The sequence below is a fragment of the Leopardus geoffroyi genome, chromosome E2 (genome assembly GCF_018350155.1).
Source record: "Leopardus geoffroyi isolate Oge1 chromosome E2, O.geoffroyi_Oge1_pat1.0, whole genome shotgun sequence".
In the NCBI taxonomy this organism is placed as follows: domain Eukaryota; kingdom Metazoa; phylum Chordata; class Mammalia; order Carnivora; family Felidae; genus Leopardus; species Leopardus geoffroyi.
In genome coordinates, this window is record NC_059335.1 from 11,504,331 (window position 1) to 11,626,485 (window position 122,155).

The window sequence follows — 122,155 nt, forward strand, 5'->3', positions numbered from 1 at the left end:
TCAGGGCTCGCAAATTGAATAGGGTCATCGGGCGAGGCCTCAGGAAGGCAGGATTTGAGCAAAGAAGGGGCAGTCCTCTCAAGTAAGTGGCAGAAGGATCAGCAAATGCAGACTCTGAGGTGGCCCGTTCCAGGGACAGTGTGTGGGGAGGGTCACACGGGGCCACAGCCTGGTGGCTGTGGGGAGGGGGAGGCGGGAGCCGCGAGCTGGCTTGGGATCTAACAGGAGGGTGCGCTGTGGGAGGTGAGCATGGGAAGCCGGAGTCCGAGCGGGCGAGGGGGATGACCGAGGGGGTGGCAGGGGAGATGGGGACACGTGGCTGGGTTCCGGGTCTGGTTTGAAAGTAGAGCAACAGCCAGGCAGGGGCTCGGGCTCCAGGTCAGGCACCACCTCGTCGCTGGCGGCTCTCGGCCGTGGTGCCCATGTCACACACAGAAGCAGAGGCTTGACGAGGTGAGGTCACCCCAGGCCTGGCGCTGACCTCGGGGAGGGGGCGGGGATCCTGCAGCCCATGGGCCCACCACAGGCCCACCGTGCACCCACCTGGAGGCTGGCCTGGCACAGCCCACAGCTGAACCCTGCCTTTCTGGTGCCCCAACCCCAGGCTGAGAAGTGGCACTCGGCGGGGGGATCTGGGGGGCAGGGTGCCCTCAGTCAAGTGGACGCCGTAATGCACAAGGACTTAAACCTGAACCTGCTCCCTAAATGGCCACCCCAGACCATGGCATTGACCAAGCGCCCCCCACCCCGCCCCGGCCCATCCTTGTAGCATCCACGCTGCCCGGTGTTTCTGCACCCCACCCTCCAGAAGGAGGGACTGAGCCTCGCTCAATGGCAACGCTCTACCTGGGTCATGCAGAGAAAGGTGGCAGGGCCAGGACCAAGAGGCGGGTCTGCCTGGGCTTGGGGGCAGGACGGGAGCTGGTGGGCATGGGGTCCTGGAGAGGGAGAGAGATCAGGGTAAGGGATGGACAGGAAGCTGAGAGGAGCGTGTGACTGTCAGGGCCCTTCCACACTGGGGCCAGGCTGGCAGAGCAGGCAGGAGCCGACACGCAAGATTCTGGAGCCTGCAGAGAGGTGTCTTAGGCATCTGAGAGCCTCAAGTCCCAAGAGAGGCCCATGGGGTTTTTCTGGGAGAATCACGGGCTGGTGGCTGGGCCTGGTGACCTAGGGCCAGGTCAGCCGAAATCCCATGGGCCTCTGTGCTGGGGATCGGTGGGGTGTCTCCTGGCCTTTCCCTGGCGGGTCTGGGGTCAGCTCCTCCTGCGGTGCCCGGAGGGACACATCTGACCCAGAGGAGGGGGTTGCCTACTGCCCCAGAAGTCTCCATCTGAGGGTCTGACCCGAGTCACCTCGGGGAAGTGGGGAGAGGGATGCCGATGCGGGCAGGAGCTGAGGGTGGGCTCTCTGGAGGGCAGATGGGTGGATGGTGGTGCCCGGCCAGCCTCATTGACTCAGTTTCCCCTCCCCCGCCCCCCACCCCGGCCTCCAGATATTCTGACAGAAGATGACGTCTACTGCAGCTGCCTGGCCAAGACCCTCTGCCACGTGCCTGTCCCTGTGACCGTGGGTTTCTATGCCCCCTTTGGCTGCCGTCTGCACATGATGCTGGACAAGATCACCGGTGAGGCTCTCTGTGTGTTGGGGGAGGGAGGCGGTGGTGGGGGGAAGGAGGAGGGGAAACGGAGCCTCTGATCCCTGCCCAGCCTCAGGCTTCCCCGGCCTGCCCCAGTCCAGAGGCCCGGAAGTCAGCATTAACCAGGTCCCTCCTGATGCCCGCAGCCTCTGCTCCCGGCTCCCTGCTCGTTCCCTCTCTGGCCTCCCGGCCAACAGTCTCATCCCCTCTTCTGCCAGATCTGCTCCAAGGAATCTTTTTAAAGATAAAGATCTAGCCCCATCCTCCCCCTGTTCAAAAGCCCTCCCTGGTTCCCTAACACTCTGGGGAGAAGACCCAGGGTCCTCACTGGCTCCCGCAAAGTCCCTCCTGTGCCCGCCCCCCCGTCCCCCGGACCCATCTCTTCTCAGCAGTGGCCCGGGCAGGGCCTGGTGTCCACAAGACCCCTAACAGATAGGTGTTAAGTGAGCACAGGGGCTGACACGTGGCCAGGATCCACAGCAGCTCGGACCTGGTTCAAGCTTTGCCCAGACCCCAGGCTGACAGTGGCCAGAGGGGCTGGAGGAGATTCACCTCCACGAGCCTGGCCCCGGTGAGCCGGCCTCTGCCCCTGTGTTGTCACACAGCGACAAACAGGGTCCTGGGAGGAGAAAACATTCAGCTAGAAGGAAAAAGGAAGCAGCATTCTGGAGCTCCTAGTCTGTACTAGGTGACTGACACAGGCCCGCTCATTCGTTCACCGACCTCAAGAGCAGACCGACCCTGCCCCTCAACCTCTCATGATCCATCCTTCAAACACTCCTTCCCCCAGCACTTCCTTGGCGCCCAGGGGACGCAGGACCCCCAAGACGACCAGAGCCCTGCCCTTCCTGGCCTCACAGTCTAGAGAGGGAGGCAGACCTGTCCCCAGAGAGGGATGACCCCCCCCCCCCCCGCCAGTAGTGGGTAGGGTTGGGGTGCCCAGGAGGCACCTGACCCAGCCTGGGGATCAGCGAGGGCTTCCTGGAGGAGGAGGTGGAGCACCGAGCCAGGAAAATCAGACCAAGGCTGTACTCTGCTGCCCTGCGCTTCGCTTCCGCGGCACCTCGCGCGCGTTCCTTCACTCCTTAGGGCCTTCCTTCCCGCTCCCGTCCTCTCTCTCCCTCGGGAGCTCCGCTTCTGCCCACCCACGACCTTGGGCCCCGCCCCCAGCCCTTTTCCCGGTCCGTGCCGGGGCGCAGGCCTCTCCTCCCGCACCCGCGTCAGCGTTTTCGTCCGGGGACTTGCGGGGGGGGGGGGAGGGGGGGGCTGGCTCCACCTCCCACTCCTGGGCCCCGCCCCTCACGCGGTCCCCCGCGCCCGCCCTCCCCTCGCTCCCCGCAGCGCTGATGCAGCAGGAGGCGGCGCAGCGCGAGGCCGAGGAGCTGCGGCGCGTGCGGTGGCAGCCGCGGGCGGTGCGCGGCTGGGGCTTCCCGCGGCTGCTGTGGTACCTGGTGTTCCTGCAGCCGGTCATCACCGAGGTGCACCTGCGGCGCAAGAACGTGAAGTTCCTCTTCATCCGCTTCAGCGCCTGGCAGTACGCGGGCACCGACAAGCTGTGGGCCGGCCTGGTGACCACGCTGTGCGAGGGCATCCGCCACCACTACGGCGCGCTGCCCTTCAGCGTGTACTCGGTGCTGGGCAACAAGCCGGCCACGACGCCGGGCTTCTGCCAGCGCGAGTGGCACTGCCGGCGCCGCGTGTGCCTGGCGCTGCTGGCGCTGCTGGCGGCGCTCGGCCTCGGCGTGGGCCTGCTCTACCTGTCGGTGGGCGCCCGCGCGCCGGGCCACGGCGCCGCCGGCGGCAGCCTGCTCCGGGTGTTCGGCGGCGCGGCCACCACGCTGTCGGGCTCGGGGCTGCTCATGGCCGTGTACTCGGTGGGCAAGCACCTGTTCGTGAGCCAGCGCAAGAAGATCGAGCGGCTGGTGTCTCGCGAGAAGTTCGGCAGCCAGCTGGGCTTCATGTGCGAGGTGAAGAAGGAGGTGGAGCTGCTCACCGACTTCCTGTGCTTCCTGGAGATCTACCAGCGGCGCCGGCTGCGCGTCGTGCTCGAGGTCACCGGGCTGGACACGTGCTACCCGGAGCGCGTGGTGGGCGTGCTCAACGCCATCAACACGCTGCTGTCCGACAGCCACGCGCCCTTCATCTTCATCCTGGTGGTGGACCCCAGCATCCTGGCCGCGTGCCTCGAGAGCGCCGGCTCCATGAAGGGCACGGCCGACAACGGCTACCTCTTCCTCAACCGCACGGTCACGCTGCCTTTCTCCGTGCCCATCATGGGCCGCCGCACCAAGCTGCAGTTCCTGCACGACGCCGTGCAGAGCCGCGACGACCTGCTCTACCGCGAGATGACGCGCAGGCTGCGGCCCGGCTGCCGCGGGGGAGGCGGCGAGGTCGCGCAGCTCCTGGCGGTGGAGACGCAGGCGGGCGCGCAGGGCGCGCAGAGCCGCATAGACGCGGAGGCGGCGCGCCGCATCCAGGAGGCGCTCTTCTGCCTGCACGACGAGCGCGACTGCCTGTACGAGTACGTGCCCGACAACGTGGTGTCCATGCGGCGTATCGTCAACACCGTGCCCATCACCGTGCGCCTGCTGCAGCAGCAGGACGGGGACTTCGCGGGCCCCACGCCGCGCCAGGCCGTGGCGTGGGTCGTGCTCGCCAACCAGTGGCCGTGCCGCCTCAGCTGGGCGCTGCAGTGCCTGGAGGACCGGCAGCAGGCGGGGGGCGCGCCCGAGGCCCGCGCGCGCCTCTGGGACGTGTTCTGCGACAACAGCCGCGAGCTGCACGCCATGACCAAGGCGTTGCAGAACGTGCTGGACTTAGACGGCGACCCCGAGCTTTTCGAGCGCTTCCTGGGCGCCGACTTCCCCTTCACCGTGGCCGAGGCGCAGAGCCTGCTGCGCTGCACCGTCAACCTGGACCACTCCATCCGCCGCCGCATGGGCCTCATCCGGGCGGTCAGCGCGCTCAAGCCGCCCAGCGCGCCCGGGTCCCCGGCCCACGCCGCGTCCCACGCCGCCAACGGAGCCGGCCACGCGCCCGGGGCGTTGGGGTCAGGGCAGGGCGCCGGGCACGCCCCCGGGCACGCCGGCGAGGCCCACCGCCCACGGGACCGGGCGCACGGGGGCAAACCACGGCCCGGGACGGGCCTCGAGTGGGTGCCCCGGGAGCCCCGGGAGGCAACGGCTCCTCCCGCCGCCCAGATCGGGGTGTGAGGGGTTCAGCCGGCCCGCGGCCGGTGTCTGGGATGAGGCCTCCGGTGGCCACCCCGCCCCCCACCCCCAGACGAAGCTGTGAGCCGGAGAGAGCTGTAGGCAGGCGCAGCGTTGTCAGAGCCGGCGCCTGAGAGCTGGCGCGGGAGGACCAGTGAAGCAGCAGCCCGGGTTCAAGTGCAATAAACGGAGATGTGAAAGCCCCGGTGGGTCTTCATGTCCTGGTCTCCCTGGCTTACGCCTGCCCTGTCCCGCCAAGCCCACGTCACCCCCTGGGGAGTCCGGCATCCCTGGAAGCAGGAGAGGGCGTGGGGGCGGTGGGTGAGGCCACTGAGGCAGGGCAGAAGGACGGATGTGCCGGGTTGACTCAGGCAACAGGGAGCGCCGAGAGGCCTCGGGAGATCCAGGTCCTTGTCCCCACACCCTAGCCTGCCCCTTTGCAGGCATTTCCGAGGGCGGTGTCCCCGGTGACCTCAGCAGGCTGGTCCACTCCAAGGGTGGCGCTCTGCCCCTGGCGTAATGGATTAATTAGGGTTCGCCGGCACTTCCGCCAGCTGGGGCAGGCAGCGCTGCCTCCCCGGAACAAGTAACTGTCCAGGGAGCACCTGCCCACAGGCCATCCAGGGCCACCTGATGAGCCCCTTGGGGACTGGGAAGTTGAGGCGCAGAGACGGGCACCTGTGGGACAGAGTCGGAGCCAGAGCCGGGCCGCGGTGGGGGCGGTGGTGTTTCTTAGCTACTGCGGCTCACACTTTCCCCTCCCACCCGTGTGATACAGCGAGGAGGCAGGTGGCACTCCTCAGACACCTTCTACGTCCTCGCTGGTCCAAGTAGCCACCCACTCAGGCCCGAGGCATGCCTGATCCAGTCCAGCTGGGGAGGGGGGACCAGCACTTAACCTGTCCCGTGTGACCAGAGCTCAAGGGTGTGACCTCTGAGCCAAGGCCCTAAGGGCTGAGGGGACAGGCCCAGAGGGAGCCGAGAACTCTTCGAAGGCATCCACCCTCAGGCCGTGCGGCCTGGTGGGGGTACTGACCTCGCACTGCTCAGCTCCAAGGCTTGGGCACAGCACCCCGACTCCACCGGCCAACGACTGCTTCTGAGTGGACGTGGGGCAGGAAGCCGGCATGTGACTGACTGAGGGGCTGCCTTCCAGTCCGGGCAGGGCTAAGCTTGGAGTAAACCCACACCTGCGAGATGTTCTCCGGCAGCGGGGGGGGGGGGGGGGCATTGCCTGCCGGAGAGTGAAGCCCCCACAGAGACACGTGGGACCCTGAGATGTCATTAGGTCACTGTCTGTGGGCGTGGGATTGGAGCCAGTGAGTCCCTCCCCTTTGCCTCCCTTCTGCCGATCTGGCGATCTGGCTCCGCCTTCCGCTTCTCGCCACCTCCAGTTGAGGCGGGAACAGATGAGCAGCAGGAGCAGGGCCCGCTCCAGACGGAACAAACTCGGAACAAACTCGGAGACTGGCAGGGGGGGGGGGGGGGGGAGCTGCCGCCCCCGTCACGTGGTGCCGTCTGTGGCCCGTGTCTCTTAGACGCTGACAAAGCCTGAGTCCAACAAAGCTAAGCGGGGGGACAGGTGGGTGTCGCAGGGCAGCTGGGCATAGCCGGGACGGTGACAGGCCACCGGCCTTGCCATGGTCTGTGCAGCTTTGCCGCTGGGACCCTGCACCCAGGTGAGTCCTCGGGGCTGGTTCCCATGGACAGAAAGGAACGTAAGCGACGTGTGTCCCTTTCCCGTCGCGCCAACGAGTGAAGAAGCAGGTCTGCCCTCTCCACTCTCCTCCCCCATCCGCCCGCCGGGTGCAGGGGCTCCCCAGGGCCTAAGCAGAGGCAGAGCCACGCGAGACCTGGGGCCACAAGTCACTTTGTGGGGAACGGCTGTCTGCTACCTGAACTTTCACATGTGCGAAAACAAACCCTGTGTACCGGCACGGACGTCTGGCCACAGCATCTAGACTCGCTGGGTCTTCACAAGCCCCAGCGACGCTTGGGCGGCCGAAGGCCAAGGGAAAACACTTAGCCAAGGTGATCCACCCTTGTGATCCAGGATCCAGGTGGAAACCAGGACCCCCGCACGGCCGGTCTGTTAGCGGCCCCGGGCTGTTACAACAGAGTCCCGGGATCCGGGTGGCTTAGAACAGAAGTGTATTCTCCTGGTTCTGGCGCCCGGAAGTCTGAAGGGCCATGCACTCTCGGAGCGTCTGGGGCCGCCGGGGGCCAGCCGGTGCCCATGCTCCTTGAGCTGTGGACGGCTCGTCTCCACCACACCCTGAGAGCCTAGGCCTGAAGCCGGAAGATACTTTGGGGTTGTCTCCCTCTGGAGACACGGGATTGGCAGGTGGCAAGAAGATACAGGAGAGGGGGAAGAAAAAAAAAAAAAGTCGGCAGGGGGGTGCACCAAGGCAGGGAGTGTTGCGGGAAATGTGGCTTTTGTCTGTCCAGCCTCCCGGTTTTCCTCTGGGGGACCACGGCACGAACCCCCGCAGACGACCGAGCCCTGCCCGCCCCGCTCCCTGTGCCCACAACTCCCGCAGGGGGCGCCCACGATCAGCACCAGCAGAGAGCAGGCGAGTGTGGTGAACCCAGCTCTGGTTTATTAGAAAAGGTGTGAACAGAGTTGCACCGACAGGAAGAGCCCCTCCCCCACCCTCTGCCCACCCGTACCCCACACCCACACCGCCCCCGGGGGTTGTAGTGCCTCTCAGGGCGCAGCCTCAAGGGACCTGGACAGCAGGGTCTCCAGAACCCTGGCTGCTCCCCGCCCCAGCTCCCTGATAGATTTATTGCACTTAAGAAAAAGAAAGCTCTGATTCTCTGCTCCCAGCTCCCCCACCCCCCACCCCCAGCCCCGGCCCACACCCCACCTGGGGCTGCTCTCCGCATCTCCACCACCGCCACTCACCGCCCCTCCGCCCGGTCCTGTGCCCGGGGCCACCGGGGGGGCCACCCCTCCACCACCCGGGACTCCTGCCCGCCACAGGGCAAGCCGGGCCGAACAGGCCCTCTTGAAAAGGCGTCCAGCCTGGTGGCCGATGTCCTCGGAGACCTCCTCCTCCCATCCCCCCAGCCCAGAGCCTTCGAATGCCGGACACAGAGATACAAGTGCTTAAGTCAGGGCGGGGAGGGCACCCCCTGCAGCTCCTGCACTCCATGTAGTGTTGTTGTGCGGGGCGGGGGGCCCCCAGCAAGGCCCCCCACACCCCCGGCGGCCTGGGCCTCAGGGAGGCTGGGGGTGAAGGTGAGCAGATTCTCATGGCTCTGGCCTCAGCTCATCGAAGACTGACGGGAGGGGGGGAAAGGAACTTGGGGAGGAGAGAGTGGGGGAGGGCCCGTCAGAGCCAGGGGCTCTACTGCCAGCCTCCCCCCCCCCCCCCCCCGCCCTCTGGGGCCCCTGCCTCACCTAAAGTGTCACAGTGTCTCCTGCCCAGAGTCCTGACTGGCTTCCAGAAGCAGCTCCTCGAGCTCCTTCTCGTTCTTGGAGCAGCTCAGCTCTGCAAGGGGAGGCGACAAAGGGCAGGCGACCTCCTGTCAGGCAGGCGGGGATGGGGGTTCCAGTCTGACCCCCAGGGCAGCACGGGTCTCGGGTACCAGTGAGACTGTTGGACTCCAGTTAACAGATCTGGCCTTGCTCCCTCCCGGGGAGAGCTGCCCCGGATCCGAGGGAAGAAAGGTGGGGGCCAAGGGTCAAGTCCTACTCTTTCCTACCCCTGCACGGGCCATTTTAAAGAAGAGAAAACCGAAGCCTTCCGAGAGGCAGGTGCCTGCCTGGGGTCACACACAGCACCCAGGGCCCTTGGGCACCCCGCCCCAGAGCGGCACTCACCGTGTTCCAGGCCACAGCTGCCCGCCTTGGCCTCGGGCCCCGGGGGCGGCTCCGGGGGCAGGGCGAGGGCAAACTCGGGCTTTAGGCCGTTGGGCAGTGGTGGCCCTGACTGAGGCGGCTCCAGCTGCGACTGAGGCTCCGACACCCCCGGGTCCTGAGTGCTGACGGCCTCGGCTGGTGGCAGGGCAGGTGAGGCGGGAGGGGAGGCTGAGGCGGGAGGGGAGGCTGAGGCAGGAGGGGAGGGAGGACGAGGAGGGGCAGGGGGGGCAGGGGAGGCGGGAGGGGTGGGAGGCACAGGGGGCTCTGCCCTCTCAGGTGGACTCTCCACCCGGGTCACCACAAATACTTTGTGGCCCCGGCCCGGGCTGGACACAGAAATGCGCTGCTCGGTGGGGGAGGAGGGGCTGCCTGGGGGGCTCCTGTCCCCAGGGCCCAGGGAGTCCGAGGGGGGCACCAGGGCGGGGCAGGGGGCCTCGGCCCTCTCCCCATCCTCCTCCTCAGAGTCTGAGTCCGAGTCCGAGTCCGGCCCGGCAGCGGGGTCCGGGGCCCCGTTCTCCTGGGCCTTGGCGGCGGGCTCGTCCCCGGGCTCCTCGTCGGGCTGGGGCTCGGTGACGGTGATCTCGGGCATGGAGGCCGACAGCTGCAGCCGCTGCTCCTTCTCCTCCTGCTCCCGAGCCAGCATGAAGTTCTGCTTGCAGCCGTTCTGGATCTCGGCGAGCAGCGCCTTCTGCGTCTCGATGAAGCTCTTCACCTGCGGGCGGAGCGGCCCGGCTAGGGCTCTGGCCGGCCTGTCCCCGGGGCGGGGGAACCCTGCGGTGGCCCCGGGCTGGCCCACCCTGCCCTGCCCTGCCCGCCAGAGGCCTCAGGGGAGGGCCCACTCAGCTCACCGCCTCCTTCTTGGGCTCACGGTCAAGGTCCAGGCGCAGCAGTGAGCGGTTCACCTTGAGGGCCAACGACAGTGCCATGAGCCCGCCCGTCTTGATCTCGTTCTCCCGAAGGTCCAGTCTCAGGAGGCGGGGGCTCTCGGCGATGAACTCTGCCACCGCCACCGCGCCTGGGAGGGGGACCGCAGGGGCTGGCCACGGGCTAGCCGCCCGCCAAGCCCGCGGACACCGCTCCCCTGGCCCGGCCCCACGCCCTACCCTCGCACGTGAGCTTGGTGGCGGTCAGGCCCAGGCGCAGCACGCTGCGGTTGCTGATGAGGCCGTTCTTGAGGTTCCGCACGCCCTCGTTCCCGATGGGGTTGTGGCCCAGGTTCAGCGTCTCCAGGCTCTGTGTGTGCGGCTGCAAGGGGCGGGGCGTGACAGTGAGGCGAAGCCCCGAAGGCCGGTCAGGAAAGAGGCACACCGAGTGCTCCCTCTCCGGCAGCTTGTCGCCCGGACAATCCTGCTTCAGGCCAGGTCCTTCGCATACTTAGAAGCGGCCCCAGCGCCAGCCGCCCTGTCCGGCCCCAGCCCCGGGCCCACTCCCTGCTGGCACCCGAGGGCTCAGGGCACAGACCTGGCCGTTGGTGATTCTTAACTTGGACGGGAGTCTTTGTATCCTGTGGGCTTCTTTTACATACCACGTATTTATTTAAAAAACTTTTTTGGATGTTTATTTTTGAGAAACAGAGAGCGCGAGCAGGGGAGGGGCAGAGAGAGAGGGAGATGCAGAATCCGAAGCGGGCTCCGGCCTCTGAGCTGTCAGCACGGAGCCCGACGCGGGGCCTGAACTCACAAACCACGGGATCATGACCTGAGCCGAAGTCAGTTGCTCAACTGACTGAGCCAGCCAGGCGCCCCCCACGTATTTATTTTAAAAGATTTAAAACGTACTGAAGGCTTCCAGAAATAGTAACTTCCCATGCACAACATGTTCACCTTGTGCGAGACATTGTGCTAGGCTACCGTGCTGGGCGCCAAGAGACAAGGGAAGCGAGAGCAAGGCCACTTTCCTCGGGACAAAGAGGCCGTGAGAGCCGAAGGAGAGCTCAAACAGCACGGAAAGGGCTGCTGCAAGGCTTCCTGAACTGCGGGAGGCGCCGGATCGGGGAAGACGACGGCGCTGAGAGGTGGCGGCGGACACGTGAGCGCCCTCCCCTCTCCCGGGCCCCACTCACCAGCGTCATGCCCAGGAAGGCCATGCCCGTGTGCGTGAGCTGGTTGTTCCACAGCACCAGGGTCTCCAGCCCCTTCTTCTGCTCCTTGAGACCCTCGCAGATGTAGGCCAGACCTGGAGAAAACCCGTGGGCGAGTCCCGCCTGTGGTCTAAGTGCCTCTCCCGGGGGCACCAGAGCCGCCGGCCACTTAGAGTGCGGACCCCCCCCCCCCCGCCCCCCCACAGGCTCAGGCCCAGCACACGACGGCGCCCTGTCCGCTTCAGGACCCTGCTGGAGTGTCGCCCTCGCGCCAGTCCACCGCCAGCCCACCACTGCTGCTCTGTTTTTCTCCAGAGCACATCTCACCATCCGACAGACTCGGTAATCTGTTCATCTGTCTTGGCGGTGTCTCTCCCCAGGGCAGACACCTCTGTCTCACGGCTGTGAGCCCACAGGCAGCAGGCCCGGCACGTGCCAGCTGCTCAGTAACCGTGGCGTCCGGGCCCGGCCTCGACGCCCTGTGCCATTCCCCCAGCCCTCTCCTCCCACCGAGGCCAGGGGACCCCGCTCAACGGTAAAGAGGATGAAACGGAGTTCCTCTCAGTAAGCACTTTCTCCTCCTCCCCATTTACCCCCCAGCTCACCGTGGCCTCGTCTCCCCCCCAGACATCCACCATCTAGCCTCTTTCCCACCTCGGGGCCTCTCGCACTCGGTGTTCCCCTGCCTGGATTCTTTTTCCAGGTCTTTAAAATGGCCGGTTCCAGTCTCTCTCCACGTGGCCGCCCAGAGGCCCCCTCCCCACGTCATCTTAAATAGCGTCTGGGTGGCCCCTTGTCCCAACAACCTTGTTTCCTTCAGGGTACTTTTTCCAGGTGGTAATTATTTTAATTATCTGTTCAATACCTCGCTTCATCCTGCAGGTCTCCGCTGAGCTGTCCCCTCCTCCAGGACGCCCTCCCTGGGCTCCCACGGCCCAGCCCTGCCCAGTCTGAGTGGTCACTGCCTGGGGATGTTCCCTCTTGGACCGGCAGCCCCAGGAGGGCAGGGCTGGGATCGTCCTGGCCACCGCTGTGTCTCCAGCACCGCGGGGGCACCTGGCTGGGCGCACGGCGGGTGCTCGGTGGCTGGGGTGGGGTGGGCAGACCTCTCACACACCTGAGTCCAGCACGTGGTTGTTACGGAGGTCCAGGATCTGCAGGGAGCAGTTGAACTTGAGGAGGTTGCCCAGCTGGGCCGAGTCTTGCAGGCCGTTGAGCTTGTTGTCGGCCAAGTACAGCTCCCGCAGATTCACGTTCATCTTCAGCGCTGTGGCTGGGGGGAGCACGGGCAGAGTGCCGTGACCGGCCAAGCCCCGGCGCCCGGCGGGCGGCCCGTCACTGCCCGGCGCCCCCGGCCCCCGAGCTCACCGAGCAGCATCAGCGGTCGCCCCGACAGGCTGGCGTTCTCCAGATGCAGCACCGCGAGGCTGCTGCGGATGCGCAGGGCGCGGGCCACGAACGGTGCCGAGTGGTCCAGCAGGGGCGTGTTGCGGGCATCCAGGTACTGCAGGCAGCTGGTCTGGTGGGGCAGGGGCGGGGCTGCGACAGGCCGGCCCGGCCCTCCCTGCCCCCGTGGCCGGGTGGGCACCAGGGCCCCGTGAGGGAAGGCCCGGCTGGAGCCCCGCGGGTGAGCCAGGAGGGGCCCCCGGGCTCCCCCGCGGCAGACGCCCCGCACGAGGGAAGGGGGTGGCAACCACAGCCACTTCCAAGGGGTATGTCGCGGGCAAGCGAAGGACGGGGGAAAGATGCGTGAAGGGAGGAAAAGGGGTCGGGGTTGGCCTGGGGCAGGGCACCCTTGGCACCGCTTTCCCACTAGCCTGGAAGCTGGGCACCGGCGCCCCACCGACGGCCCACGCCCCGAGGGCTCGGGAAGCCAGGTCCCAAGGGACGGGTGCCCCGGGAAAGCGCCTGGACCCCCCTGTGCCCGAGCCCCTTCCACCCTGGGTACAGGTGAGGGGCACCCACCTTGCGCATCATGTGGGCCGCGGCCTGCCAGCCCCGGGTGCCGATGTGCTTGTTGAAGGAGATGTTGAGGTGGGTGGCCGACTCGTAGTATTCGATCATGTCGAAGAGGGCCGAGGCGCCCTGTGGCACACACAACGGCGTTTAGGCTCAGGTGGAGGCAGGCCCAGGAGGCTAGGAGGTGGGGGCCACGCGACTAAGGGAAGGGGAGAGCCCTGACGCTGCCCGGGCACCTCCGGGTTCCGGGAACCAACCCGCCCGCTCCTGCCGGACTCCGTCTTTCTCTTACTCGCCACCACCCCCGAAGTCGGGCAGATCTGGCGCGTGACCAGGACAGGCCCTGGTGTTCCTGGGCCTCAGTTCTCCAGGAGCCCACCCACCGGGTCTCCCAGTGGCCTCCAAGTCTGGGGAGGCGAGGACACCTAGGCCTAAATGGGGAGGCTGCTTTCTGAAGGTTTCTTAAACTCTCCCCTACAGGTGCCGTTAGCCCCAGCAGGGGTTCCTGAAAAGGTTTCCGGTGGTCACACGGCTGCCCCCACTAAGGCCCAGCTCCCCAAGTCCCTCCCTTGCGTCAAGTCCCCTGCCTTTGGGGTGGGTCTCTGACACCCCATTTTCTGGGCCCCACCCCAGAGCCCCAATATTCCTCACACCCGCTCTGGTCACACTGGCTGTGTCCCCATCTTGTCCTTCAAGAGGCCCTGCCCAGCTGTTTTCCAAGGAGGCTCTTTTGCTGCAGCGCCCCCTCCTCCCCCCAAACCTCAGAGGGGCCAGAGGGCTCAGGGAACAGGTGAGGCGGTGGCAGGGGCTGCTCACATCTTCGTCCAGGTTTGTCTGCTCCAGGTCCACGACCTTGAACTGTAGCCTCTTGAAGACCTCTTCCAGGGCCTCACAGGTCTTGTAGTCGAGTTTCTCGCCTGGGACAAGACAGAGGGCCGGGCACGTCTAGTGCACCTGTGTGTGTATGTGTGTACTCACCTGCCCCGGGGGGTGGGGGCCGGAAACGCGGGCTCCAGGCCAGGGGAGGCTTATCGCGCCTGCCTCACGCCAGGGGGGGCGCCTGCCCCTGCCCCGGCTAACCTCCTCTTCCCGCAGGACCTGCCAGCCCAGACCCACCCCCCAAGGGTCCCGGCCTCTGTCCAGACACGCACCTTTCAGGTCCAGACAGTCGATGCGGTGCCCGAGATCTGTGAACTCCTGGGAGAATGGAGCAGATGGTGAAGACAGGAAGACACCCTCAGGAGCCAGGCTGGACCCTGACAGCGGGGCGGGCGGGGCTCTGATCCGGCTCCATTTCTGAGGTGGGGGCCGCGCGCAGGGCCTCAGAGAAGAGGGGCAGTTCTGCGCCCACAGGGCCCGGGCCAGGCAGCCGGGGCACAGTCCCTCCGCCCCAGCTGGGCATCTCTGGGGCGGGCATCCCAGGCAGAAGGAGCAGCCAGCACAAAGGCTGTGAAGCAGGTGCTGAGGCAGGGAAGGCTGACAGGCCTGGGGGTGAAGGCCAGGCCCCAGGCCCCACACAGCAAGCGGTCAGGTGTGGGCCTGCTGGGGGTCACGTTCTGTTCTTGGGGCTCCACACACATTAACCCGTGGGGCGGGTGCTGTGACAAAGCCATGCGCAGACAAAAGGCTCGGGGCCAGCCTTGCCTAAAGTCACTTGCTAGTGAGGGACAGGCTTGGTTGGAACCAGATGGTGGGCTCCAGGACCCACACTCTTGGCCACCACGCTGAGTGACTGTCTCTCCCTGGAGCTGCCGACAAGCCCTTCTGGAATTCTCCCAGAAACCCTTAAACCCAGTGAGCAGGAAGTCCCTAGCTGGATGGCAAGAGTGACTGCTCACAGTAATGCTAAGGGAACAACAACCCTGGAAACAAGCAACCTTGCAACATGCTGGAATGACCCATCCAGAGAGAGGACAGGCACCTTGTGGCACACGGCTACAGGGGGAACACGCCACAGGCACAGGAGTGCCCCGTTCACACAAAAGCGGAAGGTACCCTTGTGTCTGTGTAACTCTGGATAGTGAACTGGCCTCTTACAAACGCAGCACAGCAAAGGCCAGAGGACAAAGCCCCCAAGCTATCAACAGTGGGACTCCTGGGAAATGAGACTCGACTAAGAAGTGAAAGGTGGATTTTGTTTGTGCCTATAATATTTTAATTACAAAAAAAATCAGACACGGGCCGGTGGGTGGCTCAGTCGGCTGGGCGTTCGGCTCTTGGTTTCAGCCTGGGTCACGATCTCACGGTTTGTGGGGTCGAGCCTGGCATCAGGCTCTGGGCTGACAGTGCGGGACCTGCTTGGGGTTCTCTTTGTCCCCCTCTCTCTCTGCCCCTCCCAACTTGTGCTCTTTCTCAAACTAAATAAACTTTCAAAAAAAATCAGGCAAGGTATATATTGAACAGAGAATATAAAGAATAAATGTGCATGTTTCCCCTGGGGAAGAGAATTTCTTTGGGGAGTGATAGATATTTGAAATTCTTATTTTTTTCTTTTGTATTATTATTATCTTTAAATGTTTATTTTTGAGAGAGAGAATGCGCGTGCGTGTGGGGGAGGGGCAGAGAGAGAGGGAGGCGCAGACTCTGAAGCAGCCTCCAGGCTCCGAGCTGTCGCACAGAGCCCGACGCGGGGCTCGAACTCACGAACCGTGACATCATGACCTGAGCTGCAGTCGGACGCTTAACCCACTGAGCCGCCCAGGCGCCCCACATTCTCACTTTATATAGTTCCATACTGTTTAAATATTCATGAAGAGCCTGATTGCTTTCACAACCGAACAGAGGATTTTCCAGGATGTATTCACACGGGCCCTGGGCTGGGTGGCCAGGCTGGGCAGTGCTTTGTGCACCATCTCCTGCGCGGGGCAGGCAGAGGGGCCCAGAGGCTGCTGGGGGCCAGAGGGAGCCCGGCCTCCTCTCCCCGCCTCCCTGACCCGGGTACCTGGAGCTGCCGGAGGAGCTTCGGGATCTGTCTGCAGTTCAGCTTCTGGCAGGCCTGCTTGTAGGCACCAATGACCTCATCCACGGTCACGTTCTGGGCTGCGGGCACAGAGGACCCAGGCCTGTGACTCCCCACACCCCGGGCCCCCTCCACCCCCTCCCACCCCCGGGCCTCTGCCAGCGCTCCCTTCCCCCCACGCCAAGCCTCCACAACAAAATGCCCCTCCCAACGACCCACTGGGTTCTGTCTTCCGTTCAAGGGCCCTCGCTGCCACCGCTGCCCCGAGGTGCAGCCAAACGAGCCACGCCTTCCCTCCAAGTCTCCCCACGGCTCCTCGAGCAGCTTCACACAAACATCACGCAGCTAGTATCACAAAATTTCTCTGCTTGTCATTCGTCTCCCCCACTAGATGGGGAGCCCCGAAAGGGCAGGGCTGGGTCTATCTTTGTCACCACCTTGTCCCCATGCTGTCCAGCCTAGGGCCCAGAGCAGGTGTTCAGTTTGTGGGTTGTTTTTTTTTGTGGTTTTTTTTTTTTGTGGATAAGAGAACGAATCTGTACTTTGGTGCTATGAGAAGGCTGAGCCCAGAGAGGTGAAGCACCTTGCCCAAGGTCGCACAGCTGGTAAGTGGTGGAGCCAGGGACTGAACTCCGCTCTTAACTGTGATGCACGTGGCCTCCCAGACTCCCCACTCCTGCAACACCCTCAACAGCAAAACGTTCCCCAACAGCTACTTAGTGCTGGGCCTCGTCCCAGAGACACAGCAGCAGTCAGAGCAGACCGGGCACGGCCCTGTGTCCAGGGTAACAGCAGTGGCTCACAGAATGAAGGGATGTAGCCCAAACCCAACAGCGGCCCGGCACAGTCCTGGGGAAGCCCGGGGCCAGCCACCATGCCCCAGGCAAGGCTGGCCTCTCGGTCTGCACGGCTTTGCCTTCTCTGGATATCACACTAAAATGGAGATAAACAGTACGTGGCCTTTCGCGGCTAGCCTCTTTCGTGGAGCATAAAAGACTTTGAATTTTGCCCCTCTACCGTGCTGCACACGCGTTACACAGTCTGTTCGTCCATTCGCTGGATGAGACATTTGTGTTCTTTTCAGTTTCTATGACATACTGGATTCTGCCCCAGGGCAGCCAGGGAACAGGAGGCTCCGAGCAGGGGAGGGACAGAGTCAGGCCGAGAAGTCGATGCAGGACAGAGTCCTACACTTGGCTCCAGAACCCCATTCTCTCCGCTGCGCTGGGTGGGGGTGGGGCGCTGGAAGAAACTGACGCAGGTCCCGGCTGAGCCCTCACCACAGGCCACCACAGGCAGCCAGCAGCCTCCCCGGCGCATCACCTTCCCGCAGACCTGGTGAGGGCGTGAGCCTGGTGGCCCCCGGGGCAGGGGCAGGGGGAGGGGGGAGAGAGGAGGTGGGGGCAGGAGCTGGCCCTGCCAGGGAAGGCAGCCCTTGGGACTTGAGCCACGGCCTTGGGGAGTCCCACCAAGCTGGGTCCACTGGGCCCCCAGGGGTCCACAACTTGAGTGAGGAAATGGGACATCTCTACTTTCACTAAGTGAACTGAAATGAGATTGAGCCTTTCCTTCTTATTAACTTGGGCAACAGAGAGAGAGACAGAGAGAGGAGCATTTAGCAGCCCTGTGACTGTGTCATCAACCGCAACGACAGGTGCTTCCACGCCACGCAAGAGCCCTGCAGACTGTGGCGGCTCCTCACTACCTCCTGTTACTTTATGTGCCCAGGAGGAAGAACAGAAATCCTGGATTACAAGTTTAAAAAATCTCCAGCTGACTGTATTTTAATTGGTATCCTTTGTAACCCGACTTTATCTTTCGCCTTTAAGAGTCATCGCTCCAGTGCCTGGTTGGCTCAGACGGTGGAGCACGCGACTCCTGATCTCAGGGTTGTGAGTTCAAGCCCCATGTTGGGCGTAGGGCTTACTTAAAAAAAAATTTTGTTTTTTTCAATCACCATTCTGAAAAGTGGTGCGCGGGCTTTAACCAGGCAGCCAAAGGGCAAAAACTGCTCCCCTGGACAAGCTTGCTTCAAGAAAGGCCCCTAGGCCAAGGCTGTGTTGGCCTGGGCACCTCAGACGGGGATGAGGGCCTGAGCACACGTGGGGCCATCAGTAGCAGCTCTCAGGGCCCCAGACAGCCTACAGGAAATAAGCCTCCTAAGCAACCTCTCAAGCTGCCATCAGTCCTTGAGGTGTTCAGTTCTGACATCCCTTCCTCCAGGAAGCCCTTCCTGACCGTCCAGGCTGGGCCAGGCTCCTCCCCTTCTAGCTCCACCCTCCCAGCCCTGCCAGCTGGGTCGATCTGTGTTCAGAGGAGCCCCCTGAGAAGCTTGAAGCCCGGGGTCTCGAACCGGCCTCCTCCACACCAGCCACAGCTGCCGTCTGGCCACCCCTTCAGCCAGGGGTCCATGGGGTATACATGCAGCACGGCCTCACACAAGATCACAGCCAGGGCTCAGAGAGGTCGCATCCGCCCACTCACTCACAGAAGGGGAAACAGAGCGGGAGGCAGGGCTGGACGGACGCGGAGAAGTGGGAGAGCCCCCAGGGCCCAGAATGACCGGGCGCCCTCTGCTGGTAAGAACGACAACTGCAGCTTGTCATTCTCTGATGCTGGGACACACTTTGGTGGGGGGGGGGGGGGCGGACGGCCCAGGGGAAAGACACTAAAGGCACAAGAGCGCGGGGATTCGGTCAGTCCACAGCAGTCTGAGGGCACCCCTGCCCCACCTCGGTTACCCCAACATCGCCAGCGGCACGCCCCGAGGCCCGGCACGGCGCCGGCAGGCTCGGGAGTGACCTTACATGTGGGGGCTTCAGGCGCGTGTTAAGAAAAGGAAACTACTGCGAATTGCTTGCGGATGATGAGATGAAACGTATTCAAATAATAATAAAAAAAAAGAACCAACTTAAGAAAAACTGGTAAGGAAGCGGCAGTAGGGGGGTCCGGAGAAGGAGCGTGCAGCATTTACACAGCACTTCTTTCCGCTGGGCCAGGTGCCGCCCCGAGCACTTCAGAAGCCAGCGAAACCGGACTGGCCCCTCCACACACCGGCTCATCTGTGACGCTGTGGCCAAACGGTCGAGGGGAGAACACGGCGGAGGCCTGGCGTCCGCGGAGGGAGAGAGACAAAGCTTCCCAGACCCCGCGCGGGGCCTCCAGCCTCGGGTCATCCGCCCCAAGACTTCCACAACCTTAAGGAACCGCACGGGCATCGCCACGGCACGAACGGGGGGCGGGCGTGAGTCAGCGGGCTCAGCAGTCACCCCGCAGGGGCCTGGAGGCCTCCCCAGAGGCCGCAGACGCCCCGAGGCGCTGGGCCCAGGGGACGGGGAGCAGGGCCGCAGAGCGGTGAAGGCACGACTGCTGTCTGAGTGACCGGGGCAAGACTCCTTGCTGCCTCCCTCCTGGCACTCCTGGGTAGGGCTCCCGAGTCTCCACCTGAGACACCGGTCCCGAAAAGCGGTTAAGAACACAGGCTGCGGGGGACGCCTGGGTGGCTCGGTTGGTTAGACGGCCGACTTGGGCTCTCAGGTTACGATCCCGCCGTCCGTGAGTTCGAGCCCTGCGTCGGGCTCTACGCTGACAGCTCAGAGCCTGCTTCCAATTCTGTGTCCCCCTTCTCTCTCTGCCCCTCCCTGACTCGTGATCTCTCTCGCTGTCTCAAAAATAAATGTTAAAAAAAATTAAAAAAAAAAAAAAAAAAAAAAAAAAAAGAAACAGGCCCTGAGGCCACCAAGGTGGCTCAGTCGGTTGAGCGTCTGACTTCCGCTCAGGTCATGATCTCATGGTTTGTGAGTTCAAGCCCCGCATCGGGTTCTGTGCTGACAGCTCAGAGCCTGGAGCCTGTTTCAGATTCTGTGTCTCCCTCTCTCTCTGCCCCTGTCCCACTCGTACTCTGTCTCTCTCTCTCTCTCAAAAATAAATAAAAACATTAAAAAAAATAAAGAATAAATAAACATTAAAAAAACAAAACAAAACACAACACAGGCTCTGGAGCCACAGTGCCTGGGGTTGGATCCCGACTCCTAATTTAAAACTCTTGTGACTTCGAGGGGTTTCTGGGTGGCTCAGTCGGATGAACATCTAGCTGACTCTTGATTTCAGCTCAGGTCATGATCTCACGGTTCCTGAGTTTGAGCCTTGCCTCGGGCTCCATACTGACAGTGTGGAGCCTCCTTGGCATTCTCTTTCTGTCTCTCTCAAAATAAATAAGCTTCAAAAAACAAACTAACTCTGCCTCTGAGCAAAGCAATTTAACCTCTGTGCCTCAATCGCCTTACCCGTAAAATGGGAGGAGGGTGACTAACTCCTCAGGTAACTGGTGATTGAGTGAGTACAAGTTCATCCCTCAGACCAGGGCGTGGCCAACTCACAGGTGCACATTAAACACCAGCCATCACTGTCGTGTCGCCCCCACTGGAAAGGAGGGACCCAGGAAAGGCATACAGGCACCTGTCCCTTATGGAATGGTTGGTGAGGCTGGGCGCACACATGTATATAGGAGGGAGGAAGGGGGACAGGCGTGCGCACGCGTGTCTGTGTGTGTGTCTCAGGTCAGGGCTCCGATGTGTTCACTCAACTCCCAAGTCCAACGCCCTGGAAGTCCCATTCAAGCAGCGGCTGGAGTTCAAGTGGTCGTCAGAGGAGGGGACGGTGACGAACGAGGAAGAGAGTGTGCATGCGTGCCAGGAAAGGTATATCCAGAGGTTGTAAGAAACCCCGCGCTCAGTCCTTGTCCTGGTGAGGCTGCGGCAAACGGGTGTGGCCACCTCTTCGCCTCTCTGGAAGGGGCATCGGCAGGGTCTCGGGAGACGAGGAACGTGAGGGCACTCGCTAAGAGGCCGCACAGAGCCAGAGGTGACTGAGCAGGAGACGCGACTGGACAAAGAGGACGCGGAAGGCGGTGGCCGCCACTTCCAGGTCCTGGGAAGTCACTGTGTGTGAGGCGCGACGCTGGGCACTTTCTAGGCACAGGTTCACTCAGCCAGCTTGGAGACGCGAGGCTGGCACAGTTACGACCCCGTTTCCTACTAAGGGGAGGCCGGCCCAGAGAGCGTGCGTCTTCTGTGCAAGGGCCCGGGGCCAGGACTGGAACACACGTCCAGATCTGCACTGGTCTGAAACCAGAGCATGGCTGCTTCTACTACTTTGGCCTGAGGAGGAAGGTACCAGGGGGAAGAGGCAGGCTGTGGGGGACCCCTGGGCGCGGGGTGGGACAAGGCGTCAGCTCTGGGGAGGGAGGCTGCCGTGTGGCAGCTGGCAGGCGGGGTCTCCCGCAGGGGTGAGGCTCTGCGGCACGCCCCGGCAGCTGGTGCCAGTCTCCCAGGAAGAGGCTGTGGGGCCCGCGGAGCCTGCCTCCCCCCTCCCAGCTGCTACAGCCCTCACAAAGGGAGGGAGAGAAACCCGACCCAGGCATCAGGTGACAGGCAGAGAGACATCTGTCTGGTCCCTCGCTCTTGTCTGCACATACTTGCGAAGGCACCCACGAGATGCAAGGAGAGGCTGGGCACCAGGGGGCGGCAATGACTCAGGCCATCCCTGCCAGCCTGGAGCTAGTGGGAGAGAGAAGACACAGTCATCCAAGTGGGAGTCAAAAACCAGGAAGCCACAGTGTCGGGGGGAGAGGGAAGGGGACAAGGCAGATATGAACAGAGCAGTGGGCAGCGGCCCCTGGGAGGGGTAGGTGTGACAGAGTGCCAGCAGGCATGGCAAGATCCAGGACACCAGGAGGCGGCGCATGGGAGGGAGGCGGGGGGCAGCGAGGGCTCGACCCCCTGCATGAGACAGGAGCCCCCAGGCTGGGCACAGGGCAGTGACGGGAGCTCCTGGTGCCGTCCCAGGATCCCAGTGGGACCAACCGCATTACCTCCGCTCTCCACTGTCCTCCCCAAAGGTTCCAAGAGTGGACAGTGGCCTGTCCCTAGCCGCTGTCACAGGGATTGGCTGAGGCAGACCCTTATAGAACCAGCCACAGCCAGTCACAGGGACTAAGCTGGAACTGTCCAGAAGGAAGGGCTCTCCTCTGCAGGGGTGGGGCTGAGGTTACCTCTCATTTCTGGAGCTGCTGGCGGCCATCCTGGCATCCACCAGGAGGAGAGGGCCTCCTGAGCCGACTCAGAGGAAAGGTGAGCTCAGACATTTGAGACCCTGGACCCAGCCAGGCCTGAAGCCTATTTAGGAGGACCCCTCGGGTCCATAAGCCAACAAGTGCTCCCTTTCTGCTTCAGCCCCTCGGAGTTCGGCTTCTAATCCGGGACGATTCCAAGTTAGGTGGCCTCTGGCCGTTCGCCCGGTGAACACCTCCTGAGGCCTGTCACATGCCAAGCTCGGTGCTGCACGGGGAGAAAGGGGCGACTCCGACCCGGTCCCTGCCCTAAGAGGGCTCTGTGAACGTTCCAGACCGAGCTGAGATGAGGCAGTCAGAAGGGAGCCAGCTCTCAGAGGCCCCTTCTTTCTCCCTGGGCTCTGTGCTCCAGCCACCCCCACGACATCTCAGCCCCGCCCATTTTGAGTTGTCACTGTCTGGACACAGGCCTGTCTCCCACCCACCAGACTGGGAGCCCTGGGAAGACAGGGGAGGGGCAGGGGGGTCCAGGCTGTGTCCCCAACGCTGCCCTGCATGGGGGCCAGACGCATGAGGGGCTGACAGACAGCGGAAGGGGCTCACACCTGGCCGCTGTGCTAGGCCTCAAAGCGGACAGGGGCTCTGAGCAGGAGGGGCCCACCCGTCCCGGCGGGAGACACTATTGCGGAGGCCGGGACGAGGGCCTCCCGGACCAGGAAGCCTGAAGGGAGGAGAGGGGTGCTGGGGCGCCGGGGCACAGGCCGTGCCAGCAACTACCCACCTTGAGACAGAGCGCTCCTTGCACAGAACAGCAGGAACTCTTTAGTTCCCCTGCTTCCCCACCACCGTTCGTCCTCGTCACAATCCCGCAGAGGGGACATCTCTGGCCCACTACCCACTACGCAGAGAAGGAAACCTCCCGTAACGCTGAATGCTCTCCTGAGGTCATGAAGCAGGGAAGAGGCAGAGGGAGGGTCAAAGCGGGATAGGACGGTCCCTGTCCTACCTTGAGGTCCTGAGGTCCTCAGGCCCTCAGCTTCAGGCCGGACTGACGGGTTTGAGGGCCCAGAAATGCAGCCTTCTCTAACATCGGGCAGGGAGGCTGCCGGAGGGATTCATCTTTCTCTTTAGAGTTTCTTGGATCTACAGAGCCAGTCTTGTCCCTCAGTAGCACCTCTGGGGCTCCTCACGGTGCCTGCTGAGACCTGAGTGGCTGCGGCGGCTGAGCCTGAGACATATCGGTGGGGGGACCGGCCCGGGGTGCTCCCGCCCCCTGGGCCGGCCTTCTCCCCTCCCCACAAGTCCCCCCAGTAAGCAGCCACCAATCCCCACTGGCCCTGTCCCAGAGCCTCCCTGCACGGTGAGGGAGACGAAGCAGGAAGCAATCCCAGAACAGCCGCATAGGGTAGGGAGGGAACACGGGAGCAGGGAGGATGGGCGGACTGGGATCTGCTGGAAGAGAACACATAGAAAAGTCTCACAGGGAAGGACCTGAAGAGAGACGGCAGAGAGAAAGGCAACCTGGCCAGAGGGAATGTTGGGAACAGGTACAGGCATGGGGACTGCACAATGCACGTGGGCAGTAAGCCACGCGATCAGGAGGGCCCGGGGGGGTGTGAGAAGAGGGGGTTTGGCAAAGACGCTGGGGGGGGCACCCATGGAGGGTCTCAGTCACGGAGCATGGGACAGGGGTATCATCCTGGAGGCGTGGGTGGCAAAGCCCACACACAGAAGAGGCAGGAGAGCAGAAGTGGCTCAGTGGTCAAGGTCCCCACTCAATCCTTGTCCGCGACAGAGCCATCTATTCACAAGGCCTCAGGGCCTCTCTACCCGCCGCCCCTCTGCCCACAGTGCTCTTCCACCTCCTGCCTCGGTGGTTCTCTCCCTCCCCACCTGCAAATCTCTGCTCCAACGTCACCTCGTCAGAGGCCTTCCCTGATCACCCTACGCAAACAGTCCCCTTTGTCCATCCCTGCATCCTGCTTCATTCTCTGTGTGGTACTTTTCACGACCCAACAAAGCTTTATAATCTGTCTGCTTAATTACATGCAACGAGGGGAAGGATTTCACTGCTTCTGTTCAGTGAAGTATCCCCAGAAGGGTATGCACTGGGCACACAGTAGGTGCTCGAGAAACATTTGTTGATGGAACAAACAAACAGAGCTGGGGAGAAGAGTGGGTCTCTGGAGTCTGAGTCCCCGCTTCCACGCAGGCCAGCTGAGCTGCATGAACTTGGGAAAGGTTCCTTCTCTCTTGGGCGCCCCGCAGGCAGGCAGGGAGGACGTACCTGCAGGGAGGTCACGGACGGGCATGCTTAGCCCAGAGCTGACCAGGGCGAATGCCCTCCAAGCATCTTGACCAGGCAACGAGTCCTTCCCGCGCTCCTGAAATGCCACACACAACCCTCCTATGGCCCGGGCTGCCCCCAGGTGGGGCAAGGGGCAGGACAGCGGCAGGGCGACACAAGGCCGCCTAGAGCCTGACACAGGGAAGAGGTAGAGAGCACCCCCAAGGCTTTCTGAGGGGCCCTGTGCGCCTGAGGCCCCACCACCTCCGCAGTCCCCGTCCCCGCAAAGCCAGGTACATTATGCTGCCCACGTGCAGACAGATCTCCCTCGTTCCCACCTCCAAGCCCCTACCCACATCTCTCCCTGGGCACACGGTCCGAGGGGCCTCTCTGGTGCTTTGTGGAGCCATCACTCTGCAACTACTCCCAGACTGATCTCCAAGCCTGATCTCGCTGATGCCTCCAAACAGCCCTGGGAAGCTTTCCAGAAGAGGTCTGGAGGGGGGAAGTGACTTGCCCGAGGACACTCTTCTGGCTGGAAGAGGAGAGGCAGGGTCTGACCCTCCACTGCCGTCCTCCGCCTCTGCCTTCCTGACCCCTGGGCTGGCTCCTCGAGCGGGGCGCCCTTCGCCGTGGGCACTTATCTACTCCGCCAGCCTCGCAGGGGGCCTCTTCCAGCCTGCTCCCCAAAGCAGAAATCCACTTATCACGCACATTCACTTATCAGGCAGGCCAGCAGCCACACGCTAGACGGCAAGTGCTGGGGACCCCAGGAAGCGGGAGCGCCCTGAAGCGGCTGGTGAATGTGCCAGGCGGAACAAGCCCTTCCAAAGGCAATCCGGCAATACCTGTCAGAATTCCAAAATCCGAACGCGGACGCCCTTTGGTCAGCCATTCCACCCGCGGAGAAGCAAAGTTACGTGCCTGTCGGCTCATTCGCTGCGGCGGCGTCTGCAGTCGCAGAGCGGGAACCCACAGCACTCACCGTCCACCGACAGGCGAGCAGCTGATAAAGGCCCAGTCCGCTCAGGCACCAGAACCCGTTGTGGCCATAGAGAACGAGGACGCTTGCTCTGGGCCAACAAGGAACAACATCCAAGATACGCTAAATGAAAGAAAGCAAGGCGCAGGATAGCGTGCTTGTGAACTAGGGAAAAATGAAACTCTGCTCACTGTTAACAAGCAAACTGACACAGGGGGCGGCCTGGTTGGCTCAGCTGGTGGAGCATGACACCCCTGATCTCGGAGTTGTGAGTTCGAGCCCCATGTTGGGTGTAGCGGTTACTTACAAAAACACGACACAACACAACACAACGCAGAGATGGAGTGGCAAGCGAAGCAGCTCAGGAATCAGGGAACGGAGGCACCCGGCCCCCTCACCAGGCTTCCCGGCTGCCCGCACAGACGCAATAAAAAGTTAAACGCCCTCTTACCCACGTCAGTTACAACCCCTGATGCCCTGGGCTTCGCAGCCACTGCCCCTGGGGGAAGACCCTCTACCCTGCAGGGCTGTGAGCTGCCCCCAGGACCTGGCAGAGATCAGCACACTACGGGGGGCTCTGGAGGCCAGCCGCTGGGGGCCCCGGAGGCCTGACACAGAGCGGGGCGGTGACATGGCCCAGACAGAGGGGAGGGGAGCAGCTGCCTCGGCCAGTGGGCGGTGGGCCAGCCGGGTACTTCCAGCAGCTCTGCCTATTTGGGAAAACCTCTGTCTGTGACTCTTCAGGAAGAGCGAAGGAACACTGGTCACGGGCAAGTCTTCCCAGTGAGCAACCGTTCAAGCTTCCTCCATCCCCACCAGCCTTTCAGGAGCTCAGAGGCACCAGGGGAGTGTGCAGCTGGAAAGCGTGCAGCTCAGGAAGCGACACCTGGCCCAGCAGAGGGGGCCCTTCCCACCGACACATGTCCTCGAGTCCAGGGACATCACCGCAGCGTCTCCAGTAAATGTCTGCGAATGAACGAATGTGATGGCTCGAGCCGAGCAACGTCTCCCTTCCCTTCTCCCCAGAGACCCACGGGACCAAGGGGAGGAGACCCTGACTGTGTCGCCAGACAGGAGGCCCTTCAGGAGAGGCTGGGATGGCACAACCAGCTAGGAAAGGCCCAGGGCCCTTTGCAGGGCCGCGGAAGGACCTGCCCGCTCCGCTGAAGGGCACAGACGGCAGGTGCCCTGGGCTTGCCCTGCCCCCCCCTCCCCCACCCTGACCTTCCAAGCCACTTGGCCCAACTGAATGAAGATCCTGTTACAGAAACACCTGAGGTCAGAGGATGCCTATGGCTTTCCAAGTCTCTCGGGACAGAGGGAGGAGGCCAGGACCTCCGGGGCGGGGGGGGGGGGGGGGGGGGGTGGCGGCTACAGAGCCTCACACACAGCAGGAGCTTGACAAGGTCAATGGTGGATGAAGGGGGAAGTCACGCCTCAATCCTGGGCCCCCAGTAGCACAGGGCACGCTAAATACCCAAGACCCAGGCTGTATGATGGGCAAATTTTCTTTTAAAATTTATGTTTATTTTTGAGAGAGAGAGCGAGAGAGCCCACGAGCGAGCAGGGAAGGGGCAGAGAGAGAGGGAAACACAGAATCTGAACAGACTCCAGGCTCGGAGCTGTCAGCACAGACCCCAACACGGGGCTCCAACTCACAAACTGTGAGATCATGACCTGAGCCGAAGTCAGATGCTTGACTGAGCCACCCCGGCGCCCGGTCAGGCAACTTTTAATTCTAAGTTATTATCAGTAACCACAGCTAACGCTGAGTATTTTACATATGTTACTTCATTTACTGTTCTCAACAACGCTGAGGTAGATCATCCCTATTTTTCAAGTGGGGAAACAGAGACAGGGGAAAACTAACGAGCCTGTCCATGGTCACAGAGCCAATAAAGAGGTAAGATTCAAGACCAACAGTCTGCCTCCACAGTCCTTGCTTTTTAACACGTTTGACCACCTTTCTGATCACAACCACCGTTTCGGGTGCAGACACGCCTCTCCCACCCTTTCCAGAAGGGGAGACTGAGGCTCAGGGAGGGGAGAGCACTTGCCAAAGGCACACAGCTAAGGCAGGGAGGACCATGCAGACAGGCCTGCCTTCAAAGACCAATTCATCAGGCGCGAGTAGGGGCTGACCGGGCCCCCGTGAAACAGCTGTGACACTCAGTCTCACGTAGGCCAGGTGCCCGCCCACCAGCCTCACTCCCGTGTTCTTTATCCCAGCCCTTGGCTCATTGGCTTCCACCTGCTTCTGTTGGTCTAAAACGGCCGTGCAGGCTGCTTGGCCAACTTCTCTCTCCCCTCCCCTTCTGGACAGCGAGCCTGTTAAGGCAGGGCCAGGTTTGTCTTGGCCGCTGCTGTGTCCCCAGCACAGGACGGGGCACAGAGCTCGATGCTGGCTGGCTGACTGCCGGAACCAGCAAGAAAACACATCGAATCCCATGGTGAGCGGAGACTCATGGCACCCACAGAACCCAAGTGCCCCAGGCTGCCCCACTAACCGAGGGTTTTCTGCTGGGATGGGTGTGTGTGTATGTGGGGGGGTCCCGGGGCCTCCATGAGCCCCCGTCTAGAAGGGGCTCCCCCAAAGGCATGTGTGTGTCTGAGAACACGGGTGACTTTCCACCTCATAACCGGAATGCACCTTCTCACCCCACAGAACAGCACAGCCTGGTAGTTGAGGGCATGGCCTTCGGGGTCTGACTGTACCGGGGTGTGTGCAGAGCCCGGGCCCCCTTCTCTGACATCTTCTCCCTACCCCCACAAGGAGAAGACAGGCCCTCGTAGGCCCCATTGGGCAGGAAGGATGTGGACTTTGGCTAAGCCTGCATGAACCGCCTGGGGCAGGCACCCGGACCGATCGGTCCCACCCCAGCCACCAGGAAGGCCAGGCTTGTTTGGCCCGCGACCAGACAGAAAGAGAAACAAATCAGGAGTGCATGTGGCCCAGACAGCTAGTGCCAGTCTTGGTTCCTGTTGGCTTTCAGGACCCCTGGGAACTGGCAGAGGACCCCGTGTCCTCCCAACGAACACCCTCATTTACCTCATGCAGCTCCAAGTGAATTCTGACCCTGACAACTTGAACAGACCCCAACTGTCACGGGAGAGGGCCTCATCTCCCCAAGGTTGAGTCTCCTCATCTAGAAAATGGAGCCAATGAGACTAAGACACACACACACGGAGGCTTCTAGAAGCAGCCACCGAGAGCGCTTGTGTACAACATCTGGCGCGGGGTTGGCTGCTGCTTGGTCAACAGCAGCCGGTCGTCACCGGGCCCGGGCCTGACACCCTGGCAACAGCTCGGAGTGGGTGCTGGATGAACAAAGGGCAAACAAAGTGACCGGCTCCAGCCAGAGGCTCACGGAGCACTTGCTCCCAGCTAGCTGCCGCCACCTGTCCGCTGCCACCCGGCTCAGAAATACCGGTTACCCACTCCCACTGGCCCGTAGGCAAATATTTACCCAGGGCCGGGCTCCTGAGGGCGCTGAAGTGAGGACTTGGGGACAAGTGAGCACCAAGACAGTGGCCGAGAAAGCAGGCTCGGGGACGAGGAGGTGGAGGAACCCAGCCCGGGCTGACTGCCTCCCACTCAGGGGTGGCTGTGGCCCTGGGGGCGGTGCAGCGCCATTCCTCAGTCTACCCGGCCGTAAAGGGGAGATGCTGCTTCCTGTCTCGCAGCTCTGCCACGGAGAGTCAAGTGCACCGGAGGGAAAGCCCTCTGCCCGGTGCCCCAGGCAGGACTGCTAGCTACTGCAGCGGCTGAAGGAGCCGGGCTCCCAGGGTGACTTCCGGGCTTACCTCGGACTAGCCAGGTGAGCCGGCCTTAAGCTGTGCATCTCAGGGTCCCCCCTTCATCTGTACAATGGCACAGTGATTCTTCCTACCTCCTGGGATAGGAGAAGGACAGAAGGAGCTACAGCGTCCTGTGGGCGCTTAGCGCCCCACCAGCACCCTCTGGGACTGCACGGCTCCTACTCAGTCCGCTTTTTGTGAGGGTTCGCGCAGACCTCTTCAAGAGAACACCGACGCCCACTCTCTAACTCCCAGGGGCCGGGCAGACCTCACACTTCTCTAGGCACCTCTGCCCCAGCCCTGCACGCTGTCAGCAGAGCCAGATGTTGGGCAGTGTGACAAGACTCTAAAGTGTCAAGGGCGAGGGCTGTATCCTCTCTATCTGCCACAGAGCAGAGCACAGGCCCAAGCATCTGTGTGCTCAGCCACCTGGGGGCATGCTGGGCTTTGAGCCTGGTGGTCCTGGGGCTCAGGCCTACCTCCGACAAGTGCCCAATACTGGACTCCTCTCCCCACCCCCCTTTTGAAAAAAACTTTTTAGTAAGCTCTCCACCCGACACGGGGCTCAAACTCACGACCCCGAGATCAGGAGTCACATGCTCGACCAAATGGGTCAGCCAGGCATCCCGCCGTTTCTTCCTCTTAATCCCACCTGCCTCGAGGTGCCCACAAGACACTCAAGGGTGCGTGCGTGTCTCAGCAGTAACTCCACAGATCCTTCACCGAACACCTGCCCCGGGCCCCACTCTGTGTGGAGTGATGCTGGACACAGCACCCCAAACAGCTCTCATCCCTATCCACACAGGGATCCCAGGCCAGGAGGGGAGAGAGACCCATCTCCGGACGGTAATGGCAATGACCCAGAGTGGGCAGGGCTGGGGCCGAGGAGCCTGGGAGAGCGCCTGGCCCCATCTAGGAGTCAGAGAGGGCTTCCTGGAGGAGGGGCTACCTAACACCACTAATCACCCACGCACAGGGACCGGGTCGCCTTCACCACTGCACTTGGCACATGGCAGGTGCTCCATAGGTATCTGCTGAAGGAAAGACAGCGGGGAAGGAGAGCCTGGAAGAATGAGCAGGAGCTAGCCCTCTTCCCGGAGGGAAGAGCCACCGGGGAGTTGGCCATGACATATGAAGCTGCACAGATCCACCAACTGCAAGCAGCAATTCCACTCCTAGGTCTACACCCTAGACAAATTCTTGCTCGCAACCCCGGTGTTACGTACCAGGAAGGTCACAGCTGCACCAGTCTGTCATACCAAAAAGCAGAAACAGCTCAACCGTCCACCAACACCACAATGGACAACCTAAGGCACGGTCACACAATGGAAGATTCTAGAGCACCTACATGGATAAACCAGGGAAATATAACGTCGGGAGTAAAATCAAGACCCAGGAGTCCACCCACAACACGACGCCATTTTTATAAAACTCAAAAACAAGCAAAACTAAAGACCATACTTTTCAGCGCACGCACACACACACAACTTGAAAAAGGGGCGCCTGGCTGGCTCAGTCCGAGGAGCACGTGACTCTTGATCCTGGGGTTTGAAGTTCGAGCACCACGCTGGGTGCAGAGATTACTTAAAAATAAAATCGTGTAGCGCCTGGGTGGCTCAGTCAGTTAAGCGTCTGACTCTTGATTTTGGCTCAGGTCATGATCTCACAGTTTGTGGGACTGAGCCCCGCATCAGGCTCTGTGCTGACAGAGTGGAGCTTGCTTGGGATTCTTTCTCCCCCCATCCCCCTCTCTCAAAATAAATAAATAAATAAATCAAACAAAAATAAATAAATAAAATCTTAAAAACAACCCCACAAGGCACGACAGTCATAACATTCAGACACTCAGAACACAAGTCTCCGAGCTCTGGGGCTCCACCCTCCCACCCAGAAGTAGAGGTGAGTTAATAGCCATGTTCTCATCCCCAAATTGGGAGGTAGGCTCAGAGGTCCTCATTACAATTACATTTCAACTTATGTGTCTGTTACACATATAGTTCATATGCCCAGAAAAAAATTTAATAACGATAATTTAAAAACCAGAGAGAGGGAGAAGAGCACTGCAGCAGAGGGAATAGCTTGTGCAAACACTCTGGGGAGACAGAGCTGATGGTGCCTCTGGGGAACTGAAGGTCATTGTCAGGGTCAAATGAAGCAAACGGGCAAGGGACCCAGGAGAGGGCTGGGGGCAGCGACGTGCTTGAGAAAGGTCTGTGAGTCACTCAGTGGCTCACGGCTTCTCATCACTGCCACCCACTGAAATCCCAGGTAGGCTATGGGACACACTTGGTGAAGGTGGCCTGTAAGAAAGTGGGTGTCCATCAGGGGACAGCCAGTCCTGCCAGGACCAAGCGGGCTATTTCAGGCTGCCTGCCTCAGGCTTCCGGTCAGGGGTACCAGATGGCCAGCTGGATTTGGAGGCACTGGGGGAGTTTTAGTTCAGAATTAAAATCAAGTTACTGTGAGCTGTTTACTGGTCCAGCAAAGGCTCTGGGGATGGAAACTGGGTGCCTGGAACTTCTCAGCACCCATCCTGAGTTGTCCATGTGTGGAAGGTGAACAACACCACAACCTTCGTGAGGTCTGTTTGGGAACTAAAGGGTATATTTATTCCTTGATCCTCTACCAAATGACCTAGGCTGGGCAGACAACGGAGAACAAAACATTTTGATCCCTGCCCTCGGGGAGTAATTGCTAGGAGGACAAATACACATACAATTAAAAAGAGCAAGTTATGGGGCGCCTGGGTAGCTCAGTCAGCTAAGCTTCTGACTCTTGGGTTAGGCTCAGGTCATGATCTCATGGTTTGTGAGTTCAAGCCCCACATGGGGCTCTGTGCTGACAGTGTGGAGCCTGCTGGGGATTCTCTCTCTCTCCTTCACTCTCTCTCTCTGCCCCTCCTCCACGTGTGTGTGTGTGTGTGTGTGTGTGTGTACGCACGTGCACGCGCTCACTCTCTCTCAAAATAAATAAATAAACTTAAAAAAACCCCAACAAGTTATTAGGGGGAAAACATCACTCCTATAGGAAAAACAGGGGCATATAAACTTAGACAGGAGGGCGCAGTTAGGAAAGACCTGTAAGAGAGAAGAACATGTAAGCTGAAACCTACAAGATGAGTAAGGGTCAGAAATTCATTCATTCCTTCAAATATCCCTCTCGTGTCTATTCCGGGTGGGCCTGGCCCTATTCCAGATGCCAGGGCTGCCATGGCGAACACCCCCATCAGACAATCCCTTCCCCAAGCCGCTTACACTGGAGCTGGGGAGGGGGAGGGGGGCACAAGACAGTAGTCGATGTAAACCAGCAGTAAGCACACGAAAGTTGGGGAAAGCCTCCCCGGCAGAGGAAAGAGGCAGCGCAGGGGCCTGGCACGTGGGTGCTGGAGCAAAACCCAGGGATCCGGGGGGGCAACAGGAGATGAGGCAGGAGAAGCACAGTCCGCAGAGCCAGGAAATGTGAGTCTACAGGGAGCGGGGAGCTGCTCAGGGCTGATGGCGTATGATAAAGGGGACCCTCACGCACAGCATGCCGACAACACGCCGGCCCCGGCCACCGCAGGAGCTGGAGTCTGGGCTTCTGGGACTTGTTGAGGCTCTGCCAGCTGCGGCAGAGTGGATGTGCCCGGGGACCGAGGCGGGGCCGCTCTGCCTTCTGCCACCTTCTGCAAAGGAGTGCGACCTCAGGAAGCCACTGATGGCCCAAGTCACAAAGTGAGGCTTCACCTGGTCTGTCGGCCCGGTGCTCGGCAAACAGTGGCTGTAGTTGTGTTTGCAGGGGACCCTCCCTACGACCTACTGTTGCTCCACCCAGGCCTGGCTGCCACTAAAGTGCCCTCCGCTTACGCCGCACTGCTGCTAGGACCCGGGCTGATACCACCTCATCTGCTCTTGGACTTGGCCGCCAGAACTCCTCCACCTGGAGCTGCTCCGGCTGGGATGGGTGCCCTGCTATGCAGATCCAGTGAAATAGCAAGGGAGAAAATGATTCTTTTTTGAGAGAGAGAGAGAGACCGCTCACGTGTACAAATGGGGAAGGGGGGAGGGAGAGAGAGAGACAGAAAGAGAGAGAGAGGGAGAGAGAGAGACAATCGAGCAGGCTCCATGCCCATGCGGGGGCTCGATCTCATGACCTGTGAGATCATGACCTGAGCTGAAATCAAGAGTCAGATGCTTAACTGACTAAGCCACTCAGATACCCCAAAAATGATTTTTTTAAGAAGGAAAGAGGGGTGCCTGACTGGTTCAGTCGGTGGAACATGCAACTCTTGACCTCAGGGTTTTAAGTTTGAGCCCCATGTTGGCTATAGAGACTACTTAAAAAGAAAATCTTTAGGGGCACCTTGATGGCTCAATCGGTTAAGTGTTTGACCTTGGCTCAGGACGTGCTCTCACAGTTTGAGTTCGAGCCCCACACCCAGCTCTCTGCTGTCAGCGCAAAGCCCACTTCGGATCCTCTGTCTCTCTCTCCCTCTGCCTTGTGCTTTCTCTCTCTCTCAAAAATAAACAAACATTAGAAAATAAATAAATAGGGGCGCCTGGGTGGCGCAGTCGGTTAAGCGTCCGACTTCAGCCAGGTCACGATCTCGCGGTCCGTGAGTTCGAGCCCCCGCGTCAGGCTCTGGGCTGATGGCTCAGAGCCTGGAGCCTGTTTCCGATTCTGTGTCTCCCTCTCTCTCTGACCCTCCCCCGTTCATGCTCTGTCTCTCTCTGTCCCAAAAATAAATAAACGTTGAAAAAAAAAAAATTTAAGAAAATAAATAAATAAAATCTTTAAAAAGAGAGAGAGAAGGAAAGAGGTGTCCTGCTCCACTCCCCAGCCTTCCCAGCAAGGCAAATGCTACGTGAGGAAAAATATACCAGTACGATGAAACTCCAAAGAGCCAGTATTTTCAATAGGGAAGGAGTCCTTACAAAAGGTCCCGAAACAAAAATGGGAAAGAGCATGAAGGAGGAATTTTATGTGGTTAACGATAAACAGGTTAACTACCAAAAGAACGCTCATTAAAACAAGACACCATCCTGGTATGAAGATATCCAAATGGAAATACTATTCCTTCACGCATCCAAAAAAGAAAATCAAGAGATAAAACCAAGTCCTGTCTTTCAGGGCTTACAGTCCCAGGCGGGCACGGATGGTACACCTCATCTAGGGTTTCAAAGGTTCCTACCCTCTGACCTGGTAAAACCACCTTCTAAGAATTTCTTCTGAGAAAGCTCCCTGTAAGGAACACAAAGATTTATGGACGAGGATGAACATCGCTGCATTATTTATGCTACCGAAAATGGGAAAGGACCCAAATGCTCAGCAATGTGGAAATGGCTAGAAGCAATGACAGTGGCCCAATGATGTATTTTAATCATGCTTTTTGAAAAATGGGAAAATGAAGTGAAAACACAGGATATTCAACCGTACAGAGTATCCTCCTAGTTTTATTTTTATCTGTGGCAGCGCATCTAGTCACAGAAAAGAGATGGAAAGGAAATGCTCTGGCATTTAATGTTGAAAACATTCCAGGTGGTGCAAATCATTTCTCCGGTAAGAGTCTTGCATCTAGAATATGCACAGAACTCGTACAACTCGATAATAAAAAGACAGACAATCTAATTTTAAAACAGGCGAAGGATCTGAACAGACGTATCTCCCAAGAAGATACACAAGAGCCTGATGAGCACGTGAAAGGATGTTCAACTTCATGAGCCATGAGGGAAATGCAAATCAAAACCACAATGAGATACCACTTCACGCCCTCTAGGGTGGCTTCAATCAAAAGGACAGACACTGGGGCGCCGGGCCGGCTTGGTCAGTGGAGCATGTGACTCTTGATCTCAGGGTCATGGAGTTTGAGCCCCATGTTGGAAATAGAGTTTACTTTAAAAAAAAAAAAAAAAAAAAAAGACCGACATTAACCACAAGGTGGAGGAATCCGAACCTTCATACACTGTGGAGGGGAAAGTCAAAGGTGGCAGTTGCTCAAATGGTTAAACAGAGTCGCCACGTGACCCAGCAATTTCATTCCCGGAGAAATGAAGCCATACGTGCACACAAAAACTTGTACCTGAATATCCACAGCAGCGTTGTTACTCATCATAGCCAGAAAGTGGAAACAACCCAAATGTATACCAACAGATGAAAAGATAAAGAAAACGTGATACAGCCACACAATGGAACATTCTCTAGCAACAATGAGGAATGAAGTTCTGGCACATGCCACAAAGTGGGTGAACTCTGAAAACATTATGCTAAGTGAAAAAGTCAGACACAAAAGGCTGCACAGGCGAAATGTCCAGAATCTAAACAGACAAAACAGATCGGCAGGTGCCTGAGTTGGGGGAGGGGTGATGGCCAAGGGGTGAGGGTTTCTATAGGGGTGATGAAATGTTCTAAAATCGACTGTGCTGATAGATGTACAACTCTGTGAAAAACTGAAATCCAATGAACTATACACTTTAAATGGGGTGAAATATGTGTGAACTACATCTCAAGAGAGCTGTTAAAAAATTTCCAGATGGTGAAATTAACGAGTGATTTTTTATTTCCTTCATTAGACTTCCCAAGGTTTTTGTTTGTTTGTTTGTTTAAATGTTTATTTTTCAGACAGAGAGAGACAGAGCATGAATGGGGGAGGGGCAGAGAGAGAGGGAGACAACAGAATCCGAAACACGCTCCAGGCCCTGAGCTGTCAGCACAGAGCCCGACGCGGGGCTCGAACTCACGGGCTGTGAGATCATGACCTGAGCTGAAGTCGGATGCTTAACCGACTGAGCCACCCAGGCGCCCCTGTTTGTTTGTTTTTAACAATGAACATATCTTAATTTTAAAGTCAGGAGTGCAAGGGGCATGCCTGGGTAGCTCAATTGGTTGAGCATCCAACTCTTGATTTTGGTTCATGATTTGGGAGATTGAACCCCTTGTCAGGCTTTGCGTGGACAGCACAGAGCCTGCTTGGGATTCTCTCTCTCCCTCTCCCTCTGCCCCACCCCACTCACCCATGTACTCTCTCACAAAAATAAATAAGTAAACGTTAAGAAAATTCTTTTTGGGGCACCTGAGTGGTTCAGTTGGTTAAGCATCCAACTTCGGCTCAAGTCATGATCTCACGGTTCACGAGTTCGAGCCCCGTGTTGGGCTCTGTGCTGACAGCTCAGAGCCTGGAGCCTGCTTCAGATCCTATGTCTCCCTCTCTCTCTGCCCCTCCCCTGCTCATACTCTGTCTGTCTCTCTCAAAAATAAATAAACATTAAAAAAAAATTTTTTTAGTGAAAAAAATTTGTGTTTCAAGTCAGGAGATCAAGGTAGCGATCCTGTCCTTAGTGACAACTATCATCAGCCTCCAGGGTGACTGCACACCCCTCTCCCCCACTCCCCTCACCAGCTCCGTGAGGGAAGAGGAGAAAACTAAGACCCTAGCCGCCAACAAGCTCTTTGGGCTCCACACTAGGCTGGAGATGTTGTCTCCATTTTCCCAGAGCACAAACCCTTTCTGTAAATAACAACTTCACACAGCCAGTTGGGAGAACCCAGGTGCCAAGGCAGGTCTCCCTGACCACCCCCCAGGATGGGTCACTCTGCCCCTCGAAGCTACAGAGGTGGCCGAGGAGAGCAGCAGGAGCCCTGTCCTGCGTTCCAGGCCACTTCTCTCTGGCCTGCTGCCTCGTCGGGAAAACAAGGAGGTTACCTACCCCTCCACCTCCAAGAATCTATACTCTGGCCATGGGGAAGGGGCCTGCACTAGCCCTGGATCCTCTTGGCTGGGTGGTCAGTGAGGACAAGCATCTGGACCCGACAGCTGGTGGTGGCTAAGTCAGAGGCCCCGCCTTCAGATGCCTGCTGCACCCGGCGGGCTCCTGGCCGAGGACGTCTTCCCCCGGGACCAGACAGGATCGGGCTCGGTCAGACATGGCAGCTCTAAATAGGGCTCCGCAGAGAGCGTCATCTCTGGGCTCTGCCCATCCCCACTGCCCACCCCCACCCCCCAACTCCGTCCTAATGTTATGACACTCCCTGAGCATCTGCTCTGTGCCCGAGACATCCCAGTAATGGAGACGGTCCTGGCCCGGCCAGGGCTCACGGTCCACTGGGGAAGACAGACCTGTCACCAGACAGGGACCGCCCCGAGCGGGCAGAGCTGAGACAGGGAGCCCACAAAAACTTAGCACTGCAGATCCTGAGGGCTGAGCCCAGGCCCGGCAAGGAAGGAGGCTCCCCAGGGGAACGTAGCTTTTCCCGGTATTCTGATCAAAGTGGGGAGAGCTGGGTCAGGAAGCAAGGACTCCACCCGGGGGAAGAAGGGAGTTACAAAATAAGTGAGATGGAGCAAAGACAGGGAGGAGGGAGGCCTGAGTGGGTGGCCGCACACCCCTGACACCCTCCACCTCCTCCTGTAACACCCTGTTGTTGGGGGGACAGGGGATCAGGTCACCTGCCACAAAGGTGGAAAGGCACATCAGCTACTAGCACCTGGGCTCTCCCATGATGGGGAGGAGGTCCTGGAACCTATTTAGTTCTCTAAATGGTGAGTGTGATCTATGCAGGGAGATGGGGAAACACACGCAGTGGGAAAGGACCTCAGACGTCATCTTGATGCACAGAGAGGGCAGTGCCTCGACCTATAACACACAGCAGGTCAACAGCAAATATGGCTTCTCCTGCGCTCTACCAGGCTGGCTAGCTTTGGGGTCTGCCAGACTTGGCAAGGGGACACTAGGGGCAGACTTGGGGCCCTCCCTTCTTCACACTTCCTTTTCTGGACCTGGGCTACATGAGGGCAGGGCCTGTCTGGTACCCAAGGCCCCGCATCGCATATTGCTTTCATTTTCACCTGCCGTATAAGCTCCTGCTCGGAGCCTGCACAGTGCCACATGGTGTGGGCACCGAGGGACACAGTGGCACCAAACCAAACCCATCCCGCCTCATGATCCTTACAGTCTAAGAGGCAAGAGAAAATATCAGGAGGCCTACAGATGCACAGATCGCTGACCACCTCACAGGGGATTTAGAGGGCCAGGAAGAAGAGTCTGCTGGTACCTGAAGGACAAACCGGAACGGTGATAGCAAGGCCAGCATTCCGGGACGGGATGTGGGGAGCTCCTGGCACATTCTAGGACTCAAAGAAAGCCACCACACTTAAACCCAGGGAGAACGTGGGCCGGGGTGATCATAGCCGTGGTCAGTGAGGGTGGCTAGTGCAGGGACTCTGGACTGGGGGTTGCGGGTCACAGGGCAGGATTTGAAACGAGAGTGGAACAAGGTCTGCTCTTCTGAGCGTGCAGAGGGAGCACGAGGGAGCAGGGGCAGCAGTTGGGACCCGTCCGCCTGGCACGCGGGAGGCAAAGTAAGTGTGTGCCCGCAAGGAATAAATACATGGGAGCGTGAACAAATGATGCCTCAGTAAACGTCTTCTTCCCTTCCCTGCTCTCTCCACGGCCCCCGACTTTCCCAGGCCGAGGGGACTGGGCTTCGAGGGTTCCAAGGCATCCAGAGTGGGACACTCATTAGCAGACCCGCTTTGCCCTGAGTCCCTAAGGAAAGTGCCTGGGTGTGTCGGCGGTTTGCCTCCTCTGGGGAGCCGGACGGACAAGGTGTGGTCCCTCATGGAGCGTCTGGGTCCAGTGCGGGGAGATGGGCCCAAACAGGTAACGACAGCATGAGGGGGCATCACGGGAACCTGAGTGGGTGCAGCAGCACTGCCTGGGGACCAAGGAGGTGATGTGGGAGCCAGCTCGAGGAGGATGAGTGGGAGCCGGGCAGGAAAGGCAGGGGACTGGCTTAGGGCGCCCTGTGCAGAGGGGGGTGGCGTCTCTGGGTCAGGAGGGAGGGTCTCCCGCCAGGCTCGGAGGTGGGGACTCGATCCTGTTGGTGGTGAAGGGGCCCTCAGAGGCTTTTTGGAAACACAGCAGAGGGTGGGAACCATCCCTTCTAGTTTGAACACGGCTCCCCCATCCCCCGAGCCCTGGCTTTCTAATTCTGGCTGCTAGGGAGATTAAGTGAGCAGATGCGCACGAAGCGCTGAGGCCCGGTAAGGGCTCCACGAAAGCGGGCTGTGCTGACCGCCACCATCATCCGGAGGCGTGACCCCTCCGCAGGGTCACTTCCCCGGTGTCTGCCCTCAGCCCCCGGCAGCCCCTCCCAGACGCCCTGCTGCTTCGAGAAACAGCAGGGAGCTCAGCTGGGAAGGCACTCTGAGTGCCCAGGACGGGGGGCAGCTCTGCCGCGACATGGTTGACGACAGCTGGCGGGAGACGAGAACTGGAGAGACGCGGGGGTGGGCGTGAAGGTGGCACACGAGCCTGACCCCAGCGGGTTCCCAGAGGGACCTGCCCACCCACCCCAGGAGGACCAGCTGGGATCCGATGAGACCCTCCAGGGAGCGTCAGACAGCAGGGCTCTCAACCCGGGCTTCTGCTGGAAAGGAAGAGGGCGTCAGGCAAGTCACATGAGCTGTCACATGAGTGGCTGTCAGCAGCCGCTTCCAAACCACCCCCCCAACCTGAGGCAAGGGCTCTGCACCAGCTGCAGCGTAAGCAAGGGGGTGAGAGTAGCTTCAGAGTGCCTACTGTGCACCTCCGTCCACCACCATCGGACGTGAGGCACTGAGGAGAGACAGGAGGCGCAAAGGCTTCTGCGGACGGGGAGGCGAGCCGAACGGATTTAGGCCCTGCCTTTGCGGAATCTGTATTCCAAGTAGGGGGAAATACAACCAGAGCACGATGGGGTCCGTAGGTGCTTTGGGCACTCACCCTCCGAAACCCCTCCTGGAACCGGGACCCCCCTCCGTCTCTCCCACGCTAACTCCAGCCCCGGAGACCCACCCGGGCTCAGCCACGGAGGGCTGCCCCAAATCTAGCCCAGTCGCCATCGGTGCCGCAGGCCTCCCTGACACGAGCGGCATCCAGGGTCAGCATGGGCAGTGCCGGCGCCTGCCAGGGAGCGGTGACGTCCAGGACCTCGGGCACTCTCGCCAGATCTGCCTGACGCTGGGATGTGCTCCCGGCTTCGAAGGCCCGAGGGCTGGCTCTGTTCCCAGGAGTCTGAAAGCTTTGAAATAGACTCGTCTGCCAAAAGGGCTTCACAAACGGGGACAGCGCGGCACAGGGATGTTTCGGGACGTGCCCACATTCACACGGGTGAACCCACACCTGGGCCTGTGCCATCTAGCGGGGGAGGTGGGGCTATCATCTTGCTCTTTGAGAGGAGGGAACCAGGGCAGGCTCCCAGCAGGGGCATGACCTCATTCAACTTCGGCGGGTCCTCACGGAGTGCCTGTAATAGCCGGTCACCCTTCCAGTCGCTTTCCAAGTATGGAATAATCTGATCCTTAAGCCCCAGACAAATGAGGACACTGAGGCAGAGAACTTGAGTGATTCGCCTAGGGGCAGAGCTGGACTGGCACCAGGGGGCTCCGGAGCCCGAGACCTGGGGTGCCTCTCCTGTTGCTACCATTAGACGTTTTGGGGAATGAGGCCCACAGAGGACTCCATGGTCTCCTACTGGAAACCCTCGGGCCAGATGTGGATTCTGGATTCAGAGATGTCCTGGGTTCTATTGTTTTAAGTTTATTTATTTCGAAAGACAGAGAGCAAGTGGGGGAGGTGCAGAGAGAGAGAGAGAGAGACAGAGAGAGAGACAGAGAGAGAGAATCCCAGGCAGTGCAGAGCACAATGCAGGACTCGAATTCATGAACCGTGAGATCACGACTCGGTCATGAGATCGTGACCTGAGCCAAAGTCAGACGCTCAACTAACTGAGCCACACAGGCACCCCTGGATTTTATAAGAGGGCCAGGACAGCTATATTATGCTAAGACCCCAGCAAGGTCTGGGACGGTTTTTAGAGCTTTCCGGATCTGGGAAATGTGGGGGTCTAAACAGACCGTGCAGGTGAAGCCACTTACTGAGACCACCTGGGGGAGGCGGTACGGGAATCTGACCGCACAGCCTACACGCTGCCCACCTCCCCTGCCAAGGGCAGGATGAACTGACTGGGGAGGTGCGGGCGGGGGCTCAGATCCAAGGAAAGAATGCGGCGGGGGGCGGGGGGGGGGGCTGTCACCTTAGAAGGGTCACAGATAACACTGGCAATAGTAAAACCTTGGGGTAGGGGGGCGGGGAAAGTTCAGATAAAGCCAATGAGTAAATCAAAGAAGTCAAGTATCAGCTACCATCCAATGCAGGACCACACGAAGCAAAGCGCCTACAGGTTCCTGGCCCCGTGGTCACCTTCCTGGTCTCTAGGCCTCAGTCTCACCCACCTCACACCACCCAGAAGGTTCTGCTAAAAATACCAGGCATGCCCCTTCTTAAAACCCTCCACTGGCTCCGGGCAGCCCTGAGGCTAACAGGGCCTGTGAGGCCCCAGCTAGCTGGGCGCTCTTTCCTGCCTCCTCCACCTCGCCTCTGACCCTCCTGCCTCCACCTCCCGGAAGATCGGCTTGTTTTTCCTTTCCTCAGATGCACCTCCCCCACTCTGCCTCCAACCCCTTCCAACTGCTGCCCACCTGACCAACTCCTGGGATTTCTGGGCCTCCGATGGCCTCGACTCCGGGAAGCCCCCCCTTGCCCGCCTGCCGGCCCAAGTACACCTGTGAGCTCTTCCTAATCAGAGTCCGGGCACCCTGGTTGGATGAGAATTGTTTTCTGTGTGTCTCTCTTACTCGGCTATGACCTCCATGGAGGCAGGGACTGGGCCCGTCTCATTCTCCGACCTCGAACACCTGGCACGGCCATGCCATGCCAAGTGAGTGGCGGCTGGCCGTGGGGGAACCGGGTCACACGTTCAGCCAGGAGGTCCCGCGCACCTACCAGGTACCGGACGCCGCGCAGCACAGCAAGAACTCGGGCCAAGGGTCAGAAGGAGGACCTAATGCTGAGGGCAGGGGAGCGGCAGAGACCTCCGGGGGCTGTGGAGCTGTCCAAGGAGCACAGCACACCCGCACCCCCGAGACGCCAACTGGGCCGGGCCCTCTACTCCGTCGCTTTCTCATCCCGGCCACAACGATGCACAGCTGGAAGTGTCCTCTCCACTTCGTAAAGGGTTATGGGTTGCAAGTGAAGAAACCAGGCAGCACGCTGAACTGAATGCGGCAACTTGCGGAAGTCCAGGCAGCCGGGAGACAGAGGTAAGGGCAGGGGACTGCCTGGTTTGGATCGGGCTCACCCATTTACTGGCTCTGTGAGCTCAGGTAAGTCACATCACTTCCCTGTGCCTCTATTTCCTCATCTACAAATTGGGAGAACAGCACCTACCCCCTGGGGTGGTCGTGCGATTGAACTGAGACAATACGGGTAGCCCAGTGGTGAGCACATGGAAGGCAAGGAGTCGTGACGATCAAGGTCATCCAAGAGCAGGGATTTCAACCCAGGCTCCTCTACGCTCCACTGCAGCAGGCTGCCCTTCCCAGCTCGAATTTCTGCTGTCACCGCAAGCCAGACGCTTCCATTTGCTCCAAACAAGCTTACCAGGTCAACCCCAGCCACCCCTGAACGGAGGGCTGGAAGGCAGTCTTGGGATTGAGTGTTGCGTTGGCTCAGCCCTGAGCAGGACAGCCAAACCTGGCTGTCACAACCACCTGGGGAGCTTTCTAGAAACACAGATTCCTGGCCCCCATTTCCAGAGGCTGCCTTAGTTACAGCCAGTCCAGCCCGGGGGATCTGGCTGCACATTTCTTAACTTTCGGAGCATCAGACCGAGGAGAGCCACTCGTGCCGCGCTCCCAGAAGCACGCCCACGTGCACCGCCACTGACTCACTCACCGACTATTTACTGCCTCCTGCCCGCTAGGTTTGCGTGATCCTTCTGGGGGCTCGTGATGGGTGCCAAAGCCAGCCTGCAGATCTCTGGGGAAGAGCCCCCGGCACAGACCGGATTAACTACCCCAAAAAGCTTTCTCCCAAACACCACCACTGGCTATGAGATGTGAGGCTAACCTCACTCCTCTGACATTCATCCAGTGCCCAGGCCCTCTTGTGCGCCAGGCTGAGGTCACAGAGGTGACACGCACACAGTCTGTGCCCTTGAAGAGGGAAATACGATGCGAACACAAATAAAGAGTTGGAGGTGGAAAGAATGAGGGCAGCCCGCCTGAGTTTGAGGATGCAAAGGGCCCGGCCCAGCAGAGCGGCACTGCCAACACACTGCCGGAGGGGGGCAGAGGGCTGGGGGCTGGGGTCCATGCCTCACACGGGACTAAGGCCCGGGGAGGAGCCGTAAGTTGTCCAAAGTCGGTGTCTGGAGAGGCTAACACTTCGAGTCTAGAATCTGGGTTCTATTGCCTCTTTTCAGGCTGGTCAGAAAAACGTGTTGATTTAGTTTCAGCTCAGAGAGGTGGGGCAACTTGCCCACGGTCACCCAGCTTGTAACAGATGGGATCAGGCCTGGGGCCTGTGGTCTTTCCCATGCCCGGTCAGGGACAGGGCAGCGGGTTTTGCCCGGGGAGTGGGGGGAGAGACCAGGGAGAAAGACGAGTGCAAACACACAACAGACACAGGAAGCGGACTGACGGTGAGGCGTTAGGTGGGGTTGCAGGACTGGCACTGACAGGAAAAATGAGGGAGACATGGGATGAGCATTCACTATGGACTCTGTTATCTTACTTAATCCTCACGATCACCCTATGAGGAGGTACTATTGTCAGCTGCATTTTACAGACAGAAAAATCGAGAGAGCACAATTGTCCAAAGTCACACGGCAAATCGCCCAAAGTCACACGGCAGATGATGTGCCAAGGCCGGCAGTAGGAGGTGAAGTTGGGCCCGGATGGAAATCCGGGCAAAGGCCCCAAAAGCTGCCCCCCACGACCCCATTCCCTACTCTCCAGCAACACCACCACTTGTGCTAACGCGAGCTGAGTCCTTTTTTTCAAAGTTCATTTTTTTTAGTAATCTCTACACCCAGTGTGGGACTTGAACTCATGACCTCGAGATTAAGAGTCACATGCTCCACCAAATGAGCCAGCCAGGCGCCCCTTGAGCTGAGTCTTTTGAGCAGATTCTTTTAATGGAGGGCCTCTTCCTACCACTGACAGGTGCATTTCTACCTGTCAAACCAGTTTCAAGGACTAAATCTACAGCACAGGTTTCAATGAGAGCACCCAGTGAAGCATTTCCACCCCCTCTGATCCCCATTTAAGAACACCATCGCCACTGCCCTCACTGCCCCCTCCAGGCCCCAAGCTCAGGTGGCCAGAGGTCGCCTCGTCCTGGGGACCCCCCTCACCCTGCAGACACGCCACAGGAGTTCCTGGTAGGCAAAACTCCCCCACCCCCCCCCCCCCACCCCCACCGCGGGACTGACTCTCCTGGGCCAGAGGTCAGGGGGAGGGGAATGGGTTACCGGCAAGACAGGAGGGAGGGGGGACAAGCCTCCCAGACCGCGGCCGGTGTCACATGCTCTCCGACACCTGTCTCGCGAAGCCCACACAGCGTTCATGGGACGGGAAGACGAGCCAAGCCTTGGGTCACGCCTGCAGTTTGGTCTACAAGGGTCCCCAGCACAAGTCCCTCAGGAGAGCTGGGACCACGGGCCTGCCACCGTGGGGTGGGGTGCATCCAGCCAGCCCCTCCTCCACTGGGGCCCCCGTCTACCCTCAGGGAGAGTGGAGCCCACAGGTGGCCAGTGTGGCAGCTCTGAGGCGGTCTCTCCCCCTCGGTTTCCACCCTGCCTCCTCCCCAAGCTTCCCTTCCCGACCACGCACACTGGCCTGTGGAGCAGGCCCCGCCCCACCGGGTTCATCCTATCTGCTCGGACGTCCTGGGTGGTCAGCGGGGCAGGGATCACCACTTCACAGATGAGGAAACAAACTCAGCAAGAACAGGGGCCTCGCTGGAGGCCACAGCGCGCTGCCGCCACGGCTGGCCTGCACGTGCACGCTGGCTCCATGGGGCCCGGGTCTGGCCTGGGTCACCCCTTCCAGGATAGCTGCACACATGCTCACCGGGGCTCATTCAACCACGATCACTGCGTGTCCTCTGAAGGGCCGAGGAAGTGGAAACGAGGACGGACGGCGTCTGCTCTCCCATGTCAGTTGGGGAGAGAGACCACGAGCACGTAAGGAAACATCAGACGGCCGTTAGTGCACGGAGGGAAATAAGCAGGACCCCAGCACTGGGGGCAGCCGGGCGGGGACACTACGTGACACGGGAGCCAGGCAAGGCCCCTCTGAGTGCTGGGCTGGGTTGAGCTTCCATAGGCCTGAGACGACTCCCCCAGTCCAGATCCATCTCACGTCTAGGGATCCCCAACACGTGACCTCTGGCAGGGCCTGATGGGGCTCTGGCCCTCAGGAAGACACCCCCCTGAGGCTCCCACCTGGCTGGGCCACCACTCTAGTCAGGGCCTGGCTCTCCTCCACCCTAGCTGGAGGCTCGGTGAGGGCCCGGCCCAGCTCTCCCCGCTGAATGGTCACCCTGTACTGGGGCCCCCGATTCCCCTAGTTCGGGAGTGCCCCTGCACCTCTCCTGGTTCAGCCAACTTCTCCATCTCTATGACGGAAGAACGGCTTCGGGATGACCTCTCTCCCAAATCGGAACTGCCAAGTCCCCTGACCCTTGACTTCAGGGTCACATCACCACAGCAGGCCCCAGAATGACTCCTCCGTCACCCTGCCCACCAGGTCCGCAGCTCAAATGACACCCTCTGTGCTTTCCCACGGCTTACAGACCAAGTCCAACAGATCTCCCGCCCTCCTCTAGGACGGACCAAGTCCTCCCTGCAGCCCCCAGCCAAGACCCTTTGGCCTCCCAACCAGGTAACCCCCTTGGCCCAACCTTCTGTACTGAGTCTCCGCTTCTATGGCCAGGCAAGACTCCACCTTCCCTGGTCCTGGGCCAGGCAGCAACCCGCTGTCCTCCCAGGCACAGAGGCTAGCCTCCTGCTCCTCAGCATGGCAGGCCTTCCAACTTCCCGCCCTGCGAATCCCACTAACCTCACCAACTGCACCCATGACCCCTCCCCTGCTTGGGGACCAAGATCACCCAACTCCGTCACAGCCAGGCCAAGCCCCCACCCCACCCCAGCCACGACACATGCGCTCTTCCAGCCCGCACACTGATTTCTCAACTTCTCCGTGTCGCTGCCTCTCTCCCTCAGACCCACCGACTCCTCCGGAGTGGGAGTCCTAACCAGTCCCTGCGTCCCTCTTTAAACTGCCAGAAAGGAGGGACTCCCCCAGCCTGTAAGCTGTGGCCACCTCCGCCTAAGCCGGGGAAGACTGATCGGCAACCATCCCCTCAAACTCCTCCCAGCCAGACTCCAAGCGACCCCTCTTTCTTGAGTTCTCCCCTGCCGGGGGGAACAGCAGCTGCAATTTATGTGGCCAGAATTTACAAGGACTATTGTATTTAATCCTCACAACTACCCGGGTAGAAATTAGCACCTCCATTTGCAGAGCAAAGAACAGGAGGCTCAGGGTGGAAAAACAGCTTGACTCAAAAGCAAACAGCTGGTTACACACAGCTGTTCCTCTTCTGGGAACCTGCACACCAGAAACTGCCCCCGCTCCTCCACCCCGTGCCAACTCTCCCGCCCCACCCCCCCACCATGACCCTGAAGCCCACACAAACTGCCCATCCGCCCTTCTCCTTGCCCCGGGGCCCACACACGTGGCCCACCCTCTCCGCCCCTCTCCTGGCAGCTTGTGAAGCAGAGACATCCAGGCCCTGACCCCATGAGCTGACTTCTCCAGACTAGCCCCTCAAATCACCAATATCACCGGTATCACCCCACATCACCCATGTTGACGGACATCAACTGCAACTTCATGAAAGCTCATCCTCGCCAATGACCTCTCGTACATCATCATATTTAATCCTCTCTTAAATGCCCCCGTGGCAGGGGTATTGTCACCCACCTCACAGTCGGAAAACTGAGGCTCCGAAGAGTTAGATAACCAGCCTGAGGTCAGGAAGTGAGTAAAAAGGAGTCAGGATTTGAACTGGCGGGTCTGCTCTTCACCACCCTGCCCTGCGCATCCAGGCCTTTCTCCCCTCGTGCCCTCAACTCCCCGGACTGGGTACCATGCTATAGCCAGGGCCCATTTGACTCCTCCCTGCCGCCAGCCCAAGTTCTCCAACTCAAAAGTGACACCTATCCCTGGGGCCTAGAGCCCGAGACTTGGCTGGCTCTCAATGCCAACAATCTTAAATTGTCTCCTTAACAATACCTAGCCAAACTGGCGTTTATGGCAGGCTCCCTACGCGCTCAGCTTCCAGTTACCACGTTTCCCACTCTCACATGAAGTCCTCAATTCCTCCACCGCACAGACTAGCAACAGTGCCTCCTCTCTCCAGCGGCCAAGTGACCAACTTCTACTGAGCCGGGACCAGGCTGATCCCTCTCTTGGTGGGCTCCACCCTGGCAAGACTGACTGACGTCCCCAGCACAGAAAGACTCAACACTGCCGTTCATCTATGAAGCGATTTTCCAACTTTAGTTCTATACGCAAAACACACACACTCCTCCAGCTGCCCTTTCCGACACTAATCTGACCTCCAGGGAACCCAGAATCGGCAGACTTGCTCCCTCTTCCAACGTCTCAAGCCAGCAAACTTCTTCCGGCTCCTACTTTCTACCGACCAGCAACTCCAAATCCCTAACTCTTTCTCAAGGCGGGGAGGGGGAGAAAAATTTTAAAAAGAGACCCTTCTAGAGCCAGGCCCCAAAATTCCTCTGCTCCTTAATGGCTGATCATATTTTGCTTCACTTTTGGGCGAAAGCAAAGAAGGCATGCAGTGACTTTTCTTCTTCTTAATGCCAAGATCCAACACCTCCTCCGACTATCTCGTCCACCCCCAAAGTGACCACCAACTCTGCTCCTTTTCTGGAAGCTGTTTAGCTTGATTCCCTTTTCCCAATCCCAGGTTTTACTAACTCCTCCACAGCCACAGTCCCGCTGGTTTATTCTTCCTCCTCACAGCCAAAAAAGTGAGCGGCATGACTACCCCCCGCCCCGAGGTTTGCAGACTAGCAGCTTAACCTCTTTCCAGCCCTATGGGCCCATCAAACGTCCACCTAACCTTGGAACGCCAATTTTGACCCCCTCTTCCTCCCCAGACGGCTCTCTTTATCCTTTCGGGCGGGGGAGTGGGACTATGATCTCAAAGGCTACCGCCCGCCCGATCTCCCTGGCCTCCAAACTTTCTTTGATTGCTTATCATTTTAACTCCTAAAACGACCACCTTCGGCGTCCGCGAGGAGTGCGGCGGGGCATAAACCAGCTACTTTTCACCTTCCCAATCTAACAGCCACCCCGTCTCAAACACCTTGCAGCCCTAAAGTGACGACAGTCTCCTTAAATCATTAGGTGCAACTTCTCGAGCACCGCCTCCATGCCCGGCGCTGCACTGACTCCCGGTCAGCCACGAGCCCGCCCCGCGCCCCGGCAGTAGCTACCGTGTCTCCAGGGGTCTTTGGGCTCCACCGCTCCGGACACGATATCCTCGTCGGAGGGGAACGTGACGCGCTTGGCCGCAGCCTTGAGGCGCCCGTCGGCGGGGGACGATGCAGGGCTGGGAGACCGGGCCTCGGCGGGGGCCTCCTCGGCGTCGCCGTCCGCGCCCGGCCCGGGCGGCCCCTCCTGCGGCGGGGTCTCCATCGCCGCCGCCGCCTCTTCACGGGGGCCCCGGGGACATGTCCCGGGCCCCGGACTTGTCTCTCCGGGCCCGCCCGCCGTCCCGGGGCATGGGCTCCGCCGCTGCTTCAGGCGCCGCCTCCGTCCTCCCTCCTGGTCGTCGTAGTCGTCGCCGCCGGGAGCTCGAGCGCGCCTCCCCCGAGCCCCGCGCGCGCCTGCTCGTTCGCAGCCGCACTTTCGTTAACAGCCGGGGAGCCCGGCGTGTACTAATGAAAGCAGAAAATCAATTTACGCTATTCGCGGGTAGAGTTGTCTCGCGGGTTGTTGAAGCGGGTAACAAAAGGCAGAAAGAGCCACGGGAAAAAGAAGCGTGAGCAGTGAATCTGCAGAGCCGGAACTGCAGAGTACGAGGGGCGGGGCTAGGTGGACGCCGTCTCCCGGAGCAGCGCGCAAGCGCGAATGTGGGCCGCCCCCACCCCGCCACCCTCCTCCAACTGGGTAACTAACGTTCAGACTCGCACACATTCGTCACGAGCTCAGGCAACTGTGAGGGGAAGGGAGTTGATAAAAATAACATTTGCGTGGCGGAGGTAGACCAACTGATAAGGAGAGAGGCAAAGGGACAGAGAACTTGAAAGGAAAGGGACAGAGGCTGTATTGAATATATGAGTACAGGTGATGGTTGCTGACAGACGGATCCTCTGCCTGGAGACGAAGCCTTGGCCTCTTTGCTACAGACGCTCTAGCCTTCCATTTGCAGACTGCAGTTTCATCAGTAGCCCTCTGTATTTGGACAGCGTTGCATGAAATACAACTTAAATTAAAAGACTAAAATAAATATAAGCCCATGAGGAGTATCATAACCTCTATTAAAACACAAAAAATCCTGGATGATGGAAGAAATTCCAAAACCAGGAGACGAATCTGCCAACCAAACTACCGGGCGACGGAGCAGGTAGATTACCAAGCCCCGAGGAACCCGCACGAGTTCTAACGCCCCACACACCCCTCCCTCCGCGCACACACACACACACACACACACACACACACACACACACACACACACCCCCCACGGCTCGTTTCAATCGCTTAATATTCGCCTCGGCACTTTCGCCAGGCTTTCCCAGCACTTCCAGCAATTCGGGGGAAAGGCGGGGCTAAAACTAAAAAAGGGAGGGAGGATTCGGGAGGAGAGCGCGCGCGCGCGCGCGCGCGCGCGACGTCGTTGCCTAGGCAACTAGAGAGCTAGACCCGCGACTCGCTGGAGGCGGTGTCTTGAATGGACGGACGTAGGGGAGCTGAGGCTCAACATCACCAGCCGCCGCACTTTCGCGACTGAAGACGAACAAAGCAAATCTCATCTATACTTAATGGGATCTTCACTTACATTCCAAAGTTGATGGGATTACAAAGGGGGCAGAAATCACTTGAGCCAAGCGAAACCAGAAAAACGACTAGTGGCGGGGATAAGGGAAGCGAGTGATAATGGACGGCTACACAGCTGGAGCGAAATGGAGAAAGGGTGAAGCTTCACCCCAACCTCGTCCTCAGCCTGTCCTCAAAGGTGCGGCCGCACCGGGTCCGGGTCCGACCCCTTCCGGAGCGGGCAGGGAAACCAACTCGCCTTCCCTAGAGTGAGGCCCACGCCACCCAAGGGCCCGGCGACCGTGTAACCAACCCAATGCGAACCACGCCCCTCGCGGTGAACAACCCCCCCCCGCCCCGCCCACCCGAGAAAAGAAACCGCGTCTGAATCTCCCAAACCCGCTGCTCCGGTAGCTCCAGCCACTCCCCCGGAGAGTGAGGACCAACCCAATCTCCACCTTTATCCCCCAGTTCCTCCCGGCCCCTTGATGTGTCCTCTTCTCGAGGTCCACCAGGATAGTCAACCTCCCATTTCCTAAATCTGGTTCCATCCCTATGTGGCACACTTAAACAAAACAAAACAAAACAAAACAAAACAAAACAAAACAAAACAGGAGTCTTCCTGGAATAATGGGTTCTTTAGTAGAGGGGACTTTCTCCAGGGTGGCTGAACTTCGCAACTTCAACAGACAATTTCCCACTCTGCGATGTGCCGCCCTTTATTAACCGCCCCCAACCCTCCCCCCCCCCCCCCCCCCCCCCCCCCCCCCCCCCCCCCCCCCCCCCCGTCTTCAGGAACTGGCATGAGGCCCTGTTTTAAGAGTTTAGATTCCCGTGAGGCAGAGCATTCCTTCCAACGGGCTCTAGAACTCCTGTGGTTGCAGAATTTTACTGACTGGACTCCGCAGGTCCCAAGAAGCCAGAGTTGCCCGGCGCTCGGCTCAAATTTCCAAGGATGTTCCAAACCCTGTGGGGCCCAGGGTGCTGGGCTCGTGAACATTTGGAGGCTGGGATACTGCGGCCAGGCCTCGGGCAGAAAGGCGAACCCAGTCACGTCCTCACGGCTTGAAAGTGTAGGAAATAATGTCACTACACCGCAGCAGCGCCTCGGCCTGCACGCCTATCGGCGTCTGCAGCTGCAGCACGTAGAAGTTGGCCACGTCCAGGTCGGCGGCGCCGAAGTGGGCGGTCACGTGCACACCCTCGTGCAGTGTGAAGTTCACCTGGTGACCCACCATGGCCAGCAGGCTGCGGAGGTAGCGTTCCCGAAGTGCGGCTCGGGCCTGCTGTTCCCGGGATTCCCGAGACTCTCGACCTACTGGAGATCCCGGGCTTCCAGGAACCTCTGGCTTCGGGGGGGCCCTGCGTCCGTCTGGGGCAAAGCCTCGGCTCAAGCCATCAGGGCCCCGGGGGAGCCGGAGCACAGGCACGGGAATGGCTGGTGGAGTCTGCATTATCCTGGCTGTTGGGTGAAGGGGAACAGAGGGAAGCCATTACACAGGGAGGGTGGGACTACAAGGGGGGAGGCGGGGAGCAGGGGCTTGTCTACCCCACCTCATCTCAACTTGTCCCAAACCCAGTTCCTGCTTCTCCTTTTAGAAGGCCGCCCGGGTGCCTGGGTGGCTCAGTCCGTTAAGGGTCCGAGTCTTGGTTTCCGCTTAGGACGTGATCTCACAGTTTGTGGGTTCAAGCCCCACACCCGGCTCTAGGCAGACAGCGCAGAGCCTGCTTAGGATTCTCTCTCTCTCCCTCTCTCTGCCCCTCCCCTGCTCTCGCACTCTCTCTCAAAAATAAAAAAAAATAAAAAAAATTTTTTTTTTAATGTTTTATTTCTGAGACCGAGAGAGACAGTGCGTGAGCAGGGGAGGGACAGAGAGAGAGCGAGAACACAGAATCCGAAGCAGGCTCCAGGCTCTGAGCTGTCGGCACAGAGCCCGAAGCGGGGCTCGAACTCACGAACCTCGAGATCATGACCTGAGCCAAAGGCAGACGCTTAACCGGCTGAGCCACCCAGGCGCCCCAACGGTAACTTCATAGTGGAGGAATCTGGTGGACCCTACCTTAACTTAGGCATCAAAACCATCATGTGCAGTAAAGGGACAAAAGACCCCATGTGCCTTCTGAGGTGAGACACTGAAGGACAGGGCACCACTTCCGTGGTATTCCTACCAAATATGGATTACTGAAATCCAATCACGAGAAAGCTCACATTGAGGGACTTCTACAAAAAAGTGAGCCTGAGTTCCTTAAAAATAACAAGGTCCTGGGGTGCTGGGCTGGCTCAGTCAGTAGAGTATGTCACTCTTGATCTCAGGGCCAAGAGTTTGACCCCCACTTTGGGCACAGAGCTTACGTTAAAAAAAAAAAAAATGGGGGCACCTGGCTGGCTCAGTGGGGAGAGCATGCGACTCCTGATCTCAGGGTTGTGAGTTCAAGCTCCGTGTTGGGCATGGAGCCTACTTAAATCAAAAAATGGGGCACCCGGGTGGCTCAGTTGGTTAAACATCTGACTCTTGATCTTGGCTCAGGACCTGAGCAGTACCGTGCCTACTTGGGATTCTCTCTCTCTCCCTATCTCTCTGCCCCGCCCCTACTTGTGCGCGCGCGCACACTCTCTCTCTTTCAAAATAAGTAAATAAACATCAAAAAAAGAAGAAGAAGGGGCGCCTGGGTGGCGCAGTCGGTTAAGCGTCCGACTTCAGCCAGGTCACAATCTCACGGTCCGTGAGTTCGAGCCCCGCGTCGGGCTCTGGGCTGATGGCTCAGAGCCTGGAGCCTGTTTCCGATTCTGTGTCTCCCTCTCTCTCTGCCCCTCCCCCGTTCATGCTCTGTCTCTCTCTGTCCCAAAAATAAATAAACGTTGAAAAAAAAAATTAAAAAAAAAAAAAAAAAAAAAAGAAGAAAATCATAAAGAAGAGAAAATACATTTACAGTACTGTACTGTATTTATTGAAAAAAATGCATGTGTAAGTGGACCGATGCAGTTCAAACCCCCCATCGTTCAAGGATCAACTGTTGTGTACGTATTCCCAGCCTGACACCCCTGCCCACACCTTGCCCCCCATCACTTCTTCCTGGACTACTGAAGTCAACTCCACCCGGGCCCCTGGCTTCCACTTTCACTGTCCCCCCACCTGCAAGTCTGTCCCCACGCACAGCCAGAAGGACCTTGTTCACACCTAACACCTACCATCTAACACCTGAGTCAGGTCACATGCCTCCTCTGCCGAGAACCTTCCCCTGGCTTCAGCCTCGCCCAGAGGCAAAGCCAACGTCCTCACCACAGCCCTCAACGGCCACTCGTGCTTTGGACCCCGCCAGCACCCTCGTGGCGGGCCATGCTTCCCTCTCTAGCCCAGCCCCTCTGGCTGCCTTGCTGGGCTGCAAACGCGCCTGGCACAGAAGTCCCTCTCAGACCCCTGCACTTGAAGTTCCCCTCTGCTTGTATCTCCTCTCCGCCTCCTCTGAGCACACCATCTTCAAGCGCCACCCCACATTCTTCCACGCCCTCACCAACCTCGTTGGTAGCGCGCAGGACTCTTCTGACGTGATATTGTATATTTATTGTCCTGCCTAGGGCCCTTCTCCTCCGCTAGATGCCTGCCTCCCTCCCCGTGGGCAGCGACCTTGCTTTCTCCCGGGTGCTGACCCCCAGCTTCCTGGAACACTGTGTGGCAGCGGCCCAGAGACCAGGCTCCTTAAAACATTGTTCCTGCTTGAATGAATGGAGGGGAGATTGAGCTCCCAGGCCTGCTTAGCTGGGTGACTTCAAGGGACAGTTTCCAGGCTGGACAGGGCCTGGTGATTAACAGAAGTGACAAATTTTAGGCACATGGTGTCCCATCCCTGGGCCACTCCCGGTACGGGGGAGATCAAGATGATCCTTGGGGCGCCTGGGTGGCTCAGTCGGTTAAGCGTCCGACTTCGGCCCAGGTCATGATCTCACGGTTCGTGGGTTTGAGCCCCGCATCGGGCTCTGTGCTGACAGCGCAGAGCCTGGAGCCTGTTTCAGATTCTGTGTCTCCCTCTCTCTCTGCTCCTCCCCCACTCACGCTCTGTCTCCCTCTGTCTCAAAAATAAACATTTAAAAAAAAAAAGATGATCGTTTTTCTTCAGCTCTTCTCATCTCTGCAGCTCAACGGTGAGCTACTTGGGAGCACGGACGCCACAGAGAAACGGGTCAAGGCCGTAGAGGAGGGTTTCTCCCAACATTGATGATATTTGGGACTGGATCGTTTTTTTTTTTTTAAAGTGTATTCATCTTTGAGAGAGAGAGACAGAGCATGAACAGGGGAGGGGCAGAGAGAGCGAGGGAGACACAGCATCCGAAGCAGGCTCCAGGCTCTGAGCTGTCAGCACAGAGCTCGACGCGGGGCTGGACCTCCCGGACCGCGAGATCGTGACCTGAGCCGAAGTCGGATGTTTAACCGACAGAGCCATCCAGGCGCCCCGGGACTGGATCGTTCTCTGTGGTGGTGTGGCGGGCTGTCCAGGGCATAGGTGTAGGACTTGAGCAGCAGCCCTAGCCTCTACCCACTAGATGCCAGTAGAACCCCCCCCCCCACCATTACCCCCTGCTGTGACTACCAAAACTGTCCCCCGTTGGTGAATAGTATGGTATGAGAATTACACCTCAATAAAGCCTTTTTCTTTTAAAAGATTTTATTTATTTCTTTAAATATTTTTTAAATGTTTATTTATTTTTGAGAGAGTGCGCGCGCGCACCCTAGTGGGGGAGGGGCAGCGAGGCGGGGGGGGGGGGGGGGGGCGGCCAGAGGATCCCAAATGGGCTCCGCGCTGAGCGATAGCAAAGGGCACAATGCGGGGCTTGAACCCACGAGCCTCGAGATTATGACCCGAGCTGAAGCTGCACGCCCCACGGATAGAGCCACCCAGGTGCCCCTAGAAGATTTTATTGTTTTTAAAGTGATCTCTGCACTCGGCGTGAGGCTGGAACTTACAACTCTGAGATCGAGTGGCAGGCCATACTGACCGAGCCAGCCAAGTGCTGTAACATACAGATAACTTTAAAAAAAAAAAAAAAAAAGGCTTTAAAGGGGCGCCTGAGTGGCTCGATGGGTTGAGCGTCCAACTCTTGACTTCGGGGCATGATTTCATGGTTCTTGGGATCGAGCCCCACATCGGGCTCTGTGCTGACAGCACAGAGCCTGTTTGAGACTCTCTCTGCCCCTCCCCATGCTGGTGCACGCGCGTGCTCTCTCTCTCTCTCTCTCTCTCAAATAAATAAATAAACATTAAAAAAATAAATTAATTAACATTAAAAAAGGCTTCAGGGGATGCCTGGCTGGTTCAGTCAGTAGAGCATGTGACTCTTGATCTCAGGGTCGTGAGTTCCAGACCCACACTGGGCATGGAGCCTACTTTTTTGTTTTTTAAGTAGGCTGCAACCCCAGTGTGGAGCCCAACGTAGGGCTCGAACTCATGAGCCTGACGTCATGACCTGAGCCAAGATCAAGAGTTGGACGCTTAATTGAACGAGCCCTCCAGGCGCCCCAGTAGTTTTAAAATTCTAATTTCAAAAAGGCAGGGGCATATCGTAATGTTTCCGTGTCCCTTAAAAGATGTTAGACTCCCGGAGCCTCTGGCTGGCTCAATTGGTCGAGTATGAGGCTCTTGATCTCAGGGCTGTGTATGGAGCCTGCTTAAAATTAAATTAAATTAAACTAAATTAAACTTAAAAATGTTAGATGTCCCCCTCAGGAATCTGAACTTCCTCTCCTATCCCTCCCTACTCCCCAGACTTTCTGTCCCGGTCCAGACCTTTCCCGGGGACTGGCTTTTAAGTCCTACAGATCAGACACCCCTACTGGTGACCCGGATTGAATCCCTATTAGCAGAAGTTGGCAAATTTTCTCTGTAAGGGGCCTGACAGTGAATACTGTAGGCTCTGTGGGCGATAGGGTCTGTCACAACTACTCAACTTTGTCACAGTTGCAACACAGCGGCCACAGACAGACACGAAAATAATAAACACGGCCGTTCTTACAACCTCACTTATTGGGACACTGACCTTTCAATTTGATCTAATTTCATGCACCACAAAAATTTCTCAAAGTCTTCCAAGCACTTCAAAAGTAAACCTTGGCACTTGGGGGACTCAGTCGGTTAAGTGTCCCGGCTCTCGATTTCAGCTCAGGTCGTGATCTCACCGTTCCCAAGTTCGAGCCCCGCGTGGGGCTCCGTGCTGACAGGGCAGAGCCTGCTTGGGATTCTCTCGCCCTCTCTCTCTCTGCCCCTCCCCTGCTCGTGCTCTCTCTCTGTGTCTCTCAAAATAAGTAATAAAGTAAACTGAGGGGAAAAAAGGTAAAACCCACTCTTGGCTCGCAGGCCACACAAGACCGGGAGGCGGGCCATTAGCTTACCCCCCTCAGCGGATAGGAAGGTATGGATTCGGGGAGACGGGTGGTTCTTAGCCCTCCCAGATTCGCTACGAGGGATCTGGACAGGTCACCGTGGCTCTGCAAACAGCCTCCCTGTTCGGTTTCCTCATCTGTAAAATGAAGCAAGAAAAGAAAAAAAAAAAAAAAAAAAAGACTCAGACTTCCTAGGGTTCCGGGAGACCCTTTCAGGCGGCAATGGGTGATCACACAAGGGACATCCCACAGCACCCTGGACTCCTCCTGGCTTTCTCTGCCACCCACGTTCAACCCAGCGGTAAAGTCACCTTCGGAAAGGTATCCAGCATCCAGCAACTTTTCACCTCCGCTCGCTCTCCCCTCCCCCTGCCTCCTCCTTGGTCCAGCCACCGTCTCCTTCCCCCTTCACAGCCTCCACCGTCACCCTGCAGTCTGTTCCCTACGCAGACACAGCTCAGTAAATATTTGTTGAAGGGAAAGGAAGGATCCACCCGTCCACATTATCCAAGCGCCTGCTCGGGGGCCCAGCTCACGTGGGGTGGTGCCAGGGACAGGGTGGTGAGGGAAACTGCCCTCACAGGCCAGTGGGTGACACAGACTTGTTTCTGGACAATGCCTACCCAGAGCGGGCAGGGCTGGAGGAGCCTCAGGTGCCCAGAGGGGCCACCTGGCCCAAGAAGGGGGCAAGAGATAGCCAGCCAGGAAGGGTGTTGTATCTGAGCAGCCCTAAATGAAATAAGGAACTGAGTCCTGTAGACATCTGGGGGGACAGCGTTCCAGTCAGTGGGAACAGCAAATACAAAGCCCAGGGAAGGGTGACTTTGAAGCAGAGCAAGGAGGCCAGCGTGGAGGAGGTGGGAGCAGGGGCAGATCGGCAGGGAGAGGCCTCGAAGACTGAGGTGAGGGCTTGGCTCACTACTCTGAGGCAAGAGCCTTGGGATGGTTCTGAGCAGGGAAGGGACAGGACCTGACTGATTTTCACATGATCCCTCTCCCTGCGGGGAGCCCAGTGAGGAAGCTGCCTCGGTGGCCCAGGCGGGCAGAGCATGATGGTGCCTGGAACAGGGTGGGGGCTGTGGGGGTGGGATATACACACTTTCTAATTTATCTGACCACTGCCCTTCGCACTCCAAGCTTAGCCAAGGCTCATCAGCCCCCAGGGCTTTCACCCAACCTAGGTTAACACTCCAGTGATTTAAGAGATACACCCTAGTCTGTAGGGCTAGGACGTCCCACCACGGTACTGATGGGAATTAAGCAAATGGCCACAAAACACATGAAATCCCTAGATAAAACAACCAACGGAGATTTGGTCATACCACGTAATCCCCGTTCTCCTGAAGAGGAAACTGGCACTGGGAGATGCCAAATCATTTACTGGGTGCAAGCTGGTGAGTGGCAGGAAAAGGGAGCGAACCCAGGTTGCCCTGGGTTGGACAACAGACCTGGGGCCATCACCCCTGCTCTCTGCAGGGCAGATTTGTTTTAGGGTCCGCGCACCGCTGGAGGTCTTGGAACCAAGGTGTGACCTGATAAGAAGCTGGTTTAAGAAAGGTCAGGTAGGGTGTGCCCAAGAAGGCAAAAGCAGGCATTATCCCTTCTCCCTGGTGACCAGGCCCCAGAATCCTTTATCCTCTAAGCCAAGGATTTCTGGCCCAAAGATTTCAGAAAAATGGCCGAACCCACCCCCACGACTTGCACAGTCAAGACTCCAGACCCCATCACTTAGGTCACGGACAAGGAAGGGCAGGAGATTCACAGACCTCCCTTCTTGGGGCCTCAGTGCTGACTTCCAAGAAAATGGGAATGGATCAGTTCAAGGGACAGACGTTTAGTTAACCCTTCAGTAGCCAGGGGAGGGATAGCCGAGTTACCAGGTTAACCGTGAAGACCCCAGACCTTCGCTAATTAACCAAGGTGCCGACAGGTCCACACACACCCCAGAGGTGGCCCTGTGGGATGCAAATCAGTTAAAATGGAGCCTCCAGAGAGGGTCCGAACCTCAAGCACGGAATACTTCCCCTCCCCTCTGCCCCCTGGGCTGGTCAGTTTCCTTTCAATTCCGCCCTGGCCACCCACAGCTAGCCTTTTCTTATACTAAGTAGGTCCTCCCGGCCCCCAGGCGTCCATTCCCCACTCTGCCTGGGCTGGGTGTCCTCCCGGCTCAGATCAGGCAAGCGATTCCGTCCCGCCAAGGCGGGAGTCACAACTGCTGCCGTTGTTACTGTTACCATCGTCGTCGTTGTTATTTTCCCCGAGGGAGAGAGAGCATTCTGAGCGGCCCGGGCCCCTCACCCCAACCCCGGCGCCGGAACGTCCCCGATGCTGCGTTCCGGACCGGAGTCCCCATGCAGGCGTTCGGGGACCACAACGTCCCCACGGCCAGCGTTGCGGGCGCGGACCTGCCCCTTCCCGCCACTCCCGGCCGCGCACGCGGGCGGGCGTCCGGGGCCAGGCCCGGGGAGAGGGAGTGAAACGTGCTCGCGCCCCACCACCGACACCCAAGCACTCACCGAGGTCCGCGGCGCCCGGCGCCCCCACTTCCGCCGGCGCCCCAGCTGCAGAGGCCCGGGCGGGCCGCGAGCCGCCCAGCCTGGGTTCCGCCCGCGCTGCCGCCGCCCCACGTGGTGGCGGGCGGGCTCTCGGGCTCGGAAACCAGCGCGGCCCCACGCACCACCCCGCCCCGCGGCCTGGCCCATCGCTTGCATCTGATCCGCCTGCCTGCGAGGTGGGGGGCGTCCGGGATGCCCGCTTTAGGGAAGAAGAAATTGAGGTTCGGGGAGGAGGAGACTTCCTCCGGGCTGAGTTAAGGACAGAGCTTGGTCTCCCCCTACACGTGCACACTCCTTCCCTTCACCTGCAGGCCAAACCACCGCAGCTCCTCTCTTTGAAACCTTGAGCAGCCACACGGCAGGAAAAAGGCTTGGAGAGGGCAGCAGTGGGACCCGAGGTGGTGGTTCTGTCTAGCAGTCCCCCCTGCCGCCCCGTTTTGCAAAGGGGGAAACTGAGGCCCTGAAAAACGGAATGTCTGGCTTTAAGTGCTATGGAACCTCACTGCCCTGGGCTCAGATGGAATTCACTTCTTCCACATTTTTTCCATGAGCCAGGGGCTTCACGGGCCCAGCAGATCCCCAAGACCGAGTGCCTGGCACACAGCCCCTCTGTGAGGTCTGTTGAAAGAACGTGCTGGAGGGGCCTGGGCGACGCAGTCCCGTTAAGTGTCCGACTCTTGAGCTCGGCTCAGGCCATGATCTCTCTCACATTTTGTGAGTTCCAGCCCTGCATGGGGCTCTGCACCCATGGTGTGGAACCTGCTTGGGATTCTGTCTCTCCCTCTCTCTGCCCCTCCCCAGCTTGTGCTCTAAATAAATAAATAAATAAATAAATAAACAAACAAGAAAGAAAGAAAAAGAAAGAGAATGTGCTGAATACCCATTTGTTGACTGAGCTATGAACAAGCAGGATTTATGTGAACCAGGCTGATTTGACTCTTGCCCTCTGGAACCCACATTCTTGGAGGGCCGGGAGGGGCAGAATAGGGTATACCTGAGCAAATACATCAACAAGATCCTGCAGGGCTTGTGATGAGTGATACCAAAGGAATAAAATAAGGATAATGGGGTAACAGGTGGTAGAGTCAGGGGAGCTTCTCTAGTTGGGTGGTCAAAGGAGGTGGCAGTGAAGAAGCCCCTTTAGGTAATCGATGGGGAAACTGAGGCCCAGGGAAGAAGTGAGGACAGATGGAGGTCACGGTTGTAAGGCCTTGAGCAGGGTGGAGCTGCTTTAGATACAGTGGCCAGGGAGGCCCTGGGCTCTCTGGAGGACGATTGAGCTCAGACCTGAATAACAATATGAGGAACCCTCTGGCCCGGAGCAGTGCTCCTGGGACATTAGCATGTGCAATTCACTCAGAGCTGGGCTGGGGACCCAGGGGAGGACAGACCCCCGGCCCTGACCTCAGCGAGCTTGTGTTGGGTGGGGGTGGGGAGGGAAGAGAGGACAGTCAACAGATAGGTCTAGGTTATTATGATGTGGCCGGTGCCAGGAAGAAAAGGAAACTTGTAAGGGTTGGAGGGTGGGGCAGGGTGTTGATGCCACTTCAAACAGTGATCGGAGCGAGCTGCTTTGCGGAGGCAAGTTCAAGGAGGCCCGCGTGGAGGGAGGTGAAGACAGTTGCTTCTTTGGTTTTTATAGTGATTCCAGGTTTAGGAGCAGAGTAGATGTATATAACCGCAACCCTCCTCGCCTTAACCAGCCCTCCGCCGCAGGCGCTGGTCTCAGAAATCCAAAGCCCTTAAGTGGACATAAGACCCCCTCGGCCCCAAGGCAGTTTTCTCACAGAACTCAATCACCCACGCCTCTCCCCACGCCCTGCCCCCCTTCCTTGTTATTCTGCAACATACAAGGCTGGCCGGCCCCCTCACCTCCTTCGGGGCTCAAGTGCCCCACGCTCTTCCCCTGTAGAAAACCGACCAAGGCCCCACCCCCACCCCCACCCCGGCAACCCTGCCCCTTTCTAGCCCTTCCTAGTTTTTTTTTCGGCCCCATCGCACTTGCCGTCCTGGAAGGCACTCCGTTTTACAGTTATCTTGTTGAGAGTCTGTCTCCCCCCAACAAATACACTGCGTGAGAGATCACTGGCTGTCCTGTTCACCGCTGTACCCTCAGTACTTAGAACAGAATCTAGTGCAAAGTGCTCGATAAATGTTTGCCCCCTGAGTTTTTATTGTAACGCATTTAATGGAATAGACCCAAACGTGGCTCCCGCCGTATTCTCTCTCGGGGGTGCGTGCAGGCACCGTGCGCCTGTTTCACCGGTCCTAAAAAGGCATCAGGAATGGGCGTTTGTGTGCATGGTCGTGTGACCTCGGCGTCGTTAAGGTTTGGTCGCTAAGAAAATGCAGTGGGCTCGTCTTTGATCGAGTTTGGCTGCCGCCCGGGCCCCTGCGGGGCCGCCCCGTCCTCGCCCGCCAGGTCCCGCCCCGGTGGGTGGAGCCACGGGCCGGGCCAGCACGTGTAAGAGTTCGCGGCGGGTCGCCGCAGTCACTCACCTGAGCGCCTCGGTCTGAGCGCGCACGGCCCGCGCGTCCTCCGCGCGTCCTCCGCCCGCCCGCTCACCAGCCCGCCCGGCCCTCGACTCATGTCCCGCCGCAAGGCCGGCTGCATGCCCCGCCGAGTAGACCCCGCGCCCGCCGCCAACACAGACGACGAGATGGAGATGCCGGACCTCGTCATCGAAATGAAGCCGGAGCCAGACGTGCGGCCCCTACAGGCCCCGGGGCTGGGGCCCTTCTCCCCGAAGGAAGTGCCCACGCCGGGGCGGTATGAGGGCGAACCCCGCCGTTCCTCCGGCCCCGTGCCCGTCGGGAGCCCTCTCCACGCCCTCGGCGCGCGGAACCAGTGGGCACTGTGGACGCCGCTGATCCTCAACCCTCGCGGTGAGCGCCCCCTGCCCCTGCCCCGCCTCCCTCCCCCTTCGCTCGGGTGGGACGCCCTCCTCCGGGCACCGGGCACCGACCCCCGACCCCCCGGCCTTATTTCCCTTGCTTGGTCCTGGCCTCCAGCCCCCTTTCTGACCTTCGGGGTTTCCCTCTCCCTCGGAACCCCCAGCCCCCATCCGGGCCCCACCCGACGCTTACCACCCGCTTCCTCCCAGCAGACCGCCAGCCCTGGACCGACAAACACCCAGATCTGTTGACCTGCGGTCGCTGCCTGCAGACCTTTCCTTTGGAAGCCATCACTGCTTTCATGGCCCACAAGAAGCTGGACTGTCAGCTTTTCAGAGGCCCCAGCCCCGGCCAGGGCTCAGGTGAGTCAAGCCGGGATGCAGTCCCCCTCTCAAGTTCAAGGGCCTGGCTTCCTGTGGGAGAAGGGGCTGAACTGGACAGGCGGGGCAGTGAGCACTACTTCCCCTTTCTCGCTCCCCATCGGGTGCAGCCTAGGCGTGGCCAGGGCCTGCCCTGTCCTAGGGCTGGGACTAGTGGCGGGGGTGGAGGGAGGGGGGGTGCGGGCAGGGGCTGGGCATGAAGGAGGGCCGCCCACAGGGTGTGGCCAGCCCCTGAAGACTGGTCTGGGGATTTGCCACACACACACACCCCCAATCTGGTTTCACTTCTCCTTCCCCTTGGCCAGAAATAACTGGCCAGGTGGCTGGACCAGTGTGGCAGTAGGGGGACCTCTGGGGAGGGCAGCGGCCTGGGGGAGGGGAGGCTGAGGCCAGCTGGAAGTGCGCCATTACCACCCCCTCCCACCCCATTATTAGTGCCGATTGAGGTGGCGGTGCATTTCCTCAGAGCCAAGGAAGGGGCTTCTGGCTTCCCTCTCTGATGGAATCTCCCAGCCCTGCCCTCTGGGAAGCCCCTGGTTTGGGCCAGGTCCTCGGTGTCTGGACACCTGGGTTCCTTCTCTTAGAAGGGAATGAAAGCCCTTAACTTGGTATTAGACTCGAGGGAAGCTTTTGGTCATCACAGGCTGTGGGGGGCATCTCAACCTACAAATTTTCATCCCCTGGCCATTGTGCTCCTAGGACTTTTGAGAAATAGAATTATATTCAGGCCTGGGGGGGGGGAGGGGGGGGCTGTTCTGTGATGGGGGAGGGGAGGGAGGGGCTGTGACTGGATCAGCCCCACAGTTGAAGCCGGCAGGGTGGCCTGGTGGCCCGGGGAGGGGCTATGATGGAATCACTGGAACACTCCCAGGTGCTGGGACTTGGTGGAGCGTGGGCACTCCCGCCACGTGGGTGTAGTGCAGTTCATGTTTACTGAGGGTTTACATGGACCAAGACTTTCAGTTCTTCTCCGTTCAACGTCACAACGCCCCTCGAAGGTTAGAATCCCCGTGTTCTAACAAATGAGAAAACAGGGCCAGAGAGGAGTGTTTCTTGCCCAAGGTCACACAGCTAAGGAGCCTAAGAACTAGTTGGTGGACACGAGAGGCTGGCACTCTCCGGCCCCCATCTGTGCTTCTGACCTGGTGTTGCATCAGGAAAGCCACCCCACCCAAGACTGTCTAGGACTTGAAGAGTAAGGTACTGATAGTACCTGGAGGGTCTAGAGAAAACACCTCATTTGGAGGGCTCTTAATTTGGGGTCCACGCAGAGGGAGAGGGAACCTCACTCACTACCCCTCCCAACTTCTAGGTGGCTGCTTCCCTCCTCGGCCCCCTCTTCTGCAAGGCAGGGAATAGGAGACCGTGCATGGAACCCATGAACTTGGGGCCTGGCACAGAACCCCGCTCAGTAATCAAAAGCTGTATTAAGCCGACAATCTTTGAAAATCTGTCTCCCCGTCCCCAGGGTTCTGGGTTGAAACCCCAACTCCACCCTTCTAAGCTCGTGAGCTTGGGGAAAGGTCTTTGCCTGTTCTCCCTTCCCGACTCCCTCCTATAAAACAGCCTTCCCCACCCCTTCCCTCACCCTGCTTTAACTTCTGGTGAAGACTTGCAAACACAGAAAATCCTCAGGTATGCACCATCTACTCCGCAGGTCTTCCTTACTTGCCTGCCCGCCCGCTTCTGAGCATCAGCTTCTGGAGGACGGGGGTCTTGCCTGCCTTCCTTACTGGGCCTTCTCAGCCCCCAGAGTGGAGCCTTTCCCGCAGAAGGTGTCCACCTGGCAGGCGTGAGTCGCAACTGTCGCTTTTCCCCATCTAACACTGGGCCCTTCTCGTTGCAGAACGCCAGGACCCCAAGGCCCTGGGCTGCTTCCGCTGCGGGAGACAGTTCTCAGGGGCCTGGAAACTGCTGCGCCATGCCCAGTGGGACCACGGACTGTCCATCTACCAGACGGAACCCGAGGCCCCAGAGGCCCCGCTGCTGGGCCTGGCAGAGGTGGCCGCCGCAGTGTCGGCAGTGGTGGAGCCGGAAGCTGAGGCCAAGGGCCCCCGGGTGAGCATCCCCCCGCGGCGGAGCCCCACCTGCCCCGTGTGCGCGAAGACCCTCAGCTCCTTCAGCAATCTCAAAGTGCACATGCGCTCGCACACAGGCGAGCGGCCCTATGCCTGTGACCAGTGTCCCTACACCTGTACCCAGAGTAGCAAGCTCAACCGCCACAAGAAGACCCACCGGCAGCCACGGCCTCAGAGCCCCTTCAAGGCCAAAGCCAGTCCAGAACAGGCCTCTGCCACTGCCCCTCCTGAGCCAGCGGCCCACGCCGCGGCCCCGGCCAGCACCCTCCTGCGCAGCAGTGGCGAGAGCGCCGGAGCGGCCGCCACGGCGGGGGTCCAGGAACCCGGGGCTCCTGGTGGTGGGGCGCAGGTGGGCCCCGGCGGGGCCAGTTGGGAAGCTACCACCAAGGAACAGAGAACTGAACCTGCGAAGGGCCCGACGTCCCCCAAGAAGCTGCCAAAGCCGGCGGTCAAGAGCCGCGGGCCCGGGGGCAGCTGTGAGTTCTGTGGAAAGCACTTCACCAACAGCAGCAACCTGACGGTACACCGGCGCTCACACACGGGCGAGCGGCCCTACACCTGCGAGCTCTGTCCCTACGCCTGTGCCCAGAGCAGCAAGCTCAACCGCCACCGCCGCATGCACGGCCTGGGGCCGGGCAGCACCCGCTTCGAATGTCCCCACTGCTGTGTGCCCTTCGGCCTGCGTGCCACCCTGGACAAACACCTGCGGCAGAAGCACCCCGAGGTGGCCGGGGACGCCTGAGGCGCGGGAACGCCCTCTCTGCGGTCCCTGGTACCACCGTTACTGTGCTTGTCGACCTTGGCCTTGGCTCTGCTGCGAGTAAACCTCCCGCCTAGAACACACACGTTTGGACTCTGGCTTTCTTGGGGTGTCTGAGGTGGGGCGGGAGGCTTCCCTCTTTAGGGTGGACGGCTGGACAGACCGGTTTGCAGTGAGGGGGTGAGGGGAAAGGCCAGCCCCCAGTGCCCCAGGCACAGCAAGACTGGCACAGAAAGCCGCGCTCCCGGTTCCCAGTGTGGGTGAGGCCAGGGCAGGGGCCGAGACGAGGGTGGGGAGAAGCCCGGACCTGTCACCAGAGGCCCCTGGGCAAAGTCCTGGCCCGTCCTCCACATGCCCAGTCCAGGCCCTTCCCCACAGATCCCCACTGATCGTGCCCCTGCCCTCATGGACTGCAGCAGAAGCACTTCTGATGAACAAGGAGCCGCCACCTAGACACCCAGGTGTGGGCAGGACTTGCCACGTGGGCTCCTAGCGTTGGCTCCTGTCCCCAGACCCAACCAGCTTCCTCCCCAGCTATCCCTGGTGGCTGGACACTGACCACACAGATGACACCGAGGCCAGGTAAAGGGAATTAAATAGCAAGTGATTTTATTTCATTAGAGATAAAACCAGCAGCATCACAGCCTGAGCCCTCACCCCACCCCCCAGCCCCCCACACTTCCGCCTAATGTCGGTAATGGGGACTTCGAGATCGCGACCTTGAGCGCCTGGAGAGAGAAAGGAGGGACCCCGTGAGGCCTGGGTGAAGCAGCCACACTGCATACACACGCACCCGTGACCGGGAGCGAGCTGCGGAGGGAGGGACGCTAACGGGACCAGGCCAGCCTCCACACGCAGAGGGGTACAGAGAGGGGATGGAGAATCGAGGCAGGGATGTCACGTTCCAGGGAGCGGGGCTGGCTTGCTTACCTTCGGGAAGAGCTGTATTCTCGACCTGGAAAGAAAAAGAAAATAAAGCACACACACACGCCCAGGGACGGGGCTCCAGGGCTGGACTTCGACGCGGCATCCAGCGGCGGCCGTGGGGATACTTACTGTAACGGGGGGAGGGTGAGCGGCTCTGCCGGCTGTACTGACGTTCCCATTCTTCTCTCTCCTTCTCTCTGCGTTCCCGCTCCCTGCAGAGAAAGGGAGGCGACCCAGGGGAAGGCATGAGCACGCGGAGAGAATGCTGAACTTGAGGGCGGGCTGGGTTGCCTGCCCGGGGCAGGTGCTTCCAACATCCCAGTCCAAGGGCAGGGTAAACCCAAGGGCAGGTACTGCTGCCGTCCTTGATTGGAAATGAGAACACTGAGCTCAGAGGGAACAGGCTGGGCAGAGCCAGGACTGGAATGTCAGTCGGCCTGGCTTTGAAAGGCCTGCTGAACAAACATACAGAACTGGAAAGTTTGGCCACTTCCTGTCAGTTTAGGTGGTCTCAAAACACAGGGACTCCCACACTACGTGCTTTACCAGCCTTTGTCATAAAGTCGGGGACTGGGCCCCTTCTACTCGCCTGGCCCTGATCTCAGTGAATCCAGCCAACAAGCCTGTAAGGAGGGACAACTGTTCCATCCTCATTTAGCAGACGAGCAAACGGAGGCCCAGACAGGAAAAAGGCCCACAGCTGGGGGCGGCAGAGGCAGGATCAGAACTGGCCACAACGCTGAGTCCCTGGGCACTCTGCTTCCCCACCTGACAAGCAGGCAGCGTCCTCAGAGGCACACATGATGGGCTCGCAAAAAGCAAACCACAGTGACAAATACAACGAGCAGACTTCTGACATGCTAGGGACTGCGCTGGAAGCCCCACGGAAGGATCCCCCGGAGAGGAAGTGGAGAGTCCCCGCTCAAAGGTGAAGTTGCTTGTCTGAGGACCCACATCAAGTACGAATGGAACCAGAAAGAAACATGGCCCTGCCACCGACGGACTCTCCTCCTCGCCAACACTGAGCACTTAGACCTCTGGTTCTGCACACTGGCCCCGAGCGAGCAGGCCTACGGTTTCCGAGCACTAATCCCTGAGCTACCCTGTGAGGTCGTCACCAAGATCTGTCCTGGCTGCAGAGTATGAAATGAGGTTTTAAGTGAAATAAGATAAATAAAAATAATTAAAAAAAAAAAAAAAAAAAAGGAGTGGACGCCTGGGTGGCTCAGTTAAGCACTGGACTTCAGCTCAGCTCATGGTCTTGTGGTTCGTGGGTTTGAGACCTGCGTCAGGCTCTGAGCTGTCAGCACAGCCTGCCTCAGATTCTGGGTCTCCCTTGCTTTCCGCCCCTCCCCCGCTTGTGTTTTCTCTCCTCCCCCCACCTTCTCAAAAATAAATTAAAAAAAAAATGAAAAAAACATCTGAAGTGAGGAAAGAGCTGGCAACCACCCCTGGGGCCACACGGTCACAGAGAGGCAGAGCTGGAACTCGACTTCACGTCTGTCTGACCCAGGCCCCGAGCCTGTCCACTTTGCAGTGAGGAGTTGAGGAACAGAAGGGGAGAAGAGGAAGCCACCACGGGGTTGGCTTACTAAGCACCACTTCTGTGTTCCGGGGGCTGAGCACACAGCAGGGACCCCGCACCGAACCTGTCCTCATCTCACTTTGAGGGACATCAACTAGTAAGCGAGATAACAGAACAGCACGTGCCACGTGGGGGTTAGTACTCTGAAGAAAACACAGCAGCCTTGGGGGATGGAGCATTTTGGGGTGCTACTCTAGATAGGACAGTCAGGGACCCCCCCTCCGGGAACCCCCTCACAAATAAAGCCAGGCAAAGGAACGGCAGAGGCTCCGTGCTCTGGGGCCGGCAGAGCCAGGAGGAGACACAGCAGGTGCAGCACAAAAGCTGAGGACAGAGGGAGGACACTGAGGGCCAGGCGGGCACTTTGCCTTCCACCCCTAGGGCTGGAGCAGACAACAGGGCTCTAGCTAGGGACCAGACGGTGGAGAACGCTGGGCAGCCCACGAGCGGGTGGCTGGGACCTAGAGGCAGGAGTGCGATGGTCTTACTTCATGCGGATCTTGCGGGCCATGGCTCGAAGCTCGTCTTCCCGCTCCTGTGGCAGAGATGGCTGTGAGGGCGGGCCCGGCTGGCACCCCCTGTCCCGCCCCCACTCCTCAGTCTCACTCCTACCTGGCGCTCATGCTCCTGCTGTATCATCTTCTCCTGCGCTGCCTTCTTATCCGCCTTGACTGTAGTGAAAGAGGGACACGATAGCTGAGGGGTGCCCTCAAGAGCCCCCCCCTTTCCCGATGCCAAAGCTGAGCCCGGAGAGGCCCACCAGACGGCCAAGGCCCTTAGCGTGGTGGCAGAACGGCATGCACGCTGATGCCCGCCCGCGCAGGGAAGCGCAGGGCCTCCCCCACAGGACGCTGGAAAGGGGCCGGGGAGACCGGGTGCACGTGGTGGGACATACACTGCCTGTTCAGTGCTTTCTGCATCCTCAGCTTCAGCTTCTCCTGTGGCGTCAGCTTGGGCTGGGGAAGGGGGAGAAGAGGCGGGAGAGGGGGTGGGTGTCCGGAGCTCCCACAGCCTACCTCATCCAAGAGCCTGGGTCTTGCGGGGGCACGTGGGGAGGAGGGCCAGGCCGCAGATGCCCGCCACAAGGGTCTGGGAAGCCTGGGGACGGCTGGAGCCCCGCTGGACAGTGAGGAGGGGAGGGGGACGCAGATCTCACGGGGCAGAGCATTCCCAGCCCCCTTCAACCCCAGGGCTGGATCTCCCGACCCCCCCCGGGCCCCCCCCTGCAGGCCCACCGGGCCCAGCTCTCGGGCACTGCTGCTGGCGGGAATTAGACGGGCGAGTTCCAAATTCTTACTGACTTTGGCAGCTCCTGTCTCTTTACCAGCGGCAGGTTCGGTCCTGGGAGGAGGAAAGGACGGCTGCCACCTCTGACCCCAGGCAACCTCGGGACCGTCTGAGGGCAGTGGGCCTCGGACGCCCCCGAGGAGACACTGTGCCTCTCGGCTCTCTCGAGGCAGGGGCCGTGTCCCCTAAATCCTCATCCGAGGTAGGGCTGCGACTCCTCGGACGCCCCTCAGATCTACCCTCCCAAGTTGGGGCCACGTGCCCCTCAGACCTCCCGAGGCAGGACCAAGCCCTCTTCAGAAAGAGAACGGTGGGGCTCAGCCACCTCGCCTGAGGCTGACGACTGTCTTCCCCCAGCCCCCCTGCCCCCACTTACTTTTTCAGCTTCTCGCCCACAGCAGGGGACGCCGCCGGCCTGGTCAGCTTCTCCCTTGGGGGCGATGGCGAGTGGCTCTGGCTGCGGCTGCGGCTGCGGCTCTGGCTGCGGCTGCGGCTCTGGCTGGGGCTGCGGCTCCGAGTCAGGCTGCGACTGCGGGACGGGCTGAGGGACCAGCTGCTGCGGCTGCGGCTACTGCTGTGGTGCCGGGGGCCCCGGCCGCCCCGCCTGTACCGGTCCCCGGAGCGGGAGCGGCTCCTAGGGGCACGGGGGGTGGCCAGAGAGGGGCCGTGAGGAGCCACGGAGCCCCCCCGCACACCCCCGCCTGGGCTCCAAGTCGACAGCCATCCCGCTAGGCCCTCCGGTAGGTCCAGGTGCCATCACCCGCTTCTCTCCAGCTGCCTTCTCCTCGGCTGCCCCCCGGCCTTGCTCGGTGTCTACACAGAGACCACCCTCCGGATACGACCACCCTGAAATGGCTCCTTGCTTCTCGCTCATGAGACACCTTCTCACCCACTTCCCTGGGAGGTGACCTCTGGGAGGGTGGGACGTGGCTGGCCGGCTCCCCCCTTTACTCACCGTGCCCAGCTCTGGGCGCCCAGGGGCTGTGACCCCACCTACACCCTCAGCACCTCCTTACCTGCGTGCCCACTCTCCCCACCAACCCACGAGACCCGAACTCTGGGGACATGTAGCCCCATCCCTCCTCTGCTCAGGACCCTGGGGGCTCCTCGGCGATGGCTCACCCTCAGACTGGCATTCAAGATGTGGCCAGGCCCCCTTCCTCCAGCCCCAGCCTTTCTCCCGTGGTCACCCTGGGTCAGGCTACAGACAACCATCTGGAAGCCAAATCCACACTATACACTGATTCTGTCAGGAAGGAGCTGTCCGAGTTTTCACAAAACTCAAACTCGTTAACACTGAGAAAACGAACTACCGTTTCAAAGTCCAGACTCTCAACTTCTCTCGAGAAACCACAAGACAGAACAACACCGGACCTGCTGCTGCACAGCCAACAACCCGACTCGACGGGACGCGTGCGCCCCAGTCCGCCGGGGCCCACCTGGCCCCTTTATTTCAGACACCAGCCCCTGTAGGCGGCTGACGTGGAGATGCACGCCACAGGACAGGTGACAGTGCTGACGGAAGAAGCGCTCCCCCAACGCCAGGGCCCCGATGGAGCAGTCCCCTGCGTTACCTGTCACACCTTCCCGCCGACTCAGCAAGAGCAACACTCTCCTAATTTTACGGATGAGAAAAACGAAGCCCTGAAAGTCTACCAGCAGGGCCAGGATTTAAAGCCAGGCAGACGCTCCACAGCCCACACTCCCGCAGGCTGAGCCATGCTGCCTTCACACAGACAGCCCTGATCCCACCGGGTCAGAGCCCAGAAAGGACATTCCAGTCCCCAGATGCTTCACTTCCTGCCTCAGCAGCAGCACCTCTCTGCCCAGAGTACCCCAGGCCTAAAGGTCAGCCAGGTCCCAGTGCAAACCAAAGGGCACCCTGGAGTGTCCACGTACCACTCCAGACACAATCCCCCCCACCCGAACTGGCCTGGGGACTCCCCAGGAGAGGAGCAGCTCAGTCTCCTGTCCCCACTGCATCCCTGAGGATGTGGCTGTGCTCCATCCCACGTCACCACACACGGAGAACAGACGGCACACGCCTCCCTCTGCAAACCGAGTGCTTCCCACAAAACAGCAGTGGCCTGGTCCCCTAGGGCCTGGTCTCGCTGACATCGGGCCATGCCCACCCCCCCCCCCCCCGGTCCCGCGCCCCCCCCCCCCCAACCCCCCCCCCACACACGCCAGCCTCACGCACCTGCTTCTGCGCCGGGGCCCGTAACCACCACGCCGGGCGGGTGAACGGGAGTACCGGTGTCCGTCTCGGGAGCCCCCACCTGAGTGCCGCCGGCCACGGCTACGGGACCGAGAATAGCGCCGGGAGCGGGACCGGGAGCGGGACCAGGACCGGGAGCGGGAGCGTGCGTGGCGGCCAGAACGGTAGTAGCCCCCGCCACGGCGGGAGCGGGAGCTGGAGCGGGAACTGGAGCGGGAGCTGGAGGTCCTCGAGGCAGAAGAGGAGGAGGAGGAGGAGGAGGAAGAGCGGCGGCTGCAGGCGGGGCACGGAGGGCCGGTCAGCATGGGCCTGGGCCGTGGCCCCCCACTGCCCTGGGTACCCCCCACGGTGGCCGGGGGCATAGGACGGGCAGCGTGAGCGTTACCGACCGGGCGCTGGCATTACGTCCCGGTGCGGGGCCGCCGGGCTGGGGGGGCGCGGGGGGCTTCCCTGTGGTGGCCCCTGATGCGGCTGCTGCAGCCGCTGCTGCGGCTGCCTCCTCATCGCTGCCCCCAAAACTGGTGATGAATGTGATCTTCTCCTCGCGGCCTGGGGTTGGGGAGCGGGAGCGGGAGCGGGACTCGGAGCTGGACTCTGAGGGTGACCTACAGGGCAGGGAGGAGGGGGTTCAATTGCCAGGCTCCCCGGGAGCCCCCTGGCTAAGTAAACACGGCACAGAGCCACAGATGAGGACGGTGAGAAACTCAGATGAGAAACTCAGCTTTGTAAGGGTCTGACTCCCAACCACGGAGCCTCCTCAAAGTAAGTAAGAAAGTGAGTGACAGAAAAATGTATCGATCTCATGGAACTATTAAAAGGCAATGAACAGATCCAGAAAGATCTCCTCAACGTAGCTTTCAAACAAGTTCTGAAACGTTAAGTGTGGCTGAATTCCATCATCACAAAGGAAAACTACCTACATCCCTAACAGCTCCTCTGTACCAAGCGCTTGCCTGTGCCAGACCTTGTACTGAAAGGCACACGCCTCACCTTACCGATTCTTCCATGAGCCCAGAGAGGCAGGTCCCTCCCTCTGCATCCTGAAAAGCGTACGGGGGTCAGACTGATGTCCGTCCAACCTCAAGGCCCCTGCCCCAACTACTCCCACATCCTGAAGACACACATGGGCAAGGCCAGGCCCTTCTGGGCCATATTTCTCACTGGTTATTTCTGGCAGTTTAGATCAAAGAGACTTCTGATTTCTATGTCAGGGCTTTCTATCACGCTTGGTGATTTTTAACACACAACCACGTTGTGTTTAAATCAGAAGATCAAAGAAGGTTCACGTTTAAAGGAAAAAAAAAAAAACTGGGAAAGCAGAGTAACATTCTGAAAAACAGAAAAATGATTCAGACCCACAGGTGACACCAGGTGCCAGTCTGAGGTCTCAGAGCAGCCTACAGGGTGGCCCCGCCCCTCCTCCCCAGCCCTGCCCTTCCTTGGGCCCTGGAAACTCACCGCTTATAGGGGTCGTAGGTGGGGCTGTCTCGGCGGGCGTAGCTGTGGAGAGAACGGGGCGGGACAAGCAGGGACTGGGCAACTGAGTGGGCATGGAATTGCACCCATTCCCCCAACCAAGGCACTCAAGGCCAGGTACTGGGTCCATGGAGGAGGCGGCTGCGGCCAGGTTCCAAGCCCTACCTTGATCCCTCTGCCCGCCTCGCCTCAGATCTGTCCAAAGCCTGAACCTCGGCCACACACCACAAACAGTGAATGTCCTGGGCCCCTCCTGACCCTGAACAACAAGGACTTCAGCGGCCTCAATCCTGCTTGGGCTCTGAACCCTAGACTGAAGTGTCCCTCCTGCCACTCCCAAGTCCTTGGTTCTGCTAACTGGGTCCTGGCTTGTTAATGACAACAATAAAACTAGAAAAGCTACCTCAACTGCTTCACAACTCTGCCATGGGTAATGTAATCATTCACACCTCAGAGCTGAAGAAACTGAGGTCCAGAGATAGAGTCACTTGCCCAGCATCACACAGCTCCTAAATGAAGGAGCTGGGATTCACAGCTAGGCCCTAAGACCCTGAGTGCATGCTTTCATGCACTACACTGACGACCTCTAGGGGAGAATGGGGACAGCAAGAATCCATGCAGCTTGTTGAGGAACCCTTTCCAGACCCCACACCAAGCCCTGTGAACCCACAAGAGGCTGTTTAACCCTCACAGCTCCCCTCAAGGACCCTCCCCGACCAGAGGAGACACAGCAAAAAGCAGCATGGGTTTGCCCGCGGCCTCCAGGGCTAAGAAGCTGCAGCAGGCTCACCTCGAGGCCGCTGGACTAGGTGGGCTCTCCACACCCACCTCTGCCTCACCCAAACCTGCCCCAGGCCTCAAAGTGGGCACTGGCTCGCCCCCAATCCTGGGAGATGACAATGCCTCTTTTCCAAAGGAGGAAACTGAAGATAGAGAGAAGTCACTTGCCCCAAATCTGACAAGGACACAGCCCAGGAGGAGAACCAGGCAGGACTTCAGGGACAGGCCTGTTCCCCGTGACTCTGCCCTCAGCTACTCCACACCACCTCCCCACAGGTGTCTGGGATGCCTGGCAAGAGTCCCAAGTCCAGCAGGGTACGGGGAGTAGCTGGCAGGGCAGGGCAGGGCGTCCACACGCCCCTCAGCCACTCCTATTCTGAATCTTTCCCATTTACTGCCTCACTAGGAGGACTCTGTCCACAAACGAAAGCGTGCCCCCAAAGAGTCTCCTTGAGCCCCAGCCCCTCCCCCAGAGCCCAGAAAGAATGAGGCTGGCAGGGCACAGGGGAGAACCTGACCTACCTGGGTGGGCTGATCTTGCGGCCCCTTAGTCGCTTTTCCCGGAACTCCCTCCGCTGGCGCCGGGAGCGACGGCCCTGGAATAGGATGGGCACCTGGCCGGTGAGGGCTATGCCCTCCCTGACGCACACCCCTGCCCCCACCCGACCCGGCCCTCACCGAATACATGGCCTTCTCTTCCTCAAGAGCCTTGGCATGTTTGATCGCCTCCGCCTCCTCCTTGTCTTTCCGGAGCATCCTGTGAGGGGAGGGGACGGTGACAATGGAGGAGTGGGCAGGACACAAACAGGGCTGTCGCAGGAAGCGAGGGATCCCATGCCATCCTGGAGTCTCTCACTCGTTCAGCACTATTATTGAGCACCTACTGCGTGCAAATGCTATTTTACACGTTGGTGATTCAGCACTGAAAACAAACAAAAATCCTCGCCCTCACAGGCTTATGTTCTGGGGACAGACGGACAATGACCGAGGTATTAGGTTAGATGGTGACAACCTTGACTGCAGAAGGGAGAAGAAAGTGCCAGGGCACTGGTAGAATCTGCTACAGCTTCCAACAGGGAGGTCAGAGAAGCCACGCAGAGAAAGGGAGGGCTAAGCAGCAGCCTCGGGGAGTAAGCCACACAGAAGCCAGCACGGTAGCCAACAGCACGGTGGCCTAAAGTTGGTCGGGGGATGGCTCGGGGGTAAGGAGGCCACGGAGGCTGGGGGCGGGGTGTGGGAAGAGGGGCAGAGGACCAGACAGGTAAGACTTCATGGCCATGGTGGGGACTCTGGCTGCCCGAGTGATGGGGTGGTCATGGAGGGTTCTGGGCAGAGGGTGCTGTGTTCAGACAGGATTATTCAGATTCGGACTCAATCCTCTGTTAGCTGGGACTGTTCTATGTGATCTGCACAGGGTGGGACTCAGGGAAGAGGCTCCATTCAGCAAGTGCAAGTAAGTGAATCCAGTGAATGAAGCCTCTCCACCAGAGGGTGCTGTCCACCAGGCCCAGGAGCCCCGTGAGCTTTTAGGGGTCAGATGGCCAAAGTCACATGGAGTTGGGCGCAGCCTCAGTTTCTGCACAGGCAAGGCCCGGTCGTAAGTATCCATCCCACAAGCTCAGGAGTCCGTGTGTGTGAAGCCCCCGGCACGGGGCCAGGCACACTAGTGCTCAGGAATAAAGTGGCCGTTGGTAGCAGGGGTAATGACAAATGCCAGGTCCGGAGTGGGGAGAACCAGCCAGCAGGCCTCACCTGACAAAGTCACCGTCGGCCATGCCATAGGTCGTGGCCTGTTTGTTGAGATCTGCCACCTGCTCCTGGTTCAGTTCGTCCACGTCCACCTCCACGTCTGCACCAAGAGAAAGGCCGTCAGGGACCAAAGCCGAGTGAGAGGACCGGGGAGAAGGGGCAGTGCCCCAGGAGGTGGGGGCACGAGGGGATGCCCACCAGACTGCAGGCCTCTGCAGGGAGGGAACAAGTCAGCTCATCTCAGCATCCCCAAGCTGGCACAGGGCTCGGCCAGAGGCGAGCACGACGAAGGGCAAGGGGCGGGGGAGAGGCAATGCAACGGATGAGGGTCCGAATGTAGAGTACCGGGATGGACGAGCAAGACAAGTGGAGGCAGCGATGCAGGATACGTGAAGGGGGACGGGGGTGGGTAAAGATCTAAGTGGGCAGGAGGCAGGGGGTGGAGGTCATGGGTTTTCAGGAGCTGGATGCACCATGAATACGTGGAAGGTAGGATGGACCCCTTACATGTGTGTGATAAGCAGCAGCTGGCTGAGGAGGGGAAACGGGTAGCTGGCTGGAGCCATGGATATTTGGGTAGGGGGTGAACAGCAGTGCTGGGGGGTGGGGGGCGGCAAGGGATGACTCTGGAACTGAATGAACACTTGTTTTCCAGAGGGGAGAGAAAAACAGGGAGACAGGCTGACCAAGTAGAAGAGAACGGAGACAGAGCCTAGGTGGGGACAGTATCATAGGAGCAGGGTCCTAGAAATGAGACGACACGTACAGAGAGGGAGGCCGGCAAAGAGGAGCACATGAGTGAGACAGGGAGGACGGCAGAGGCTGGAGCGCCCCAGAGTGGGGGCGGGAGAGACAGGGCTCGTAAGTGCAGGGCGCCCCACAGAGGGTGAGGAACGAGACACGAAAACGATGCCCAGGGACTGCGGGGTGGGGGAGGGCAGAGAGGGGACCCCACCGATGTCGGGGATGACCTCATCTTCGTCCGAGTTGCTCTCCTCCTCAGCTGGCGACTCCTCCTCCTCTGGCTTCTCCGCCACCTTCTCCACCTCGGCCACGGTGCTGTCCTCGTAGGTGTAGCCAATGGAAGCCTTCTTCTCCGCCAGCCTGGGACCGGGGGAGCCCGTGAGCCAGGAAGGCCAAGGGCAGGGTGCAGCCCAGAGCCAAGCCTCGAGGGCACACTGACTCTCTGCACTCTGACCTCTCAAGGGTGCCCTTGCCTCCAGGCCCTCACGCGTGCTCTCTGTCAGCCTAGGACCCTCTGCGCCTGCCTCCCACAACCCCTCCCTCTTCCCCCAGACTCCAGTTCCAACACACCAGGACGTCCTCCCCCAGGCAGGGTGGAGCACCATCCTCAGCTCCTCAGCCCCACCCACACTGGATCATTGCTGTCGGGGGACAGATCTGTCTCCCCCCCAGCAGTCTGAGCCCGAGACGGCAGGACCCAGTTATCCCGGGTAACAACATGCCCCAGCTTTGCCAGAGCAGAGGAGGGGCCTCATGCACATCTGTCGCTGAACGAAAGTAGTCAACACTCCCTGCCGCCCTTCTAGTGCCAGCCTTCTCCTGAAAGCAGGCTCCTGGGTAAAGATCAGTCATCAAAAAGCTTCCATTACATCTGCGGAAACTGCAGATGGAGGGAAGCAGCAAGCGCTCAGGATCACAAAGGGGAAGATTCAGCAGCAGGAGGGGAGGAGTCGGGCCCAGGACCGCCGCAGACAAGCGGGCTGAGCGCTGCCCTGGAAGGCACGAGGCTGCCCAGGCAGAGGAAACGAAGAGAGCAGCGACACTGCCAGCTGAGGACCTCCCCGAGCCAGCAGCAGCTCCAGGTAAGGCCCCGCCCTTCCTCTCGAGGGACACGGCTTGAGAAGGCCCCGTCCACAGTGACACTGGCTGCTGCTGAGCACCCACTTACTGAAGGACACGCACAGAACAGGCCGTCCATAAGCTCCATCGCCCGCAAACAGAGGGGACCCCTGTTAGCCTGTCACATAGGGGAGCACGCCAAAGCTCGGAGAGGGAGTCCTCACGCTCAGGACTCAAACCCGGGCCGGGTCAACCAATGGCACCTCCCACCGCGCTGCAAGCTGGAAACTCAAGGCAGGGGTTTCTGAGCAAATCCTTGCTTCTGGCCACCACTTCCTCCTCTAAATTCTTACTAAGTGGGCGCCCACCGTGTGCCAAGCACTGGCCCCGACTCTGGGGACACTGACGTGGACAAGCTGGATGAGGCCGTGCTGGTGGGGCTCCCAGTCCTCCTGCCTCCCCCGACACCCAACTCACTTCTTCTTCTCATCCTCACTGGGTCTCTGGAGGCCTCCATACAACTCGTCGATGTAGATCTGGTACAGGCACTGCTCCTCGGAGACTGCAGCAAGGCAGAGTGGACGGGGTCACCGGGAATTCAGGAAGCAGGGGACACACGTGTGTGCAGCGGCGGGTAGGAGGGTGGGTACAACCCAAGCACAGCCAGGGACAGAGTCACCAATTTGCGGATCATCATAAACCGTGTGGTGAGGACACACAACTGCAGGTGGCCTTGCCATGGTAAAGGGACCTAACTGCTCTTTGCCTCGTTTCCTCTGCTGTAGGAGTGAGCTGAGCACCTGGTACCCGGGCCACGTGACTGATCCCCGGAAGGGAGGCCTCGGGTTGGGTCCTTCAGAACCACAGGCTTATCCTGAGCGCTGGATGTCACCTGGACTCCACGGGCTATTCTGCCAGGTGGCTCACCGTGGCTCAAGTTTAAATTATGTTTAGAGCCATCTGGGCTCTCACTTACCCACAACACCTAACTGGGGAGCTCAGCATTGTATCAGAGACTTCCCTGATGCTCCCTGCAATGAAACACATGCTCCCGACTGGGCGTGGGGCCCTGGGCGAGCCCCCTCCCCCAGGGCGTCAGCCCTACTACCCAAAAAGTCAGGTGGATGGGCCGGGCGAGCCTGGAGGTGGCGCAGCACTGTCCCTTGCTCCAGTGACCACTCTGGTTCCCGCCCATGGCGAGAAAGGGCCCTGTGGGCCTATCTCATGCAGGTGCCTCGCTCTCCCTACTCCAGCCACATAGGCCTTCGCCCTGTCCCCACAGAGTATCTACCTCCACCCCCCCTACAGGACTCTCCTTGCCAGAGAGCTCCTCTCCACCCCTCCCTGACCCTAGCCTCGGTCAAGGACCTCAGAGAATGGCCCACTGTGTGCTAGAACGCCACCTGAGTTTGCAATCACCACCCACTCTGGTGACTATGTGGCTGTTGCCCTCTCCCTGAGGAGACCCCTTGGCCCCAGAGGAGCGTGTGATGTACCTCAGGTGCTCAGGAATTGTGGCAATGAATGAGTGAGGAGTCAGAACAAAAGGAAACTCTGACTCCATCACCAACAACCCTTGTAACCTCAGGTGAAAGCAAAAAGGGATGATAAATCTCCCTGACTCTAACACCTCATCAGTTGCTAGAATTTTGGCAATCTTTGATTTTAGAGATGCTGAAATGTCTACCTTAGAAACAAAAAAAAATAATAAGGGCATACCAAACCCACGGCAGGGGCTGACTGTGCCAGGCTCGGTGCTGGGCCTTCGCGCATCCCTCCCCAAACTTTTACACCCACCCTGGGGGACAAAAACCAACATCACCACCCTTCTCTGGGTGGGGGACAGCAAGGCCCGCCAGGCTGAGGGACTTGCATGTGGGCCTGTCCTCTCTTTAAAACTCAACAGGGAAGCCCTGGAAGGGGAAGTCTCAAAGCCCATCTAAGGGGGTGAGCTAAAGCTCAGAATTGTCCACCAGGAGGCAGCAGTGGTTAAGGGTAGGGTAAGAATCCCAGCTCCTCAGACAGTGTTCCCACCAACTCCTGAGCCTCAACATACTTGTCTCTGTAAAATGGGTACCACCCCTAGGTGATTGTGCAGATGATCACAGATATAATGAGACAATACAGATAAAAACCTCAGGGTCCGAATATCCCTGGGCAAGCCCAGAGTGGGAAGAAATCTGAGCCTCCATTTTCTCATTTGTGAAAACAGCAGTGGTGACGGCTCAGAGAACAATACCAGACACATACAAATGTATACAAACGCCGGGCAGATTGTTAAACTCTAATATTTCTAAACAATTCCTAAAACACGTTTCCTCTTTAAAAGTGACATTCCGACCGAAACAAGCAGGGTGAACATCACACAGGGAAACAATGTGTCCTTGCTATTTTCCCCAATTTTTCAGGAAAAAAGACCACAGAGGCAGAGGGTATGGGATGTGGAAGTGACCTCAACAGGACCACCTCACCCAGCAGATATCACTGTACTGGGTCCAGAGACGGAGGCCCAGGAGGGAGAGAGCTGGGAGCAAACCCCAGGTCCCTTAGGAGAAACCACTGGGGTAAAACTGGTGTTTCCATCTGCATGGACTCCCAACCCACTCCCCGCACCCCAGCTCACTCACTGCCAGCAAAGTCGTTCTGCACCAGGCCTCGGTAGCGCTCGTAGTTACATTTCCGCTCGTCCGACTCCTGTTCTGGGGAGCTTTGGAGGAGGTCGAGATGTTGAGATGAGAGCGGGAGGGCAGGCCCCACCCCAAACCAGCAGGAATTGGATGAGGAGCTGGGCTTGGGCTGGGAGGCTCCCCACCAGCACACCTACTCCTTCCCAGGAAGGTGATGGGCAGGCAAGGGTTTGGGGAAGAAGAGGCAGCAAGGGTCAGACTCCCTGTCTGGCAAGCCTTAGGGAAGCTGCTTACATGGTGGTGAGCAGCGGGGGGGTGTAGTCAGGGATGTAGTCAAGGTGGGCACGGACATCGAAGCGGTCAATCATGTTGTTGGTGTCTCCCTGCCAGGGCATCCTGAAAATGGGGAGCAGGGGAGCAAGGAGTTTAGGGGAACAAGGACTTTAGGGTCCCCAGTGCCCATGTCAATTCCCTGTCACCTCAAACTTGGGAGCCTGACCCTCAGCTCCTGTGATCTTCCAGGCCATGGACCCCACCATCACCCCCCCCCCCACTTCTCACTCACTTCCCCGAATCCACATTCAGGCTCCTGGCCTGGTTAGGGCCTGAATAGGGCCCTGAGGAAACAAGGGCCCTAATTCGCAGAACCAAACGAGAGAGAAACTTGAGCCAGGTCCCAGGGGCCGCTTTCTAAGCCCCGGTCACCTTGAAACATCCCCTGTGGCAAGCCACTTCCCATTTCATCTGGGCCCCTGGCACCGGCCTCACCCATTCCCCTCTAAGTACCCCAACCACCTCTGTACCCCAGGGCCTCCATCCCAACCCCTGCTGGCTCTCCTCAGCCAGTGACGGTAACCTTCTCGTGTAAGGCAAGCGTTCCTGCCTGAGTCCCCAAAGGTCTGTTCATACCCTCGGTCTCTTCTGACCTCCAGCCCTCAGACACAGACACGACCCTGCCCTTCAAGCTCAGTCTTACATGTTAACGGGGCTCTCGGCGGCCAGGGCGACGGCAGAATCCAGGTGTACCTTGCAAGCTCGGCCGTGCACTTGCAGGAACTGGGCTGGGTCCTTCTTCTGCAGGGGTACACGGGATGGAGGTCACCACCCCACTGAGCTCCAAGCCCTGCCAGCACTCCGCAACCAAGCTTAGCAGTAGGCTCACTTCTGATGTCAAGTGGGCCGTACTTCAGAGGGAAACTAAGCTGCACAGAGGTGGCAGGACTAACGGGAGCCACCTAACCTCTAGGGACAAGGGGCCTTGTGATGGTGGAAAAAGGCTCTGAGCTCTGGTCCAACTTTCTGTACAGCAAGTACCAAGACCTCCTGCCCCTAAAATGTTATCTCCCGAGCATTCACCCCCCCCCCCCCACACTCATTCAGAGCCAGATGTGAGCACTGGGGCTTGGACTGGCCTCTAAGACACACCAGGACCACGTGAGCTCATGAAAAGATCAGTGTCACTACTCATCACAGAAATATCAGAACCACGAGACACTGTTTCACATTCGCTAGGAAAGCTAAAACGGAAAAGACAGATATTGACAATACTGACAAGAATATGAAGAAATTAAGTTCTTGAAAAGTTAAACTACTGCCCTAAGACGCAGCAATTCCACTCCCGAGGATACACCGCAAAAACTAAAAATAGATATTCAAATACTTGTACACAAATATTCAGGCAGCACGATTCACAACAGTCCCAAGATGCAAACAATCAAATATCCATCAACGGATGATCGATAAACAAAACGTGGTCTATTTAGACAAGGGAAAATTACCAATATAAATGAAGAAGTGACATGTGCTACAACATGGATGAACCTTGAAAATATAACGTTAAATGAAAGAAGTCAGTCACAAAAAGCATGTGTTGTGTGACTCCACTTATGTGAAATGTCCAGAAGAGGTGAATCCACAGAGACAGGAAGTAGATTAGCAGCTACCCAGCGGTGGGAAGTTGGGGGTACTGACTGCTAATGGGTATGGGATTCTTTTTGGGGTCATGAAAATTTTCTAAAATTAGAATGTGGTGATGGATATACACGCCTGTGAATACACTGGAAACAGCTGAGCTGCATGGTATGTGAATTCTACCTCAATAAAGCTGTTAAAAAGGTACCAACAGAGAGGAGAATGTCCCCTGAGTCTATGCCCCTCAGGCTCGAGCCACTGTGTGGGGGGTCACGACTCCAAGTCACCATGAGGGTGTCAGGAAAGGATACAACCTAGCACCGCAGCTCCCACTACCCAGCTTCCCGAGTGTCAGGTCTTGGCTGGGCTCCTGCTGTGTGCCACATCACAGAACCCACAGGAGCCACAGGAAGGGCTGCCGGGCTATCCACTGAAGGCCGGCAACACTCCTGGCAACGCCTCCCCAGAGTCCAACCCTCTCTCATCACACCCTGGTCCAGCCAGTATCTCCTCTCCCCAGACCCCCTGGCAGCCTCCTCTCGGGCTCCCTGCTGACGGCCCCCTTGCCCTCCGCAGTCCATTTCCCACACAGGGCCTGAGGGTTCTGCTAAGGCCTATCAGGCCACATCCCTCTCCGACCTCTCTCCCCTGGCTCCGCTCCGGGGCACGCTGGCCTCCACGCCATTCCTTGACCACTTCGACTTCACCCACGTTCTGCTCTGGACCTCTATGCTCCCTCTTCCCTCAGCCTGCAGAGGCTCTAGGAGGTGGCTGCCCCCTCGCTTATTTCTGACCTCCTTCTAGAAGCCTTCCTCACCAACTCTAAGTACTTCCCCGCACAAGCCCGTATTTACTCTTGCTCTCCTGAACTCCACTGTTTTATTATTTTAGAGAAAGCACGCACAGGGGAGAGGAGCCAAGGGGGAGAGAATCTTATGCAGGCTCCACGCTCAGTGCAGGGCCCAACACAGGGCCAACGCTGGGATCATGAGCTGAGCTGAAATCAAGAGGCAGACACTCAACTGACAGCCACCCAGGTGCCCCAACTGTTGTGTTGTTTTCTTCCCAACACCTGCTACCGCTTGGTCTTGCACCTTACACTCATTTATCACTTGTCTCCCACTCTAGAACTTAACTCCCACGAGGCAGGGATCTCTGCGTCGTATCCCCAGTGCCGGGAGCAGGGCCTGCCCCACAGCAGGTGCTCGGGAACACTGACAGAACGGAAGAGAGTGAATCCGGACAGATCAGGAGACCGAGCCCCTTGTTTTTCCCTCAGCCCTGTGAGGCCCCTGGCCAAGCCCCCCTCAGCCCCCCTGAGTCTGCTCCTGGCCAAATGCCTGGGGCCCACAGCCATCAAGGGACACTGTTTACAACGGGACTCTGACTGGAATGGGGAAGCCACTGGCTGCGCCTGCACCAAAGGAAGGAAAAAGCATCAGGCTGGGAGTGAAAATCTAAGTCCGGGGCCTGGCTCTGCTAGGAGATTCTAGGGAAGTCAATAAACTGCCCTAAGAGCCAGGCATTGAACTAAGCATTTTATGCGTATTTTCTCAAACTTCTCAGCTGTGGGACAAAGGTTAGTAGTGCTCCAGATGAGTAAACTGAGGCTCAGAGGGGTGAGGCCCACTGGCTTGAAATCATGCCAGTAACAAACAGAACTAGAATTTGAACCCAAATGGGTCTGCCCCCAAATCCACTCTTTTTTCAAAAGTAATTTTTTTTCCTAGTAAAAGGCACAGAATACAAAATCTACCACATGAAGTACTTTCAAGCGTAGAGTACGTTAGCATTAAGTCACAGGCACCCTGCTGTGCGACCGATCCCTAGAAGTTCTTCGTCTTGCAAAACTGGAAGTCTATACCCACTGAGTGACTCCCCTTTTCTCCTCCCCCCAAACCCTCGGAACCACTTTTCTGTTTCCAGTTTCCTCTTTTAAGTGTATTTATTTTGAGAGTGGGGGAGAGGGAGAGAGAAAGGATCCCAAGAGAATTCCGCACTGACAGCATGGAGCCCGATGCAAGGCTCGATCCCACGACCCTGGGATCATGACTTGACCCGAAATCAAGAGTCGGAGGCTCAACAGGCTGAGCTACCAAGGGGCCCCTCGGTTTCCTGTTTCTAAGGGCCTGGCTACTTTCAGATACCTCAGATACGTGGAATCTCGCGTCACTTTTTGTGACTGGCTTATTTCACTAGGCATCAGGCCTTCATGGTTCCTCCGTGTTGCAGCATGTGACAGGATGCCTTTTTTAATTTTTTTCCCTTTTTAAGGCTGAACAAATACTCCACCCTATGGACCCACCACATTTCCTTCATCCCTTCATCAGCAGACGGGCCTTTAGGTCGCTTCCCCATCTTGGCTATTGTAATACTGCAAGGAACATGGGGTGTACAAATACCTCTTCACAATCCAAGACCCATTCTTTCAAGTTTTAATTCAATTTATTTCTACACCCAACGTGAGGCTTAAACTCATGACCTCAGATCAAGAGTCGCATGCTCTTCCAACTCAGCCAGCCAGGCGCCCCCCAAAAATCTATTCTTAACCATTGGATTATTCTGCCTCCAGCATCAGATGAAGTCAGAGGAGTTTGTGGACTCTCATTCATTCACTGAATTGATAAGCAGGCACCCACTATGTGCCAGGCCCTGTGCTAGGGCCATGGCAATGACTGAGACAGCCCCGGCCTTACCCCTCACAGCTCATAGTCCAGTGTCGGGGAGAGACCTGTCCCACACAGTGATGACCTAGAGTGGGCAGCAGGGGGATGGGGGAGCCCAGGGGAATGCTTGACCTGGCCTGGGCAGCGGCTGGCAGGGATTGGGGGCTGAGGGGGTGGTCAGCCTGGGGCTTTCTGGAGGAGATGCCTGAACTGAGCACTGTTTATTTCCCATTTTCTTATCAGCAGAGAATTCTGTTTCTCATCCAAACCACTGATTAAAGAATAGACCTGACAAGGACGCGAGCAATGACAGAACCAAGGTCAGGGAGGGAGAGAAAGTAGGCACCGAGGACAAATCAAGAGCAGAGAAACCAGCCTTGTGTGGACACACCCATTCAGCCGGCCACAAACTACCAAGGCTTCTTCAACACTTTGCCCCACAGCCTCCTCTCGGTCCAAGAATAAGACGAGAGACCCGTGTGAGCGGCCCCATCCCCTCCCCAAAGCAGCCACCGGCCACTGCCCACAGCTTGACAGCTCAGCTCTGAATGCTGATCACGTTCACGTATGGGGACAATGGAGGCTTGTACAGGCCCACACCATAAAGCACTCCACAGACACTGTCCTTGTTCTCGAATTTCTACCCTGTCACCCAGTGAGAGAGGCTGATGATCACTACTGTCCCGAGAGGGAAAATAAAGCTCAGGGAGCTCCCCTGCTAAAAGAGCCTGGAATCCCAGGCCTTGAGAACGACCCAACTCCAGCCTTCTTTCCTCCACACCATGACCATTCCAGCTCTACCTGGTGATAAGAACTTCAGTGACAAGAGCTAGCATTCACTGAGCAAGTAAGTCACCCTGGGCAAGCCTGCGCTGAGGTCTGTGTGCCCAATCTCAATGAACAGCCCTGTGAGGGAGGTGCTCACCCCCCACCATTTGTGGCAGACCATTAACTGGCAGCCAACGTCTACTCCCCCTCCTTTAATAGTAACAGGCTCCTAACACATCTGGCACAAGGCCATCCAGAATAAAGCCTATGCCTCTAAGCCTTCCTTGCACCTGTACACGACCACGGGGCTACTTTCTGCCTAGTGGGATAAGTGCAAGTGTTGCGTGCAAACATCTAGAAACTTTCTTAAAAATTGGCATAAGCGCTTTTGCCTCTTTTCCCGCCCTCTTCGTCCCTGCTGGATGGAATGCAGACATGATGGCTAGTGCCTAAGCAGCCCTCTTAGACCTTGAAACAACACTGGCAAGAAAATCCATGTGCAGGTGAACGACTATTTGGTCCTTAAGCAGAACTGGCTATTTCTGGGCTTTTGGGGGAAAAAGAAAGAAACTTCTATGTTGTTTAAGCCACTAACGTTTTAGGATACATCATTTCAAATGCAAAAAAGGAAACTAGCTCAGGGAGACAGTTACTTGCCCAAGATCATGCAGTATGTAAGTGGAAGAGCTGGAATTTGAACCTCGAGGACTCAAACTCAAAGGCCTTAACCATTTTAATACTTTGCCTCCAGGCTGTGTCACCTTGGACTAGTCGCTTTACCTTTCAGAACCTGTATTTCTGCAGTAAAAGCCCAAATGAGGTGCTAAGAGAGGTCAAGGTTCAGAGTCTGGTTAGAATGCCAGCTCTGCCCTCTTGCTAAAGGACTGTTGACCATGACTGTCTGAGCCTCAGTTCACTCATCTATGAAATGGAGATAAGAATAAGAACCACCCCCTAGACTACAGAGAAGATCTGATGAAGCGTAAATGCATGTCGAGCACTTAGCCCAGCGGTTTAACACACAAGTGCTCAAGAGACTAGCCGTTCTTATCAGCATCACCTTAATACAGGCATCAATACCAACCTCCCAGGCCGGCTCAAAGGGCTAGAAAGAATGTACCAATGTAGTAGGCACTGGGTCTGGTACCCCATGAGCTCTTATTATAGCTCAGGACAGCTATTTACTCCTAAGCATTACGTCCCTGGCCCACACTGGGGCCTCAACTATGGCCAGCACAGACCCAGGCCCTGCCCTCACGGTCATGTTGTAATCTTTTCGACACCGCCAGAGAGGGGCTCTCCCTTCCGCCCAGTTCCTTCCTGGGTGACAGAAGGCAAGTGAGGAGCTCTCAGAGAATCCCTTCCTACAATAATAGCACTTCTATTTCATGGATGACTACGGGGATGCCATCTAAAGCTCTTCTCACAGAGCCTGGTGTCTGAGAAGGAGCAATTAAAATGGTAACTACTAGTATTAGTATTTTTACTCATCTATTCTTTCAAACCATATTTGTTGGCCCCAAGCTTAGGATGCAAAGGTGACCTGAATACAACCAGTCCCCAGTCTTACAGAGCTAGATACGTGTGTTGTTATGTGTGTGCCAGGGGGCGCCTGGGTGGCTCAGTTGTTTAGAGTCTGACTTCGGCTCAGATTATGATCTCGTGGTTTGTGGGTTCAAGCCCCGCATCGGGCTCTGTGCTGACAGCTCAGAGCCTGGAGCCTGCTTCCGATTCTGTGCCTCCCTCTCTCTCTCTGCTTCTCCTATGCTCACGCTCTGTCTCCCTCTCTCTCTCGAAAATAAATAAACATTAGATGAAAAAAAAGAAATTCCTAAGGGGAAGAACAAGGGTTATAATGGCATTTATGGGGACACTTGCTGGAGTACGGGGGATGAGGGAAGACTTCCTTGGAAGTGAGATCTGACGGACAAGCAGCGGTTAGCCGTGCATGGGAAGAGCTCATGCAAAGGCCCGTGGCTCTTTAATCCTGAGAAACAAACTGATACTCTTTATACATCTTCTGTGTTAGAGAAATATCACCCTAGATAACAAGGATGGCCAGATGGCTTGAGCAAAGGAACGAGGCAGAAAGCAGGGTGGCACGAGTTTAAAGGGGCAAGGGGGGAGTAGGTGGCAAAAAGCCAGACCATGTGAGGCTTGAAGGCTGTGTTGAGGAGCCTGGCCTTTCTCTCAAGAGCACTAGGGAGCCATGGAGGAGTCCAGAGCAAGTGAAGGACAGGGTCAGCCTTGTGCTTTAGAAAGACCTCTCTAGCCCTGCTGAAGAGGATGGATTGGAGCGGGGCAAGAATGAAGGCCAGGAGACCAGGTAGGGCGCTAAAGCAGTACTGCAGTTGTGAACAGGAACATCTGTATTAATACCGTCTCACCGGAGAATTGAACCTACTACACAAGTGCCATTTCAAGCTGGGCGCGGGGGGAGGGGGGAATCTCAAGGGCAAGTAGGAGTTAAATAGGCGAGGAGAGACATTACAGGCACAATGCCCTGTGGTGACAGAGATGGAAATAAGCCCAGTGGAGCAACTCAAGGATGAAGCTGAGAGGCTGGCTGATAGAGGTCAGACCATAAGGGCCTTTCAGGTCACAGGATGGGAGTGTGGTCTCTCCAAAAGCAACCGAAGCATCAAACAGGAGACGAGAGCGGTCAGAGTCTGCTTAATGAATACTGATGGCGCTCCTATGGGGTGCCGAGCCAAACCTCAAGAAGGGCTGAGCTTTTCTGGGCGCTGCGAACACAGCAGGAAGACAGCATCCGGGAGGTGGTCGATCTTCTACCTGGCCTGCTTTCAGTGTTACAGAGACCTTCCTCCTTCCTGCTCACGCCAGCTCGGTACTGAGCCCACACTGCAGCATGCCATAGCCGAGAGGACGCCTCTGGTTTTTACCAACGACTACGCCCGGGAAATGACTATCCATCCTCTTGAGGAAACTGGGCCCTTGTTGTGGCATATTTTCAAGCCCAGACCTCGCCAGGGTGACCAGGGCCTCGCCCTCCAGGGGAGCCCCCACCCCAGAATAAGGCCAGTTACTCACAATCTTTTCATAGTACTCCCGCCGCCGCTCCGCCCTCTTCTTGTAGTCAACCATCATGCCTCGAAGCTTGCGCTCATGCTTCCGAGCCTCGTGCCACATCGTGGTGAGGCCGAGCGTGGGGCCTCAACCTGGGGGGATGAGAGGGGAGCGTCAGATGCGCTGTAAAAAAACCGTAGGGGCAGAAGAACCAAAGTCGCCCAACGAGTTGGTGACAGAACCGATCCTAAACACCCGCTGCTGCAGGGAGGGGAAGGGAGGCTGCAGGACCGCGTGCCAGATGCTGAAGCGCATCCCTGGCAACTCTGAGCCAATACCCTGGGCGTTCTGGAAACCCCCCTAGGCGATTTGGAGTGAGCCTCCCCGGGGAAGGAGTGTCGTGAGTTCAGGGCGCTAGAATCAAGGATGAAAGGTTTTGGAATGCTGGGAGCGAGCCTTTGATGTAAGGTCTGGAGGCAGAGCCCAAACAGCTGGGGCTGTAGCTCCAGGGAGGCAGAAGGGCGGAAATGGGGTTACCCGTGGCGGCGGGGCACGGTATGAATGCAGGTGAAGACAAGACAAGACTTCATGGGAACAGAGTAGTTGTAAAGGGACGTGGGGGGAGGGGGGGTCGGGACGGAGGGCAGGTGAAGGGCGTGGACGAAAGACGACAACGCTCGGGGGCGGAGGGGGAACATGGTGGGGTGCTGTAAATAAAAACCAGACTGGGGCTGAGGTCTACAGAAGGAATCTGAGTGGCGGGGGCGGGGGGGGGGGTGTGAAAATCTGAAGAGAGACCGACGGAGGCGGAGCGGGCAGACGGGAGGGGGTGGGCTGAGCTGAGGGGCAAGGCTTGCAGACAGGGGCGGAGCCCCAGGGTTTGGACTGGGCTCGAGGACCGGGTCGGGGCCTTAGGGCTCGCGATAAGGTTTTTGACAAAGGGGCGGAGCCTGTGGCAAGCGGCGGGGTCCGACGCGGCGAGTTCTGGCCCGCCGCGGGGGCAGGGGCGCGGCCTGAGGCGCGGCAGGCCTGAGGGGGTGCGGGGCCGGCGGCCCCCGGGACTGGGGCTGAGCAGAGGCTCACGGCACCCCGGGGAAGGGCCGAGACGAGGGCGGAGCTGGGCTGACGCCCACCCGAAAGCCAGGAGGTCGGGGCCCGCTGCCTGCACTCACCGGCTCGTCGCCGCCTCCCACCGCTGCGCTCGCGCGCGGCCCGCACCGGAAGCGGAAGTGGGAGGCCGCGCGAAAGGGAGGGGCGGAACGTGGCGCAGCGCGCTTCCGCCGACGCGAAGGGCGTGCCCTGAAGAGGAGGGGCGGGGCCTGGAGGACGGAGGCGTGAGAGGCGGAGCCAAGGACTTCCCGGAGGGTTTGTGCGTGAGGGCCCGGGGTGTTTCCCAAGCGGAGGAGAGACCAGACTCCCGAGGCTCAAAAACTCATCTTTATTGGGAAGACTCAAAACAAACAACCTGTATCCCCCACCTTCAGGCTTGGGGAAGGAGAGCTGAGGATCTGCACCCTTCTCCCATATGTACACTCCAGAATCCGCCTGGAGAAGGTGCCCCCCTCTTGTGGGGGTTGAGGCAGCTTTACAAGCTGGTGCATGGGAGCCAAGCCCCTTTTCCTCTCCGGACTCGGTTTTCTCATTTGTAAAATGGGCTCAGGGGAAACCGGTGCTACGGAGCTTCTGACCAGCGTTGAACATGTCCCATTCAGAAGGATGAGGAGGTCGGAAGACTGACCAAGGGTGGCCCAAGGGGATGGAGGTGCTGGACATCCTGGTTGGGTTTTCAGGGCTCCTTCTACCTATTTCCCTCCCCGCCCAGCGCCTCTCTCCTCCAGCACCTCGGGGCTACGTGGCCTCGGGCCCCGGGGACAGGAGCCCTCCCCCAAATCCGACCTCGCGGTACTGGTTGGGGAACATGTTGCTGCCCACAAGGCTGGCGGTGCCCCCGTCCCCGGGGCCTGGGGCCTGGTATGAGTCCAGTGTCATTGGCTCGGGGCCGGAAGGCTCCCCAACAGTGGGCCCTGCAGCCCCGTTGCCCGTGACAGCGCTGGCGAGTGGCGGCGCCGGGGGCAACATGTCCAGCATGGTGAAGAGTGTGGGGGCTGTGGCGTCATCGTAGGCAAAGCTGTCGTCCAGGAGGTCCGGCCCCCCTGGGGGCTCCAGGCCGGGTAGGGACACGGGGCCAGGGAAGAAGTCTGTATCCGGCAGCAGGGCTGACGGCGGGAGGAACGGGCCTGCAGGGATGAAAAGACCGAAGGAAGCAGGGCAGGCTTCAGGGTCAACTTCTGGCCCGGTTCTAACTCGAATGCCCCGATAGTGCTAAATGCGTTATTACTGTGGCCTCCGTTAATCCCAAGGAGACCCTTGGAGTAGGGACTATCACCATTCTCACTTAATAAGCAAACTGAGGCAACATAATTCACTCACACGTAGCTGGCGAGTTGTAGACCCAGGGTTCAAACAATGTTCCTGCAGTGCTAGGGTAGTTTTTCCAAAAAATAAGAAAGCCGAAGAGGCTCTAAAGCCCCTCCACCCCCCACCCCCCCATTATAGACACAACCCGAAGAGAAATCCCTGCACATGGGAGACCCAAATGAGGAGTCACCAGTCCCCAAATTGGAAGGTAAAATTATGTGCCATCATAGGAGAGTCTCTCTTTGCAACCAGACAAACCTCACCAGCAAAGGTATATTACACTTATCTCAGAAAGAGACCCAGGACTACCGGGACTCTATTTCCCAGCCTCGCTTACAGCTTAATGTGGTTATGTGACTAAGTTTTCCTCGCTGGAATGTGGGCATGATGGCTGGAGCTGGGGCAGCCACATTGGACCATGAGATAGAAACTGTGAGGTGAAAATGGCTGGAGCTTGCTTGGGTCTCTGATGATCATACAGCCTCCAAACCATCCCAGGACTGTCTATCGCTGATTATCTGAGAGAAGACATAAAGTTCTACCTTGTCAAAGCCCCTGTTAATTTGGGGTTTGCTGTGAACGCAGCTAAACATGATCATAACAAATGCAGGTGGCATTCCCGATCTCTGGCAAGTTCCTAAGATCTGAGCATGAACTCTGTGCCAGCCACTGTGCTGTGGGACATGACCTCACTAAATTCTAAAAGGGACCTTAAGAGGTAGAGTTTCCGTCTGACAGATGGGGTCCCAAGGAGTCACAGGGAAGTCTCACTGTGGCTAAATTCGGGCCTCAGAATTCAAACTCCGTCTGATCCCATGAGGCCATGCTCCTAACCATTATACTATCAGGCCAGAGCAGCTTTGCCCCAAGGATGAGAGACGGGGACTTTAGGCACTGGGAAACTGGGGTGATGGAGGCGGCAGATGAATGGCAGGTGGCTAATGAGGAGAGGCTGGGATTGGTGGTTGCTATGGGCGGAGCTCTGGAGGCACTGGTTACCAGGGGCAGTGGGTAGAGGGAATAACAGGTGACACTTGAAACCTCCAGGGTGGGGCTGGCTGGGTCCAGGTTCAGCTGACTCTGGCTGGGAGCTGGGTGGCTGGGGTACTGGGGGGGTGGGGGGGTGGGCGGCGTTCTTCCAGCTGGCGGTCAGTGGGTGGGGAGGCTTCTGATGGCAGCCAGATGGGGCTGCGGCTCATGGGAAGTGGAAGCTGGCGTGTGAGTTTAGATGAAGGCAGGGGTCGAACAGGCCAGAGGGTGGCTGGGTTAGAGAGGCTCTCAGTGAGAGTTGGCTGGCCCTGACACCCACCCCCACCTGCCTGCCATCCACTCCCGGCTACCTCCTTCACACAGCGCTTCACCACCAACCTACACAGATGGCCACGTACAGCTCCCCGCCCCATCACAGACCAGGTGGGTGACCTCGGGTAAGACCCCCCCGTCTGCCTCTCTGTCGAGCCGTGCGCTGAGCGCGGAGCCTGCTTGGGAGTCTCTCTCTCTCTTTCCGCCTCTCCCCCACTCGCTCTCACTCTCCCAACATCAATAAATAAACGTTAAAAGGTACATTAAAATCTAAAAGGCCCGTGAGGTAGGCCTATGGTGAAACGCTTCAGAGGAGGCCCTGAAGCTCTGACCAACTTGGCCATGCTCACCCAGCGAGTCAATGGCCCAGCTGAGATCAGAGCCTCCAGACTGTGTCCAGAAATCTTATTCTTTCTACTTCAGGCTGCTGCCTAAGTGGTGAGTTACTGGCCTTGTGGGAGGTGGGGGGACGGGGGGGGGGGGCGCTGAAGAGGCCAGAAGCACCCTCACCCTGCTTCAGAGGGCAGGGACCCACCCGTGCCGTGACCCACCTGAGCCGTGGTTGGGCAGGAAGTGATCCAGGAAGGCCGGCTTTTTCCTCCGCCGTTTGCTCTCGATGCCATGGGGGTCTAAGGGAAGGTGGAGATGAGGAGCCCTGGACCCTCACAGCCCCGCCTCCCCAGCCTAGGACTTAGCCATCCCCTCCCAGGAACCTGGAGATGGGTGTGGAAAGGGGCATAAGGGACACACCGGAGCTGTTCAGCTCCCCAAGGACGTCCGGCATCCCCCGTTTCCGCTTCTTGTCCACTCCGTAGCTGTCTGTTCAGGAGACACCAGGGGCAAGGGAATCCATCAATAATTATAATCAAGCGTTAATTACAGAGACCGTTTAGGAAGTCCTTGACTTGCTCTAGTTTTTGGCCAACTAATGCAAATAGATGTCCACATCTTAATCAGAATGAAAAACCCAAATGCACTTCTAGCCACGCCGGCCTCTTGGTCGTTCCTGGAACACGCCAGGCACAATCCTGCCTCAGGACCTTTGCACTTGCGACTCCAGCTGCTTGACACTATTTCCCACCTCCCACCGCTTCCCTCAAGAATGGCTTAGACATCCTCACGTCCTCAGCCATCCCCTTCTCCAGGAAGGCTTCCCTGATCCCCAGGCTTGGGTCAGATGCCCCCTCGGAGTGACCTGAGTCCCCCGAGCAATTCCATCTCCACTAAAGGACTATGACACTTACAAGGGCAAAGCTGAGGCTATCTTGCTCACTGCTGTGTCCCCAGCACCAGCCAGTACAGGGCCAGGCATGAGCCGACGTGCTGAGGGGACAAATAAATACTCCCCAAATGCCATCAGACAGGTAGCATTATTTCCATTTTACATAGGAGGCTGAGGTTGAGAGAGGCCAAGTTCACAAAACCAGTTAAGTAGTGGACCCCAGTCTGTGCAGTCATGAACCTGCATTTTACTTCTGCCTCTTCCCCTGTCCCCTCTAGGCCAAAGACCTGGTCTCTGGGCAGTGGGTCACCCTGGATTTCTGTGGTTACCATGGTCCCGAGGCAGGTACGTGAAGGGCAGAGGCTCACTGCAGACCCCATCGGTGAGCCGCTGCAGGAAGACGTTCACGGTCACAGGCTCAGCGATTTCCAGGTCCTCATAGGGCGGTGTCTTGAACACAATGGCGATCTGGCGGTGCACATCGGCCTGGGAGAAGTCTGCCCGGCCTTCCCAGGAGGCCCTGCTGAACACCACCGATATATCCTCTGGCGGGAAAGTGGGGACATCAGCTGAGCCAGGACACTGGCCCACTGGGCCCCCAACACGTTCAGCCCCCCCCCAAATCAATGTTGATGTTTTTCAAGTATTTTTTTAAGTTTTTGCAATTCCAGCTGATTTTTTTTTTTTTAATGAGTTCCACGCCCCATGTGGGGCTTGAACTCACGACCCCAAGATCGAGAGTCACACGCTCTACCAACCGAACCAGCCAGGTGCCCCCGATATTGATAGTCTTAAGAATAAAACTAATCATCGTGGCAGCTAACCTGTTGAGCACCTACTCGTGTGCTAGTCACTAAGTATCTTAAATATTTTTTATGTATATTATCTCATTTAATCCTTTTAGCAACCTGAGCGGCAGGTAGAATTAATATCCCCATGGTGTCAGAAGTCCCCCAGACCACTGTCAGATTCAATGATTCACTAAGGGGACCCACGGGACTCAGCATATACTCATACTCATGGCTGAGATTTATTACAGCAAGAAGGTAATGAGCATCCTCAGTAAAGGGAAAAGATTTTGCCTGGAGTAAAGTCCAGAGGAAACCAGTCACAAGCTTCCAAGAGTCCTCTCCCAGTGGAGTCGCAGAGAACATGCTGAGTCCCCCCCCCCCCCCCCGCCCCAGTAACAAACTGTGACAACACGTGTGAAATGCGGTCTCTCAGGGAAGCTCGCTGGAGACCTTGGCACCCCGGGGGTTTTTACTGCGGGCTGGTTCCATAGGCACCGTCTGCCTGGCACATACCAAAATTCCAGACTCCCAGAAGCAAAGCAGGTGTTCAGCACAAAGCACATTGCCCATGCAAACAGTTTAAACACAGTGAGCCACTCCCATCAGTCAGGGAATGGTGGGAGCCCTCTCGACACCCAAGATTCCAAAAGCCAGCCAAGGGTCAGCCCTTGAAGTAGGCCTTTCAAAGGATAATAGTCTCAGATCTACTGTGCCAACTCTCCTACACAGCCACTTTAATTTTTTTTAATGTTTATTTTTGAGAGAGGGAGGGAGAGAGAGAGAGAGAGAGAGAGAGAGAGCACGAGCAGGGAGTGGGCAGAGAGAGAGGGAGACACAATCCGAAGCAGGCTCCAGCCTCTGAGCTGTCAGCACAGAGCCCCAACTCATGAAACTCGAGATCATGACCTGAGCCTGAGCCGGAGTCGGACGTGTGACCGACTGAGCCCCCCAGGGGCCCCGAGTATGATTACTTTTATTAGCATTATACAAGGTACTAGCTTCAGGCCTGGCACTCAGAAATTCTCATTAACGCTAACTCTTTGTAGTGTAGTTCTTGGGTACTTGAGATCCCGTAACATCCCAACACCAGCTCTTTTAGGGATGAGGAAACGGAGACTCAGGGTGGTGAAGTCACCAACCCAAGACTGGCCAGTGAGTGAACGATGGATCAGGACTCACATCTGCCTCTAGTTATTTGCACACACCTGGAACAGTTTCCCTGCTCTTGGTCCCCAATCCCAGGCCCCTAACAATCTCCTTGGCATTCCTCAGATCTTGGCTCAAATATCACCTCCTCTGGGAAGCCTTCCATGGTGCCCAGACCATGTCTGGTCTTCTTGTTGTTCAGTCTTGGTGCTTTGTCTTCTTCCGTCAGCATAACTCACCTTTGGAATTTGTCTTTATTTCCTTATCCCCCCCACTGAACTGGGAGCCCTGCGAGAGCAGAGCCCGGGGCTGTCTCTGTCACTGCTATGTCCCAACACTGCCTAGCACAAGGGCCCAGCACAGAGAGCCACTCAATCACCATTTGCTCATTCACTTAAAATTCTATAAGAACCTCCCATTCCTGGGGGGGGGGGGGCACCTGGGGGGCTCAGCCAGTTGAGTGTCCGACTTCGGCTCAGGTCATGATCAGGTTTGGGGGTTCGAGCCGCGTCAGGCTCTGTGCTAACAGCTCAGAGCCTGGAGCTTGCTTCAGATTCTGTGTCTGTCTCCTCCTCTCTCTGCCCCTCCTATGCTCACGCTGTCTCTCTCTGTCTCTCAATAATACATAAACTTAAAAAAAAAAAATTAAGAACCTCCCATTCCTGGGCACAAAAACTTATACATAAATGTTCGATTGGTCATAGCGACACTTGTAATAACCAAAAGGTGGGGGGAACCTGGGTGGCTCAGTCAGTTAAGTGTCTGACTCTTGATTTCTACTCAGGGTGGTGGGATCGAGCCCTACACCAGACTCTGCATTGCAGAGCCCGCTTGGGATTCTCTCTCTCCTCCCCTCCCCTGCTCATGCTTTCTCTCTCTCTCTCTTTAAAAAAGTTAAAAAAGGGGAGCCTGGGTGGCTCAGTCGGTTAAGCGTCCGACTTCGGCTCAGGTCATGATCTCGCGGTCCGTGAGTTCGAGCCCCGCGTCAGGCTCTGGGCTGATGGCTCAGAGCCTGGAGCCTGTTTCGGATTCTGTGTCTCCCTCTCTCTCTGACCCTCCCCCGTTCATGCTGTCTCTCCCTGTCTCAAAAATAAATAAACGTTAAAAAAAATTTTTTTTAAGTTAAAAAAATAAAAAACAGGGGCTCCTGGGTGGCTCAGTCAGTTGAGCATCCAACTTTTGATTTCAGCTCAGGTCATCATCCCCGGGTTGTGGGATCAAGACCTGCATCAGGGCTCCACAACCAGCATGGAGCCTGCCTCAAATTCTTTCCCCCTGTGCCCCTCCCCCACTTATGCATATGCTCTCACGCTCCCTCTCTCTAAAAAAAAAAAAAAGGAAAAAGAAAAGACAAAAAAAGTAAGATATCTAGGTTTACAAAAAAAAAAAAAAAAAACAAACCCAAAAACTCAAGTGTTTACAAACTAAAAAATTTTTAAATTAAAAAACAAGAATAGCCAACCCAAATGTCCGCCAACTTATAAATGAATAAACAAATTATATATCTGTGCAGTGGTATATTCAGTCATAAAAAGGAATGAAGCACCATACTACCACATAGATGAATCCTGCAAACATTAAGCGAAAGAAGCCAGACATGAAAGGCCATGTGTCGTATGATTCCATTTATGTGAAACGTCCAGAAGAGAGAAATCTACCAACAGACACTGATTAGTGGTGGCCAGGGCTTAGGGGAGGGAAGAATACAGAGTGACTGCTTATATAATAGACCATGAAAATGTTCTGGAACTAGATAGTGGTGGTGGCACCCTATGATGACTGTATTAAGTGCCATTGAATTGTCTACTTTAAAACAGTTAAAAAAAATTTTTTTTTAAAGAGTAAGGGGCAGCCAGGTGGCCCAGTTGGTTGAGTGTCTGACTTCGGCCCAGGTCATGATCTCGTGGTTCGTGAGTTCGAGTCCCACATTAGGCTCCCTGTTATCAGCATGGAGTCGGCTTGAGATCCTCTGTCCCCTCTCTCCCTGCCCCTCCCTCACCTGCATGCGTGCTCTCTCTCAAAAATAAATAAACATTGAAACAATTTTTAATTTTAAAGAGTGAAACTTGTGGCAAAAAACAAAAAAAAGTACAATTTTTTTTTTTTTTCCTGAGAACATCATGTGTGCTTGACCCTGGACTGGGTAGTTCTGGGGACACAGCTGCTCACCAAGACAGCCCTAAGGTCCTACCCTATACACCCCAATGGGGAGACAGATGTTAACTATGTAATCACACAGCCTGAGAAAGGATTGAGAAGGATCCCTGAAGCTGTGACAGGCTCTCCCACTCTGCTCCCCACCTGCCCCAATGGCCTTGCTGTTCCTCCAACACCGGGACCTGCTACCACCCCAGGGCCTTTGCACTTGCTGTTTCCTCTGCTGAATCGCTCTTCCCCAGAGAGTCACACAGATCCCTCATGGCTCCCACAACATACCCTAAGAGTGGTCTTCCCTGACCCCACTGAGTAAAATTGTGCCCACAAGCCTTCCAGCCATTCTTCCCTATCTCCTTTCTCAGAATTGTTTTTCTCCAAACACTACTTTGTCACCATCTTCCTGAATTTTTTTTCAACTCTCTTTCTCTGTCTTTTTTCTGTTTCCTCCCAGAACAATGATTAGGGGCACAGACCACCTGCATTCAAATCCGGTCTCTACCCGCCTAGCTGTGTGACCTTGTGCAAGTTACTTAACCTTTCTGTGCCTTAGTTTCCTGTCTATAAAAGAGAGATAATGATTGGATCTACCTCCTAGAACTGTTAGGCAATTAGATGATCTAATGAGTGATACATACAAAATGCTTGTAAGACGGGTGCCTGGGTGGCTCAGTCAGTTAAGCATCCGACTTCAACTCAGGTTATGATCTCATAAGTTCGTGGGTTCGAGCCCCACGTTGGGCTCTGTGCTGACAGCTCCGAGCCTGGAGCCTGCTTCAGATTCTGTGTCTCCTCCCTTTCTCTGCACCTCCCCGGCTTGCACTCTGTCTTCCTCTCAAAAATAAATAAACATTGGGGCGCCTGGGTGGCGCAGTCGGTTAAGCGTCCGACTTCAGCCAGGTCACGATCTCGCGGTCTGTGAGTTCGAGCCCCGCGTCAGGCTCTGGGCTGATGGCTCAGAGCCTGGAGACCGTTTCTGATTCTGTGTCTCCCTCTCTCTCTGCCCCTCCCCCGTTCATGCTCTGTCTCTCTCTGTCCCAAAAATAAATAAACGTTGAAAAAAAAAAAATTAAAAAATAAATAAATAAATAAATGAACATTAAAAAAAAAATCTAAAACAAAAACCAAAGTGCTTGTAAGAGAGCTTGGCATATAGAAAGGGCAAGATAAACGTTAGCTCTTTATTACTGTTGGGGGTGACGCGATGTATAATAGAGTCACGTGACAGAAAACGCAAAGGATACAGAAAAGACATATATGGTAAGAGGGAAAGCTCTCCCCAGCCAGGCAATGCGGCGGGCACCTGTTTTTTATGAAACCCTCTCTTTGAAAAAGGGACACTTGGGGCGCCTGGGTGGCGCAGTCGGTTAGGCGTCCGACTTCAGCCAGGTCACGATCTCGCGGTCCGTGAGTTCGAGCCCCGCATCAGGCTCTGGGCTGATGGCTCAGAGCCTGGAGCCTGTTTCCGATTCTGTGTCTCCCTCTCTCTCTGCCCCTCCCCCGTTCATGCTCTGTCTCTCTCTGTCCCAAAAATGAATAAACGTTGAAAAAAAAAAAAAAAAAAAAGAAAAAGGGACACTTGAACAGACACGAATGAAGTGGGGGAGATATTTCTCCCCCTCTCCATTTTCCTCTTCCTGTAGCCCTAGCACAGCCGTCATAAAGCATTTATTTATGCAACTCCAGGATGTTAATATCAGAGTCCCCCCGTCCCCACCGCAGCTCCTGGGGGCCGGCACTGCCTGGCCTGAGCCAGCACACATGGCTCTCCATCTTTGAGCATGAATGAGCGAGCGAGTGGCTCCGTGAGCGAACGGACCAGTCAGCTGTTTCACTCGGACTCCCCAACCAGAGTTCTGGATCCTTCGACTCCGCCGCCCCAGTCGACCAGCTCCTCCTCACCCAATCACCCTCCCAGCTCCCTGGCTACCCCAGCAAAGCCAGCAGACCCCACGCCGCCCCGGGGCGCTGTCTCAGGTCCCTCACCTTTCTGCACCTTGTCGCACAGCAGATAGAGCTCCTCGCCCCCCGTGCACGGCCCGCTCTCCTTGTTAATTCGGCAAATCCGCAGCTCTGACGTGTTTGTGGACTCTGGGACAGAGCGAAGGGAAGAGGGATGGAAGCAAAGATGAGAATTCGGTCATCCAACCCTTAGCAGGTACCCCGTGGGTGCCCACCCTAGGCCAGGCCAAGATGGCAACGGAGAAGCCAGCTGGCCTGATCCTCCTGGAACCCGTGGTCCAGGGAGAAGAAGAAGAAGATGCTCAGACGGAAGGGTCGATGGAGAGTCGCGAGTCCTCCAGGCTGAGGCCCAGCGAGTGTCCAGCCGAAAGGGAGGCTGTCAGACCTCAGAGGAGAGTCGGCCAGGTCAGAGGTCAGAGACCATTCTGGGAGGAGGATTCATGGTCTGAAATCTGTAGTGGACACCCTCGTCTTGCCTGTCTAGCAGCAGTCCTGGCCCTCTATCTGTTAACAGCCCCTCAATTTTTCTTGAAGATAACAGCCCCCACCCCCATCTCATTCAAGTGTGCACCTGTCTTGGGGGGCTGAAGCCACTCCCTAGCTCAGCAGTGATCACATGCCCCAAACCTGGCCAATGAAAGCGCTGCCTCCCTCTGGCCGCGGCTGACTGGTCAGAGAGGAACACATGACCAAAGCCAGGCCAATGAGAGCAAGCCCCGAGAATCCAACCAAAAACATTGGGTAAGAGAAGCTCTCTTTGGGCACAGGGGAGAGGTTCCAAGCTGGTAGGATACGAGGCTAGGGCTGCATACAGTCATTTTGCCCCCACCACGGGAGGACCCTGCCAAAAATGACTCTAAATTGGAGGAAGTAGAACTTAGAGTTGGAAAGAGATCCCTAATGGTACTGCTGAGCTCCTGGATTCAGCCAGACCTGAAGCACTTTAGGTGCTGGACCTTGTTAATTAATGGAACAAACAGATTCTTCAGCCCCCTTGAGTTGGAATTCTATCACTTGCACCCACAAAAGCCTTGACTGAATTAATATCCCTCCCATTTGGGGGCACCTGGGTGGATCAGTCACTTAAACGGCTGACTCTTGGTTTTGGCTCAGGTTGCGATCTCACGGTTTGTGAAATCGAGTCCCGAACCGGGCTTTGCACTGACAGCATGGAGCCTGTTTGGGATTCTCTCTCTGCCCCTCCCTCTCTCTGTCTCAAAATAAATAAACTTAAAAAAAAAAAAATCCCTCCTCATTTTGATGCTTGTGGCAGTCACTGTAGGCTGCTAAAACCTAACAGCCATTCCCATTCTCCTCTTCCATACCTATATCCCTCTGTAGAGGATGGAAAACTTAAACACTTGCTTTCCCAGACTCCCTTGCAACCAGGGGCAGCGATGAGACCAAATTACGGCCAATGATACATAAACAGAAGTCTACCAGGGGGATTCTGGGGAATCTACTGTTTTCTGTATAAAAGAAAAAAGCATTATTACTCGTGCTGCCTCTTTCCTAGAACTGCCTAGTACAGTGGTTCAGGTTGTGCATTCTACAATACTAAGGGCCCTCGTTTCCATAGGCTACCTAATAAATGCTGACCACTGCAATTGGGCAGTGTACGGCCTGCACACCGTACAGGGTGACACTGCCCATCGTGCCTTGAACACAGACATCATATCTGGAGCCGTGGCAGCCAGCTCATGACCAAGGGCATCACAGAGCTGAACCAGGGCCCTAATATTGCCGAGCAGCCGAATCAGCACCAACAGACTTGATAACGAGACAAATAAAAATAAAGAACACCCTTGGCTTGTTTGTTCAAGCCATCGAATGTGGGGCTTTCCAGTATCTGTGGCCAACAACGATCCTAATACGCACACCCCAGACTCACTCTTGTCATAGACGGGCTCGGAGAGCACAGGGTCCATCCGGCGCATCTGTCCCTGCTGGTCCCTATATGAGGCCTGGAAGCAAATCCTCACGACATTCATGTCCACCTCTTGATGGTTCTTCAGGGACCCAGCTGTAGGAGAGATATGAGAAGGCTGAGGGTGGGGGGTGGAGACTCCGCTGGGAAGATGGTGGAGAGGGTAGGGACCGGGGGCTGGGGAGATAGCGGATACCGGAGAAGGTGAGGTAAGGGGACCGGGTGGCAGAGAGGGCAAGGCGTTCAGGAGGAGAAGACAATCTGACTAGTTTCGGGGACTCACCATTGTAGGGGTCGATGCCCAGCTGAATCTTCCGCTCAATGGCGGCTTCAATCTCCTTCTTCCTCACACACTGGATGCCCAGATTGTTAAAGCTGAACGGGGAGAGGGAAGGAATGGGTGAAGGGAGGTACTCGTGAATAGGCAGGTAGAGACCTAACCCAGAGGGGGACTCCGGCAGATGCTGCCTCGGGGCTCAGAGTCTCAGGGTGCCCAGCATCAGGAGGGCCCTAGGGTTTAAAGCATTGGGGATTCTCGAGAGCACCGGGAAACGCACCTGTCTTTACCATAGGAAAACACCGGCCAACCCCATTTATAGTGGGAACGCTGCAAATTATGGGGCACCCGGGTGGCTCACTTGGTGGAGCATCCGACTTCAGCTCGGGTCATGATCTCGCAGCTCGTGAGTTCGAGCCCCACATCGGGCTCGCTGCTGTCAGCCTGTCTGCGCAGAGCCCGCTTCAGATCCTCTGTCCCCCTCTCTCTGCCCCTCCCCTGCTTGCGCTCTCTCAAAGATAAATATTAAAAAAAAAAAGTGGGGCGCCTGGGTGGCTCAGTCGGTTAAGCGTCCGACTTCGGCTCAGGTCACGATCTCGCGGTCCGTGAGTTCGAGCCCCGCGTCGGGCTCTGGGCTGATGGCTCAGAGCCTGGAGCCTGCTTCCGATTCTGTGTCTCCCTCTCTCTCTGCCCCTCCCCCGTTCATGCTCTGTCTCTCTCTGTCTCAAAAATAAATAAACGTTAAAAAAAAATTAAAAAAAAAAAACACTACAAATTAAAACCGACGCGATGCCAATGTATAAAAAACTCATCGACACAGCAAGGATCAAAACGTTTGATAAAGCTCTCGATAAAGCTGTCAAGAAGCGAGCACTGTCGCCCACGGTGGGTGGGAGCGTAAGGCACTCCAGCAAGGACAACACGGCAGGATTCATTCATGCTACAGGTATTTCCTGAGCACCTATTGGGTGCCAGGCACCGTGCTGGGCACTGGGGGACACAACCGGGAACCAAAGAGACAATATCCCTGCTCACGTGGAGCTTCCGTGTGATTTTTTTTTTTCTCTGCCCTTCAGTAAATGTATCCATCACTGAAAGTACACCTGTGTGGACTTAGAGCGAGCAATTTCACTTCTAGGAACTGATCCTAGAGAAGAAATGATACATGTGTAAAGCCATGCATTACAGCACAGTTAGTAATTGGGCCACAGGAGGCCGGAACCGTCCCAAGTGCCCATTACTAGGGGACTTGCTTAATTAATTGTGCACGTCTGTACATCAGAATTCTATGCAGCCAGGAAAAAGGATAGGGCGGCTCTAGATGCTTATAGGAGTGATCTCCAAGATGTACTAGAACACGAAAAGGAGGTACAAACGTCTGCTACTACTTGGAAGGGGAGGAAAAAAAAAGCACGTGTAGCATAGTTTTAATCGCCTCTAGGAAGGGACGCTGATAGCTGAAGGACGCTGATAGCTGGGAGGAAGTTTATTTTTCACCGTAGAATCTTTTTGTACCTTTTAATTTTTATTTATTGTAAATGATAAAGGGAAAGAAGGAATGATCCTTGCAGTTAAGTGGGGTCGGGAGTCGAATCCCAGCTTTGCCATCAGCTATCTGGGCTCCTTGACCTCTCCGTGCCTCAGTTTCCACCTCTACAAAATGGGGATAAATATAATGTGTGTGAATGGGCGTGCAGCAGGGGGGCCAGGCCTAGGTAAGCCCCTCCACCACCCCCAGGCCTGGCCTCAGTCTCCCCATCTAGGAAATGCAGTGGGGACAATCTGGCCAAGCGGCCCCTTTTGCTAAGGTTTCCCTGGGCAATCTTCAGCCCCTCTATTTCTCTGGTGCCTGAGGTGCAGGGTTCGGGGTCAGGGGTCAAGTACCTGTGCCGGGGGCTGACATGAGGCCGGAGCCTCACCCTGCAGACGCCGTCGGTGCAGTCTTTCCCCACGAGGCTGTGGGGGTGGACTCGGTGAGGCCAATCCTTCCACACCAGGCAGGCGGTCACCTCCACCTCCCGAAGCCCTCCACAATCCCGGAGCTGCAGGGAGACAGGTGCGCTTTTGGGGTCCCATCGCAGACACCTGCACTCATCCAAACTCCCTGGGGCCTCCTCTGGTAACTCCCCAACCCTCTCCCCCCACAGGATGACGGAAGGGCGTTTGCTTAAGACCCCTCTGGGATCCTGAGCCAGAGCCTTCCGACTGGTGACCTGGGGGCCTCATCACATGGTAGCTGCCCTCCAGATGTGCCTTCTTTGGCCACTGTGAGTTTTAGAAATTTGGATGCACACAGGGTCTCCAAGTATGGCCCACAGAGAACTTACTAATGACCAGAGGAAAAAAGCACCTTCGCAGGGGAAACGCCACTGGGCACCGTGTAAATCAGGTGGCCAAGGTCAACATCACCAATACTGGGCCAAAAGGACTTGGGCACCCTGACGGGGTACACTGGGAAGGCACAACATCGCTGCTGTGACAGCTTTCCAGAAGCACGTCACCTGAATCTCACCGTGATTCCTCAAACGAGCCCAAATGGTGGTTCATCAGGTCAAAAAAAAAAAAAAAAAAAAAAAATCAGTGTTGTGAAATAAAAAGACGGGCAACGCATTTGGGTGATAATCGAACCAATAACATATACGGACCTGGCTGGTAATTACACAGTGGTGTATGTATGTGAAAATGCATAGAGCTGCACACACAAGAATGGATCAACTGCAACGTGATTGGAAAAAAAAAAAAAAAAAAAAAGGAGAGGGGGCGTCTGGGTGGCTCAGTAGGTTGAGCGTCTTGAGTCTCGATTTCGGCTCAGGTCCTGAAACCAGGGTCATGGGATGGGGCCCTGTGTCGGGCTCCGCGCTGAGTGTGGAGCCTGCTTGAGATTCTCTCTCTCTCTCTCTCTCTGCCCCTCTCCCCTGCTCACGCTCTCTCTCTCAAATTAAAAAGAGAGAGAGAGAGAGAGAGAGAGAGACCAGAGCGACATGACAAGCAAATGCAATCTCTAACATATGATCCTTAACTGGATCCTGGATGCAGGAGGAAGAAATGATGATAAAACACATCTTGGGGACAAGCCGGAGACGTAATACATTGGACGATATAATGGGATATTGTTAATTTTCCCAGGGAAGCTAATGATATTGTTAACGTCGCCATGCGGGAGTTTACTCTATTTGCAGGAGGTGCCGGCTGAAGTATCCCGAGGTGAAGTAACTTAATATCTACAATGTGAACGCACATAGTTTAGCACAAACAGTGTGTGTGTTTGCGTGTATGGAGAAGAGTGGCAGATACAGGGAATGTGGCCCAATGTCAACTGGCAAATACAAGTGAAGGGCACACAGGTGCTCACTGGACTATTCTTTCCATTTTCCTGTAATTATAAAATGTTTCAGGGGCACCTGGGTGGCTCAGTCGTTAAGCGTCCAACTTCAGCTCAGGTCATGATCTCACAGCTTGTGGGTTCGAGCCCCGCGTCGGGCTCTGTGCTGACAGCTCAGAGCCTGGAGCCTGCTTCTGATTCTGTGTCTCCCTCTCTCTCTCTGCCCCACTCCCCGCTCACGCTCTGTCTCTGTCTCTCTCTCAAAAATAAACATTAATTTTTTTTAACAAGTTTCATCCAAACGCATCAAAATGTATGCATTAAATATGCACAATTTTGCATATATAAATTATACCTCAATAAAAACTTTTTTAAGCTACGAAAAAAGACTAAAATAATTTTTGTTCCAATTTGGGGAAACCGAAAATTTGGTGCCTGCATTTCAAAAGCATGAAACATGCTATTCCAGATTTCCAGATTCCCTTTAAAGAAAATGGACATTAAGGCAACTGGGGCCGGAATTCCTGTTCAGCAGCCACATGGCAGAGAGGAAGTTTATTTTTCACCGTAGAATCTAGCAGATAGAAACCAGCTCTTCAGATGTCGCCCAGACCCACCTGGTTTTCCTGAGTCACCCGTAGGACCCTGCTAACATCAAAGACCCTGTAAAGCCTGCTCTGAACTTTTTTTTTTTTAATTTTTTTTTTTTCTCAACGTTTTTATTTATTTTTGGGACAGAAAGAGACAGAGCATGAACGGGGGAGGGGCAGAGAGAGAGGGAGACACAGAATCGGAAACAGGCTCCAGGCTCTGAGCCATCAGCCCAGAGCCTGACGCGGGGCTCGAACTCACGGAGCGCGAGATCGTGACCTGGCTGAAGTCGGACGCTTAACCGACTGCGCCACCCAGGCGCCCTGCTCTGAACTTCTAAAAAAAAATTTTTTATTAACTTTTTTTTTAATGTTTATTTTTGAGAAAGAGAGAGCAAGGCAGGGGCAGGAGACAGGGAGACACAGAATCCATAGCAGGCTCCAGGCTCTGAGCTGTCAGCACAGAGCCCGACGTGGGGCTCGAACTCACAGACCGTGAGATCATGACCTGAGCCGAAGTCGGAGGCTCAACTGACTCAGCCACCCAGACCCCCTGAGCTCTGAACTTCTAAAGCCCTTCCCTATAAAAGACCAGGAAAGAATGTGTCTCTGTGGGGGAGTACTGCCCTCTAGGGGGTGTTTGGGATATTGGGAGGTGATATGGATTGACTGGGTAATGGGGACCCACAGCAGGCGGTAGCCAGAGCCAGACGTGCTCCACCGCCTGCGAAACCAGGGACAGTCCAACACAAGTCCTGCAAGATTTTGATCATCCTGCCAACATTCACATCGGTGACAAACCTGTTTGATAAACAGTCCTTTTTCCCATAACTTAAAAATACGCTGAATTTAGGGGGCGCCTGGGTGGCTTAACTGATTGAACGTCTGACTTCGGCTCAGGTCATGATCTCGTGGTCCATGAGTTCGAGCCCCGCGTCGGGCTCTGTGCTGACAGCTCAGAGCCTGGAGCCTGCTTGGGATTCTGTGTCTCCCCCCTCTCTGCCCTTCCCCCGCCTGCGCTCAGTCTCTCTCTCTCTCTCTTTCTCAAAAATAAACACACATTAAAAAAAAAATTACACTGGGGCGCCTGGGTGGCTCAGTCGGTTGGGCGTCCAACTTCAGCTCAGGTCACGATCTCGCGGTCCATGAGGTCGAGCCCCACGTCGGGCTCTGGGCTGATGGCTCAGAGCCTGGAGCCTGCTTCCGGTTCTGTGTCTCCCTCTCTCTCTGCCCCTCCCCCGTTCATGCTCTGTCTCTCTCTGTCTCAAAAATGACATAAAAATGAGAAAAAAAATTAAAAAAAAATTATACTGAATTTTCAAGGACCGCGGCCACCATGTTAACTGAGGGAAGACCGGATTTTGTTTAGACTAAGGGTTGTTTGCCACTTTGGAAGATCCCATCACCAGCTGCAACCCTGGCCAAATGGCGTTTAATTCGCTAACTCCACCTGACCGGGTCAGGCTGCCGATGGGGCTACTGCATTAGTGAGGTCTCAAGTGACTGCCACCTTCATTAGGATTCCCTGGGGCTGTGCCTGAACATTTACATATTGAAATGAAGGTGCTTATTATGCTGTTTATTTTCCTTTTATTTCTCCTTCATATTAAAGTTACGGCATTATGGGGGCGCCTGGGTGGCGCAGTCGGTTAAGCGTCCGACTTCAGCCAGGCCACGATCTCGCGGTCCGTGAGTTCGAGCCCCGCGTCGGGCTCTGGGCTGATGGCTCAGAGCCTGGAGCCTGTTTCCGATTCTGTGTCTCCCTCTCTCTCTGCCCCTCCCCCGTTCATGCTCTGTCTCTCTCTGTCCCAAAAAAAAATAAACGTTGAAAAAAAAAAAAAATTTAAAGTTACGGCATTATGGATTTGGGGGGTGATTATGAGTAGAGAGACGTAATATCGCATATAAATTTCACTGAGTCAGATGGGGTTAAAGCTATTCATTTAACCAGCTCCCCGCCATCATATTAGGAGATCCAGAAAACCTCAGAGTCAACGGTCTGGGGATTCAGGAGAACTGCGGGGCTGGAAACTTCTAAGATGTCACACGAGGCCTTGGAATAAATCAGACCTGGTACCAAATCCAGGCTCTTCGCTGGCCATCTGCATGATAAACCTGTCTATTCTGCCTTTATCTACAAAATGGATATTAGTAAGCACCTGGCACACAGGAGTGCTTAGTAATTACTACCGTCAACTTGCTGTGTGCCCCCGAGCAAGTAACTTCCCCTCTCTGAGCCTCGGTTTCCTCCTTCAAAAGATGGGACTAAAAATCCTGAACCCAGATTCGGAGCCAGGTAGTCCCCTGTTGTTGGGTTTTTACTGTTCTAACTCTTTGAAAATCAAAACAAACACCAAGCCAGAAAAACTGCCTGGAAAGACCTAGAAAGAAAGTGTTGGGGAAAACACAGCGTCCAAGCATCACCCCACAGGTAAGTTCTAGTTACAAAGGAAGGCTGTACCTTTACAACGAAACGGGCTGCTGGCCCCTAGCTGGTATGGGCCAAGGGCATCCCCCTGCGACTCATATGTTGAAGCCCTAACCCTCAGTGATTCAGGATGTGACTGTATCTGGGGACAAGAGCCTTTCAAGAGGTGATTAAGTTAATGAGGCCGCTAGGATGCATTCTGATCCAATCTGCCCAATGTCTGCCCAATAAGAAGAGGTGATTTAGGGGCGCCTGGGTGGCTCGCTCAGTTAAGCTTCTAACTCTTGATTTCGGCTCAGCTCATGATCTCATGGTACATGAGTTCCAGCCCCGTGTCAGGCTCTGTGCTGAAGCGCGGAACCTGCTTGGGATTCTCTCTCTCCTTCTCTCTCTGCCCCTCCCCCATGCTCTCTCTCAAAAAAAAATTTAAAAAGAGGTACTTTGGAGATGCAAAGAGACACCAGACGAGTGAGGACACAGAAAGGGAAGCCGTCTGCAAGGCAAGAAGAGAGACCTTAGAGGAAACCAAATCTGCTGGCACCTTGATCTTGGACCTCCAGCCTCCAGAGCCATGAGGACAATACATTTCTGTCGTTCAAGCCACCTAGTCTGTGGGATTTTGTAATGGCAGCCTGGGCAGGCTAATATACCTCCCCACAGGGCCTGACTCAGCATCACTGACATGGGGACAGACTGCCACCCCATGTCTCCTGATGTGAGACTGATGTGAGCCACAGCATCGCCAGTGGGGTATTCCCACCAAAACATCCAGCCTGATCTCCTCTGACAACGCTCAACAAGCACAGAATGCGGGACATTCGACGAAACAGCTGTCTTGTCCCCGCCCCAAGTGTCCACACCCCAAAGCATGAAGTCAGACTGAGAAGCTAAACTCAGGTCAAAAGACACTAGAGGCAGAGGCACCTGGGTGGCTTAGTCGGTTAAGCCTTGGACTTTGGCTCAGGTCATGATCTCACGGTTGGTGAGTTCGAGCCCCGCACTCGGCTCTCTGCTGTCGGCACAGAGCTCGCTGCGGATCCTCTGGCCCTCTTGTTGCCCGTCCCCCCACGCTCGAAAATAAACATTAAAAAGACACTAAGGCCACCCGTCTTAGTCTGTCCGGGCTGCTACAACAGAACACGTGAACTGGACGACATCTAAGCAACAGCAATTCATTTCTCACTTCTCACTATTCTGGAGGGGGCCAGCATGGTCAGGCTCTGGGGAGGGCCGTCTTCCAGCCCTGACTTCCCTCAGTGTCACCCTCACCTGGTGGGAGGGGCCGGCAAGCTCTCTGGAGTCTCTTACAAAATCATCAACCCCACTCACGAGAGCTCTGCTCCCATAACCTCAGCACTTCACAAGGGCCCTACCTTCTTCTCTCTCTTTTTTTTTTTTTTTTAAAGTTTATTCATTTATTTTGAGAGGGGGGAAGAACAGAGAGCGGGGAGAGAGAGAATCTCAAGCAGGCTCCACACGTAGTGACCAGCACGGAACTGAATGCAGGGCTCGATCTCGTGACCCTGGGATCATGACCTGAGCTGAAATCAAGAGCCAGACGCCCACTGATTGAGCCACTCAAGCGCCCCACAAAGACCCTACCTTGTAATACCATCACACTGGGGACTAGGATTGCAACGGATGTAGTTTAGGGGGACACAAACATTCAGACCATAGCAAGTCCTGTCAATTAAATGCAGCATGTGATCCTGGACTGAATATTAAACAAGTGAACAACAAAAACAACAGCTATCAAGAATATTTGGGGGACACCAGGCTGGCTCCGTGGGGGGAGCACGTGACTCTTGATCTCAAGGCTGTGAGTTCAAGCCCCACATCGGGTGAGGAGAGTACTTCAAAATATAATCCTCAAAGAGAAAAAAGAACAGGGATGCCCTGGTGGCTCAGTCGGTTGAGCATCCAACTTCAACTCAGGTCATGATCTCATGGTTCGTGGGTTCGAGCCCCACATCAGGCTCTGTGCTGTCAGTCAGAGCTTGCTTTGAATCTTCTGTCCCCCTTTCTCTCTGTCCCTCCTCAGCTCGTTCTCTCTCTCTCTCTCTCGTAAAAGAAAGAAAGAAAGAAAGAAAGAAAGAAAGAAAGAAAGAGAGGAAGAAAGAAAGAAAGGGAGGAAAAAAGAAAGAAAAAGAACATTTAGGGGATAATTAGAATATGGACTTAATATTAGATAATACCCTTGGAGGAAAATTAAGTTTCTAGAGCGTGATGATGATATTATGATTATATGGGCACTACATTGTAGGAAAACATCCTTGTGCTTGAGGGATATACACTGAAACATTATGGGTGGAGTATATCTCCAACTTACTTTTAAATCTCCCTCTATAAATGTCTATCTAAAGGGAGAGAAGGACATAAAGCAAATAAGGCAAATGTCATGTTCACTGCAATGTTCTTGTCTATCGTATGTAGGTTTTTACTTTTTCGAAAGAAAAAGATGAGACATAAAGTTGAAAAAAAAAAAACCACCCTGACAATTGGAAAAATAGACAAAATCTTTAAAGATAAAGAAGGGGCTACAAAAATATCCCTCTATGCCCTGTGCTTGCCCCATTCCTGAAAATCCGGTGATGGAATGTACATTTCAAAGTAAACCGTTCTTTCCACCAGAATGTTCCGCCCTGGATGCTGCTTTTGGCCACAATGTCTGGAACCAAATCAAATAACAACTACCTAGCTGAGTAAAGGGAGCCTCCGCTAGGGGAGTGAGTGGTGGGGAGCTCCAAGTCCATTCAGAAGCACCGGACTAACCTCAATTCACACAGCTGGTAAGATTCAAACCCACGTGTTTCTGACTCTAGAATCTGAATTTGTAACCACTATGTTGACTGCTTCCTGCAGGGTGGGGGAAGGACAGGGTTGCTCTGTTAATCACCTAAATAAACCTATGAGTATAAATTCCCATACTTTATGGGAGAGGGGGAGGGAAGGAAGCAGGAGACGTCGTGTGAAGGAGTTTGGACCTGGGGCAGAAGTGGGCTAAGGCCTCGTGGGTCTCCAGGTGGGAGGAACAGCATGGGCGAAGTCCTAGTGGCTGGAGGGTGGCCAGTGAGGAGGGGCTGGGTGGGAATGGGCAGCAGGAGCCAGAGGGTGAGAGCCTTAGAGGCTCAGGGAGGAGATTAGGCTTCCTCCTGGGGGCACCGGGGAGCCAAGAAAGGGTTCTGAGCAAGGGCAAAGAGCAGACGTGCAATTTAACAGGGCCCTTCTGGCTGCCTGGTCGGGAGAAATTCGGAGGACTCTGGGCGCTGGCGGCCATGCAACCCGGGGCTGGTGCAGTGACTCACACACAACTCGGGTTCAATAAACACTTCGACAAAGATCCAGAAACACATGAGGGCTCTGTACCGGGGAGATGCAAGGAACCATGCCTCTCCGACGCCAGTTGGGAGAAATGGTCACGGGCACAACCTCACGGAGGGCAATTTGCCTACCAAATTACCTTAGACCAACCAGCAAGGTCCACTTCCAGGAGCGACATGAAGGAAAGAACAGACGAACCGAGTCATTCTCTACAGCGTTGCTTATAATAGGAGATGGGAAACAACCCCAATACCCGCCAGGAGAGAACCTGCACGGTAAATTATCCCCCATCCACGCAACGGGTTACAGTGGTAGAGAGTGAGACGGCTGTAGACAGGCTGAGGTTAGCCGAGCTCCAAGACATATTCTTAACCAAAAAAGACCACTGTGCAGAACAGAATGTATATATGACACTCCCCTCTATGGACAAAGGGAGGGGGGATTGTTGTACATAGTGTGTACATATTTACCTGTATAATCATAAACTACTTCTGGAAGGATACACGAGATACGGATAAGAATGGTTACCTCTGGGGGAGCACCTGGGGCCTGGGGGTAGGAGTGGCGGATTTTTGTTCATTTTAATTAATTAAATTCAGTGTGATTTAATTCCTGTTAATACAAATCTTTGATTTTTGAAAGTTTTGAGGCATGTGCTTTAAAACTTTAAAACAGAGGCACCTTTAAACAGGTTTGAAACGGGTAGCTCTGGGGCGCCCGGGTGGCTCAGTCGCTTAAGCGGCTGACCTTGGCTCAGGTCATGACCTCACAGTTTGTGAGTTCGAGCCCCGCCTCAGGCTCTGGGCTGACAGCTCGGAGCCTGGAGCCTGCTTCAGATTCTGTGTTTCCCTCTCTCTCTCTGACCCTCCCCCACTCACACTCTGTCTCTGTCTCTCCCTCGAGAATAAGTAAACATTAAAAAAAAAAAAAAATCTTGAAACAGGTAGCTCAGGGGGTTAAGCATTGGACCTGGGCTCAGGTCACATGATCTCACGATTTGATTCATGCATCGGAGCCCTGCAAGGGGTGAGTTCCAGCCCCACACTGAGTGAGCTCGAGCCCCGCTTCTGGTGAACACAAGCCCTTCTTTCAGTGAGCTCTGCTTCTCTTTCTCTCCCTCTCTCTCTCTCTCTCTCTCTCTCTCCCCCTGTCTCCGCCCCTTGTGGGATTCTCTCTATCCTCTCTCTCTGCCCCTTCCTCACTTGCACCCTTTTGCTCTCAAAAAAAAAAAATAAATAATAATAATAATAAATAAATAAAACTTAAAAACAAATTAAAGATGCGTGTAGCAAACCCAAATGTGGAATCTTATTTTTCCCTCTCTTTAACACAAAAGGTAGCATAATCCCCTACAAATGGTTCTGTGCCTTTTTTTTTTTGGTTTATTAATCTATCTTGGAGATGGTTTCACATCAGTCCAGTAAGGGAGGGCTTCATTTAAATTTTTTTCTGTGTTAACTAACTGCACGTGTTTATATTTATCGGCACACACATTCACACACATAGACTTGTCATGGCTGCGTAGGATTCCAATGTGTAGATGTTCACAGGGTTCTTTTACCAGTGCCATGCTGATGAACGCTGCATTCTGATTCTTTACGCAAGGCTGCAAGGGATAACCTTGCACATCCCTCTTTTTGCCCAGAGGCTGACATATATCTACATGATCAGTGCCTGGAATGGCCAGGCCTATGAGTCACGATGGATGGTCATAATCGTTAACACCGTAAGGCCAAGCAGTTCATCTCTACGGAGCACATACCGTGCTGGAGGCCCTTGGCGTGTATAAATTAACTCGTTTCCGCCTCCCAACAACCGCAGGTGGGTTAGCATTATTATTATCCCGTTTTGTAGAGAAGGAAACTGAGGCACAGAGGGACTGAATCAGCAGCCCAAGGCTGCACAGCTAGTAAATGGCAGAACGGGGATTCATTCAAACTTGGCCACTCCAATTATTAAGACCTCCCTTGTGGACCAGGAGATCGCGTCTGCCTTTCCACGGCAATGATAATTTCGATTAACACTGCCAACTGCCAGGAAGGAGGCCTTTCCTTGAATGTCCTTTTGAATCTGGGGCCAGGTGATTAACTACGATCCGCTCCAACAACAGCAACAGCGATAATAACGACCGTCAACTATGCTAACTACACGCACGCGAATCCCGGGGGCGGGGGACCGCGACACCCCACCCCGGGCCCCACCTCGATGGCGGGCAGCGTCTTGCTCGCCTCCGTGCTGCTCTCCCCGAGGATGCTGCCGGCCGAGCGGCCCTCGCACTCGTAGCGGAAGCGCATGCCGCGCTGTTTGGGCTGCTCCGTGATGACCAGGTGCGGCCGCGGCCCGGGGCCCGGGGCCGGGGGCAGGATCCGGCCCAGGGGACAGCCCCAGGGCGGCGGCGTGGCCGGGGGCGGGGGCGCCGCGGGGCCCAGGGTGACGGTGCTCAGGGAGGCGGCCCCGCGAGACACCAGGCGCGGCAGTCCCTCGCCCGGGCCCGGCTGCGCCCCCTCCAGGCCAAAGCCGTTCTCCTTGATGTACTCGTCGATGATCTCTGCGGGAGAAGCAAAAACTGGGGGTGACGCTGATTATAAACGGAATGGCTCGGTGACCCTCCCTCCCCACCCCCGCCCCGAGACCTGTGCCGCCCCGCCTTCCCTAAGTCATTCCTTTCTTCACAAACATATTTCTTGGGGCGCCTGGGTGGCTCAGTCGGTTGAGTGTCCGACTTGGGCTCAGGTCATGATCTCGCGGTTCACGAGTTCGAGGGACTGGGCTCTGTGCTGACAGCTCAGAGCCCGGAGCCTGCTTCAGATTCTGTGCCTCCCGCTCTCTCTGCCCCTCCCCTGCTCACACTCTGTCTCTCTCTCTCAAAAACAAACGAAACATTAAAAATAAAATAAAATAAAATAAAATAAAAACATATTTCTTGTGGGCTGAGGGCGGGGGGGGGGGGGGGCTTGGCCCCAAACACAAAAAAACGTCCCTACCCCTCCTTCTTGCAAACAGCTCCCCAGTTCTTGAAGCCAGAAACCTGGGGACCTGCCTGGTCTCTCCTTCTCCTGCACGCTCACATCCACTCCCCTCCCTAATAGCACCTGAATTCAAGTCTCCATCACCTCTCACCTGGATAAAGGTAGGGCCAGGTAACAGGTGTCCCTGCATCCAGCTCACCCCGTTTAACAACGGCAAGAATAACAGCTGTTCTGCCTCAGAGAGCAGCCCCATCGTCCAAATGCTCAAGCTGGAAGGATGCACCTCTTTGTGGGTTGCTCACGATCCCCCAGCTGTGTCCCGTCCTTGAACTTCTGCCTCTTGCCTCAAACACGTATTTACGTTTCTCCCCACACCCCTGCGTCCATCCTGGTCCACCCTCACGGTCTCCCCTCGAACCACTGCTCCCGTTCGCCGCCAGCTCACCTCCTCAGCCTGTCCCCCACGCACAGCCAGAGGTATCTTATGTCAGATCTTGTCCCCCCCTCCCATGGCGCCCATCTCCCTTGCAGTCGAAGTCAATGTCTTCCCCATATAACCCCCCTCCCCAAACTCTATTCATCTCAGAAAACAAAAAACAAAAAACAAAACCCCACAACCCGGACCCCTCCGGATCCCTACCACAGAGCCTTGCATGGACGGGTCCCTGTGGTCCTGGGTCTCCCACCACCTCCCTGTCACCTAGCTCTTTTCTCTTGCTCCCAGCAAAACTGGCCCTCTCGGGGGGGGGGGGTGCCTGCTCCCCATCTGCCTACTCCATCCAGCCCACACTGGTTTCTCATCCTTCTGGTCACAAACGTCACGCCTTCAGAAAGGCCACTCTAATGTGTGTCTTCCCAGGCCATCTGTTTTTCTTTGTGTTCTTTCCTTCACAGCCCTTAGCCCAATCTGACATTATCTTGCTCATTTATTCCTTTTCCTACTGTCTCCTCCACTAGAGTGTCAGCTCCAGGAGGGTGGGGACCTTGTTTGGTTTGTGGGTGAATCCCCGGGGCCTAGAACACTGCCTGGCACATGCCGGGTGCTTGAAACAACTCACCGAAAGAATTAACAACGGTCACGGTAATGGTGACGCGAAAGGCAGCTGGCTTGCGGAGTCATTTCTAATTATCAAGCACGGCTAACACCTTGGGAACGTGACCGTTAAAATCCCCTGGCAGTCCTAGAAGTCACGCTGTGACCCTCCCCCTGCCCAACAGCAAGGGAGGCCAAGATCCCCCACTGTGAGAACTTGGACTCCTCAGCCTCCCCCCAGACCTGCCCTGTGATACTCACCCAATTCATCTGTGGAAGGAAGAGAAAGAGAAAGAGAAAGGTGAGGTCCAGAAAGTGCTCAAGACTTTGATCTTTTAAGACAGATTCCCCAACCCCCTCGCCTCATGGAACCCCTCCCTTTCCCCCTTCCTCCATCCTGGGAAACTGGGCTCCGACTCCCTGGGGTACCAAACCCCAGCCCCTGTCTTATCCTCTTGGGCTACCCCACCCCCCGGCTCAGCTCCCAATATTGGAGCCCCAGGGCCAGGGTACCCTCAAGTGCCTTCTAAAAACCGGGAATTATAAAGCATCATTGGGAAGGAAGCCGAAGATCTAATCACTGGGAAAAAACTCAACATCCAAGATTCTAAATTGAATGTGGGGGGGGGGGGGGTTCCTCCCTAAAGCCCACCACAGAACCCCAAGGCTCTATACTAGCTAGTATCTGAAGATCCAAGGAACTCGGTCCTTCGCCTCCAGGCACCCACCTGCCCTGCACCCCGGCCCAGTCCCTCAGCAAGGCCCACCCACCATCCCAGATTCGCCCCCTGAGTGGGGAGAAACAGCAATGCTGGGGAAGCCCTTTATCACCTCCTCAGGGAGGCTCTGTCCTGAACGGGGCCATGGAGAAATTGAAACACGCCTCCCATCATTCCATAGACAGGATGAGGGGAAGGCCGGAGTGAGCAAGCCTGGGCTCACACCGTGAGGGAGGGCAGTGGTCTGCTGCTGGTTGTAGACTTATCGATGCCAGCCTGCCTCGCTGCCAGACCTGTCCTCCTCTTCCTCCTCCTCCACTCTCGGGGAGTGGCTCCTGTCAGCCACTGCCACCTGGCAGTTTGCTCCTCGGAAAGCAGTTTACCTGCTCCCCTTATCTCATGTGATCTTTGAAGTCAGCAAGGGGGGGAGGACCCCCCCCCACTTGGTAGCTGGGGACACTGAGGCTAGGAGAGAAGAAGGGACAGGCTGTAGACCACTGGCAGGGCCAACCTCCAACTTGGAACAACTTTCTTAAGCATCTATGCTGGACGGCCTGGGAACCCCAAGATGAGTTCAACTTTGGGGCCCTCAAGGAGCTCCCAGGCTGCAGGGGAAAACTGAGGCCCAGGAGGCAGTGGCCTGAGCTTTGGACTGCCTCAGCTCAAATCTTGGCTCTGCAACTTGCTAACTGTAGGGACTTGAGCCCATTACTTAACCCCTTTGGGCCTTGGTGTCTTCACCTGTAAAATGGACACAATAATAATGCCTCGTGGGCTGCTGTGAAAATCAAATGAGCTAATACGTGGGAAGCACTCAGAACTGTCACAGTTGTAGGCAAGACATAAATGCTGGCTGCTCTTGGATAAAGTGTTGGGAGACATTATTTTACGGACTTAGGTAACCCGCTCTCCCTTTCTAGGCCTCGGTCCATCTGTCTATATATAAAACGAAAGGGTTGGAAGATGTGCTTTCACAACATGGGGTGTAGTCACCCAGATGTTGATTTGAATCCTGTCACTCACTCACTGTGCAGCCTTGGGAAAGTCTCTCAACCTCTCTGAGTCTTTCTCTGAAACATGAGGTCTGAGCTCCTATCTCAGGTGTTAACATGAGGATTCAGAATCGCACAGGCCAATTGCTCAGCACGGTGTCTGAGCCCTGTGTCATAAAGGCTTAGCCAATAGTATTATTATCTAAAATCCTCTTTCAGCCAGGAAACGCTGGGACCTTCTCCTTATTAAAGGCTCAATTCAAATAACCCCCTACCCCACCTCAACCTCCCACAGAGACCTGCCAAAAACCATTCAGGGACGGCCCGGATGGGCCCCATGTCTTTCCTGCCTCAGGGCCTTAGCACAACCTGCTCTCTGCCAGAATGCTCTTCCTCCGTTTCTTTGCGTGGCCTCCTCCTCCTCCTTCAGGTCCCTGCTCAAATGTCGCTTACTAGATGGGTCTTCCCTGACCACTTTATCTAAGAAAGTCCCCTGGTCCCTTGCTCCAGTCACTGACAGTTGCATACCTTTGTTTTATCATTTTCATGACACCGATTAGGATTTGACATGACTTTGCATTAAGAGACACATCTATCTCCTCCTGCAGACTGTGAGCACCTCGGAGTAGGGAACATGTCTGCCCCATCGCACTGTATACCCAGGACCCAGTACGTGTCTAGCCCGTCAGAATGAGGGAAATTTTCCCTCCCACTCTGTCCTGGCATTTAGGGCTCTCATTCTTACCCTGCTGTTAGATATCACTGGCTCCGAGACCTCTTCAGAGCCTTTATCACATTTTATAATCCTGCATTTACTTTATTGCCTACGTGTCTGCCTCCACATCTAGGGAGGGAACCTAGGAGGGCAGAATCAGGGCTGTCGCAGTCACTACTGAGTCCCCAGCACTGCCCGGCACAGGGCCAGCTAAAGAACAGGCACTCGGTAAATATTTATCGAAGAGATGACATCACCAATGACTCTCAATCGAAACCAAAGATCTAGGTCTTGCGCCAGAAAAACCTCAGCCTTGTTCCTGCCCGGAACCAGTGCTCGGGCAGTACCTGTCCCCAGTGCCATGCCCCACCTTTCACCATTGTCCAAACTCTCAGCCCTGTTAGAGAACCCGCTGAGCCTCCTCCACGGCCAGGCCAGCGCTTTGCACCTCCAGACAGAGGCCCAGCCCCAGCCCACTAGGGCCAACTGAGTTTTCACGGTGACAGGATTCAATCCCTGCCCTCGAAATCCCAGAAGATTTCTAGGAGAGAAGATGTTGTCATTTAGCTATGATTCTGCGTTGTCTTGGGCAGCAATGAATTTCGGATGGCACTGGCTGAGGGGCCGTACAGACTAGTGGTTCTCAGCTTCTTTTTGGGAACTTGCTAGAAATGCAAACTCTCAGGGCCGCTCCTAGACCTACTGAATCAGAAACTCTAGAGGGCCCAACAATCTGTTTTAACAAGCTCCCTGAATGACTCTGATGAACACGAAGGTTTAAGAACCATGGTTACAAGCTCTGTAACAACGACAACAGCAGCAGCAACAACAGTAAAAGCCATTAACAATTAACACTTACGGGGACTTTACTGTGTGCCAGAAACTGCTTTGCAGACCTGCCTGTATCAGCTCATTGAATCCTCTCAATCCCTGCCACTGATATTATGTCCATCTTACAGATGAGGCAAACTGAGGCCCAGAGAGGGGAAGTGATTTGCAGGCACTCACACAGGGAGGAGGTGATGGGTGGCACCAGTGTGAAATTATTACCCTCTGCACTGCCACGGTAAATCTCTAAAGAGGACTCCTCTTAGAGGGTGAATAGGTGGTTAGTTTTACCTGTCCAGCTCCTAATCACCCGGGAGGTAGGGGCATCTGGGGCCCCCATCTCAACCGGCGGGGATGAATACAGGTGGTCAGAGGAAAGCTGAGGTGGACCTGGGCGAAACCCCAGACAAGAGGCGTGCCCAGTGCCGCCTCCACAGGACGCCCCCCTCCCCCGTCCTGAGGGCGCAGGTGGGCCGGAACTGTGGAGGGCTGCTCACCCGTGGTCCTGGAAACGGCGAGCGAGAGCGAGGAGAGGTCAGCGGACCCTGCAGGGAGGGAGGCATGTCTCAGGAGGTAACGCGGCGGCTGCGGGGGGACCGGAGAATCTCCCAGGCCCCACCCCGTTCCTCTCGTGGCCCCGCCCCTTTGGATCACGCCCCTTCTACCTTATTGCGTGCAGGGTCTCGCCTTCCTTCTCCAACTTCTGGACCCGTTCCCCAGTTTCTGTCATTCTCACCACCCTCCATCACAGTCAGGCCGGCTCCTTCTCTTTCTCAAGGGCCTGGAGGAGCCCTTAACCTCAGTTAGGAAAGCCCCCACTCCGTCCTTTCTCTCAGGATCAACCCACCCACACTTTATCAGTGTCACCCAGTCCCCTTCTCCCTCTCAGACCCTGCCACTTCTCTCCAGAGGCAGGCCCCACCCTCCTTTCTTCTCCGAGGCAGGCCCCGCCCCTCTTTTTTCGGAACAGGCCCACCTCCTTTTCCCTGGCAGAGTCAGGCCCCGCCCCCTTACTCTGAGTACGACGCCGCTTCCTTCTTAGAGTTAAGCTCCGCCCCCTCCTTGCTCTCAGAGTCAGGCTCCGCCCCCTTCGGTGAGCGAGGACCCTCATTTTCGACCTCCGTGAATCTGTCCACGCCCCCACTCCGCAGGAGCAGCTCCCGCCCCGCCTTCTCCGAGTCGGGCCCCGCCTCCTCCTCTGCCTCAGGGTCAGGCCCCGCCCCCTTCTCACTCTGTAGTGGGACGCCTCCCTCTTACCTTGGGCTGGACCCCGTCACTATCCTCTGTCTCCTTCCTTCCCTCTAATACAGTGTCCTCGGAACCCTCAACCCCGCCCCCCCAAACGTTTTAGAGTCCCGTAGGAACCCCCAGACTACTCCAGGACCCTCCAGAACCCCTGCATCTCCAGTCCCGCCCCAGACTCCTCTCCTGAACCCCGGTCCCGCTTACCCAAGGCCCCCAGCTCCGGCGCAGCGGACGGTCTGGCGACGCGGCGACTCGGCATGGCCCGACCAGTGGGGACGGACGGCCCGGAGGCCGGCCCAGATCAAAACACACACGCGGGCAGGCCGGGCGGCCAGAAGGCACGGTCCGGAGGACGATCGCGGGTCGGGCGAGCGGCGCAGGGGCTGGGGCCACAGGCCGGGCTGGACGCGCGGCGCCCGGGGCTGCGGGGGGCGCCGGGCCGGGCCGGGCGGGCGGCGGGCGGGGGCGGGGCGGCGGAATTCCCCGGCGCCGCCGGCCTGCGCGCCCATTGGCCTGCACCCCATCGTGACGTCACGCTAGGGGAACGGGAAAACCCCCACGCGTCACGTGGTCGCGGGGGCGGGACCGGCCGGGAAGAGGAGGCTGGGCGCACAGGAGGGGCTGGGCGAGCGCCGCTGCCCAGTGCTCAGGGGGGGAGACAACTGAGGCTTGTTTAGGGCCACTCACGTCCTACCCCGGGAGCAAGTTGGGAAACTGAGGCCCGCCCCCCAGGTCTGCAAGCGGGAGCTGAAACTGCTGTTTCTCTGTAAGGGAAGCTTCGGGATCGGGAGGTTGCCAGGGCTCCAGCTGCCATTGGTAATAATGATCTTTACGAAAACCTCCGCAGCCTCTCTATGCCTCAGTTTCTTCAAGGGTGAACTGGGACTGAAGGTACTTAAACGTTTAAAGCTAGAATGCCGGTTTTAGGATTTGTCTGTCTTGTTCCTTGCTCTAGCCCTAGCGCCTAGAACATCCCTTGGAACACAGTGGGTGTCCATTAAATGTTTAGTGCATGGATGGATGTTTTATTCTTCCCCCATTACCCCTTCAAGTTTCCCAATGGCCCAGAACACTTTTACCTCGAGGACTCAGCAACTCATTGTGGGCACGGTGACCGCCGAGCCCCCAGTGTACATGTTAAGCTGACCCCTGAGCAAAGGGCTTACCTGGGGCCTTATATCTCACAGCTTGCACCAGCCTCAGAGGCATGTGATCAAATTACCATTATTGCAGAGCAGAAGCCTGAGGCTCAAAGAGGGGCAGCTATTTGATTTGGTCACATTCCTAGGCCTTCCCTGTTTGTCCCTGAGAATGACCGGTTGACCATTAGGTCCTAATTTGCCAGGGTTTAGCATCCTGTGCCCACTCGTGTCAAATTTTCACCCCTTCTCTCCGTGACCCATGCGGACTCATTGATTCATTTGACATACACTTACTGAGCACCTGCTGTGTGCCAGGGCCTGCACCGGGCACCGGGTCACAGCACTCACCATGCCAGGCCCGGTGCCTCCTCGTGGAGAGCAGAATAGGGTACAACAGCAGTCTCAAAGTGTGGCCCTCGGGCCTTCAGGTGATGCAGATAGCTGAAGCCCAAGTGTTGCCCTGGAGCAAAATATCAAGCAAACCTTTTCCACAAAAAAGCAGCCAAAGACAGCACAGAAACAATGAGCACGGCCATGTCCCAATGAAACATTATTTTATGGGCGTTGAAACTTGGGCTTTGTAGAACTTTCATGTGAAACGAAATATTTTTGAGATTTTTTCTTCCAACCACTCAAAAATGTAAAAATCACGCAAAAACTGGAAAAAGCGCGTTTTCGCCTGGAGGCTGTAGCCTGCATTTGACAAGAGCATTGCAAGAGAGGTTATGATTCGAGGGTCCAGAATCAGGCTGTTGGGGTTCAAATCGTAGGTCTCCCACTTACCAGCTGTGTGGCCTCAGGCAACTGACTTCGTCTCTCAGCCTTGGTTTCCCCATCTGTAAAATGGGTCTTATAATAGGATGGTTGTCAGGATTAATAAGATACTAAAAATAGTTGACACTATAGCTCTGTATGTGCTAGGCACTGTCCCAACAGCTGAGGACAGAGCGAGAAAGACGACAAATAAAACCCCTGCCACCATGGAACTGAAACCGAAGGTGGGGGAGGACAGATGGAAAAATAGATAAGCAGAGCACCTGGGGGGCTCAGTCAGTTCAGCAGCCGACTCTTGATTTTGGCTCAGGTTATGATCCCAAGGGCCTGGGATTGAGCCCTGTGTCGGGCGGAGCCTGCTTAAGATTCTTATTCTCTCTCCGGGTGCCTGGGTGGCTCAGTCGGTTGAGCGTCCGACTTCGGCTCAGGTCATGATCTCGCGGTCCGTGAGTTCGAGCCCCGCGTCGGGCTCCGTGCTGACAGTTTGGAGCCTGGAGCCTGCTTCGGATTCTGTGTCTCCCTCTCTATGCCCCTCCCCCGCTCATGCTCTGTCTCTCTCTCTCTGTCAAAAATAAACATTAAAAAAAAATTTTTTTTTAAAGATTCTCATTCTCTTTTTCTCTGCTCTCCCTCTGCCCCTCTCCCCTGTTCATGTTCTCGCTCTCTAAAATAAAAAATAAAAATAAAGCGGATAAGCAAATGTGTATCTGGTGGCGATGGCAGCATTACAGAATAAAGCAGGATGTATAGATTGAGTTTGGAGGGTGCTGTTTGGGTTAGGAAGTTCAGGGAAGGTCTGAGATGACGTCTGAACAGAGTCGAAACGGTGAAGGCTCTTTGTGGCTACCTAGAGAAGTGTTCAAGACGCAGGAAACAGCAAGCGCAGACCCTGAGGTGGGCATGTGCATGGCATGTTCAAGGAACAAGGAGGCTGGGGTGACCGCTAGAGAAGTAGAGGAAGCAAGAGTTAAATGTGGCCTGTAAGGCGATGGGGACATTGAGTAACATTAAATTTAACAGATGAAGCGAACCGCATGCAAACCTCAGGCTAGAGTTTGGCTCCTGATAAGGAACATCTAATAGCGGCTCCTATAATGGGACCAGGAGCCCAGTTGGTCCCCGCCCCCCACCGTCCCTTGCAAACATCTGGCCTCGTAACTGTTTAATTGGGTGGATAACCAAAAGCACAGGCCAGAAATCCCCAGCATTTGGGGCTTCTGCTGGGCTCTGAGCAC

General features: G+C 56.9%; 6 protein-coding genes across 29 annotated transcripts in view; 2 read left to right on the plus strand and 4 right to left on the minus strand.

Annotated features, from left to right (window-relative positions):
• Positions 1-5,048, plus strand: part of NKPD1 (NTPase KAP family P-loop domain containing 1) — an 11,195-nt gene extending 6,147 nt beyond the window's left edge. For all 6 annotated transcript variants that reach the window (XM_045441955.1, XM_045441954.1, XM_045441953.1 and 3 more), the window contains 2 exons: positions 1,493-1,624; positions 2,978-5,048. In XM_045441955.1, coding sequence (XP_045297911.1) covers positions 1,493-1,624; positions 2,978-4,848 — 2,003 coding nt within the window. In that variant the 3' untranslated portion in view covers positions 4,849-5,048. The remainder of the gene's footprint in view (positions 1-1,492; positions 1,625-2,977) is intronic.
• Positions 5,049-7,423: 2,375 nt separating this feature from the next.
• Positions 7,424-48,775, minus strand: PPP1R37 (protein phosphatase 1 regulatory subunit 37). 3 transcript variants are annotated; one of them, XM_045441973.1, is made up of 13 exons: positions 48,235-48,775; positions 15,694-15,791; positions 13,904-13,949; positions 13,569-13,669; positions 12,759-12,878; positions 12,162-12,312; positions 11,911-12,066; positions 10,776-10,888; positions 9,817-9,958; positions 9,562-9,728; positions 8,675-9,425; positions 8,252-8,342; positions 7,424-8,130 (listed from the first exon to the last, which is right to left on the minus strand). In XM_045441973.1, the coding sequence occupies exons 1-12, from the start codon at positions 48,434-48,436 to the stop codon at positions 8,260-8,262; spliced, it is 2,130 nt and encodes a 709-aa protein (XP_045297929.1). In that variant the 5' UTR covers positions 48,437-48,775; the 3' UTR covers positions 7,424-8,130; positions 8,252-8,259. The 3 variants fall into 3 exon arrangements, with proteins under 3 accessions (XP_045297929.1, XP_045297928.1, XP_045297931.1); XM_045441972.1 differs by having other exon boundaries at positions 7,424-8,153; positions 48,235-48,772; XM_045441975.1 differs by lacking the exon at positions 48,235-48,775 and adding an exon at positions 30,075-30,120 and having other exon boundaries at positions 7,424-8,153.
• Positions 48,776-50,562: 1,787 nt separating this feature from the next.
• On the minus strand, positions 50,563-61,987 carry GEMIN7 (gem nuclear organelle associated protein 7). 8 transcript variants are annotated; one of them, XM_045441985.1, is made up of 3 exons: positions 61,875-61,987; positions 56,113-56,288; positions 50,563-51,239 (listed from the first exon to the last, which is right to left on the minus strand). In XM_045441985.1, exons 2-3 carry the CDS (start codon positions 56,150-56,152, stop codon positions 50,836-50,838), a joined length of 444 nt encoding a protein of 147 aa, XP_045297941.1. In that variant the 5' UTR covers positions 56,153-56,288; positions 61,875-61,987; the 3' UTR covers positions 50,563-50,835. The 8 variants fall into 8 exon arrangements, with proteins under 8 accessions (XP_045297941.1, XP_045297937.1, XP_045297939.1 ...); XM_045441981.1 differs by having other exon boundaries at positions 61,854-61,967; XM_045441983.1 differs by having other exon boundaries at positions 61,794-61,904.
• Positions 61,159-64,902, plus strand: ZNF296 (zinc finger protein 296). Its single transcript, XM_045441979.1, has 3 exons — positions 61,159-61,592; positions 61,814-61,963; positions 63,828-64,902. The coding sequence occupies exons 1-3, from the start codon at positions 61,295-61,297 to the stop codon at positions 64,799-64,801; spliced, it is 1,422 nt and encodes a 473-aa protein (XP_045297935.1). The 5' UTR covers positions 61,159-61,294; the 3' UTR covers positions 64,802-64,902.
• A 500-nt stretch (positions 64,903-65,402) lies between these two features.
• LOC123578784 (CLK4 associating serine/arginine rich protein) lies at positions 65,403-88,925 on the minus strand. Of its 8 annotated transcripts, none has more exons than XM_045441969.1 (21): positions 88,816-88,925; positions 87,668-87,795; positions 80,248-80,345; positions 79,566-79,667; positions 79,272-79,351; positions 77,122-77,206; positions 75,797-75,945; positions 74,845-74,941; positions 73,771-73,849; positions 73,615-73,688; positions 72,295-72,336; positions 71,226-71,441; positions 70,819-71,109; positions 68,995-69,252; positions 68,633-68,672; positions 68,227-68,287; positions 67,944-68,002; positions 67,820-67,866; positions 65,876-65,958; positions 65,750-65,774; positions 65,403-65,547 (listed from the first exon to the last, which is right to left on the minus strand). In XM_045441969.1, the coding sequence occupies exons 2-21, from the start codon at positions 87,764-87,766 to the stop codon at positions 65,505-65,507; spliced, it is 2,028 nt and encodes a 675-aa protein (XP_045297925.1). In that variant the 5' UTR covers positions 87,767-87,795; positions 88,816-88,925; the 3' UTR covers positions 65,403-65,504. The 8 variants fall into 8 exon arrangements, 6 of the variants coding, with proteins under 6 accessions (XP_045297925.1, XP_045297924.1, XP_045297922.1 ...); XM_045441968.1 differs by having other exon boundaries at positions 65,876-66,110; XM_045441966.1 differs by having other exon boundaries at positions 65,403-65,774; positions 65,876-66,110.
• Positions 88,926-89,065: 140 nt separating this feature from the next.
• On the minus strand, positions 89,066-119,469 carry RELB (RELB proto-oncogene, NF-kB subunit). Of its 3 annotated transcripts, none has more exons than XM_045441977.1 (12): positions 119,209-119,469; positions 118,257-118,304; positions 114,767-114,775; positions 112,705-113,051; positions 102,727-102,884; positions 100,849-100,940; positions 100,530-100,661; positions 98,663-98,767; positions 92,915-93,130; positions 92,114-92,182; positions 91,915-91,992; positions 89,066-89,880 (listed from the first exon to the last, which is right to left on the minus strand). In XM_045441977.1, the coding sequence occupies exons 1-12, from the start codon at positions 119,261-119,263 to the stop codon at positions 89,492-89,494; spliced, it is 1,698 nt and encodes a 565-aa protein (XP_045297933.1). In that variant the 5' UTR covers positions 119,264-119,469; the 3' UTR covers positions 89,066-89,491. The 3 variants fall into 3 exon arrangements, with proteins under 3 accessions (XP_045297933.1, XP_045297932.1, XP_045297934.1); XM_045441976.1 differs by having other exon boundaries at positions 112,705-113,069; XM_045441978.1 differs by lacking the exon at positions 114,767-114,775.
• Between the last annotated feature and the right edge of the window lie 2,686 nt (positions 119,470-122,155).

Bases quoted from the DNA above. Each gene is read 5' to 3' on its own strand.
- PPP1R37 (XM_045441973.1), bottom strand. From the start codon at position 48,436: ATGGAGACCCCGCCGCAGGAGGGGCCGCCCGGGCCGGGCGCGGACGGC. The intron at 9,729-9,816 runs GTAGGGCGTGGG...TCCCCCTCCCAG, and splicing joins CACCAAGCTCACGTGCGAGG to GCGCGGTGGCGGTGGCAGAG. The intron at 9,426-9,561 runs GTGAGCTGAGTG...CTCCGCCCGCAG, and splicing joins GTGAGCCCAAGAAGGAGGCG to GTGAAGAGCTTCATCGAGAC.
- LOC123578784 (XM_045441966.1), bottom strand. From the start codon at position 87,766: ATGTGGCACGAGGCTCGGAAGCATGAGCGCAAGCTTCGAGGCATGATG. The intron at 77,207-79,271 runs GTGAGTGAGCTG...GCCTTGCTGCAG, and splicing joins GCAGAACGACTTTGCTGGCA to TCTCCGAGGAGCAGTGCCTG. The intron at 72,337-73,614 runs GTAGGTCAGGTT...TTCTCTCCACAG, and splicing joins CGCAAGATCAGCCCACCCAG to CTACGCCCGCCGAGACAGCC.
- RELB (XM_045441976.1), bottom strand. From the start codon at position 119,263: ATGCCGAGTCGCCGCGTCGCCAGACCGTCCGCTGCGCCGGAGCTGGGG. The intron at 100,662-100,848 runs GTGAGTCCCCGA...TCTCTCCTACAG, and splicing joins GGGCATCGACCCCTACAATG to CTGGGTCCCTGAAGAACCAT. The intron at 98,768-100,529 runs GTGAGTCTGGGG...GCTCTGTCCCAG, and splicing joins CGAGCCCGTCTATGACAAGA to AGTCCACAAACACGTCAGAG.
- GEMIN7 (XM_045441985.1), bottom strand. From the start codon at position 56,152: ATGGCCCGCCTCCCGGTCTTGTGTGGCCTGCGAGCCAAGA. The intron at 51,240-56,112 runs GTGGGTTTTACC...TTCACCCAACAG, and splicing joins GTGTGGCCTGCGAGCCAAGA to CCAGGATAATGCAGACTCCA.
- ZNF296 (XM_045441979.1), top strand. From the start codon at position 61,295: ATGTCCCGCCGCAAGGCCGGCTGCATGCCCCGCCGAGTAGACCCCGCG. The intron at 61,593-61,813 runs GTGAGCGCCCCC...TCCTCCCAGCAG, and splicing joins GCTGATCCTCAACCCTCGCG to ACCGCCAGCCCTGGACCGAC. The intron at 61,964-63,827 runs GTGAGTCAAGCC...TTCTCGTTGCAG, and splicing joins CAGCCCCGGCCAGGGCTCAG to AACGCCAGGACCCCAAGGCC.